The 119,987-nt window shown below is 49.6% G+C and overlaps 7 protein-coding genes, 1 long non-coding RNA gene and 1 other non-coding gene across 13 annotated transcripts in view; 5 read left to right on the top strand and 4 right to left on the bottom strand.

Annotated features, from left to right (window-relative positions):
• Positions 1 to 893, bottom strand: part of LOC122701637 — an 8,720-nt gene extending 7,827 nt beyond the window's left edge. The window contains exon 1 of the long non-coding RNA XR_006343101.1: positions 615 to 893. This is a non-coding gene — a long non-coding RNA (uncharacterized LOC122701637). The remainder of the gene's footprint in view (positions 1 to 614) is intronic.
• Positions 894 to 20,789: 19,896 nt separating this feature from the next.
• LOC122702017 (cardiotrophin-2-like) lies at positions 20,790 to 21,366 on the top strand. The gene has a single exon (XM_043915535.1). The coding sequence runs from the start codon at positions 20,902 to 20,904 to the stop codon at positions 21,364 to 21,366; it is 465 nt and encodes a 154-aa protein (XP_043771470.1). The 5' UTR covers positions 20,790 to 20,901.
• A 1,455-nt stretch (positions 21,367 to 22,821) lies between these two features.
• On the top strand, positions 22,822 to 44,207 carry LOC122702015 (cardiotrophin-2-like). The gene is made up of 6 exons (XM_043915534.1): positions 22,822 to 22,966; positions 24,591 to 24,820; positions 24,913 to 25,036; positions 25,340 to 25,381; positions 40,882 to 41,018; positions 43,662 to 44,207. Exons 1-6 carry the CDS (start codon positions 22,822 to 22,824, stop codon positions 44,121 to 44,123), a joined length of 1,140 nt encoding a protein of 379 aa, XP_043771469.1. The 3' UTR covers positions 44,124 to 44,207.
• A 787-nt stretch (positions 44,208 to 44,994) lies between these two features.
• Positions 44,995 to 53,256, bottom strand: LOC122702014. The gene is made up of 5 exons (XM_043915533.1): positions 53,191 to 53,256; positions 52,379 to 52,694; positions 49,543 to 49,649; positions 48,805 to 48,877; positions 44,995 to 47,521 (listed from the first exon to the last, which is right to left on the bottom strand). The coding sequence occupies exons 1-5, from the start codon at positions 53,254 to 53,256 to the stop codon at positions 47,028 to 47,030; spliced, it is 1,056 nt and encodes a 351-aa protein (XP_043771468.1). The 3' UTR covers positions 44,995 to 47,027.
• Positions 53,257 to 67,273: 14,017 nt separating this feature from the next.
• On the top strand, positions 67,274 to 70,572 carry LOC122702013 (cardiotrophin-2-like). Its single transcript, XM_043915532.1, has 2 exons — positions 67,274 to 67,471; positions 70,111 to 70,572. The coding sequence occupies exons 1-2, from the start codon at positions 67,274 to 67,276 to the stop codon at positions 70,570 to 70,572; spliced, it is 660 nt and encodes a 219-aa protein (XP_043771467.1).
• An 869-nt stretch (positions 70,573 to 71,441) lies between these two features.
• LOC122701626 (cardiotrophin-1-like) lies at positions 71,442 to 75,376 on the bottom strand. Of its 4 annotated transcripts, none has more exons than XM_043914775.1 (3): positions 75,314 to 75,376; positions 74,025 to 74,143; positions 71,442 to 72,542 (listed from the first exon to the last, which is right to left on the bottom strand). In XM_043914775.1, exons 1-3 carry the CDS (start codon positions 75,336 to 75,338, stop codon positions 72,087 to 72,089), a joined length of 600 nt encoding a protein of 199 aa, XP_043770710.1. In that variant the 5' UTR covers positions 75,339 to 75,376; the 3' UTR covers positions 71,442 to 72,086. The 4 variants fall into 4 exon arrangements, with proteins under 4 accessions (XP_043770710.1, XP_043770707.1, XP_043770709.1 ...); XM_043914772.1 differs by having other exon boundaries at positions 74,025 to 74,371; positions 75,314 to 75,371; XM_043914774.1 differs by lacking the exon at positions 75,314 to 75,376 and adding an exon at positions 75,162 to 75,307 and having other exon boundaries at positions 74,025 to 74,371.
• Positions 75,377 to 77,620: 2,244 nt separating this feature from the next.
• On the top strand, positions 77,621 to 82,611 carry BCL7C (BAF chromatin remodeling complex subunit BCL7C). The gene is made up of 6 exons (XM_043914776.1): positions 77,621 to 78,071; positions 78,631 to 78,709; positions 79,067 to 79,175; positions 79,269 to 79,430; positions 81,570 to 81,655; positions 82,416 to 82,611. Exons 1-6 carry the CDS (start codon positions 77,980 to 77,982, stop codon positions 82,539 to 82,541), a joined length of 654 nt encoding a protein of 217 aa, XP_043770711.1. The 5' UTR covers positions 77,621 to 77,979; the 3' UTR covers positions 82,542 to 82,611.
• Positions 82,612 to 88,099: 5,488 nt separating this feature from the next.
• LOC122701628 (salivary acidic proline-rich phosphoprotein 1/2-like) lies at positions 88,100 to 111,722 on the top strand. Of its 2 annotated transcripts, none has more exons than XM_043914778.1 (2): positions 88,100 to 90,350; positions 110,435 to 111,722. In XM_043914778.1, exons 1-2 carry the CDS (start codon positions 90,308 to 90,310, stop codon positions 110,863 to 110,865), a joined length of 474 nt encoding a protein of 157 aa, XP_043770713.1. In that variant the 5' UTR covers positions 88,100 to 90,307; the 3' UTR covers positions 110,866 to 111,722. The 2 variants fall into 2 exon arrangements, with proteins under 2 accessions (XP_043770713.1, XP_043770712.1); XM_043914777.1 differs by lacking the exon at positions 88,100 to 90,350 and adding an exon at positions 90,399 to 91,132.
• A 2,530-nt stretch (positions 111,723 to 114,252) lies between these two features.
• On the bottom strand, positions 114,253 to 114,325 carry TRNAE-UUC. Its single transcript has one exon. It is a non-coding gene; the product is annotated as a tRNA-Glu (tRNA).
• Positions 114,326 to 119,987: the final 5,662 nt, after the last annotated feature.

The raw sequence follows: 119,987 nt of genomic DNA, 5'->3' as shown, positions 1-119,987 counted from the left end.
TAAAGATGGCGGCCTAGCACATCCTCTGAGCCAGTGCCTGCTGGAGGACGTAGTCCCTTCCTTAGCTGAACAGAGAAAGGACGCAGGCTGGTGAAATGTGCATCACCGCCGACAGTCCAAACTGAGAGCTCACGGAAACGGAGAGCCTCTTTCCTTCTCTCCTCGCCACCCGCTTCTGACGACCTGCCGGGACATGTAGTCTCAAGGCTTCACTCGCTAGTGGAGGGGAAGAATTTCTGTCGCCAGTGGGGATCAATGCGGGTGGGGGAGAAGAGACGTCGGAGAGATCCAGGAATGTATAATATCCGTCTCCCCGTGTGGCGAGGACTTCATGGTTCAGGGGAAGGCTCTTAAAGGAAAGCAACAGTAATCAGTATTGTAGCGACAGGGGAGGCGTGGTTCTTGCCGACAGTGCTGTCACGCTGTTGCTTCTTGGAAAGCTTCGGCTCCTCACACCTGATGCTTGTTCCCCCAAACCTCAGAGAATCTGTAGCTTCCAAGTTGGGAGAGCTCCAGGGATAAGGCTCTGGAGTCATGCAAAATCCCCACCCCTCCTTGGGAAGTCACCAAAACTCGATTTTTCTCATCTGAAAAATGGGGATAATGATACCTACCTCGAAGCAGAGTGTTGTGACAATGTTCACGAAAATGCCCACCTTCAGGGGCTGACACAGGGCACGTGTTGGTAGTTCTTTTCTCAAGGGCTCTTTCAGCCCAGCTGTTTTGGGATCCCAGGTGTCCGTCGTGCCAGAAGGAGTAAGCTCCTGGGAGAAGAAAACTGTGCCAAGCAGTCTACCTCATCTTGAGCCGCACTCCCTCCTCCCCCGCCCCTCATCTGGGTCCTTCGGTGTCCACTACCGATTACTGCTCCTAGGGGGCGCCCATTCTCCGTTTGACTGAGGTCTGACGACCTGATCAGATTCCTCAACCTGAAGTTGTGGGCGCTGCAAATTGCCCAACCAGTCTTGGAGGCACCCCCGCCCCCTCGCTTCGCCCCCCTCCCGTTCCCCGCTAGACACCTCAGCTGCCAGGCAAACCGGACTGCTTCCTCCCACTGCACCTTCTGACCTGCCTTCTTAGTCTTCCTCCTCTGCCTGCAAAACGATTCACTTTTGAGCCCTGTGTTTCGAGGGCCCTGCGGAAGATTTGGTGAGTGTGGTTTTTTCTGGCAGAGAATTGAACGCAAGCTGGCTGGTGTGATGGGAAGTCCTAAATTTGCAGGGACTGGCCTCAGGCGGAACTGAGAGGCTCCTTCTAGCTCACAGTGTATTTAGGAAATCCTTGCCTCCCGGAAGATTGTTTGCTCTTTGGCCTCACTGCTTTAGTTTGGGCTTGCATGATTGCCCAGGGATTTTTCTGGAGCCAGTCCATCTACCGATTAGCTTCTTCCCTTCCACCCTTCTCACCGCTGCACCCAGTTAACAGTTCATCTTTCAGGTTTGTGTCCCAAAGAAGCCTTCATGTGTGTAACTCCCAGATGAGATTCAGCTGACTCTTCCCCTGGATATAAGCTGTATGAAGAGTCCGTCTCTTACGTGCTTTCACCATCTCCTTTGATCCTCATAAGAATCCTGTTGAGGATCTCATTTTATAGATAAGGAAACTGGGAATGACTGACTGATAAAGCTAGGATTCAGAGCTTCTCTGGGTGTGTGTCTAGTGGTAAAGAATTCGCCAGCTAATGTGAGAGACACGGGTTTGAACCCTGGTCTGGGAAGATCCCCCATAATGCAGAGGAGGAAAGCCCGCGCGCCACAACTACCGAGCCCAGGCACCTAGAGCCTGTGCCCCAGGCCAAAAGAAGCTACCCCAAGGAGAAGCCTGCACATCCCGACAAAGAGTGGCCCGAGCCACTGGAGAAAGCCTGCATGCACCAATAAAGACCCAGCAGAGCCCAAAATAAAAAATACATAAATAAATGAATAAAGATTAGAAAGGCATATAAAAGTATAAAGAAAAATAATTAGTATCATAAAATAATTTTTCTAAGAAAGCTAGTTTTCGAAGGCCTCAGAGCCATCTTCAGAACTATAGCATCTGCCAGTTGACCATGTCCAGCCTCTGTGTGTGAAGTTTGGCAGAGGAACCACACATTTCTTTCACTTGCAATCCAGCAACAGAGTCTGCATTCTTTGTTTCCTTCAACAAGAAACAGCTGGTGCAGAACTGTGGCTGCCCCCTTTGGGATGAGAGAAGTGCTTGCTAGATCCACAAAGTCGCCATCCAGCTTGCTCCAGTCCCAGCAGAAGCACTACTGCCCCACTTCATTAACTGGGAACTGAACATAAGCCTACTGAAGGTCAAGGCCATTTCTCACACTCTATAGAGCACCTCAGGGCCAGACGGTGTGCCTGCACCCCTAGCTGGCTGGATAGAGAGATGGCTGAGTGTGACTGCATACAGAGATAGAGGACAACTTTTGCTTTTCACTATAACCTACTCTGCACTTTGACATTTTTACCTTGAACATTTATACTTAAAACAGGATTCCCCAGTAGCTCAGTGATAAACAATCTGCCTGTCATGCAGGACACACAGGTTCAACCTTGACTGTCTGAGCCACCAGGGAAGCCCCATGCTAGGCAGCTATGATGCAAACTTCCTGACCTAATCCACAGTGAGCTGGGAGCCTCAGGCCTTTGTCCATTTAGAGATGAGCATTTGAGATTTAGACTTCCAAAAATCTAGGATCTCTGAGACCGTGGCCTCCTGCACAATACTGTATTCTTCCAATTACCCGTATTCTTCCAAATTCTTCCAAATATTCTTCTTCCAGAGCTCCATGGAAAACTCTGAATCCTCATGTAATTCTTCCAGCAGCTGCTACTAGGCCTCCTGCCTTCATGCCCTTCCTGGAATGTGCTTAGCTTCACCCCACCCCAGGCCCAGAGTGCATGGGTGCTAAGTCACTTCAGTCATGCCAGACCCTGTGCGACCCTATGGAATACAGCTCACCAGGCTCCGCTGTCTATAGGATTCTCCAGGCAGGAATACTGGAGTGGGTTGCCATGCCCTCCTCCAGCGGATCTTCCCCACCCAAGGATGGAATCCACATCTCTTATGTCTCCTGCATTGGCAGCCGGGTTCTTTAGCACTAGCGCCATCTGGGAAGCCAGGGCAGCCCCCTAAACTCTTAACTGGTCATACACAGATATTAGGAAGCCCTGAGGGCTTAGATCTCAGCTGCCTAAAGCTCTCTCTTCCATTAGAATGATCAGAATTCCACTTGATTTGGTTAAGCAAGGGTCAGTCCAACTCTTACATCTATACATGACTACTGGAAAAACCATAGCTTTGACTGTATGGACTTTAGTCAGCAAAGTGATGTCTTTGCTTTTTAATATGCTGTCTCAGTTTGTCATAGTTTTCCTTCCAAGGAAGAAGCATCTTTTAACATCATGGCTGCAGTCACCATCCGCAGTGATTTTGGAGCCCAAGGAGATAAAATCTGTCACTGCTCCCACTTTTTCCCTTTCTACGTGCCATGGAATGATGGGAACACATGCCGTGATCTTAGTGTTTTGAATGTTGAGTTATAAGCCAGCTTTTTCTGTCTCCTCTTTCACCCTCATCAAGAGGCTCTTTAGTTCCTCTTCATTTTCTGCCAGTACGGTGGTATTATCTGCTTATCTGAGGTTTGTGATATTTCTCCTGGCAAAATTGATTCTAGCTTGTGAGTCCTGCAGCCTGCATTTTGCATGATGTACTCTGCATAAACTGAAATAAACAGAGGAACAGTATATAGCCTTGTTGTGCTCCTTTCCCAATTTTGAACCAGCGGGTTGTTCGTTATTGAGCCTCATACAGGATTCTCAGGAAACGGGTAAGTTGGTGTGGTATTCCCATCTCTAAGAATTTTCCATGGTTTGCTGTGATCCACACAGTCAGAGGCTTTCCAGTAATCAATGAAGCCGAAAGAGTTTTTTTTTCTGGAATTCCCTTGCTTTCTCTATGATCCAGCTAATGTTGGCAATTTGACCTCTGGTTCCTCTGCCTTTTCTAAATCCAGCTTATACATCTGGAAGTTCTCAGTTCATAGACTGCTGAAGCCTAGCTTGAAGGATTTTGAGCATAACTTTGCTAGCATATGAAATGAGTGCAGTTGTGCTGTAATCTGAAAATTCTTTGGCACTGCCCTTCTTTGGGATGGGAATGAAAACTGACCCTTTCCAGTCCTGGGGCCACTGCTGAATTTTCTACATTTGCTGACATATTGAGTGCAGCACTTTAACAGCATCATCTTTTAGGATTTTCAGTAGCTCCATCTAGAATTCTGTCTCCTCTGCTAGCTTTGTTCATAGGCATGCTTGCTAAGGCCCACTTGACTTCATGCTCCAGGATTTCTGGCTGTGACCACACCCTCGTGGTTACCTGGGTCATTAAACCTTTTTTGTAGTTCGACTGTGTATTCTTGCCACCTCTTCTTAATCTTTTCTGCTTCTCTTAGGTCCTTACATTTTCTGTCCTTGTTCGTGCCCATCTTTGCGTGAAATGTTCCCCTGATCTCTCCAGTTTTCTTCAAGAGATCTCTATAGTCTTTCCCATTCTATTGTTTTCGGATTTCTCTACATTGTTCATTTGAGAAGGCCTTCTTATCTCTCCTTGCAGATCTCTGGAACTCTGCAATCAGTTGGGTATATCTTTCCTTCTCTTCTCCCTTGCTTTTCACCTCTTTTCTTTCCTCAGCTAATTGTAAAGCTTCCTCAGGCAACCACTTTGCCTTCTTGCATTCCTTTTTTAGGGATGGTTTTGGTCACTGCCCCTTGTACAATGTTAGAAACCTCTGTCCATAGTTCTTCAGGCAGTCTGTCTATCAGATCTAATTCCTTGAATCTATTTGTCACCTCCACTGTATAGCTCAGCTGGAAAAGAATCCATGTGCCTTGCGGGAGACCTGGATTCGTTCCCTGTGTTGAGAAGATACCCTGGAGAAGGGAAAGGCTACCCATTCCAGTATTATTCCATGGACTGTATATCTATGGGGTCATAAAGAGTCAAACACAACTGAGCGACTTTGACTTTCACTGTATAATCATAAGGGATTTGATTTAGGTCACACCTGAATGACCTAGTGGTTTCCCCTACTTTCTTTAATTTAAGCCTGAATTTTGCAATAAGGAGCCAATGATCTGAGCCACAGTCAGCTCCAGGACTTGTTTTTACTGACAGTATAGAGCTTCTCCATTTTTGGCAGAGAAGAAGAAAATCGATCTGATTTCAGTATTGACCATCTGGTGATGTCCGTGTGTAGAGTTGTCTCTTGTGTTGTTGGAAGAGAGTGTTTGCTATGACCAGTGTGTTCTCTTGACAAAACTCTGTTACTTTTGCCCTGCTTCATTTTGTACTCCAAAACCAAACTTCCTGTTACTTCAGATATCTTTTCACTTCTTATTTTGCATTCCAATTCACAATGATGTAAAGGGCACCTTTACATCTGGTTGGTTTTATTTTTTTTCTTTTTATGTAAGTCCTAGAAAATCTTGTGGGTTTTTATAGAACAGTCAACTTCGGTTTCTTCAGCATTAGTGGTTGGGACATGTTTGCTAAGTCGCTTCAATTGTGTCCAACTCTTTTCAACCCTACGGACTGCAACCCACTGGACTCTTCTGTCCATGGATTCTCCAGGCGAGAATACTGGAGTGGGTTGCTGTGCCTTCCTCCAGTGGATCTTCCCGACCCAGGGATCAAATCCTCATCTCAAAGTCTCCTGCATTGGCTGAGGGGTTCACTATCACTAGTGGCTCCTTAGGACCTATGGAATGTCTGAGTGGGAATCAGGAATCTCCATTTGTAAGAGTAACCAGGGGATTCTTTTTTCCACTGAAATCTAGAATGAGAGTGTCGAGATCTGGCCTTCCCTCGGTCCAGGGCCCTGTGGGGCTCCTGCACATAAGAACTTTGTGTCCTCCCATTAAAATTTTCTTAATATTTATTTATTTGGCTGCACTGGATTGAAGCATGTGGAATCTAGCTCCCTGACCAGGGATCAAACCCGGGCCCCTGTACTGGGACCATGGGGTCCCAGACACTGGACCACGAGGGAAGTCCCCTCCTCCATTTCTTTGATTATAGGAAACAGCCTTCATTCAGGCTCCATGGCCTTCCCTGAGTGCTAATGGGCAGACTCAAGCAGTTGTTCATTAAAGCAGGGCAGGGATGCAAAACCAGGGAGAAGCCAAGAAAATTAAGAGTAGCCTTGGGGCAAGAGCCTGATGCCTCATCAAGGGATGAACCCAATATCTTGGAGTTATTTTGCAGATATCTAGGTGGGAGAATTTGATGATTAACAATGGTATCCTGCCCACAAGCATGTAGACACCTGAACAGTTGGACCTGAAGTTTGAGACCATGGACCCCTACTTACCTCACCACCAACCTATCAGAAGAATGCTCATGCTATTGGTATATGGCTAACAGAATATCACAATGCAATGAAAGAAAAAGAGAAGAAGAATGTTAAGTTGATCATGCCCTCTCTGAACAATTGCTAGAAAACTCTTCACTATCTTCCCGAAATGGGGAACAGATGGTTTGGAGGGTATTAACCCACTGTGTCCCCCTTTGCCTGGCAAAGCAATAAAGCACTCCTTTTCTACTTTACCCAAAACTCTGTCTCTGAGATTTTATTCTACATTGATGTACAAAGATGCTGAGCTTTCGGCATCATCTCTAGCTTTGGGGCATTTTGTAACATCACCTCTTAGAAACTCAATTTTCTCACCTGTATGAATGATTCTTATTGTATTTTTTAAATGCTGAATATTTGTTTATTTATGGCTGTGAGAGCAGAGTTGGTCCTCAGCATGTGGAATCTTCCTGGACTAGGGATTGAACCCAAGTCCTCTGCACTGGCAGGCGGATTCTTATCCACTGCACCACCAGGGAAGTCCCCTCCTTTTCATTTTATTTTCTCTTGTCTTTTTGTTGTTGCTGTTGCTATTAGGTTGACTAAGTTCTTTAATTTTAAGATATTAATCCCCGTTGATATTTGCTTTTCAAACTTTTTCCTTCCTTTCCATAGGCTGTCTTTTCATTTTCTTAATTGTTTCTTCTGCCATGCAGAAGATTTTGAGTTTGATGTAGTCCAAGATGGAAATTCTGGATCAAGTGACTGGGGAAATGTGCTCAGAAGGAGAATAGGGTTATCATGGTACGTCAGTGATAGAAAGCTGAGCAAGAATGTGGTCTCAACTGACCACATTTGATCTAGAGAAAGTTCTGGAGCCAAAATTGTATCACCAAGTTAATTTCACCACTGGCCAAATTCTTCCAGGAGAGGTGCTGGGCCGTTCTCCAGAGGTGGGGGACATGGGAGATGGGTGTAGTGTTGGCAAAAATCTGGGTGGGGCACCAACAATGTCCTGCAGTCCCCTTAGGCACAGTTCAGATCTACTTACTTCTCCTGTTAAGTTCTCTTCATCCCAGTACAACTTCCCCAGGATTCTGCTTGATCACAATTTCTGGGTAAACTTAGGGAAGGAAGATTAGTTCTAGAGACACAACTGGTATCTCTCAGCTCTTTCCCCTACATCCACTCATTCTAGCCCACCCCTTCCCTTCTGCTCCTGGCTTCAGCTAGTGTTTCTGCTGCTCTCTACACTTTGTCTGGGGATGGAGCCTGGCCCTCACTCCTGAAGGGCCTGAGTCCCTAGTTAGCATGCTTGACGAGCCCGTGCCAGTGGTACTTGCTCACTTACAAATAAAACTTAGCATGGAGGCTTCCCTGGTGGTCTAGTGGTTAAGAATCTACCTGGCAATGCAGGGGAGACCAGTTCGATCCCTGGTCCGGGAAGATCCCACATGCCTCGGAGCACCTAAGTCCGAGAGCCACAACTAGTGAGTCCATGTGCAGCCACCACTGAAGCCTGTACACCTAGAGCCTGTGCTCTGCAACAAGAGAAGCCCCCGCGATGAGAAGCCCACAGACCCCAACAGGAAAATAGCCCCAGCTCTCTGAAACTAGAAAAAGCCTCCACACAGCAATGAAGACCTAGCACAGCCAAAAATAACACATAACAATAAATAAATACAATTGTTAAAAAAAAAAAAAACATCAGCATGGGTAGCTGGAGATATTCCAATGGATCACCTGAACGCTAAGCATATTCCTGCTGTCCCCCAGTACATAGCGGTGGTCCTGCTTCCTGTTCTGACCATAGTCTCTTACCCTATGCCCATCCATGTTGTTAGGGGAAGTACACTGACCAAAATCGCCTACCCTAGCCAGACACCTTAGTAACCATTTGCATGAGTTCTTCTTCAATAGGAAGTCCTAGAAAGGAAGATGGAACTCAGAAGCCACCACCAGCCGGAAGAGTTCAGGAAAGATCAGAAGGAGATGCCATGCATTCTACCACCTCCCAGAATCCTTCTTTCTAGCTTCCATCTTGGCTGAGCCATACCTGCACTACCAGGAAGGATGCTGAACCAGAATGATTGGCCAAAGAAAATCTGGCAACTAATCCCATCACCATAAAACCCAAGACTGGGAGCCACGTGGCAGATACGTTCTCCTGGGTTCTCTTTAACTTCTGCTCTCTGTCTGGGTGCCCCTTCCCAATACAGTTTGTCGCTTTGTCAGCTCGTGCGTCTCCTTACACAACTCATTCACGAATGTTAGACAAGAGCCCACTCTTGGGTCCTGGAAGGAGTCCCCCTTCCTGCAACAGTATGGCATGTCCTTTTGTTGCCTGCTGGTCTATTGGCAGGAGGAGACCCAAGTGACCAGATGGCAGATGTACCTCTAAATTTAATGGGATTCTGACTGTGTACTCTGGTGGAAAGGTCCCTCCCCAGTCTACGTTTTAGATTCTGTAGACTCACAGGACCTAAAGTTGGGAGACTATGAGCACAAATTACCCAAGGAGGTCACTGGGGATAATGCAAAGTTGGGGTAATTTTTTTTTTTTTTTGTCTGAGCCTCATAACTTATGGGATCTCTGTTCCCCGACCAGGGGTTGAACCTGGGCCACAGTAACGAAAGCCCTGTATCCCAACCACTAGACCACCAGGAAACTTCCATTTTCTTCTCATTTTGAAGTCGATACCCTAGTTTCCCATTTGTGCTCTTCCACTTCCTCTGGCCCTCCTCATCAAGCCCAGAGCTGCTCCAGAAGCAGAGGTGAAACTTAGCTGGATTCCAGGGGGTGCCAAGGACCTGATTGGGACTGGGTTAGACCCTGGACACAGAGCAGTGCTGACTGCATGCCTTCCATTCTCACTGTCGTATCCAACCATGTGTCCTCCGAATGGGACATGAAAAGAACTATGGGATGACAGGGACCAGCCCAGACATCGAAGCCTGTCCTGAGTCCAAGGCCTCTACAATTTATTCTGTGTGATCTTGACAAGTCATTGAACCTCATCTGTAAAAGTGGGAATAAAAACCATGAGACCTACTTCCCAGGGTCATTACAAGGATTAAATGAGGTAATATCTATGTATCAAGTGGCCAGTGACATAATCGAGGCTAAAAAATGGGTTCATGTCCTTCCTCTGCACCTCATCTGTGAAATGTAGTCCCGTGCGTTTCCTGAAGAGAACCTAGGGGACAAGGACTGTGGAAAGTCTCACAGATTCGAAAGCTTCAGCCCTGGAGGTTAGAGATGTTGATAAAGGTAAAGAGCTCTAACTTAGGAGCCCAATTCAAATCCTAGCTCTGTGACCCAGAACTAATCACGTAACCGTGCTGTTCCTCAATTGTCCTCATCTGTGAAATGGGGAAACAGTGCTAGCCACTCCATTGCGTTTTGGAAAGGAAATGTTATTATATGGAAAGATTTTAGAATAGGCCATCAGTCAGTGCTCAATGTTAGTGATGGTACTTCCTGGCGGTCCAGTAATGAGGACTCCAACCTTTAACTGCTGAGGACCAGGGTTCAATCCTTGGCCAGAGAACTAAGATTCCACAAGCCATGTGGCACAGCTGGAAAAGAAGAAAAAAGTATTAGCGATAATGTGAAGACAGTTGAGCCTGAAGACTCTGCCTTCCAGGAAGGCGGATGCTCCTGGGACTTGCTCACCCCCATCCAGTCTCTGTAACAGTGCTGCAAGGCTCACAGATTCATTGAATGGACTGGACTGTGCTGCTCCTTCTGATGGTCCCTGCCTCGGGCCCCCATGGTCTCACTGCACGATGGCCCATCACTCTATCAAGACAAGGCACTGACATAGGCACTCCTGGAGATCAGGTGCAGACCAGACTCATTGGCCTGGTTTGGCAGAGCCCCCCAGTTGGAACCAGTATGTTCCTGCCTTCCTTCACCCATTGCTTGTGGAAGTGTCTCCTTTTTGCGTGGCGTGCTGCTGGAGAACACCCTGCCTCCTTTCACGGGGAGAGAGAGACCAAGAGATGGAGAACAACAGTGCATGGTGATCAGTGAGTGGACGAGGGGAGGATGGGGGCTCTGGGAACCCTCAAGGGGCAGAGGAGACAGAGAAAGCTTCCCTGAGGTGAAACCCAAGTTGAAGGTTAAAATATGAGGATTGTCAAGTGAAGGAGGAGCAGGCTCACTCTCTATGCAGGGACAGTCACAAGAGAGGGTAGTTCTGAGCAGGCATGCAGAGTAGGACACATGGGTGATGCAGAAGGTAGGGAAAAGCAAGAAGGAAGGTTCAAGGCTGCACAGGGACTAGGGGACTGAAGGCCTTAAAAGCCAGACTACGGAGTTGGGGTTTTGTCCTGTGGGCAGTGGGGAGTCAAGGAAAGGTAAGGGGGTGGTGGGAGGGGGCAAGGTGCCCTTGCTCTTTCCTCTCCTGTCATATGTCACCAACAACCCATCTCTGTGCTCTATCTAGCAGCTTTGTTTGTCCCTGAAACCTGCCAAAGATATTCCCAAACTCAGGGTCTTTGCACTGGCTTTTCTCTTTGCCTGGAGATGTAGCATGAAGATTTGCTCGAGATTGGGCTCCACATTGGAGTCAGAGGCTCTGGCTTGAATTTCTGTTTATTTGTTCTGAATGGGCCTCATGATGGAACCTGCTGGATGACATAGGGTCATGACTGAGCGTCCTGGGGATAGACAGAATAGATCTCTTGGGAACACTGTAGTCAAAATCTCGGCTCTCTGTACACCAATGCCAAACAGAAATATGGAGACAGAGGTATGGAGGAGAAAGAAAGAGCAGCTTTATACCTGATCCAGGCACAGCAGGCTAGTGCCTCAAGAAATGTGCTCCACCCCCTCCCTGGTGAGTATGGCAAGGGTACCTAGTCAGGCAGGAGTATGTGATAAGGATCAAGGCAGCTACAGTGTTATATTTTCTCTTCTGCAATTTCAATAGAATGGGGACAAGATTACGGTGTGTGCAGGGTCCTAGAAGGTCTGTCTCTCATCTTAATAAGCTTCAGCCTCACCTGCTGCTTCTCCTTTGATTAACAACTGTTCTGCCCTTTGGGCTTTCCTCATAGCTCAGTTGGTAAAGAATCCATCTCCAATGCAGGAGACCCTGTTTCAATTCCTGGGTCGGGAGGATCCCCTAGAGAAAGGATAGGATATCCATTCCAGTATTCTTGGGCTTCCCTGGTGGCTCAGCTGGTAAGAATCCTGCTGCAATGTGGAGACCTGGTTTGGATGCCTGGGTTGTGAAGATTCCCTGGAGAAGGGAAAGGCTACCCACTCCAGTATTCTGGCCTGGAGACTTCCATGGACTGTATAGTCCATGGGGTCGAAAAGAGTCGGACACAACTGAGCGACTTTAATTGCTTACTTACTCACTCTGCCCTTTGGATCTCAGAGAAGGTCATGGAGGCCGGAGGCCTGCCTATAAGGAATGGTGGAGAAAAAGGCCTCTGTGCCTGGAGTCCCATAGGGCCCTGCTTGGTATTAACATTAGTGTGGCTGCTGGGGATTGGGCTCCAAACCTGAGATAGTGGCACAGTGAGGCTTTTGCCATTGGCTGGAGGCCTTATGTTGGAGGTAAGGAGCTCAAACCAGTCAAACCTAATGGAAATCAGTCCTGAATATTCATTGGAAGAACTGATGCTGAGGCTCAAACTCCAATACTTTGGCCAGTTAATGGGAGGAACTGACTCATTGGAAACGACCCTGATGCTGGGAAAGATTGAAGGCATGAGGAGAAGGGGACGATAGAGGATGAGATGGTTGGATGGCATCACCAACACAATGGACAAGAGTTTGAGCAAGCTCTGGGAGCTGCTGATGGACAGGGAAGCCTGGTGTGCTGTAGTCCATGGGGTCACAGAGAGTCGGACACGACTGAGTGACTGAACTGAACTGGAGGCCTTATATACCATTGGAGCAACTCTTGAGGGGCTCAGGAGAGGGTCTCATAGCAGAGGTCGAGGCACCTGCTGGATGAAGTCAGTGAGACCCTAAGATGCCAAGATAATTTTTCTGGTCTTCAGATGAGGAAACAAATTGAGGCTCAGAGAGGTTTAAGGAACTTGCCTAAGTTAGTGATGGACAAAGGTAGGATTTTTACCCAAGTCTGAAAGAAAAGTGAGTGCTATTTGCTCAGTCGTGTCTGACTCTTTGTGACCGCATGGAGTGTAACCCCCCAGTCTCCACTGTCCATGGAGTTCTCCAGGCAAGAATACTGGAATGGGTTGCCATGCCCTCCTCCAGGGGATCTTCCCCACCCAGGGACTGCTGACTCTTAAATTGCTAGGATTTCCTAGGCATTAGCTTCCACTGAGACTGAAACAGAGATGGAGATATGTGAGGTACAAGGCGGGGCAAGACGAGGCGGGAGAGCTTCTCACATCTGCCTAGACAAATGCCTTGGAAAAACGGAACTGGGCCTGGGATAGGGGGGAAATACTTCAGTTGTGAAGGGTCCCTGAAGGGTCCAGAGAGAAAGTGAGGTCCCCAAGAGGAGTAGGAGATGGTGGGGTTGGGTCAGGGTGAGCCTGCCCTCTGGGGTAAGGCTCGGCCCACGTACGCTGCCCACATGTGAATAGCACGAGATCGCGTGTCTGGCTCCCTCCTCCCCTCCTGCCCTCCTCTTCTTCCTCCTCCTCCTCCTCCACTACCTGGCCTGGCCCACGCCTCAGTGCACCCACTCAATGGGCCTAGTCTAATCCTCTGACATCACCGCCTGCCCAGCACAGGCCCTCCCTGGCAGCTTGACAGCCCCCTCGCTCAGAGACCCAATTTATGATCTCCCACCTCAGAACTATCTCTTCCCTCAGCCTCTTCCCTCCATCAGTTCACAGTTCAAATTGGGCACACCCTAGAGTCAGTCCCAAACTGGGGGGCCGAGACTACGATCTGTCCTGGCCTTGCTGTGTGACTCCCGGTAAGTAGCTGGCCCTCTCTGGGCCTCAGTCTCCTTGTCTAAATCTCCTCTACCCTCAGTTAATCACATCAACCTGTTTTGGCTTCCTCTCAGCACCTTGTAGCTTTAGGAAATTCTTTTTTTTTTAGTGAGCTCACAGGTTGGTTGTTGGGAGACCCCTGGACTGTGTGGCCCTTATTATTCATCCCAGTGCCTCCAGGCAGGCACGCAGGAGGGCCTCCATCGATAGCTGCTAACTAAAGGTCTACGTGGGTGAATGAAGGAACAGATGCAGCTCCTGCCTTATGGTGGGGCTCTGGATATGACTGTGTGTTCATAGCGCGGATGCATGTGCACTCCTGTGTTTGGCGCTCCCTGGCAGGGTGTGTGGTATAACACAGTTGTGGGCATGTCCACTAGGGTGTCAGCTCCAGAAGGGCAGGGATTTGTGTCTGACTTGTTTCCTGCTCTATCCCAGCTCTATCTGGAACAGGGAGAAGCACATGGCTAGAATCAACACATCCTTGACTGTAAAAACATATGAAAGTGTATACACACATCTGGTGTGGGTCCACGTGCCAACCTGTGCCTGTACTACAGTATAATGTTAGCAACTCGATCATGTCTGACTCTTAGCCCCCACGGACTGTAACCCATCAGGCTCCTCTGTCCATTGAATTTCCAGGCAAGAGTACCGGATTCGGTAGCCATTTTCTTCTCCAGGGGATCTTCCGCACCCAGGGATCGAACCTGAATCTCCTACATTGCAGGCAGTTTCTTTACCGTCTGAGCCACTGGGGAAGCCCAAGACATATACATGGTGATGCCAAAAGCTCAGCTTCTCTGTACACTGGTGCTGGATCAAACCTCAGAGACAAAGATTGGGGTGAATTAGAAAAGTAGACCTTTACTGCTTTGCCAGGCAAAGGGGGATACAGCAGGCTTTTGCTCTCAAAACCATGTCCTCCCTGGGGAAGATACTGAGAAGTTTTCTAGTAAAAGAGGATGTGATCAGCCCCTGAAAATTTTCCTAATGCGTTGGTGGTGTCAGGTAGAAATTAACATGTTCAGCCTTCAGGTCCAGCTGGCCTGGGGTCTACATGTTTGAGGGCAGCATAAGACAACTTCTTCCACCCAGAGGGGGTTTCAGTACCTGCAAAATCTTTCAAAGATATCGTTGTATGTATCTCATGATCTGGGAATCAGCATCTTGCCCCAAGGCTGCTCTTGATTAAAATCAATTTTTCCTTGCTTTTGCAATCCCTCCCTTCGGTAATTAACAGCTAATTAACAGGTGCCTGTATCAATTCAGGGAAGATCATGGAGGTTGAATGAAGGCTTCTACCAGAAATATCAAAGAAATGGATGGTGGGTGGGAGCTTCCCTGGTGCCTCAGTGGTAAAGAATCCACCTGCCAATGTGGGAGACATGGGTTCACCTCTTCATCCGGGCAGATCCCACAGGCCTCAGAGCAACTAAGTCTGTGTGCACAACTGCTGAGCCCTCACTCTAGAGCCCGGGGTCTAGAGGAACAAGAGAAGCCACTGCAGTGAGAAGCCTGCGCCCTGCAACGAAGAGTAGCCCCCACTCGCTGCAACTAGAGAAAAAGCGCACGCAGCCACAAAGATCCAGCACAGATAAAATAAATAAATAAAATTATATTTAAAATACATTTGAAAAACTATTAAAAAAAACACAGAAATGAAGGACACAAAGGCCTTGAGACAAGGAGACCCACAGGGCCCTGCACGGTATCACATGCTCCCGTGTCTAAGGGTGTGGGTGATGTTGCTTACACACCACCCCCCTGTCCCTTTTCCGAACTCCTCCAGTCCAGGGCCCAAAGGCTGAGTCCCAGTGGGGCGGAGCAGGGGGCCGCCTCCTTCCAGGAAACTGGATCCCAGGACGTGCAGAGCAGCAGGGAGCAGGGCGGCCCCTTTGTCCCCCCCAGATAATCCCCTCCCTGCCTGGCTCCTTTTCTCCCAGCAGCCGGAGTTTAAGGTCAGATTTGGGGGGCCGTAGGGGACTAGGGTGTCACCGCAATGCCCCCTTCCCTAGTTGTCCCCTGCCTCAGGGGCTTCTGCACCTCCCCCCACAACCCCCAAGGGATGACTTTCCCTCCCTCATGGGTGGCCCGAGGGCTCAGACCCAAGTATAAAGCCACCTCAGGGGCAAGAGGACAGGTGTCGCAGAACCACCAAGAGACTGTAGAGAGGAAGGATCCAGGAGAGACCATGACTTCTCATCTGATGGGTGAGTGAGGAAGACAGGGCGCGAGGGTCCTGAGACCAGGAGGGAGGGGTACGGCCTGGGCCCTCTGGCCCATCTGACTCAGGGACCTGGCTGCTCTCGCATCTGCTGGGAACCTCCAAAGCCTTACACACAAATGATTTCATTCATCATTCATTCATTCCAGACATACTTCTGGAGTGCCTACTGGATCCTAGGCAGCAGTCTAAGTGGGCTTCTCAGGTGCTGCTAGTGATAAAGAACCTGCCTGCAATGCAGGAAACTGAAGAGACCTGGGTTTGATCTGTGAGTTGGAAAGATTCCCTGGTGGAGGGCATGGCAACCCACTCCAGTATTCTTGCCTGGAGAGTCTCATGAACAGAGGCTCCTGGTGGGCTACAATGCACAGGGTAGCAGAGAGTTGGACACAACTGAGGTGACTAGGCACACACGCACAGTAGTCTAAGTACTGGGGCTATTGTTGCTGTTTAGTTGCGAAGTCGTGTCCAACTCTTTTGTGACCCCATGGACTGGAGACCTCCAGGGCCCTCTGTCCGTGGTATTTCCCAGACAAGAATACTGGAGTGGATTGCCATTTCCTTCTCCAGGTGAACTGCCCCATTCAGGGATCAAACCCACGTCTCCCATATTGGCAGGCGGATTCTTTACCACTGAGCTGTCAGTGAAACCCAAGCGTTGGGGACAGGCAGTAAAGAAACAGACAAAAAATGAGATTTCTTTCTGAAGACAGACAGTACATGTAATCATAAGTAAATTATCATACCAGTGTGTCTTCTGAGTTAGCGCTAGTGGTAAAGAATCTGCCTGCCAATGTAGAAGACATGAGACATGGGTTCGATCCCTGGGTCAGGAAGAACCACTGGAAAAGGAAATGGCAACCCACTCCAATATTCTTGCCTGGAAAATTCCATGGACAGAGTAGCCTGTCGGGCTACAGTCCATGGCATTGCAAAGATTGGGACATGACTGATCACCCTCACAGATGTGATAGAATTTGAATACAGTGATCCAAGTTTGTTGAATGAAAGAATGAACAGGGCTTCATCTCAGACCTTCCCATAATTTCTGAAATTCTGGAAGTTCAGGAATGTAGAAAGGGAAGCTAAGGAAGCCGTCCTGCTCGGCCTCTCATCTCCATCACTGCTGGTGACTTTAAGTTTTCCTGTTTTTTTGTTTTTGTTTTTAATTTGGCTACACCAGGTCTTAGTTGGGGCAGGTGGGACTCGTTCCTTAACCAGGGATTGAACGTGAGCACCCTGCATTGGTGGTGCAGACTCTTAGGCCTTGGACCGCCAGGCACCTTCTTGCAGAAGGTCTTAGGAGTTGAGCCCTGAAGAGTCAGAAGGAGAAGCCCTGGGTGGGTTTGCAAGGTGGTCCTGGCAGGGCCCAGCAAGGGCAAAGTCTGAGTAGGGGATGCTGCAGAAAAGAGGGTCCAGGCCTTAAGCCCACAGTGAGGACTTTACTAGTCACTATGTTAGGTGGGAGCCATGGGAAGGTTTGGACAAAGGAGGGATCTAGCTGGACTTGAAGAGCTTACAGGTGGCAGAGGGAGACAAGGGTGGAAGCAGAGACAACAGCGGGGAGAGAAATAGATTGTAGATACATCTTTCATTTATTTATGGCTGTGCTGGCTCTTCGTTGCTGTGCTCAAGCTTTCTCTAGTTGCAGTGAGTGGGGGATACTCTCGAGTTGAGATGCGCTGACTTCTCATTACAGTGGTTTCTCTTGTTGCAGGCTCTAGGCACACTGGTTTCAGTAGTTGTGGCTCCCGGCCTTTAGGGCACAGGCTCAGTAGTTGTGCAAGGGTTTAAGAGTTGCACCATGGTGTGTGGGATCTTCGCAGACCAGGGATCAAACATGTGTCTCCTGCGTTGGCAGGTGGTTTCTTTACTGCTGATCCAGCAGGGAAATCCTCATGTGAAAACTTTGTATTGAAAATAGTACATGGGTATAGGGAAACGTGCACAAGTCCTAAGTATCTAGCTCAATGAGCTTTCACAGAGTCTAGGTATACTTGTCACAAGTGCTTGGATCCAGAAACAGACCTACGGAGTTCCCTGGTGGTCTGATAGTTAGGATTCTGGGCGTTCAGTGCCCAGGTTCAATCCCTGGTCAGGGAGCTGAGATCCTGCAAGCTTCACGGTGTGACCAAACACAAACACAAAAACCCACAGACCTCGTGGCCACCTTTTAAGGACAGAGCCAACAGGATTGTGTGGGTTGAACATAGCAAGAAGGAGACAATGAGGCATCCAAGAGGACCCCGTGACTTTGACATGAGCACCTGGAAGCATGGACATGCACTTTTCTGAGATGGGGAAGACCAGGGAAGGAGGGGAAAGGGCAGCTAGAGCTGAGCAGTGGATATTGTGACTTGAGATGCTTATTAACATCCAAGCGAAAATGTCAATTGGGAAGTTGAATACATCAGTCTGGAGGTCAGGGGCAATTTTTCTTTCTTTTTAATATTTATTTATATACAATTGCATTTAAAATAAAAAAATAAAAATGTATCTTTTTTGGCTGCTGGTTCTTAGTCGCTGCGGCATGCATATTCTCAGTTGTGGCATGTGGGATTAGTTCCCCTGACCAAGGATTGAACCCGGGGCCCCCTGTGTTGGGAGCTGAGGTCATTAGCCACTGGACCATCAGAGAAGTCCCAGGGGAATATTCTGGGCTGGAAATAATATGCTTACAGGGTGGTCCTGCCCTGAGTTGCACACACAAGACCGTTGTAACCACAAGGGTTGTATCCATATGAGGGGCTGCTATGATGAATGAGTGAACCAGCAGGTGAAGTCAGGGACCTGGTGCTGACCTCTGATTTCTTCCTGCCAGCCCCCTTCTGCCTGCTGACCCTGCTGCTGCCACCTCTCAGTTTGGGAGCCCCCACGTCCACAGCTGAGTCTATCACCCAAGCCTATAACCTGGCGCTCGACATGCAGATGCAGACTTCAGCCCTGCTGCAGACTTACGTGAGTGACAGGGCATGAGCAGGGGGTGAGGGGAGGAGGCTGTCCCCTCCTGGCCCAGCCCTGGGGAAGGGAGGCAGAACAAGGCTGGAAGAAGCCTCCTCCGTGGGTCCTGGGGTACAGAGGCTCTGCCAGCTAGAGACACGCCCACAGGAATGAGGTCACTGATGGCTGGGTGACCTTGGGCAGGTCATTCCTTCTCTCCCTGTCTTAGCTTCTTCATCTGCCAAATGGGATGGTGATCGTGCCTTGGCTGACCTCTCAAGACTGTTAGATTTGAAGGAAGCACCTAGAGGGAAGTTTTTTCCAGGCTCATGAGTCTTTCCATAGTCACCTCCTGCCCTATGCTTTCCTGAGCCTATGCCATGCTGCGAGATTTAGCCTCATGACCTTACTGGCTCCTCAGAGAGCCCTAAGAGGTAGAATTATGACCTGTTTTTACAGATAAGAGAACTGAGGGGGCTTTTTTAGATTAAATTTTTTTTAATTTTTATAATTTTATTTATTTTTCGCTGTGCTGGATCTTTGTAATTTAGTTTGGGTTCTTCTCTAGTTTTGGAGAAGGAAATGGCAACCTATTCCAGTACTCTTGCCTGGAAAATCCCATGGATGGAGGAGCCTGTTAGGCTACAGTCCATGGGTGGCAACTAGTCCGACATGACTGAGAGACTTCACTTCACTCACTTCACACTCTATCACTGGAGAAGGAAAGGGCAACCCACTGCAGTATTCTTGCCTGGAGAATCCCATGGACAGAGGAGCCTGGCGGGCCATGGTCCATGGGGTCACAGAGAGTCAGACACGACTGGTGACTGAGCACTGAGCGCCTCTCTGGTTGTGGCGAGTGGCGGCTACTCTTGAGTTGCGGTGTGGGCTCTTCACTGCGGCAGCTTCCCTCGTTGCTGAGCACAGGCTCTAGGGCTCGCAAGGCTTCAGGAGTTGGTGCGCGTGGGCTCAGTAGTTCCGACTCCCTGTCTCTAGAGTACAGGCTCAGGAGCTGTGGCCCACGGGCTTAGCTGATCTAGGACATGTGGGATCTTCCTGGATCAGGAACCTGTGTCTCCTGCATTTGCAGGAGGATTCTTATCCACCGAGCCACCAGGGAAGCCCTCTTTTTGATTTTCTGATGTGGACCATGTTTAAATGTCCTTATTGACTTTGTCACAATACCGCTTCTGTTTTACCCGTTGGGTTTCTTGGCTGCGAGGCATGTGAGATCTTAGCTCTTCAACCAGGGATTGAACCCGACCCCGTGCATTGGAGGGCAGAGTCTTAACCTTTGGACTATGAGGGAAAGGCCAAGGAACTGAGCTTTAGAGGGGGAAGTAATTTACCTGAGGTCACAAAACTGTCTGGAAGTTCAAAGCATCTACCTGGCCCCTGGAGGCCCTGGAATTTGTGACTCTTCCACTGAACTATATTCCAGGTCCACATGAAGTTACCTAACCTAGTTTCTTTTTTAAAGTCTAGTCTCTCTCTTGTGGGCTGTGCTGTCCCTGTCGCTGTGCTCAGGCTTTCTATAATTGTAGCGAGCGTGGGCTCCTCTTCTTTGCGGCGCTTGGGCTTCTCATTGCGGTGGCTTCTCTTGTCACGAAGCCTGGGCTCTAGGACTGAGGGCTCAGGAGTTGTGGTCCCCAGGCTCAGGAGCCCCACAGCATGGGGAATCTCTCTGGGGCAGGGATCGAACCCATGTCCCCTGGTTTGGCAGGCAGATTCTTAACCACTGAACCACCAAGGAAGTCCCATCCTCTAATTTCTAGTCTCATATCTGCACCATCCTCTGGATAGCTTTGAGGACCCTGATTTTCCCCGTTGTAAAATGGGGATGTAGGACTAGGTGATCTATCAATTACAGAATTGATCAGTGTGGACTAAAATCCTGTGGGTCTAGGTTTGTGGAGGTGAGAAATTTAATGGAGGAGGCATTCGTTAAATAATAATATAATTCAATTCAATATTAATAATTGCATATAATGATTATTTAAAAGTGAAGAAATATTAACCACTGAAGAATGTGAATAGAAAGGAAATATGGCTTCAACCACATTGTCACCAATATATTTAGCTTGCAAATACTGTAATAAGTAACACAATCATAGTGTTCATGATATTAATATAAATGTCATTAGTGAATGATATTAACAGCCTAATCGTATGTAGAATGCTAAGTGCTTTATGTCTATTACATCTTATCATCTTCCCCATTACAGTGCCATGTGGGAATTACTGAAGCTGTGATTCAAGGTTGCACAACTTGTATGTGGAGGAGGCTAAGTTGAAGCCTAAGAGTCCTGGGGCTCTGACATTTCATCAACTCCCTGAGAGGCAGGGAATGCTGACTCCCCTAGGAGGAGGCCAGTCTCATGGAAGGCAGAAGTGAATTCAGGGGCACCCTAGGGCAGCGTTTGGGTCCCCTCACTCTCATCTGCCTCTGTCTCTCATGCAGCTCGAGCACCAAGGCACTCCCTTTAGTGATCCTGACTTCTCATACCCCGGACTCTCGCTCATAACCCTGCCTTCGACCGACATGCCCTTCGAGAACTGGAGTGGCCTGGAAGATGGAGAACGTCTGAGCCTCACCCAGGAGGCCTTCTGGTCCTTCAGCCAGCATTTCCAGCTTGCGAAGGATGACCAGAGTGACCTAAACCCTAGCAATTCCATTGTGGTGGATCAGCTTGAGGAAGCAAGACTCAAGGCCAAAGGCCTAGCGGGCAACTTGGCTGGCATCATGACTGCCCTGGACCTGCTCACCCCCCCGGAAAACACCGCCCTTGGTAGTGTCCCTTTAGGGGACTCGGTCTTCGAGAGGAAGTGTCGAGGGTATGTAATAATCCGGGACTACAGCTTTTGGACAGACCGAGCTGTGACTTTCTTGGGTGAGCTCAAGGCCAAATACTCTGAATAGAGGAGGTGGGACTTCCTGTTAGAGGCTGCAACCCTTTCCCCTTCAGTGGATTCTTCCTTTTTTTTTTTTTTTTCTCACAAGGGATTCTTTTCTGCCTTGCTCTTGGCTAGACAGGAGACACATGTTGTCTAGCAGACAGGGCTTGTGTACCACGTACTTGGGAACATTTCCTGGGGACCAGGCCTCTAGTCCTTATACCTGGGCCGTCCTGCCCAGGTCCTGTGGCCTCCCTTCCAGATCTGGGTGGGACTCCATGGACAGCATGTCATGAATTCCCATTCCCGTCGTACTGGTTGCTCACTTCCTGGGTGGAAAGAAATACCTCTTTGAAGACGCTTCACTTACAGTCCATGGGGTCACAAAAAGTGGGACATGACTGAGTGACTAACACTTTTCACTTTCACTTCCCACTCTACAGGGGGGAGTACAGTTGGTCCCCTTCCTGTCATTTAGGGGAGGTCCAGGGATTGCTTTCTTGTCTCTATCTACCTCACTTCCTCTGTGAAGATATGGACATTCTGAGCAACGAGGCCCCCTTTTCCCTGGAGTTCATTTCCTCCTCGAGACTACCTCTCTGACTGTGACCACTGTTCCGACTTACATCTTAAGGTGCTTCACTTCCTAGTCAATGGATGTCTGACTCTTGAAAAGCTAAGGACTCGAGTCACATCTGTTTCTTGCTCAGGAGACATCCACTTTGGGATGATAGATGGCATCCATGGCCCGGGGCTCTCCTGAACCTCCTCTTTATGTGTGGCTTTTGCGGATGGCTGGGGGGACCAGGTCATACCCCAAGGATCTTATTCTCCTTAAACGTGTCTCCCCATTTTCAACGACTATATATGGTAAATTCAAGGTTCTTTTTAAACATTTTATTTACAAAAAATTAATTTATTCTCATAAATAAAACTCTTCAAAGGGGTGAGAGCTTTTTCTTTTCTTTTGTCTCCAAAAACCTGATTTGAGGAGAAGGGAAGGTGTAGGATTAGGGCAGAGGGAGGGGAAGGGGTGGAGGGCATCAAAGGGAGAGGGTGGAGGGCCACAAGGGCTGGGTTGGGGACAGGGAGAGCAGCAGGTGGAGTGACCCTGCGGGAAGGGGGCTGAAATGCGTCAGGAGGAGCCCTTCCACCACAGGGCCAGCAGGCATGTTCCTGGCCAGGAAACGACAGAGAGAAGGACAGAGGCAAACAGAGTGACAGGTGTCCCTTCCTTGAGATGAGGTGGACATATACACAGGCTCCCAGGGGGCCCAGAGGAAACAAGAGACGGGAAGACAAAGAGATGCTCAGAGAGGCAACCCAAGTGATGGAGAAAACTCCAGGGAAGCAAAGACATGACAGATACGGGAAGTCGTAGAGGGAGACAAGAAGGACCCAGAGAGAAAAAGAGATGGAGAAGCGTAGAAAGAAAACAGAGAGACGGACACAGTCAGAGGACACAGAGATGCTGACAGAGATGGGGAGAGATGGAGACGGCCAGGGAGGGGACCGCGAGCGGGCGCATTTTCAGCTTGGCCTGGAGGCGGCGCACAAGGTCCAGCGGCGGAGGGGCTGTGGGGCAGAGACCTACCGGGAAAGGGTGACTGCAGCGAAAAAGGGAGGTGGGGTCACATGGGGAGCACAGGATGCAGCTGGTCCAACCGCTCCTGGGAAAGGACCACTCTCGGGAGCCCTGCGGAGCGCTAAGGTTGAGGAACGTGGGCTCAACCCCATGGTTCTTGGATACCTACTGTGGGCTGCTCCTGGCAGCAGGTACATTCTTATCCATGCTGTTTGACCTTTACAACTCAGCAAAGGAAACATTTCACAGAGGAGGTACCTTGAGGGTCACACAGTGGGTAAGACTAGCTTCAAATCCGAGACCACTCTCACAGGTGAAAAGGAGGCCAAAGAAGTCAAAGACCCATTCCTGGCTCTGGGGAGGGGGTCCAAGGGGGCCCGAGCTTTCTGTGGGTCTCTCTGCCTCTGAAAGTTGGGAAAAGCCAAAGTTTGGCTTCCTACCCAGGGAGACAAGGAACACGGAGGTTCCCCTCCTGCGGAAGGTCAGAGGAACCCCCCTGCCTCTAGGCAAGGCCACCCTCTTCCTGAAGCAGCTCACTTGGCTCCTCTGGGAGCCCTGAGAACTAGCTTGCTGACCTCACTCCTACTCTAACTTTTCTTCCATACTTCCGCACCTGACCCAGGGAGGACGAAGGGACACCGAGAGGGACAAAGGCCTTTCCATGGTATTCCCACAGCGAAGCTCCTGGGAAAACCAGGGGCTCCTTGTCTGTGGAGTCACCTGAGACAGGTCCCAACTCTTCCCCTGTTCTCCAAATGTGCTCCATCCCAGGCTCTCCCCAAGCTGAAACACCCCAAATTTACCTCCCAGATCCCCACAGATTCCTGATCACCAAATCCAGACCTCTCTCTTTTCTCTCAGAAGCTACTAACCCCCAACTCCTCTTCCCCTAAAGCCTAGATTTCCTCCTCAGATTCAATGGGAACCTGCTCACACAACCTAACCTCTAAAGATCCACCAGGCTGCCCAACTTCCCAGCGCTCACAGACCTTCTTTGAGACGCGGCTGCAGAACTCCTCCATGGCCCCAAATATCAACTCTGTTCCCCACAGAGCTCCCTCTGCTCCAACACAGCCTCCTTATGGGTCTCCAGGTAAACCTGGGCAATCTCCCAGATTCCCTGGGATTCTAGAATCCAGCCTGACATCTCCATAGAACTCAAGATGGGCTCATGTGCACCGCCCCCTGCCTCCCAGCTTCCCAAGCTGCTTTCCATCCCTAATTGTCTGGAATCCCTTGGGCTCCTCTTCCCAGGGAAACCAGATCCTCCAAGATCCCACACAGATTCAGCAGGCCTGGAGGGTCTCTTCATATCCAGAGTCTTACCCCAGCTTCCCCCTTTTCAGACCCATCCATGGGGGGAGAGGAGCCCTCCAGCGCTCCAGGGAAGGGCCTTGGAGGGCTGCAACCACAGGCGGGGATGGGGGTCTGCAAGGCAAAGCAGGGTGGAGGAAGGAAGGCCAGTTCCCCAGGGTTGAGAGGTAACAGGAAAGAGGGCTGGAGATGAGGAGTTTGGAGCAGAGGGTGAGGCTGGGGGCGGGCAAGGTAGAGAGAGGCCGGGCTGAGGATGAATGGACTGGGAGCTGCCCAGGTCTGGGGGTGAGGAGGAGCCGCATGAACCCACCTCACACGTGTCCCAGGAGCCATCTCTCCCTTCTCGGCAGCTGACGGCGGGTCGGCGGCCATCGGCGGCGGGGGGCCGGGCGGCGCGGGTCGCGGAACGCTCAGAACGCCAGGGTCCACGGTCCCCCGAGGGCGCTCGGCTCCTCCCACCGGCGGAGGCCGGGGAGCCAGGGGCGAGGCCCTCCCACGGGCTGCGGCGCGGGAGTTCCTGCTCTGGGGCGGGGGCGGGGCTCAGTCCCTCAGTCCCCCCAGGCCAACAGGGGCTCCTCGGGTGCAGGGTGCACAGCTTCTGCCCGGGTCCCACTCAGTCAGGGGGTCCGAGTCCCAGCTCCCCTCCCCCCACCCCGTCCCGCTTCTCCCCAGCGTCCCCGGCCCTTTAACTGGCCCCTTCCCGATGCCCACTGCCCAGGGGTCCAGGGCCAGGCCTGGGACCCCCACCGTTTCCGGGGTTCAAGCCCCGCCAACCGCAGGTTCGTGGGGAGGTGGGGTGGGGTTCCTGTAACCTGCCCCCTTCCCCTGGGCCAGCCCCTGGCCTGCGGCCCCCGGCGCTACTGCTACGGGGCGAGCAGAGCGGGGTGAAGGAAGCTGCTGGGCCCCGCCCCCCGGCCTGCGCGCGCCCCCGCCCTCTGCTCCTCTACGCAGCGCGCGATCCTCGGGAGATAGAGATTTAATTAAAATTTGAATAAATCCCTTTCCTCAAGCTGGAGGGTGGAAGGAAAGGACGTAAGGGGACAGGAAAGGGGTGAGGGGGCAATCGGCGTGCCTCAGCCCCGCTGGTCTCCCGGCCCAGCGCAGCTCCGGTTCGGGGCCCTGGCCGCGTCTCTCATGCCTCGTGAGCCCCATCCTTCTTTCCCCTCTCTTACTCCTCACCTCCTCTCTCCCCTCCTTCCCTCCTCCTCTTCCTCCTCTTTACTCCCTCCTTCTCCAAGAGGAACCCAGCCCCCTGCCACCTCCTTCCCCCACCACCTGCCACTTTTCAGGACTAACATGCGCAGGGCACCACGGAAGTAGTAGTCCCGAGTATGGCGGTGCTACCGTGGGATCAAAGGGATGCTGGGGTCAGTGTGAACTACTAACAAGCTGGCGGACGACGTGCCAAACCGGGAGTGGTGGATGCCGGAGTTACAGTCCGGTTGCCCCAAGGCTCCGGGTTGCAGAGCGTAGAGGTGGGCGAACGATGACTACAAACAAGATGGCGGAAGAGGGGCGGACACCTGACTAGTAGTCCATCGTACGAGGTGCGATGGGAATAGTAGTTTCCTAGCCTTCTACAATTCCAAAGAATGGCAGGGCCAAGAGGATAAGACGACTACCATAAAAATGGCAGGTAACCTAGCTTCTCACGGTGGCCTCACTATACCACCTTGGCACCTCGCCCGGCTGTATTATCGAAATTCCCCTCCTCTTGGCGCAAAGCTTGACGGGAGTTGCAGTCTTCCCGGCTCCCTTCTATTATCTTCGACTAGACAATGGAAGGGAAAGGGGGCGGGGTCTACCCGCAAAGATGGCCGCTGGAGGAATGTGGAGACGGTGACCTGGGACTTGGTGTTCAATCGCTAAGGATACTCCCTGTGGAAAAAGGAGAAAGGACTACAATAAAGATGGCGACCTAGCACATGCCCTAGCCAGTGCCTGCTGGAGGACGTAGTCCCTTCCTTAGCTGAACAGAGAAAGGTCGTGGGCTGGTGAAATGTGCATCACCGCCGACAGTCCAAACTGAGAGCTGACGGAAACGGAGAGTCTCTTTCCTTCTCTCCTCGCCACCCGCTTCTGACGACCTGCCGGGACATGTAGTCTCATGCATTCACTCGCTAGTGGAGGGGAAGGATTTCTGTCGCCAGTGGGGATCAATGCGGGTGAGGGAGAAAAGACGTCCGAGAGATACAGGAATCTATAATATCCACCTCCCCATGTGGCGAGGACTTCATCTTTCAGGAGAAGGCTCTTAAAGGAAAGCAACAGTAATCAGTATGGTCGCGACAGGGGAGGCGTGGTTCTTGCCGACAGTGCTGTCACGCTGTTGTCCCTTGGAAAGCTTCGGCTCCTCACACCTTATGCTTGTTCCCCCAAACCTCAGAGAATCTGTAGCTTCCAAGTCGGGAGAGCTCCAGGGAAAAGGCTCTGGAGTCATACAAATCCTCACCCCTCCTTGGGAAGTCACCAAACCTCGATTTTTCTCATCTGAAAAATGGGGACAAGGAGAGTGTTATCACAGCGTTCACGAAAATGCCCACCTTCAGGGCCTGACACACGGCACGTGTTGGTAGTTCCTTTCTGGAGGGCTCGTCCAGCCCACTGTTTTGGGATCGCAGGTGTTTGTCATGCCAGAAGGAGTTACCTCCTGGGAGAAGAGAAACTGCCAGGCAGTCTACCTCATCTTGAGCCGCACCCCCTCCTCCCCCGCCCCTCATCTGGGTCCTTCGCTGTCCACTACCGATTACTGCTCCTAGGGGGCGACCATTCTCCGTTTGACTAAGGTCCAACAACCTGATCAGATTCCTCAGCCTGAAGTTGTGGGCGCTGCAAATTGCCCAACCAGTCTTGGAGGCACCCCCGCCCCCTCGCCGCGCCCCCCTCCCCGTCCCCGCTAGACACCTCAGCTACCAGGCAAACCGGCCTGCTTCCTCCCACTGTACCTTCTGACCTGCCTTCTTAGTCTTCGTCCTCTGCCTGCAAAACAATTCAATTTTGAGCCCTGTGTTTCGAGGGCCCTATGGAAGATTTGGTGAGTGTGGTTTTTTCTGGCAGAAAATTGAACGCAAGCTGGCTGGTGTGATGGGAAGTCCTAATTTTGCAGGGACTGGCCTCAGGCGGAACTGAGAGGCTCCTTCTAGCTCACAGTGTATTTAGGAAATCCTTGCCTCCCGGGAGATTGTTTGCTCTTCGGCCTCACTGCTTTAGTTTAGGCTTGCATGAATGCCCAGGGATTTTTCTGGAGCCAGTCCCTCTACCGATTAGCTTCTTCCCTTCCACCCTTCTCACCGCTGCACCCAGTTAACTGTTCATCTTTCAGGTTTGTGTCCCAAAGAAGCCTTCATGTGTGTAACTCCCAGATGAGATTCATTTGACTCTTCCCCTGGATATAAGCTGTATGAAGAGTCCGCCTCTTATGTGCTTTCAGCATCTCATTTGATCCTCATAAGAATCCTGTTGAGGATCTCATTTTATAGATAAGGAAACTGGGAATGACTGAGTGAGAAAGCTAGGATTGAGAGCTTCTCTGGGTGTGTGTCTAGTGGTAAAGAATTCTCCAGCTAATGCAAGAGACCCGGGTTTGAACCCTGGTCTGGGAAGATCCCCCATAATGCAGAGAAAGAAAGCCCGAGCGCCACAACCACGGAGCCCAGGCACCTAGAGCCTGTGCTCCCGATCAAAAGAAGCTACCCCGACAATAAGCCTGCACATCTTGACAAAGAGTGGCCCACGCCACAACTGCAGAAAGCCTGCATGCAGCAATAAAGACCCAGAACAGTGGAAAATACATAAATAAATGAATAAAGATTAGAAAGGAATATAAAAGTATAAAGAAAAATGATTAGTATCATAAAATAATTTTTTTCTAAGAAAGCTAGTTTTTCCAAGGCCTCAGAGCCCATCTTCAGAACTATAGCATCTGCCAGTTGATTATGCCCATCCTCTGGGTGTTAAGTTTGGCAGAGGAACCACACATTTCTTTCACTTGGAATCCAGCAACACTGAGTCTGCCTTCTTTGTTTCCTTGAACAGGGAACAGCTGGTACAGAACTGTGGCTGCCCGGTTGGGATGATACAAGTGCTCGCTAGATCCACACAGTCTCCATCCAGCTTGCTTCAGTCCCAGCAGAAGCACTCCTGGCCCCACTTCATTAACTGAGACCCAAACATAAGCCTACTGAAGGTCAAGGCTGTTTCTCACACTCTATAGACCACCTCAGGGCCAGATGGTGTGCCTGCACCCCTAGCTGGCTGGATAGAGAGATGGCTGAGTGTGACTGCATACAGAGATACAAGAGGACTTTTTCCTTTCCCTATAACCTACTCGGTAGTTTGACAATTTTACCATGAGAGATATTATTTGTATGTACTTAAAATAGGCTTCCAAGAAAAATAAAATAGACTTCCCCAGTGGCTCAGTGGTAAAGAATCTGCCTGTCATGCAGGAGACACAGGTTCAACCACTGGTTGGGGAAGATCTGCTAGAGGAGGGCATGACAACCCACTCCAGTATTCCTGCCTAGGCAGTCCCAAGGACTGAGGAGCCTGGCAGGCTACAGTCTATAGGGTCGCAGGGAGTTGGACATGACTGAAACGACTGAGCAGGCCTACTCAAAATATGAATTGCAAATACTGCAATCCAGCCTCGTTGACATTAAAATATAAAAACAACAGTCAGACCTTCTCAGCCATAAGTGAACTCAGGGTTTACATCACCCACAAGTCCCTCTTCATTTGCACAAAAAAATGTCTGTCTTCTGCCCACCTTATTTACACATTTTGTCTAAGAACCATCGGAAAGATGGCTTATGGCACTCAGGGTGGTGGTTTCCTATATGAGGGACTGGGGCTGCAGACCACATTGAGAAACAGGTGCACCATTCAGTCTCCTGTGGGGAGCTGCTGAAAAGGGATGCAGGGCTCCTGCTGGCTCTCAGAACCATCCACAGCCTTGGATTGAGCTCACTGAATTCAGGAGCTGGAGCAGCCCATTCATCATGAAGTTCCTTTTCAGCAGTGAGTGCTCTTCTAGAAGATCCGGATCTCTCCTGGATTTGTGTAGAGGGTCATAGATTCTATATCAGTCAGAGTAGGTGAAGTTATGCTGTAGTAACAAAGAACACCCAGGTTTGGGTGGCTACAGCAGCTAAGGTCTGTTTTGGGCTCATGCTGTGTGTCTCGTGTTGGTCAGTGGGGAGAGGGCTGCTCACTCTAGTTCCGCAGGGATTAAGGCCAAGGGAAAAGGCTCCATCTGGATATGAGCTTCCATAATCACCATCCAATCACCGATGAATAGAGGGAGGAGGACTTGGTGAAACATGGCCTGGCTTCTATAGCTTCTGCCCAGAAGTGACACAGGATATTTGTGCTCACGTTGTATTGACTAATCCATAGCCTTCCCTAATTTCACAGTGGGCAGAGACAGGAATTCTTTCCACTTTCTGCCTGGAAGGAAAAGAACTAGAATGCCTGTGAGTGCGTGCTAAGTCCTTCAGTCATATCCGAGTCTTTGCAACCCTATGGAATGTAGCTCGCCAGGCTCCTCTGTCCATAGGATTCTCCAGGCAAGTACATTGGAATGGGTTGCCTTGTCCTCCTTCAGGGGATCTTCCCGACCCAGGGATCAAAGCCGCATCTCTTATATCCCCTGCATTGGTAGTCGGATTCTTTACCACTAGCACTCCCTGGGAATGCCTGTAAACAGCCCTAATGACAAACACAGCTTTCTGTGGCTCCTAGTGGAAGGGACAGCCGTCATGTAGAGGATTACCAGGGCAAGTGCCCATTATAAGACATGTCCTGAGGGAGCTCTTTTGTTGGTCACATGGGACACTACACAGAAAGCAGAGAGGAGGGCCTCCCCTGGTGGTCCATTGGTTAAAAATCAGCCTTCCAGTGCAGGTGAAGTGGTTGGATTGGGGGACTGCGATCCCATATGCAACAAGGCAACTAAGTTCGTTACCAACTACTCAGCCCATGTGCTTTAGTTAGAGAGAAGCCTGTGCATTGCAATGAAAGAGCCTGCGTGCCACAAATAAGACCCAAAGCAGCCAAATAAATAAGTAGCTTTTATAAAAAGCAGAGAGGAGTTTAATTTACACTGAAATATGGTGGGCAAGTGAACAGAAAATGCAGCTGTAAGAAGTTTACCTTCACGCCTGCAATTAGTAATCACTGAAAACAAGGCTTCACAGAAGGTGCCAGGGTCTGGTTAATGAAAGTTCTGGAAGTAAAACACCCACCAGTGGGTATGGCTTCAAATGGTCACAGAACACTTCAGTAGAGCTCATTGTCCAGTGTCCCTGGAGGGTCTGATGTCAACAGTAGTTGAGTTTGTACTGTCAGTGAGTGCTGCCTGTATAAACTTCTCCCCAGATCTCCCCAAATTTATCACATAGATACCATCACATTTCTTTTTAGAGTTGTACCCTTCTGATGGGCCTTCCCAGATGGCACTAGTGGTACAGAACCCAGCTGCCGATGCAGGAGACGTAGGGCGCTCAGGTTCGATCTCTGGGTGGGGAAAATTCCCTGCAGGTGGGCAGGGCAATCCACTCCAGTCTTTTTGCAGTAAGAAACCAATGATCTGAGCCACAGTCAGCTCCACGACTTGTTTTTACTGACAGTATAGAGCTTCTCCATTTTTGGCTGAGAAGAAGAAAATCAATCTGATTTCAGTATTGACCATCTGGTGATGTCCGTGTGTAGAGTTGTCTCTTGTGTTGTTGGGAGACACTGTTTGCTATGACCAGTGTGTTTTCTTGACAAAACTCTGTTAGCTTTTGCCCTGCTTCATTTTGCACTCCTAGGTGAAAATTACCTGTTATTCCAGATATCTTTTGACCTCCTATTTTGCATTCTAAATCCCCATGATGAAAAGGACATCTCTACATCTGTGTTTTTTTTTTTTTCATTTTCCTTTTCGTGGTAGTCCTAGAAAATCTTGTGGGTCTTTACAGACCAGTCAACTTCAGCTTCTTCGGCATTAGTGGTTGGGGCATGTTTGCTAAGTTGCTTCAATCATGTCCAACTCTTTTCGACCCTAGGGACTGCAACCCACTGACTCCTCCGTCCATGGGATTCTCCAGGCAAGAATACTAAAGTGGGTTGCTCTGCCCTCCTTCAAGGGATCTTCCCAACCCAGGGATCAAATCCACATCTTTTAACTATCCTGCATTGGCAGGCAGGTTCATTATCTCTAGCGGCTCCTTAGGACCTATGGAATGCCTGAGTGGGAATCACGAATCTCTGTTTGTAAAGGTAACCCAGGGGATTCTTTTTTCCACTGAAATCTAGAATGAGACTCAGTGTGGAGATGTGGCCTTCCCTTGGTGCAGGGCCCTGTGTGGCTCCTGGACACAAGGTCTTTGTGTCCTCCCTTTTTCTTTTCTTTATTTAGTTGGCTGCACTGGGTTGAAGCATGTGGGATCTATCTCCCTTGACCAGGGATCAAACCCGGGCTCCCTGCACTGGGAACAGAAGGTCCCAGCCACTGGACCATGAAGGAAGTCCCCTCCTCTATTTCTTTGATTATAGGAAACAGGCTTCATTCAGGCTCCATGGCCTTCCCTAAATTCTAATGGGCAGATTCAAGCAGTTGTTCATTAGGGAAGGGCAGGGATGCAAAACCAGGGAGCAGCCAAGAAAATTATGAGTAGCCTTGGGCCAAGAGCCTGATTCCCCATCAAGGGATGCACCCAATATCTTTGAGCTATTTTACAGATACCGAAACCCCCTCTAGGTGGGAGAATTTGATGATTAACAATGGTATCCTGCCCACAAGCATGTAGACACCTGACCAGTTGGACCTGAAGTTTGAGACCATGGACCCCTACTTACCTCACCACCAACCCATCAGAAGAATGCTCATGCCATTGATGTATGGCTAATACAATACCATAAAGCAATAAAAGAAAAAAAAAAAGAAGAAGATTGTCACGAGTTGATCATGCCCTCTCTGAACAATTCCTATATAACTTTTCACTATCTTCCCCAAATGGTGGACAGATGGTTTGGAGGGCATGAACCCCCTGTGTCCCCCTTTGCCTGGTAAAGCAATAAAGCGCTCCTTTCTACTTTACCCAAAACTCTGTCTCTCAGATTTTTTTCAGCACTGGTATACAAAGAAGCTGAGCTTTCAGCATTATCTCTAGCTTTGGGGCATTGTGTAACATCACCTCTTCGAAACTCAATTTTCTCACCCGTATGAGATGACTCTTATTGTATTTTTGTTGTTGTTGTTGTTGTTGTTTTGTTGTTTTTTAAATGGTGAATATTTATTTATTTATGGCTGTGAGAGCAGAGTTGGTCCTCAGCATGTGGAATCCTTCTGGACTAGGGTTTGAACCCAAGTCCCCTGCACCACCACGGAAGTCCCCTTCTATTTATTTTATTTTTTCTTGTCATTTTGTTGTTTCTGTTGCTATTTGGTTGACTAAGTTCTTTACATTTTTAGGTATTAATCCCTGTTGATATGTGATTTTCAAGTTTTTCCTTCCTTTCCATAGGCTGTCTTTTCAGTTTGTTAATTGTTTCTTCTGCCCTGCAGAAGCTTTTGAGTCTGATGTAGTCCACGATGGAAATTCTGGATCAAGTGACTGGGGAAATGTTCTCAGAATGAGAAGAGGGTTATCAAGGTACGTCAGTGATAAAAAGCCGAGCAAGAATGTGGTCTCAACTGACCACATTTGATCTAGAGAAAGTTCTGGAGCCAAAATTGTATCACCAAGTTAATTCCACCACTGGCCCAATTCTTCCAGGAGGAGAGGTGCTGGGCAGTTCTCCAGAGATGAGGGACATGGGGGATGGGTGTACTGTTGGCAAAAGAATCTGGGTGGGGCATCAACAGTGTCCTCCAGTCCACTGTTCAGATCTACTTGCTTCTCCTGTTAAGTTCTCTTCATCTCAGTACAACTTCCCCAGGATTCTGCTTGATCACAATTTCTGGGTAAACTTAGGGAAGGAAGATTAGTTCTAGAGACACAACTGGTATCTCTCAGCTCTTTCCCCTACATCCACTCATTCTAGCCCACCCCTTCCCTTCTGCTCCTGGCTTCAGCTAGTGTTTCTGCTGCTCTCTACACTTTGTCTGGGGATGGAGCCTGGCCCTCACTCCTGAAGGGTATGAGTCCCCAGTTAGCATGCTTTATGAGCCCGTGACAATGGTACTTGCTCACTTACAAATAAACTTAGCATGGGGGCTTCCCTGGTGGTCTAGTGGTTAAGAATCTACCTGGCAATGCAGGGGAGACCAGTTCGATCCCTGGTCTGGGAAGATCCCACATGCCTCGGAGCACCTAAGTCTGAAAGCCACAACTAGTGAGTCCATGTGCAGCCACCACTGAAGCCTGTACACCTAGAGCCTGTGCTCTGCAACAAGAGAAGCCCCCGCGATGAGAAGCCCACAGAGCTCAACAGGAAAATAGCCCCAGCTCTCTGAAACTAGAAAAAGCCTCCACACAGCAATGAAGACCTAGCACAGCCAAAAATAACACATAACAATAAACAAATTCAGTTGTTAAAGATAAAAGAAACCATCAGCATGGGTAGCTGGAGATATTCCAATGGATCACCTGAATGCTAAGCATATTCCTGCTGTCCCCCAGTACATAGCGGTGGTTCTGCTTCCTGTTCTGACCATAGTCTCTTACCCCCTGCCCATCCATGTTGTTACGGGAAGCACACTGACCAAAATTGCCTACCCTAGCCAGACACCATAGTAACCATTTGCATGAGTTCTTCTTCAATAGGAAGTCCTAGAAAGGAAGATGGAACTAACAAGCCACCACCAACTTGAAGAGTTCAGGAAAGATCAGAAGGAGATGCCATGCATTCTACCACCTCCCAGAATCCTTCTTACTGGCTTCCATGCGTGCACCACCAGGAAGGATGCTGAATCAGAGTGATTGGCCGAAGAAAATTTGGAAACTAATCCCATCAACATAAAACCTGAGACAGGAAGCCACATGGCAGATCCGTTTTCGTGGGTTCTCTTGAACTTCTGCTCCCTGCCTGGGTGCCCCTTCCCAATACAGTCTGTCGCTTTGTTAGCTCGTGTGTCTCCCTGGACAACTCTTTCCCGAATGTCAGACAAGATCCCAGTCTTGGGTCCTGGAAGGAGTCCCCCTTCCTGCAACAGTATGGCATGTCCTTTTGTTCCCTGCTGGTCTATTGGCAGCAGGAGACCCAAGTGACCAGGTGGCAGATGTACCTAAAAACTTAATGGATTCTGGCTGTCTGCTCTGGTAGAAAAGGTCCCTCCCCAGTCTAGGAGTTAGACTTTGTAGACTCACAGGACCTAAAGTTGGGAGACTGTGAGCACAAATTCCCCAAGGAAGTCACTGGGGATAATGTAAAGTGAGGGGGTTTTTTTTTCATTTTGGTCTGAGCCTCATGACTTGTGGGATCTCAGATCCCCAACCAGGGATTGAACCTGGGCCACAGTAAGGAAAGCCCAGAATCCGAACCACTAGACACCAGGAAACTTCCATTTCCTTCTCATTCTGAAGTTGACACTGTAGTCTCCCATCTGCTGTAATCCCTGGAATCACAAAGAGTCTGACATGACTGAGTGACTGACCTGAACTGGAGGCATTAGGTACCACTGCAACAACTCTTGAGGGGCTCAGGAGGGGGTCTCATAGCAGAGGTCGAGGCACCTGGTGGGTGAAGTCAGTGAGACCCTAAAACACCAAGATAACTGTTCTGGTCTTCAGATAAGGAAACAAACTGAGGCTCAGAGAGGTTTAAGTAACTTGCCTAAGTTAGTGATGGACAAAGGTAGGATTTTTACCCAAGTCTGAAAGAAAAGTGAGTGCTGGTCGCTCAGTCGTGTCTGACTGTTTGTGACCCCATTGAGTGTAGCCCCCCAGGCTCCACTGTTCATGGAGTTCTCCAGGCAAGAATACTGAAATGGGTTTCCATGCCCTCCTACAGGGGATCTTCCCTACCCAGGGACAGCTGGCTCTTAAATTGCTAGGATTTCCCAGGCATCAGCCTCCGGTGAGACTGCAATGGAGATGGAGATATATGGGCTATGAGGCGGGGCTCGTGAGGCTGGAGAGCTTCTGACATCTGCCTAGACAAATGCCTTGGAAGAACGGAACTGGGCCTGGGATAGGGGGGAAATGCTTCAGTTGTGAAGGGTCCCTGAAGGGTCCAGAGAGAAAGTGAAGTCACCAAGAGGAGTAGGAGATGGTGGGGTTGGGACAGGGTGAGCCTGCCCTCTGGGGTGAGGCTCGGCCTATGTACGCTGCCCACATGTGAATAGCACGAGATCGCGTGTCTGGCTCCCTCCTCCCCTCCTGCCCTCCTCTTCTTCCTCCTCCTCCTCCTCCACTACCTGGCCTGGCCCACGCCTCAGTGCACCCACTCAGTGGGCCTAGTCTAATCCTCTGACATCACCGCCTGCCCAGCACAGGCCCTCCCTGGCAGCTTGACAGCCCCCTCGCTCAGAGACCCAATTTAGGATCTCCCACCTCAGAACTTATCTCTTCTCTCAGCCTCTTCCCTCCATCAGCTCACAGTTCAAATTGGGCACACCCTAGAGTCAGTCCCAAACTGGGGGCAGGAGCCTACGATCTGTCCTGGCCTTGCTGTGTGACTCCCAGTAAGTAGCTGGCCCTCTCTGGGCCTCAGTCTCCTTATCTAAATCTCCTCTACCCTCAGTTAATCACATCAGCCTGTTTTGGCTTCCTCTCAGCACCTTGTAGCTTTAGGAAATTTTTTTTTTAATGAGCTCACAGGTTGGTTGTTGGGAGACCACTGGACTGTGTGGCCCTTATTATTCACCCCAGTGCCAGCACGCAGGAGGGCCTCCATCAACAGCTGCTGACTAAAGGTCTACGTGGGTGAATGAAGGAACAGATGCAGCTCCTGCCTATGGTGGGGCTCTGGATATGACTGTGTGTTCATAAGCGCGGACGCATGTGCACTCCTGTGTTTGGCGCTCCCTGGCAGGGTGTGTGGTATAACACAATTGTGGGCATGTACACTAGGGTGTCAGCTCCACAAGGGCAGGGATTTGTGTCTGACTTGTTCCCTGCTCTATCCCAGCTCAATCAGGAACAGGGACAAACACATGGCTGGAATCAATACATCCTTGACTGTAAAAACATATGAAAGTGTATACACACATCTGGTGTGGGTCCACGTGCCAACCTGTGCATATAGTACAGTATAGTGTTAGTCACTCAGTCATGTCTGACTCTGACACCCCATGGACTGTAACCCATCAGGCTCCTCTGTCCATGGAATTTCCAGGCAAGAACACTGGAGGGGGTAGCCATTCTCTTCTCCAGGGGATCTTCCGCACCCAGGTTTCGAACCTGAGTCTCCTACATTGCAGGCAGATTCGTTACCATCTGAGCCACCGGGGAAGCCCTAGCCATGTACATGGTGATACCAAAAGCTCAGCTTCTCTGTATACTGGTGCCAGATCAAACCTCACAGACAAAGATTGGGGTGAAGTAGAAAAGGAGAGCTTACTGCTTTGCCAGGCAAAGGGGGATACAGCAGGCTCATGCTCTCAAAACCATGTCCTCCCTCGGGAAGATACTGAGAAGTTTTCTAGTAAAAGAAGATGTGATCAGCCCGTGAACATTTTCCTGATGCATTGGCGGTGTCAGGTACAAATCACCATATTCAACCTTCAGGTCCAACTGGTCTGGGGTCTGCATGTTTGAGGGTAGCATACCATAACTTTTCCCACCCGGAGGGGGTTTCAGTACCTGCAAAATCCTTCAATGATATTGTTGTATGTATCTCGTGATCGGGAATCAGGACGTTGCCCCAAGGCTGCTCTTGATTTAATTTTCCCTGGTTTTACAATCATTCCCTTCCCTAATGAACACCTGCCCATTGGAATTCAGGGCAGATCATGGAGGATGAATGAAGGCTGCTTCCTGCAATATCAGAGAAATGGATGGTGGGTGGGAGCTTCCCTGGTGGCTCAGTGGTAAAGAATCCACCTGCCAATGTGGGAGACATGGGTTCACTTCTTCATCCAGGCAGATCCCACAGGCCTCAGAGCAACTAAGTCTGTGTGCCACAACCGCTGAGCCCTCACTCTAGACCCTGGGATCTAGAGGAACAAGAGAAGCCACCGCAGTGAGAAGCCCCCACTTGCTGCAACTAGAGAAAAAGCGCATGCAGCCACAAAGATCCAGCACAGACAAAAATCAGTAAATAAAATTATATTAAAAATACATTTGAAAAAACCCTTAAAAGAAAAAAAAGAAATGAAGGACACAAAGGCCTTGAGACAAGGAGCCCACAGGGCCCTGCACGGTATCACATGCTCCCGTGTCTAAGGGTGTGGGTGATGTTGCTTGCACACCACCCCCTGTCCCATTTCCAAACTCCTCCAGTCCAGGGCCCAAAGGCTGGGTCCCGGTGGTGCGGAGCAGGGGGCCGCCTCCTCATGGGAAACTGGATCCCGGGACGAGCAGAGCAGCAGGGAGCAGGGCGGCCCCTTTGTCCCCCCAGATAATCCCCTCCCTGCCTGGCTCCCTTTCTCCCAGCAACTGGACTGTAAGGTCAGATTTGGGGGGCTGAGGGGACTAGGGTGTCACCACAATGCCGCCTTCCCTAGTTGTCCCCTGCCTCAGGGGCTTCTGCACCTCCCCCCACAACCCCCAAGGGATGACTTTCCCTCCCTCATGGGTGGCTCGAGGGCTCAGACCCAAGTATAAAGCCACCTCAGGGGAAAGAGGACAGGTGTCGCAGAACCACTGAGAGACTGCAGACAGGAAGGATCCAGGAGAGACCATGACTTCTCATCTGATGGGTGAGTGAGGAAGACAGGGCGCGAGGGTCCTGAGACCAGGAGGGAGGGGTACGGCCTGGGCCCTCTGGCCCATCTGACTCAGGGACCTGGCTGCTCTTGCATCTGCTGGGAACCTCCAAAGCCTTACACACAAATGATTTCATTCATCATTCATTCATTCCAGACATACTTCTGGAGTGCCTACTGGATCCTAGGTAGCAGTCTAAGTGGGCTTCTCAGGTGCTGCTAGTGATAAAGAACCTGCCTGCAATGCAGGAAACTGAAGAGACCTGGGTTTGATCTGTGAGTTGGAAAGATTCCCTGGTGGAGGGCATGGCAACCCACTCCAGTATTCTTGCCTGGAGAGTCTCATGAACAGAGGCTCCTGGTGGGCTACAGTCCACAGGGTAGCAGAGAGTTGGACACAACTGAGGTGACTAGGCACACACGCACAGTAGTCTAAGTACTGGGGCTATTGTTGCTGTTTAGTTGCGAAGTCGTGTCCAACTCTTTTGTGACCCCATGGACTGGAGACCTCCAGGGCCCTCTGTCCGTGGTATTTCCCAGACAAGAATACTGGAGTGGATTGCCATTTCCTTCTCCAGGTGAACTGCCCCATTCAGGGATCAAACCCACGTCTCCCATATTGGCAGGTGGATTCTTTACCACTGAGCTTTCAGGGAAACCCAAGCATTGGGGACATAGCAGTACAGAAACAGACAAAAAATGAGATTTCTTTCTGAAGACAGACAGTACATGTAATCATAAGTAAATTATCATACCAATGTGTCTTCCCAGTTAGCGCTAGTGGTAAAGAATCTGCCTGCCAATGTAGAAGACATGAGACATGGGTTCGATCCCTGGGTCAGGAAGAACCGCTGGAAAAGGAAATGGCAACCCACTCCAATATTCTTGCCTGGAAAATTCCATGGACAGAGGAGCCTGGCAGGCTACAGTCCATGGGGTCGCAAAGTGTCGGACACGAGGGAGCACCCACACAGATGTGATAGAATTTGAATACGGTGATCCAAGTTTGTTGAAAACATGAATGAACAGAGCTTCACTTCAGGCCTTCCCTTAAGTTCTGAACTTCTGGGAGGTCAGGAATATAGACAGGGAAGCTAAAGAAGACATCCTGGTCAGCCTCTCATCTCCATCACTGCTGGTGACCTTAAGTTTTTTTGTTTTTGTTTTTAATTTGGCTACACCAGGTCTTAGTTGGGGCAGGTGGGATCTCGTTCCCTGACCAGGGATTGAACCTGAGCGCCCTGCATTGGCAGTGCAGTCTTGGGCTTTGGACCGCCAGGGACATCCCCCAGAGGGGCCTTTGAGTTGAGCCCTGAAGTTTCAGAAGGAGAAGCCTTCGGTGGGTTTGCAAAGTGGTCCTGGCAGGGCCCAGCAAGGGCAAAGTCTGAGTAGGGGATGTTGAGGAAAAGAGGGACCAGGCCTTAAGCCCACAGTGAGGACTTTACTAGTCACTGTGTTAGGTGAGAGCCATGGGAAGGTTTGGACAAAGGAGGGATCTAGCTGGACTTGAGGAGCTTCCAGGTGGCAGAGGGAGACAGAGGTGGAGGCAGAGACAGCAGCGGGGAGACAAATAGCTTCTAAATACATCTTTTATTTATTTATGGCTGTGCTGGGTCTTCGTTGCTGTGCCCAAGCTTTCTCTAGTTGCAGTGAGTTGGGGATACACTCGAGTTAAGATGCGTGGACTTCTCGATGCAGTGGTTTCTCTTGGTGCAGGCTCTAGGCACACAGGCTTCAGTAGTTGTGGCTCCCGGCCTCTAGGGCACAGGCACAGTAGTTGTGCGAGGGATTAAGGGTTGCTCCATGGTGTGTGGGATGTTCCCAGACCAAGGAACAAACATGTCTCTCCTGCGTTGGCAGGTGGATTCTTTACCACTGACCCAGCAGGGAAATCCACAGGTTTGAAAACTTTGTATTGAAAATAGCAGATAGGGACAGAGAAGCATGCACAAGTCCTAAGTATCTAGCTCAATGAGCTTTCACAGAGTCTAGGTATGCTTGTCACAAGTGCTCGGATCCAGAAACACAGACCTAGGGAGTTCCCGGGTGGTCTGGTGGTTAGGATTCTGGGCTTTCACTGCCCAGGTTCAGTCCGTGGTCAGGGACCTGAGATCCTGAAAGTGTCACGGTGTGACCAAACACAAACACAAAATCCCACAGACCTCGTGGCCACCTTTTAAGGACAGAGCCAACAGGATTTAGTGTGGGTTGAACATAGCAAGAAGGAGAGAATGAGGCATCTGAGAGGACCCCGTGACTTTGACCTGAGCACCTGGAAGCATGGACATGCACTTTTCTGAGATGGGGAAGACCAGGGAAGGAGGGGAACAGGGCAACTAGAGCTGAGCAGTGGATATTTTGACTTGAGATGCTTATTAACATCCAAGGGAAAATGTCAAATGGGAAGTTGAATACACGTGTCTGGAGGTCAGGGGAATTTTTTCTTTCCTTTTAATATTTATTTATATAAAATTGCATTAAAAAAGAATAAAATAAAAAATAAAGAAAAAATAAAAATTTATCTTATTTGATTAGCTGGTTCTTAGTTGTTGTGGCATGCAAATTCTCAGTTGTGGCATGTGGGATTAGTTCCCTGACCAGGGATTGAACCCGGGGCCTCCTGCATTGGGAGCTGAGGTCATTAGCCACTGGACCATCAGAGAAGTCGCAGGGGAATATTCTGGGCTAGAAATAACCTGCTTACAGGGTGAGCCTGCCCTGAGTTGCACACACAAGGCTGTTGTAACCACAAGGGTTGTATCCATGTGAGGGGCTGTTATGATGAATGAGTGAACCAGCAGGTGAAGTCAGGGACCTGGTGCTGACCTCTGATTTCTTCCTGCCAGCCCCCTTCTGCCTGCTGACCCTGCTGCTGCCACCTCTCAGTTTGGGAGCCCCCACGTCCACAGCTGAGTCTATCACCCAAGCCTATAAACTGGCGCTCAACATGCAGATGCAGACTTCAGCCCTGCTGCAGACTTACGTGAGTGACAGGGCATGAGCAGGGGGTGAGGGGAGGAGGCTGTCCCCTCCTGGCCCAGCCCTTGGGAAGGGAGGCAGAACAAGGCTGGAAGAAGCCTCCTCCGTGGGTCCTGGGGTACAGAGGCTCTGCCAGCTAGAGACACGCCCACAGGAATGAGGTCACTGATGGCTGGGTGACCTTGGGCAGGTCATTCCTTCTCTCCCTGTCTTAGCTTCCTCATCTGCCAAATGGGATGGTGATCGTGCCTTGGCCGACCTCTCAAGACTGTTAGAAGATTGGAAGGAAGCACCTAGAGGGAAGTTTTTTCCAGGCTCATGAGTCTTTCCATAGTCACCTCCTGCCCTATGCTTTCCTGAGCCTATGCCATGCTGCGAGATTTAGCCTCATGATCCTACTGGCTCCTCAGAGAGCCCTAAGAGGTAGAATTATGACCTGTTTTTACCAATAAGAGTACTGAGGGGGCTTTCTTAGACTTTAAAATTTTTTTATATTTTTATAATTTTATTTATTTTTGGCTGTGCTGGATCTTTGTAATTTAGTTTGGGTTCTTCTCTAGTTTTGGAGAAGGAAATGGCAACCTAATCCAATACTCTTGCCTGGAAAATCCCATCGATGGAGGAGCAATTATGCTATAGACCATGGGGTGGCAAAGAGTCGGACCGGACTGAGCGACTTCACTTCACTCACTTCACTCACTTCACACTCTATCACTGGAGAAGGAAATGACAACGCACTCCAGTACTCTTGCCTGGAGAATCCCATGGACAGAGGAGCCTGGCGGGCCATGGTCCATGGGGTCACAGAGAGTCAGACACTACTGGTGACTGAGCACTGAGCGCCTCTCTGGTTGTGGCGAGTGGCGGCTACTCTCGAGTTGCCGTGTGCAGGCTCCTCACTGCGGCGGCTTCCCTCGTTGCTCAGCACAGGCTCTAGGGCTCGCAAGGCTTCAGGAGTTCTGGCGCGTGGGCTCAGTAGTTGCAACTCTCTGGCTCTAGAGTACAGGCTCAGGAGCTGTGGCCCACGGGCTTAGCTGATCTAGGACATGTGGGATCTTCCTGGATCAGGAACCTGTGTCTCCTGCATTTGCAGGAGGATTCTTATCCACCGAGCCACCAGGGAAGCCCTCTTTTTGATTTTCTGATGTGGACCATGTTTAAATGTCCTTATTGACTTTGTCACAATACCGCTTCTGTTTTACCCGTTGGGTTTCTTGGCTGCGAGGCATGTGAGATCTTAGCTCTTCAACCAGGGATTGAACCCACACCCCCTGCAATGGAGGGCAGAGTCTTAACCACTGGACCATGAGGGAAAGGCCAGGAAACTGAGCTTTAGAGGGGCAATAATTTACCTGAGGTCACAAAACTGTCTGGAAGTTCAAAGCAGCAGCCTGCTGGCTGGGTCTGACCCACAGATGCTTTGTCTAGGCCATGAGATGCTTGTTCAAATTTTGCACATGAAAACCTGTCAGAAACAGGCACAGGGGTGCTGTTAGCCTCCAGTCACTGTGGCCCACTCCCACCCCATCTGCTTCTTCTCCAGGTGATGCGATCTACCTGGCCCCTGGAGGCCCTGGTTTCGTGACTCTTCCACTGAACTATATTCTAGGTCCACGCGAAGTTACCTAGCCTAGTTTCATTTTTCTTTTTTAAAGTCTAGTCTCTCTCTTGTAGGCTATGCTGGGTCCCTGTCGCTGTGCTCAGGGTTTCTGTAATTGTAGCGAGCGTGGGCTCCTCTTCTTTGCGGCGCTTGGGCTTATTGCGGTGGCTTCTCTTGTCACGAAGCCTGGGCTCTAGGACTGAGGGCTCAGGAGTTGTGGTCCCCAGGCTCAGGAGCCCCATAGCATGGGGAATCTCTCTGGGGCGGGAATTGAACCCATGTCCCCTGGTTTGGCAGGCAGATTCTTAACCACTGAACTACAAGGGAAGTCCCTTCCTCTAATTTCTAGTCACATATCTGCCACCATCCTCTGGGTAGCTTTGAGGACCCTGAGTTTCTCCATTTGTAAATGGGGATGTAGGACTAGGTGATCTATCCGTTACAGAATTGATCAGTGTGGACTAAAATCCTGTGGGTCTAGGTTTGTGGAGGTGAGAAATTTAATGGAGGAGGCATTAACTAAATAATACTATACTTCAATTCAGTATTAATAACTGCATATCAATGATTATTTAAAAGTGAACAAATATTAACCACTGAAGAATGTGAGTAAAAAGGAAATAATACGGCTTTAACCACATTGTCACTAATATATTTAGCTTGCAGATACTGTAATAAGTAACATAATCATAGTGATCATGATATTTATATAAATGTCATTAGTGAATGATATTAACGCCCTAATTGAAAGCCAAGTGCTAAGTGCTTTATGTCTATTACATCTTATCATCTTCCCCATTACAGTGCCATGTGGGAATTACTGAAGCTGTGATTCAAAGTTGCACAAGTTGTATGTGGAGGAGGCTGAGTTGAAGCCTAAGAGTCCTGGGGCTCTGCGCTAGCACATTTCATCAACTCCCTGAGAGGCAGGGAATGCTGACTCCCCTAGGAGGAGGCCAGTCTCATGGAAGGCAGATGTGAATTCAGGGGCACCCTAGGGCAGCGTTTGGGTCCCCTCACTCTCATCTGCCTCTGTCTCTCGTGCAGCTCGAGCACCAAGGCCGTCCGTTTAGTCGTCCCGGCTTCTCAATCCCCGAACTCTCACTCAGAACCCTGCCTTCAACCGACATGCCCTTGGAGAAATGGAATGGCCTGGAAGATGGAGTACGTCTGAGCCTCACCCAGCAGGCCTTTTGGTCCTTCAGCCAGCACCTCCTGCTTGCGGTGCGTGACCAGAATGACATAAGCCCTTTGAATGACAATTCCATCGTGGTGGATCAGCTTTGGGAAGCAAGACTCAAGGCCAAAGGCCTAGCAATCAAGTTGGTTAGCATCATGACTGCCCTGGGCCTGCCCACACCCCCAGCAAACCCCCTCGGTACTGTCCCCTTCGGGGACTCGGCCTTCCATAAGAAGTGTCGAGGGTATGTAATAATCCGGGACTACAGCTTTTGGACAGACCGAGCTGTGACTTTCTTGGGTGAGCTCAAGGCCAAATACTCTGAATAGAGGAGATGGGAATTCCTGTTAGAGGCTGCAACCCTTTCCCCTTCACAGCTGATTCTTCCCTTTTTTTTTTTCTCTCACAAGGGATTCTTTTCTGCCTTGCCCTTGGCTAGAAAGGAGACACATGTTGTCTAGCAGACAGGGCTTGTGTACCACATATTTGGAACATTTTCTGGGAACAAGGCCTCTAGTCCTTATGCCTGGACCTTCCTGCCTAAGTCCTGTGGCCTCCCCTCCAGATCTGGGTGGGACTCCATGGACAGCATCTCATGAATTCCCATTCCAGCAGTACTGGTTGCTCACTTCCTGGGTGGAAAGAAATACCTCTTTGAAGACGCTTCACTTACAGTCCATGGGGTTGCAAAGAGTCGGACGTGACTGAGTGACTAACACTTTTCACTTTCACTTCCCACTCTACAGGGGAGTATAGTTGGTCCCCGTCCTGTCATTTAGGGGAGGTCCAGGGACTGCCTTCTTGTGTCTATCTACCTCATTTCCTGTATGAAAATATGGACTTTCTGAGCAACGAGGCCCCCTTTTCCCTGGAGTTCATTTACTCCTCGAGACTACCTCTCTGACTGTGGCCACTGCTCCAACTTCCCATCTTAAGGTGTTTCATTTCCTAGTCAATGGATGTGTGAGTTTGAAAAGCTCAGGACTCGAGTCACATCTGTTTCTTGCTCAGGACACATCCACTTTGGGATGACAGATGGCATCCGTGGCCCGGGGCTCTCCTGAACCTCCTCTTTATAGTGTGGCTTTTGTGGATGGCTGGGGGGACCAGGTCATACCCCAAGGATCTTATTCTCCTTAAATGTGTCTCCCCATTTTCAACGACTATATATTCTGGAAAATTCAAGGTTCTTTTTAAACATTTTATTTACAAAAAATTAATTTATTCTCGTAAATAAAACTCTTCAAAGGGGTGAGATTTTTCTTCTTTTTTTTTGTCTCCAAAAACCTGACTTGAGGAGAAGGGAAGGTGTAGGATTAGGGCAGAGGGAGGGGAAGGGGTGGAGGGCATCAAAGGGAGAGGGTGGAGGGCCACAAGGGCTGGGTTGGGGACAGGGAGAGCAGCAGGTGGAGTGACCCTGCGGGAAGGGGGCTGAAATTTGTCTGGAGGAGCCCTTCCACCACAGGGTCAACAGGCATGTTCCTGGCCAGGAAACGACAGAGAGAAGGACAGAGGCAAACAGAGTGACAGGTGTCCCTTCCTTGAGATGAGGTGGACATATACACAGGCTCCCAGGGGGCCCAGAGGAAACAAGAGACGGGAAGACAAAGAGACGCTCAGAGAGGCAACCCAAGTGATGGAGAAAACTCCAGGGAAGCAAAGACATGACAGATACGGGAAGTCGTAGAGGGAGACAAGAAGGACCCAGAGAGAAAAAGAGATGGAGAAGCGTAGAAAGAAAACAGAGAGACGGACACAGTCGGAGGACACAGAGATGCTGACAGAGATGGGGAGAGATGGAGACGGCCAGGGAGGGGACCGCGAGCGGGCGCATTTTCAGCTTGGCCTGGAGGCGGCGCACAAGGTCCAGCGGCGGAGGGGCTGTGGGGCAGAGACCTACCGGGAAAGGGTGACTGCAGCGAAAAAGGGAGGTGGGGTCACATGGGGAGCACAGGATGCAGCTGGTCCAATGGCTCCTGGGAAAGGACCACTCTCGGGAGCCCTGCGGAGCGCTAAGGTTGAGGAACGTGGGCTCAACCCCATGGTTCTTGGATACCTACTGTGGGCTGCTCCTGGCAGCAGGTACATTCTTATCCATGCTGTTTGACCTTTACAACTCAGCAAAGGAAACATTTCACAGAGGAGGTACCTTGAGGGTCACACAGTGGGTAAGACTAGCTTCAAATCCGAGACCACTCTCACAGGTGAAAAGGAGGCCAAAGAAGTCAAAGACCCATTCCTGGCTCTGGGGAGGGGGTCCAAGGGGGCCCGAGCTTTCTGTGGGTCTCTCTGCCTCTGAAAGTTGGGAAAAGCCAAAGTTTGGCTTCCTACCCAGGGAGACAAGGAACACAGAGGTTCCCCTCCTGCGGAAGGTCAGAGGAACCCCCCTGCCTCTAGGCAAGGCCACCCTCTTCCTGAAGCAGCTCACTTGGCTCCTCTGGGAGCCCTGAGAACTAGCTTGCTGACCTCACTCCTACTCTAACTTTTCTTCCATACTTCCGCACCTGACCCAGGGAGGACGAAGGGACACCGAGAGGGACAAAGGCCTTTCCATGGTATTCCCACAGCGAAGCTCCTGGGAAAACCAGGGGCTCCTTGTCTGTGGAGTCACCTGAGACAGGTCCCAACTCTTCCCCTGTTCTCCAAATGTGCTCCATCCCAGGCTCTCCCCAAGCTGAAACACCCCAAATTTACCTCCCAGATCCCCACAGATTCCTGATCACCAAATCCAGACCTCTCTCTTTTCTCTCAGAAGCTACTAACCCCCAACTCCTCTTCCCCTAAAGCCTAGATTTCCTCCTCAGATTCAATGGGAACCTGCTCACACAACCTAACCTCTAAAGATCCACCAGGCTGCCCAACTTCCCAGCGCTCACAGACCTTCTTTGAGACGCGGCTGCAGAACTCCTCCATGGCCCCAAATATCAACTCTGTTCCCCACAGAGCTCCCTCTGCTCCAACACAGCCTCCTTATGGGTCTCCAGGTAAACCTGGGCAATCTCCCAGATTCCCTGGGATTCTAGAATCCAGCCTGACATCTCCATAGAACTCAAGATGGGCTCATGTGCACCGCCCCCTGCCTCCCAGCTTCCCAAGCTGCTTTCCATCCCTAATTGTCTGGAATCCCTTGGGCTCCTCTTCCCAGGGAAACCAGATCCTCCAAGATCCCACACAGATTCAGCAGGCCTGGAGGGTCTCTTCATATCCAGAGTCTTACCCCAGCTTCCCCCTTTTCAGACCCATCCATGGGGGGAGAGGAGCCCTCCAGCGCTCCAGGGAAGGGCCTTGGAGGGCTGCAACCACAGGCGGGGATGGGGGTCTGCAAGGCAAAGCAGGGTGGAGGAAGGAAGGCCAGTTCCCCAGGGTTGAGAGGTAACAGGAAAGAGGGCTGGAGATGAGGAGTTTGGAGCAGAGGGTGAGGCTGGGGGCGGGCAAGGTAGAGAGAGGCCGGGCTGAGGATGAATGGACTGGGAGCTGCCCAGGTCTGGGGGTGAGGAGGAGCCGCATGAACCCACCTCACACGTGTCCCAGGAGCCATCTCTCCCTTCTCGGCAGCTGACGGCGGGTCGGCGGCCATCGGCGGCGGGGGGCCGGGCGGCGCGGGTCGCGGAACGCTCAGAACGCCAGGGTCCACGGTCCCCCGAGGGCGCTCGGCTCCTCCCACCGGCGGAGGCCGGGGAGCCAGGGGCGAGGCCCTCCCACGGGCTGCGGCGCGGGAGTTCCTGCTCTGGGGCGGGGGCGGGGCTCAGTCCCTCAGTCCCCCCAGGCCAACAGGGGCTCCTCGGGTGCAGGGTGCACAGCTTCTGCCCGGGTCCCACTCAGTCAGGGGGTCCGAGTCCCAGCTCCCCTCCCCCCACCCCGTCCCGCTTCTCCCCAGCGTCCCCGGCCCTTTAACTGGCCCCTTCCCGATGCCCACTGCCCAGGGGTCCAGGGCCAGGCCTGGGACCCCCACCGTTTCCGGGGTTCAAGCCCCGCCAACCGCAGGTTCGTGGGGAGGTGGGGTGGGGTTCCTGTAACCTGCCCCCTTCCCCTGGGCCAGCCCCTGGCCTGCGGCCCCCGGCGCTACTGCTACGGGGCGAGCAGAGCGGGGTGAAGGAAGCTGCTGGGCCCCGCCCCCCGGCCTGCGCGCGCCCCCGCCCTCTGCTCCTCTACGCAGCGCGCGATCCTCGGGAGATAGAGATTTAATTAAAATTTGAATAAATCCCTTTCCTCAAGCTGGAGGGTGGAAGGAAAGGACGTAAGGGGACAGGAAAGGGGTGAGGGGGCAATCGGCGTGCCTCAGCCCCGCTGGTCTCCCGGCCCAGCGCAGCTCCGGTTCGGGGCCCTGGCCGCGTCTCTCATGCCTCGTGAGCCCCATCCTTCTTTCCCCTCTCTTACTCCTCACCTCCTCTCTCCCCTCCTTCCCTCCTCCTCTTCCTCCTCTTTACTCCCTCCTTCTCCAAGAGGAACCCAGCCCCCTGCCACCTCCTTCCCCCACCACCTGCCACTTTTCAGGACTAACATGCGCAGGGCACCACGGAAGTAGTAGTCCCGAGTATGGCGGTGCTACCGTGGGATCAAAGGGATGCTGGGGTCAGTGTGAACTACTAACAAGCTGGCGGACGACGTGCCAAACCGGGAGTGGTGGATGCCGGAGTTACAGTCCGGTTGCCCCAAGGCTCCGGGTTGCAGAGCGTAGAGGTGGGCGAACGATGACTACAAACAAGATGGCGGAAGAGGGGCGGACACCTGACTAGTAGTCCATCGTACGAGGTGCGATGGGAATAGTAGTTTCCTAGCCTTCTACAATTCCAAAGAATGGCAGGGCCAAGAGGATAAGACGACTACCATAAAAATGGCAGGTAACCTAGCTTCTCACGGTGGCCTCACTATACCACCTTGGCACCTCGCCCGGCTGTATTATCGAAATTCCCCTCCTCTTGGCGCAAAGCTTGACGGGAGTTGCAGTCTTCCCGGCTCCCTTCTATTATCTTCGACTAGACAATGGAAGGGAAAGGGGGCGGGGTCTACCCGCAAAGATGGCCGCTGGAGGAATGTGGAGACGGTGACCTGGGACTTGGTGTTCAATCGCTAAGGATACTCCCTGTGGAAAAAGGAGAAAGGACTACAATAAAGATGGCGACCTAGCACATGCCCTAGCCAGTGCCTGCTGGAGGACGTAGTCCCTTCCTTAGCTGAACAGAGAAAGGTCGTGGGCTGGTGAAATGTGCATCACCGCCGACAGTCCAAACTGAGAGCTGACGGAAACGGAGAGTCTCTTTCCTTCTCTCCTCGCCACCCGCTTCTGACGACCTGCCGGGACATGTAGTCTCATGCATTCACTCACTAGTGGAGGGGAAGGATTTCTGTCGCCAGTGGGGATCAATGCGGGTGAGGGAGAAAAGACGTCCGAGAGATACAGGAATCTATAATATCCACCTCCCCATGTGGCGAGGACTTCATCTTTCAGGAGAAGGCTCTTAAAGGAAAGCAACAGTAATCAGTATGGTCGCGACAGGGGAGGCGTGGTTCTTGCCGACAGTGCTGTCACGCTGTTGTCCCTTGGAAAGCTTCGGCTCCTCACACCTTATGCTTGTTCCCCCAAACCTCAGAGAATCTGTAGCTTCCAAGTCGGGAGAGCTCCAGGGGAAAGGCTCTGGAGTCATACAAATCCTCACCCCTCCTTGGGAAGTCACCAAACCTCGATTTTTCTCATCTGAAAAATGGGGACAAGGAGAGTGTTATCACAGCGTTCACGAAAATGCCCACCTTCAGGGCCTGATACACGGCACGTGTTGGTAGTTCCTTTCTGGAGGGCTCGTCCAGCCCACTGTTTTGGGATCGCAGGTGTCCGTCATGCCAGAAGGAGTTAGCTCCTGGGAGAAGAGAAACTGCCAGGCAGTCTACCTCATCTTGAGCCGCACCCCCTCCTCCCCCGCCCCTCATCTGGGTCCTTCGGTGTCCACTACCGATTACTGCTCCTAGGGGGCGCCCATTCTCCGTTTGACTGAGGTCCAACAACCTGATCAGATTCCTCAACCTGAAGTTGTGGGCGCTGCAAATTGCCCAACCAGTCTTGGAGGCACCCCCGCCCCCTCGCCGCGCCCCCCTCCCCGTCCCCGCTAGACACCTCAGCTGCCAGGCAAACCGGCCTGCTTCCTCCCACTGTACCTTCTGACCTGCCTTCTTAGTCTTCCTCCTCTGCCTGCAAAACAATTCACTTTTGAGCCCTGTGTTTCGAGGGCCCTACGGAAGATTTGGTGAGTGTGGTTTTTTCTGGCAGAGAATTGAACGCAAGCTGGCTGGTGTGATGGGAAGTCCTAATTTTGCAGGGACTGGCCTCAGGCGGAACTGAGAGGCTCCTTCTAGCTCACAGTGTATTTAGGAAATCCTTGCCTCCCGGGAGATTGTTTGCTCTTCGGCCTCACTGCTTTAGTTTAGGCTTGCATGAATGCCCAGGGATTTTTCTGGAGCCAGTCCCTCTACCGATTAGCTTCTTCCCTTCCACCCTTCTCACCGCTGCACCCAGTTAACTGTTCATCTTTCAGGTTTGTGTCCCAGAGAAGCCTTCATGTGTGTAACTCCCAGATGAGATTCAGCTGACTCTTCCCCTGGATATAAGCTGTATGAAGAGTCCGCCTCTTATGTGCTTTCAGCATCTCATTTGATCCTCATAAGAATCCTGTTGAGGATCTCATTTTATAGATAAGGAAACTGGGAATGACTGAGTGAGAAAGCTAGGATTGAGAGCTTCTCTGGGTGTGTGTCTAGTGGTAAAGAATTCTCCAGCTAATGCAAGAGACCCGGGTTTGAACCCTGGTCTGGGAAGATCCCCCATAATGCAGAGAAAGAAAGCCCGAGCGCCACAACCACGGAGCCCAGGCACCTAGAGCCTGTGCTCCCGATCAAAAGAAGCTACCCCGACAATAAGCCTGCACATCTTGACAAAGAGTGGCCCACGCCACAACTGCAGAAAGCCTGCATGCAGCAATAAAGACCCAGAACAGTGGAAAATACATAAATAAATGAATAAAGATTAGAAAGGAATATGAAAGTATAAAGAAAAATGATTAGTATCATAAAATAATTTTTTTCTAAGAAAGCTAGTTTTTCCAAGGCCTCAGAGCCCATCTTCAGAACTATAGCATCTGCCAGTTGATTATGCCCATCCTCTGGGTGTTAAGTTTGGCAGAGGAACCACACATTTCTTTCACTTGGAATCCAGCAACACTGAGTCTGCCTTCTTTGTTTCCTTGAACAGGGAACAGCTGGTACAGAACTGTGGCTGCCCGGTTGGGATGATACAAGTGCTCGCTAGATCCACACAGTCTCCATCCAGCTTGCTTCAGTCCCAGCAGAAGCACTCCTGGCCCCACTTCATTAACTGAGACCCAAACATAAGCCTACTGAAGGTCAAGGCTGTTTCTCACACTCTATAGACCACCTCAGGGCCAGATGGTGTGCCTGCACCCCTAGCTGGCTGGATAGAGAGATGGCTGAGTGTGACTGCATACAGAGATACAAGAGGACTTTTTCCTTTCCCTATAACCTACTCGGCAGTTTGACAATTTTACCATGAGAGATATTATTCGTATGTACTTAAAATAGGCTTCCAAAAAAAATAAAATAGACTTCCCCAGTGGCTCAGTGGTAAAGAATCTGCCTGTCATGCAGGAGACACAGGTTCAACCACTGGTTGGGGAAGATCTGCTAGAGGAGGGCATGACAACCCACTCCAGTATTCCTGCCTAGGCAGTCCCAAGGACTGAGGAGCCTGGCAGGCTACAGTCTATAGGGTCGCAGGGAGTTGGACATGACTGAAACGACTGAGCAGGCCTACTCAAAATATGAATTGCAAATACTGCAATCCAGCCTCGTTGACATTAAAATATAAAAACAACAGTCAGACCTTCTCAGCCATAAGTGAACTCAGGGTTTACACCACCCACAAGTCCCTCTTCATTTGCACAAAAAAATGTCTGTCTTCTGCCCACCTTATTTACACATTTTGTCTAAGAACCATCGGAAAGATGGCTTATGGCACTCAGGGTGTGAAAGGTCGGGGCATGGCCCCGGGAAAGTGCTGCAAGGCAAATTCCGGAGGCTGGCTAAACTTCCAGGGGCTGGCCCCCTGCAGCCTGGTCCAATCAGGTACCAACACAGAGCCCTCGGACACTGACCACCGCTGTAGCCCGCGCTTTCTTCCTTATATGAAAAGACCTGGCCTGGATGCCTGCCCGGACTATATAAACCCCTCCCCACCCCTCATACCTTGCAGACTCCCTTTGTCTCCTCACTCACCAGCCTCCGGGAGTTCTGCCCGAGAGCGACGCTTAATAAAAGGCCTGTACCACCGGTCCTTAGAGGCGGCTTTTTTCCTCCCGCGGCGTTTTTCCTAACATCCGGCGCCCCAACGTGAGGCCCAAGGTGAGGGCCCCCGGCACTTGCCGTTGAGGCCCCCTCGAGCTCCACCGCCGTGGAAGCCTCGGACCCAGGCGGCTGACCAACCCCCCGGACGGCAGGATACGGAGTAAGTCCCTTCGGCTTTGGGGCCTGCCCTCCCTGGCGATCACCTCCTAGGGCTCCGTAACCAGTGCGCACTTACTGGGCCCTCCCGGTCCCCAGCGGCTGAGTAGACCTCCGGCTTCGGCCTCCGGCTTCGGCCTCCGGCTCCGGCCTTCCCGGTCACCAGCTGGTGGGGAGACGTCCCCAGTGGCTGAGTAGACCTCCGGCTTCGGCCTTTCCGGGTCCCTGCGGTCATGAGGAAGACGTTCCCCACGACTACACGGACCTCCGGCTCCCCTTGACTCGTCCGAAGACGTTCGGACAGCGGGGGTTGCCTCCACGCCCCGTGGTCGCCATGGGATTGACAGCCTCCAAACCCGATCCCCAATACTCCACCCCCTTAGAGTGCCTGCTAGCTAACCTGCAGACTCTAAGGCTAAAGAGAGATATCCGCCCCAAGCAGCTCACTTTTCTGTGCTCACAGGCCTGGCCTCAGTATTCCCTAGATAATGGCTCACAATGGCCGGCCACAGGGACACTAGACTTTGACGTCCTCCGTGATTTAGATAATTACTGCCGGAGAACGGGAAAATGGTCTGAGGTCCCCTAAGTTCAGGCCTTTTGGGTGTTACGCTCTCGCCCCATCCTGTGCACTAAGTGTGCTCCTAGCCAAATCCTACTCATCATGGCCCCCCCGACTCCACCCTCCCGAGCTAAGCCAACCCCTCCCGCCTCTGAGTCCTCTGCTTTCTCTGTTCCCCCAGAAGATCTGGTGGCCCCCCCTCCCTACGCCTCTCCCACGGCCCCCTCCCCTTCCTCTCCGGTTCCTACTCCCTCCCCTTCCACTCCGGCCCCTCCTACCTCTTCCCCCTCCTCTCCGGCCCCTCCTAACCCCTCCCCCTCTAACCCTACTCTGGCCTCTTTTGCTCCTGTTCCGGCCCCTGAGGCTTCACCGCCGGCCCCAGATTCTCCGGCCATTAACCCTATCTTGTATCCTCCTCTTCCCCCTGTCACTCCCTTCTCGTCCGGTTAGCTCCCACACTCGCTCCCATAGCAACCCTCCAGGGGCCTCCCCGCCCCCTCCCCCAGCCCCGCTACTCCCTCTGCGACAAGTAGCCGGAGCTGAGGGTCTAGCCCAGGTCCACGTCCCCTTCTCTCTCCAGGACTTAGCACAGATTGAGGCCAAGCTGGGATCCTTTTCCTCCAACCCCACTCAGTACATTAAGCAGTTTACTGGTCTGACCCGCGCCTACGCCTTAACATGGCTGGACATATATGTCATCCTGGGGTCTACCACCACCCCGAAGAGAGGCAGGCCATTTGGACGGCAGCCAGGGCTAAGGCCGACCAGCGGCACTGTGCCAACCCCTCCCCCGAGCGCCCCCCCCCCCCCCCGCCCCCGGGAGCTCAGGCAGTTCCTGACACCGACCCTGATTGGAACTACCAGGAAGGGGGTGGCGGCCAGCTGCGGGCACACTATATGATAGAGTGTCTCCTCGATGGGATAAAAACGTCCTCCCATAAGGTAGTAAACCTCCTCAAACTAGATGAGGTGACTCAGGGGCCTGATGAAAACCCAGCCATGTTTCTTAATCGGCTGACTGAGGCCCTTGTTCAATACACCAGACTGTCCCCTGAGTCCCCCATTGGGGCAGCTACCTTGGCCAATCATTTTATCTCCCAATCCGCACCTGACATCCGAAAAAAGCTGGCCAAGGCCGAGGACGGCCCTCAGACCCCTATTTGAGACCTGGTAAAAATGGCCTTTAAAGTTTATAACGCCCGTGAAGAAACTGCTGAGGCCAGCCAAAAGGCAAGGCTCAAGCAAGAGGCCGAATTTCAGGCAAGCCTCCTAAACCAACAAACCCAGGCCTTAATAGCGGCCCTGCGGCTGGCGGCGGGCTCGGGGTCCCAAGACCCCCCTCCGGGGGCCTGCTTCAAGTGCGGCCAAGAAGGACACTGGGCCAAGATGTGCCCCAATCCGCGGCCTCCTTCCAAGCCGTGCCCGTTGTGCAAACAGCGAGGACACTGGGCTAGTGACTGTCCCCAGGCCTCTCGGGCCCCGACCTCTAGAGGCCGGAGACCAGAGCGCCCCAGGGAGACCTCCTGCCCTCCTCCGGCCTTTGAGCTGCTGAGCTTCGACGATGGCTGACATCGCCCAGACTCGGAAACCCCGATAACCCAAGCCAAGCCCAGGGTAACGCTCCAGGTAACGGTTAAAGTCTGGTTAATGCGGGGGCTACCTATTCGGTCATTCCCTCTTTCAGGGACACTTTACGTCCTTCCCAGGTTTCGGTTATGGGCATTGACGGCCAACCCTCATGTCCGCTCCAAACCCAACCACCACCCTGTCAATTAGATTCCTGCCTATTTACCCACTCCTTTCTGGTCATCCCCTCCTGCCCTACTCCTCTCTTAAAAAAAAAATATATATATATATAATCTCACAGATCTCCCAGCAGGTGGCTACGGCCCTGGACATCGACTGGCATCTCCACATCCCCTATTGGCCCCAACCGTCAGGCCTGGAACAAAGGCGCAGACAGCTCCAAGAAAGCCACCTCTGGACCGGACTCAATGGTTTACTCCCATACCTCTTGCCCTTTCTAGGCCCTATACTCCTGCTGGTTCTGGGCCTCACCACAGGCCCCTGCCTCGTCCAACTTATTCTTCGCTGGGTCCAAGAAATAGCGCAGGCTGCGACCGGACGGGCCATGCTCCTAACAGCTTATACTCGACTCAATCAAAAAGACATAGACCTACTTCACAATCCTGCATAAGCTAACCTTTCGTCCCGGCTGGGCCCTACCCCTAGTCGCCCCCGTTCAGCAGGAAATAGCCAGAGAGAACCGGCGCCCCTTGTCCTATAACAAAAAGGCCGGGATGAAAGGTCGGGGCATGGCCCCGGGAAAGTGCTGCAAGGCAAATTCCGGAGGCTGGCTAAACTTCCAGGGGCTGGCCCCCTGCAGCCTGGTCCAATCAGGTACCAACACAGAGCCCTCAGACACTGACCACCGCTGTAGCCCGCGCTTTCTTCCTTACATGAAAAGACCTGGCCTGGATGCCTGCCCGGACTATATAAACCCCTCCCCACCCCTCATACCTTGCAGACTCCCTTTGTCTCCTCACTCACCAGCCCCCGGGAGTTCTGCCCGAGAGCGATGCTTAATAAAAGGCCTTTACCACCGGTCCTTAGAGGCGGCTTTTTTCCTCCCGCAGCGTTTTTCCTAACAGGGTGGTGGTTTCCTATATGAGGGACTGGGGCTGCAGACCACATTGAGAAACAGGTGCACCATTCAGTCTCCTGTGGGGAGCTGCTGAAAAGGGATACAGGGCTCCGGCCGGCTCTCAGAACCATCCACAGCCTTGGATTGAGCTCACTGAATTCAGGAGCTGGAGCAGCCCATTCATCATGAAGTTCCTTTTCAGCAGTGAGTGCTCTTCTAGAAGATCCGGATCTCTCCTGGATTTGTGTAGAGGGTCATAGATTCTGTATCAGTCAGAGTAGGTGAAGTTATGCTGTAGTAACAAAGAACACCCAGGTTTGGGTGGCTACAGCAGCTAAGGTCTGTTTTGGGCTCATGCTGTGTGTCTCGTGTTGGTCAGTGGGGAGAGGGCTGCTCACTCTAGTTCCGCAGGGATTAAGGCCAAGGGAAGAGGCTCCATCTGGATATGAGCTTCCATAATCACCATCCAATCACCGATGAATAGAGGGAGGAGGACTTGGTGAAACATGGCCTGGCTTCTATAGCTTCTGCCCAGAAGTGACACAGGATATTTGTGCTCACGTTGTATTGACTAATCCATAGCCTTCCCTAATTTCACAGTGGGCAGAGACAGGAATTCTTTCCACTTTCTGCCTGGAAGGAAAAGAACTAGAATGCCTGTGAGTGCGTGCTAAGTCCTTCAGTCATATCCGAGTCTTTGCAACCCTATGGAATGTAGCTCGCCAGGCTCCTCTGTCCATAGGATTCTCCAGGCAAGTACATTGGAATGGGTTGCCTTGTCCTCCTTCAGGGGATCTTCCCGACCCAGGGATCAAAGCCGCATCTCTTATATCCCCTGCATTGGTAGTCGGATTCTTTACCACTAGCACTCCCTGGGAATGCCTGTAAACAGCCCTAATGACAAACACAGCTTTCTGTGGCTCCTAGTGGAAGGGACAGCCGTCATGTAGAGGATTACCAGGGCAAGTGCCCATTATAAGACATGTCCTGAGGGAGCTCTTTTGTTGGTCACATGGGACACTACACAGAAAGCAGAGAGGAGGGCCTTCCCTGGTGGTCCATTGGTTAAAAATCAGCCTTCCAGTGCAGGTGAAGTGGTTGGATTGGGGGACTGCGATCCCATATGCAACAAGGCAACTAAGTTCGTTACCAACTACTCAGCCCATGTGCTTTAGTTAGAGAGAAGCCCGTGCATTGCAATGAAAGAGCCTGCGTGCCACAAATAAGACCCAAAGCAGCCAAATAAATAAGTAGCTTTTATAAAAAGCAGAGAGGAGTTTAATTTACACTGAAATATGGTGGGCAAGTGAACAGAAAATGCAGCTGTAAGAAGTTTACCTTCACGCCTGCAATTAGTAATCACTGAAAACAAGGCTTCACAGAAGGTGCCAGGGTCTGGTTAATGAAAGTTCTGGAAGTAAAACACCCACCAGTGGGTATGGCTTCAAATGGTCACAGAACACTTCAGTAGAGCTCATTGTCCAGTGTCCCTGGAGGGTCTGATGTCAACAGTAGTTGAGTTTGTACTGTCAGTGAGTGCTGCCTGTATAAACTTCTCCCCAGATCTCCCCAAATTTATCACATAGATACCATCACATTTCTTTTTAGAGTTGTACCCTTCTGATGGGCCTTCCCAGATGGCACTAGTGGTACAGAACCCAGCTGCCGATGCAGGAGACGTAGGGCGCTCAGGTTCGATCTCTGGGTGGGGAAAATTCCCTGCAGGTGGGCAGGGCAATCCACTCCAGTCTTTTTGCAGTAAGAAACCAATGATCTGAGCCACAGTCAGCTCCACGACTTGTTTTTACTGACAGTATAGAGCTTCTCCATTTTTGGCTGAGAAGAAGAAAATCAATCTGATTTCAGTATTGACCATCTGGTGATGTCCGTGTGTAGAGTTGTCTCTTGTGTTGTTGGGAGACACTGTTTGCTATGACCAGTGTGTTTTCTTGACAAAACTCTGTTAGCTTTTGCCCTGCTTCATTTTGCACTCCTAGGTGAAAATTACCTGTTATTCCAGATATCTTTTGACCTCCTATTTTGCATTCTAAATCCCCATGATGAAAAGGACATCTCTACATCTGTGTTTTTTTTTTTTTCATTTTCCTTTTCGTGGTAGTCCTAGAAAATCTTGTGGGTCTTTACAGACCAGTCAACTTCAGCTTCTTCGGCATTAGTGGTTGGGGCATGTTTGCTAAGTTGCTTCAATCATGTCCAACTCTTTTCGACCCTAGGGACTGCAACCCACTGACTCCTCCGTCCATGGGATTCTCCAGGCAAGAATACTAAAGTGGGTTGCTCTGCCCTCCTTCAAGGGATCTTCCCAACCCAGGGATCAAATCCACATCTTTTAACTATCCTGCATTGGCAGGCAGGTTCATTATCTCTAGCGGCTCCTTAGGACCTATGGAATGCCTGAGTGGGAATCACGAATCTCTGTTTGTAAAGGTAACCCAGGGGATTCTTTTTTCCACTGAAATCTAGAATGAGACTCAGTGTGGAGATGTGGCCTTCCCTTGGTGCAGGGCCCTGTGTGGCTCCTGGACACAAGGTCTTTGTGTCCTCCCTTTTTCTTTTCTTTATTTAGTTGGCTGCACTGGGTTGAAGCATGTGGGATCTATCTCCCTTGACCAGGGATCAAACCCGGGCTCCCTGCACTGGGAACAGAAGGTCCCAGCCACTGGACCATGAAGGAAGTCCCCTCCTCTATTTCTTTGATTATAGGAAACAGGCTTCATTCAGGCTCCATGGCCTTCCCTAAATTCTAATGGGCAGATTCAAGCAGTTGTTCATTAGGGAAGGGCAGGGATGCAAAACCAGGGAGCAGCCAAGAAAATTATGAGTAGCCTTGGGCCAAGAGCCTGATTCCCCATCAAGGGATGCACCCAATATCTTTGAGCTATTTTACAGATACCGAAACCCCCTCTAGGTGGGAGAATTTGATGATTAACAATGGTATCCTGCCCACAAGCATGTAGACACCTGACCAGTTGGACCTGAAGTTTGAGACCATGGACCCCTACTTACCTCACCACCAACCCATCAGAAGAATGCTCATGCCATTGATGTATGGCTAATACAATACCATAAAGCAATAAAAGAAAAAAAAAAAGAAGAAGATTGTCACGAGTTGATCATGCCCTCTCTGAACAATTCCTATATAACTTTTCACTATCTTCCCCAAATGGTGGACAGATGGTTTGGAGGGCATGAACCCCCTGTGTCCCCCTTTGCCTGGTAAAGCAATAAAGCGCTCCTTTCTACTTTACCCAAAACTCTGTCTCTCAGATTTTTTTCAGCACTGGTATACAAAGAAGCTGAGCTTTCAGCATTATCTCTAGCTTTGGGGCATTGTGTAACATCACCTCTTCGAAAGTCAATTTTCTCACCCGTATGAGATGATTCTTATTGTATTTTTTTTTGTTGTTTTTTAAATGGTGAATATTTATTTATTTATGGCTGTGAGAGCAGAGTTGGTCCTCAGCATGTGGAATCCTTCTGGACTAGGGTTTGAACCCAAGTCCCCTGCACCACCACGGAAGTCCCCTTCTAGTTTTTTGTTTTATTTTTTCTTGTCATTTTGTTGTTTCTGTTGCTATTTGGTTGACTAAGTTCTTTACATTTTTAGGTATTAATCCCTGTTGATATGTGATTTTCAAATTTTTCCTTCCTTTCCATAGGCTGTCTTTTCAGTTTGTTAATTGTTTCTTCTGCCCTGCAGAAGCTTTTGAGTCTGATGTAGTCCACGATGGAAATTCTGGATCAAGTGACTGGGGAAATGTTCTCAGAATGAGAAGAGGGTTATCAAGGTACGTCAGTGATAAAAAGCCGAGCAAGAATGTGGTCTCAACTGACCACATTTGATCTAGAGAAAGTTCTGGAGCCAAAATTGTATCACCAAGTTAATTTCACCCCTGGCCCAATTCTTCCAGGAGGAGAGGTGCTGGGTAGTTCTCCAGAGATGAGGGACATGGGGGATGGGTGTACTGTTGGCAAAAGAATCTGGGTGGGGCATCAACAGTGTCCTCCAGTCCACTGTTCAGATCTACTTGCTTCTCCTTTAAGTTCTCTCCTCCCAGTACAATTTCCCCAGGATTCTGCTTGATCAGAATTTCTGGGTAAAATTAGGAATGGAAGATTAGTTCTAGAGACACAACTGGTATCTCTCAGCTCTTTCCCCTACATCCACTCATTCTAGCCCACCCCTTCCCTTCTGCTCCTGGCTTCAGCTAGTGTTTCTGCTGCTCTCTACACTTTGTCTGGGGATGGAGCCTGGCCCTCACTCCTGAAGGGTATGAGTCCCCAGTTAGCATGCTTTATGAGCCCGTGACAATGGTACTTGCTCACTTACAAATAAACTTAGCATGGGGGCTTCCCTGGTGGTCTAGTAGTTAAGAATCTACCTGGCAATGCAGGGGAGACCAGTTCGATCCCTGGTCTGGGAAGATCCCACATGCCTCGGAGCACCTAAGTCTGAAAGCCACAACTAGTGAGTCCATGTGCAGCCACCACTGAAGCCTGTACACCTAGAGCCTGTGCTCTGCAACAAGAGAAGCCCCCGCGATGAGAAGCCCACAGACCCCAACAGGAAAATAGCCCCAGCTCTCTGAAACTAGAAAAAGCCTCCACACAGCAATGAAGACCTAGCACAGCCAAAAATAACACATAATAATAAACAAATTCAGTTGTTAAAGATAAAAGAAACCATCAGCATGGGTAGCTGGAGATATTACAATGGATCACCTGAATGCTAAGCATATTCCTGCTGTCCCCCAGTACATAGCGGTGGTTCTGCTTCCTGTTCTGACCATAGTCTCTTACCCTCTCCCCATCCATGTTGTTACGGGAAGCACACTGACCAAAATCGCCTACCCTAGCCAGACACCATAGTAACCATTTGCATGAGTTCTTCTTCAATAGGAAGTCCTAGAAAGGAAGATGGAACTAACAAGCCACCACCAACTTGAAGAGTTCAGGAAAGATCAGAAGGAGATGCCATGCATTCTACCACCTCCCAGAATCCTTCTTACTGGCTTCCATCTTGGCTGAGCCATGCGTGCACCACCAGGAAGGATGCTGAATCAGAGTGATTGGCCGAAGAAAATTTGGAAACTAATCCCATCAACATAAAACCTGAGACAGGAAGCCACATGGCAGATCCGTTTTCGTGGGTTCTCTTGAACTTCTGCTCCCTGCCTGGGTGCCCCTTCCCAATACAGTCTGTCGCTTTGTTAGCTCGTGTGTCTCCCTGGACAACTCTTTCCCGAATGTCAGACAAGATCCCAGTCTTGGGTCCTGGAAGGAGTCCCCCTTCCTGCAACAGTATGGCATGTCCTTTTGTTCCCTGCTGGTCTATTGGCAGCAGGAGACCCAAGTGACCAGGTGGCAGATGTACCTAAAAACTTAATGGATTCTGGCTGTCTGCTCTGGTAGAAAAGGTCCCTCCCCAGTCTAGGAGTTAGACTTTGTAGACTCACAGGACCTAAAGTTGGGAGACTGTGAGCACAAATTCCCCAAGGAAGTCACTGGGGATAATGTAAAGTGAGGGGTTTTTTTTTTTCATTTTGGTCTGAGCCTCATGACTTGTGGGATCTCAGTTCCCCAACCAGGGATTGAACCTGGGCCACAGTAAGGAAAGCCCAGAATCCGAACCACTAGACACCAGGAAACTTCCATTTCCTTCTCATTCTGAAGTTGACACTGTAGTCTCCCATCTGCTGTAATCCCTGGAATCACAAAGAGTCTGACATGACTGAGTGACTGACCTGAACTGGAGGCATTAGGTACTATTGCAACAACTCTTGAGGGGCTCAGGAGGGGGTCTCATAGCAGAGGTCGAGGCACCTGGTGGGTGAAGTCAGTGAGACCCTAAGACACCAAGATAACTGTTCTGGTCTTCAGATAAGGAAACAAACTGAGGCTCAGAGAGGTTTAAGTAACTTGCCTAAGTTAGTGATGGACAAAGGTAGGATTTTTACCCAATTCTGAAAGAAAAGTGAGTGCTGGTCGCTCAGTCGTGTCTGACTGTTTGTGACCCCATTGAGTGTAGCCCCCCAGGCTCCACTGTTCATGGAGTTCTCCAGGCAAGAATACTGAAATGGGTTTCCATGCCCTCCTACAGGGGATCTTCCCTACCCAGGGACAGCTGACTCTTAAATTGCTAGGATTTCCCAGGCATCAGCCTCCGGTGAGACTGCAATGGAGATGGAGATATATGGGCTATGAGGCGGGGCTCGTGAGGCTGGAGAGCTTCTGACATCTGCCTAGACAAATGCCTTGGAAGAACGGAACTGGGCCTGGGATAGGGGGGAAATGCTTCAGTTGTGAAGGGTCCCTGAAGGGTCCAGAGAGAAACTGATATCCCCCAGAGGAGTTGGAGATGGTGGGGTTGGGACAGGGTGAGCCTGCCCTCTGGGGTGAGGCTCGGCCCAGGTACGCTGCCCACATGTGAATAGCACGAGATCGCGTGTCTGGCTCCCTCCTCCCCTCCTGCCCTCCTCTTCTTCTTCCTCCTCCTCCTCCACTACCTGGCCTGGCCCATGCCTCAGTGCACCCACTCAGTGGGCCTAGTCTAATCCTCTGACATCACTGCCTGCCCAGCACAGGCCCTCCCTGGCAGCTTGACAGCCCCCTCGCTCAGAGACCCAATTTAGGATCTCCCACCTCAGAACTTATCTCTTCTCTCAGCCTCTTCCCTCCATCAGCTCACAGTTCAAATTGGGCACACCCTAGAGTCAGTCCCAAACTGGGGGCAGGAGCCTACGATCTGTCCTGGCCTTGCTGTGTGACTCCCAGTAAGTAGCTGGCCCTCTCTGGGCCTCAGTCTCCTTATCTAAATCTCCTCTACCCTCAGTTAATCACATCAGCCTGTTTTGGCTTCCTCTCAGCACCTTGTAGCTTTAGGAAATTTTTTTTTTAATGAGCTCACAGGTTGGTTGTTGGGAGACCACTGGACTGTGTGGCCCTTATTATTCACCCCAGTGCCAGCACGCAGGAGGGCCTCCATCAACAGCTGCTGACTAAAGGTCTACGTGGGTGAATGAAGGAACAGATGCAGCTCCTGCCTATGGTGGGGCTCTGGATATGACTGTGTGTTCATAAGCGCGGACGCATGTGCACTCCTGTGTTTGGCGCTCCCTGGCAGGGTGTGTGGTATAACACAATTGTGGGCATGTACACTAGGGTGTCAGCTCCACAAGGGCAGGGATTTGTGTCTGACTTGTTCCCTGCTCTATCCCAGCTCAATCAGGAACAGGGACAAACACATGGCTGGAATCAATACATCCTTGACTGTAAAAACATATGAAAGTGTATACACACATCTGGTGTGGGTCCACGTGCCAACCTGTGCATATAGTACAGTATAGTGTTAGTCACTCAGTCATGTCTGACTCTGACACCCCATGGACTGTAACCCATCAGGCTCCTCTGTCCATGGAATTTCCAGGCAAGAACACTGGAGGGGGTAGCCATTCTCTTCTCCAGGGGATCTTCCGCACCCAGGTTTCGAACCTGAGTCTCCTACATTGCAGGCAGATTCGTTACCATCTGAGCCACCGGGGAAGCCCTAGCCATGTACATGGTGATACCAAAAGCTCAGCTTCTCTGTATACTGGTGCCAGATCAAACCTCACAGACAAAGATTGGGGTGAAGTAGAAAAGGAGAGCTTACTGCTTTGCCAGGCAAAGGGGGATACAGCAGGCTCATGCTCTCAAAACCATGTCCTCCCTCGGGAAGATACTGAGAAGTTTTCTAGTAAAAGAAGATGTGATCAGCCCGTGAACATTTTCCTGATGCATTGGCGGTGTCAGGTACAAATCACCATATTCAACCTTCAGGTCCAACTGGTCTGGGGTCTGCATGTTTGAGGGTAGCATACCATAACTTTTCCCACCCGGAGGGGGTTTCAGTACCTGCAAAATCCTTCAATGATATTGTTGTATGTATCTCGTGATCGGGAATCAGGACGTTGCCCCAAGGCTGCTCTTGATTTAATTTTCCCTGGTTTTACAATCATTCCCTTCCCTAATGAACACCTGCCCATTGGAATTCAGGGCAGATCATGGAGGATGAATGAAGGCTGCTTCCTGCAATATCAGAGAAATGGATGGTGGGTGGGAGCTTCCCTGGTGGCTCAGTGGTAAAGAATCCACCTGCCAATGTGGGAGACATGGGTTCACTTCTTCATCCAGGCAGATCCCACAGGCCTCAGAGCAACTAAGTCTGTGTGCCACAACCGCTGAGCCCTCACTCTAGACCCTGGGATCTAGAGGAACAAGAGAAGCCACCGCAGTGAGAAGCCCCCACTTGCTGCAACTAGAGAAAAAGCGCATGCAGCCACAAAGATCCAGCACAGACAAAAATCAGTAAATAAAATTATATTAAAAATACATTTGAAAAAACCCTTAAAAGAAAAAAAAGAAATGAAGGACACAAAGGCCTTGAGACAAGGAGCCCACAGGGCCCTGCACGGTATCACATGCTCCCGTGTCTAAGGGTGTGGGTGATGTTGCTTGCACACCACCCCCTGTCCCATTTCCAAACTCCTCCAGTCCAGGGCCCAAAGGCTGGGTCCCGGTGGTGCGGAGCAGGGGGCCGCCTCCTCATGGGAAACTGGATCCCGGGACGAGCAGAGCAGCAGGGAGCAGGGCGGCCCCTTTGTCCCCCCAGATAATCCCCTCCCTGCCTGGCTCCCTTTCTCCCAGCAACTGGACTGTAAGGTCAGATTTGGGGGGCTGAGGGGACTAGGGTGTCACCACAATGCCGCCTTCCCTAGTTGTCCCCTGCCTCAGGGGCTTCTGCACCTCCCCCCACAACCCCCAAGGGATGACTTTCCCTCCCTCATGGGTGGCTCGAGGGCTCAGACCCAAGTATAAAGCCACCTCAGGGGAAAGAGGACAGGTGTCGCAGAACCACTGAGAGACTGCAGACAGGAAGGATCCAGGAGAGACCATGACTTCTCATCTGATGGGTGAGTGAGGAAGACAGGGCGCGAGGGTCCTGAGACCAGGAGGGAGGGGTACGGCCTGGGCCCTCTGGCCCATCTGACTCAGGGACCTGGCTGCTCTTGCATCTGCTGGGAACCTCCAAAGCCTTACACACAAATGATTTCATTCATCATTCATTCATTCCAGACATACTTCTGGAGTGCCTACTGGATCCTAGGTAGCAGTCTAAGTGGGCTTCTCAGGTGCTGCTAGTGATAAAGAACCTGCCTGCAATGCAGGAAACTGAAGAGACCTGGGTTTGATCTGTGAGTTGGAAAGATTCCCTGGTGGAGGGCATGGCAACCCACTCCAGTATTCTTGCCTGGAGAGTCTCATGAACAGAGGCTCCTGGTGGGCTACAGTCCACAGGGTAGCAGAGAGTTGGACACAACTGAGGTGACTAGGCACACACGCACAGTAGTCTAAGTACTGGGGCTATTGTTGCTGTTTAGTTGCGAAGTCGTGTCCAACTCTTTTGTGACCCCATGGACTGGAGACCTCCAGGGCCCTCTGTCCGTGGTATTTCCCAGACAAGAATACTGGAGTGGATTGCCATTTCCTTCTCCAGGTGAACTGCCCCATTCAGGGATCAAACCCACGTCTCCCATATTGGCAGGTGGATTCTTTACCACTGAGCTTTCAGGGAAACCCAAGCATTGGGGACACAGCAGTACAGAAACAGACAAAAAATGAGATTTCTTTCTGAAGACAGACAGTACATGTAATCATAAGTAAATTATCATACCAGTGTGTCTTCTGAGTTAGCGCTAGTGGTAAAGAATCTGCCTGCCAATGTAGAAGACATGAGACATGGGTTCGATCCCTGGGTCAGGAAGAACCGCTGGAAAAGGAAATGGCAACCCACTCCAATATTCTTGCCTGGAAAATTCCATGGACAGAGGAGCCTGGCGGGCTACAGTCCATGGGGTCGCAAAGTGTCGGACACGAGGGAGCACCCACACAGATGTGATAGAATTTGAATACGGTGATCCAAGTTTGTTGAAAACATGAATGAACAGAGCTTCACTTCAGGCCTTCCCTTAAGTTCTGAACTTCTGGGAGGTCAGGAATATAGACAGGGAAGCTAAAGAAGACATCCTGGTCAGCCTCTCATCTCCATCACTGCTGGTGACCTTAAGTTTTTTTGTTTTTGTTTTTAATTTGGCTACACCAGGTCTTAGTTGGGGCAGGTGGGATCTCGTTCCCTGACCAGGGATTGAACCTGAGCACCCTGCATTGGCAGTGCAGTCTTAGGCTTTGGACCGCCAGGGACATCCCCCAGAGGGGCCTTTGAGTTGAGCCCTGAAGTTTCAGAAGGAGAAGCCCTGGGTGGGTTTGCAAGGTGGTCCTGGCAGGGCCCAGCAAGGGCAAAGTCTGAGTAGGGGATGCTGAGGAAAAGAGGGACCAGGCCTTAAGCCCACAGTGAGGACTTTACTAGTCACTGTGTTAGGTGAGAGCCATGGGAAGGTTTGGACAAAGGAGGGATCTAGCTGGACTTGAGGAGCTTCCAGGTGGCAGAGGGAGACAGAGGTGGAGGCAGAGACAGCAGCGGGGAGACAAATAGCTTCTAAATACATCTTTTATTTATTTATGGCTGTGCTGGGTCTTCGTTGCTGTGCCCAAGCTTTCTCTAGTTGCAGTGAGTTGGGGATACACTCGAGTTAAGATGCGTGGACTTCTCGATGCAGTGGTTTCTCTTGGTGCAGGCTCTAGGCACACAGGCTTCAGTAGTTGTGGCTCCCGGCCTCTAGGGCACAGGCACAGTAGTTGTGCGAGGGATTAAGGGTTGCTCCATGGTGTGTGGGATGTTCCCAGACCAAGGAACAAACATGTCTCTCCTGCGTTGGCAGGTGGATTCTTTACCACTGACCCAGCAGGGAAATCCACAGGTTTGAAAACTTTGTATTGAAAATAGCAGATAGGGACAGAGAAACATGCAGAAGTCCTAAGTATCTAGCTCAATGAGCTTTCACAGAGTCTAGGTATGCTTGTCACAAGTGCTCGGATCCAGAAACACAGACCTAGGGAGTTCCCTGGTGGTCTGGTGGTTAGGATTCTGGGCTTTCACTGCCCAGGTTCAGTCTGTGGTTAGGGACCTGAGATCCTGAAAGTGTCACGGTGTGACCAAACACAAACACAAAATCCCACAGACCTCGTGGCCACCTTTTAAGGACAGAGCCAACAGGATTTAGTGTGGGTTGAACATAGCAAGAAGGAGAGAATGAGGCATCCGAGAGGACCCCGTGACTTTGACCTGAGCACCTGGAAGCATGGACATGCACTTTTCTGAGATGGGGAAGACCAGGGAAGGAGGGGAACAGGGCAACTAGAGCTGAGCAGTGGATATTTTGACTTGAGATGCTTATTAACATCCAAGGGAAAATGTCAAATGGGAAGTTGAATACACGTGTCTGGAGGTCAGGGGAATTTTTTCTTTCCTTTTAATATTTATTTATATAAAATTGCATTTAAAAAGAATAAAATAAATAAAAAATAAAGAAAAAAATAAAAATTTATCTTATTTGATTAGCTGGTTCTTAGTTGTTGTGGCATGCAAATTCTCAGTTGTGGCATGTGGGATTAGTTCCCTGACCAGGGATTGAACCCGGGGCCTCCTGCATTGGGAGCTGAGGTCATTAGCCACTGGACCATCAGGGAAGTCGCAGGGGAATATTCTGGGCTAGAAATAACCTGCTTACAGGGTGAGCCTGCCCTGAGTTGCACACACAAGGCCGTTGTAACCACAAGGGTTGTATCCATGTGAGGGGCTGCTATGATGAATGAGTGAACCAGCAGGTGAAGTCAGGGACCTGGTGCTGACCTCTGATTTCTTCCTGCCAGCCCCCTTCTGCCTGCTGACCCTGCTGCTGCCACCTCTCAGTTTGGGAGCCCCCATGTCCACAGCTGAGTCTATCACCCAAGCCTATAAACTGGCGCTCAACATGCAGTTGCAGACTTCAGCCCTGCTGCAGACTTACGTGAGTGACAGGGCATGAGCAGGGGGTGAGGGGAGGAGGCTGTCCCCTCCTGGCCCAGCCCTGGGGAAGGGAGGCAGAACAAGGCTGGAAGAAGCCTCCTCCGTGGGTCCTGGGGTACAGAGGCTCTGCCAGCTAGAGACACGCCCACAGGAATGAGGTCACTGATGGCTGGGTGACCTTGGGCAGGTCATTCCTTCTCTCCCTGTCTTAGCTTCCTCATCTGCCAAATGGGATGGTGATCGTGCCTTGGCTGACCTCTCAAGACTGTTAGAAGATTGGAAGGAAGCACCTAGAGGGAAGTTTTTTCCAGGCTCATGAGTCTTTCCATAGTCACCTCCTGCCCTATGCTTTCCTGAGCCTATGCCATGCTGCGAGATTTAGCCTCATGATCCTACTGGCTCCTCAGAGAGCCCTAAGAGGTAGAATTATGACCTGTTTTTACCAATAAGAGTACTGAGGGGGCTTTCTTAGACTTTAAAATTTTTTTATATTTTTATAATTTTATTTATTTTTGGCTGTGCTGGATCACTGTAATTTAGTTTGGGTTCTTCTCTAGTTTCGGGGAAGAAAAAGGCAACCTAATCCAATACTCTTGCCTGGAAAATCCCATCGATGGAGGAGCAATTATGCTATAGACCATGGGGTGGCAAAGAGTCGGACCGGACTGAGCGACTTCACTTCACTCACTTCACTCACTTCACACTCTATCACTGGAGAAGGAAATGACAACGCACTCCAGTACTCTTGCCTGGAGAATCCCATGGACAGAGGAGCCTGGCGGGCCATGGTCCATGGGGTCACAGAGAGTCAGACACGACTGGTGACTGAGCACTGAGCGCCTCTCTGGTTGTGGCGAGTGGCGGCTACTCTCGAGTTGCCGTGTGCAGGCTCCTCACTGCGGCGGCTTCCCTCGTTGCTCAGCACAGGCTCTAGGGCTCGCAAGGCTTCAGGAGTTCTGGCGCGTGGGCTCAGTAGTTGCAACTCTCTGGCTCTAGAGTACAGGCTCAGGAGCTGTGGCCCACGGGCTTAGCTGATCTAGGACATGTGGGATCTTCCTGGATCAGGAACCTGTGTCTCCTGCATTTGCAGGAGGATTCTTATCCACCGAGCCACCAGGGAAGCCCTCTTTTTGATTTTCTGATGTGGACCATGTTTAAATGTCCTTATTGACTTTGTCACAATACCGCTTCTGTTTTACCCGTTGGGTTTCTTGGCTGCGAGGCATGTGAGATCTTAGCTCTTCAACCAGGGATTGAACCCACACCCCCTGCAATGGAGGGCAGAGTCTTAACCACTGGACCATGAGGGAAAGGCCAGGAAACTGAGCTTTAGAGGGGCAATAATTTACCTGAGGTCACAAAACTGTCTGGAAGTTCAAAGCAGCAGCCTGCTGGCTGGGTCTGACCCACAGATGCTTTGTCTAGGCCATGAGATGCTTGTTCAAATTTTGCACATGAAAACCTGTCAGAAACAGGCACAGGGGTGCTGTTGGCCTCCAGTCACTGTGGCCCACTCCCACCCCATCTGCTTCTTCTCCAGGTGATGCGATCTACCTGGCCCCTGGAGGCCCTGGTTTTGTGACTCTTCCACTGAACTATATTCTAGGTCCACGCGAAGTTACCTAGCCTAGTTTCATTTTTCTTTTTTAAAGTCTAGTCTCTCTCTTGTAGGCTATGCTGGGTCCCTGTCGCTGTGCTCAGGGTTTCTGTAATTGTAGGGAGCACAGGCTCCTCTTCTTTGCGGCGCTTGGGCTTCTCATTGTGGTGGCTTCTCTTGTCACGAAGCCTGGGCTCTAGGACTGAGGGCTCAGGAGTTGTGGTCCCCAGGCTCAGGAGCCCCATAGCATGGGGAATCTCTCTGGGGCGGGAATTGAACCCATGTCCCCTGGTTTGGCAGGCAGATTCTTAACCACTGAACTACAAGGGAAGTCCCTTCCTCTAATTTCTAGTCACATATCTGCCACCATCCTCTGGGTAGCTTTGAGGACCCTGAGTTTCTCCATTTGTAAATGGGGATGTAGGACTAGGTGATCTATCCGTTACAGAATTGATCAGTGTGGACTAAAATCCTGTGGGTCTAGGTTTGTGGAGGTGAGAAATTTAATGGAGGAGGCATTAACTAAATAATACTATACTTCAATTCAGTATTAATAACTGCATATCAATGATTATTTAAAAGTGAACAAATATTAACCACTGAAGAATGTGAGTAAAAAGGAAATAATACGGCTTTAACCACATTGTCACTAATATATTTAGCTTGCAGATACTGTAATAAGTAACATAATCATAGTGATCATGATATTTATATAAATGTCATTAGTGAATGATATTAACGCCCTAATTGAAAGCCAAGTGCTAAGTGCTTTATGTCTATTACATCTTATCATCTTCCCCATTACAGTGCCATGTGGGAATTACTGAAGCTGTGATTCAAAGTTGCACAAGTTGTATGTGGAGGAGGCTGAGTTGAAGCCTAAGAGTCCTGGGGCTCTGACATTTCATCAACTCCCTGAGAGGCAGGGAATGCTGACTCCCCTAGGAGGAGGCCAGTCTCATGGAAGGCAGATGTGAATTCAGGGGCACCCTAGGGCAGCGTTTGGGTCCCCTCACTCTCATCTGCCTCTGTCTCTCGTGCAGCTCGAGCACCAAGGCCGTCCGTTTAGTCGTCCCGGCTTCTCAATCCCCGGACTCTCACTCAGAACCCTGCCTTCAACCGACATGCCCTTGGAGAAATGGAATGGCCTGGAAGATGGAGTACGTCTGAGCCTCACCCAGCAGGCCTTTTGGTCCTTCAGCCAGCACCTCCTGCTTGCGGTGCGTGACCAGAATGACATAAGCCCTTTGAATGACAATTCCATCGTGGTGGATCAGCTTTGGGAAGCAAGACTCAAGGCCAAAGGCCTAGCAATCAAGTTGGTTAGCATCATGACTGCCCTGGGCCTGCCCACACCCCCAGCAAACCCCCTCGGTACTGTCCCCTTCGGGGACTCGGCCTTCCATAAGAAGTGTCGAGGGTATGTAATAATCCGGGACTACAGCTTTTGGACAGACCGAGCTGTGACTTTCTTGGGTGAGCTCAAGGCCAAATACTCTGAATAGAGGAGATGGGAATTCCTGTTAGAGGCTGCAACCCTTTCCCCTTCACAGCTGATTCTTCCCTTTTTTTTTTTCTCTCACAAGGGATTCTTTTCTGCCTTGCCCTTGGCTAGAAAGGAGACACATGTTGTCTAGCAGACAGGGCTTGTGTACCACATATTTGGAACATTTTCTGGGAACAAGGCCTCTAGTCCTTATGCCTGGACCTTCCTGCCTAAGTCCTGTGGCCTCCCCTCCAGATCTGGGTGGGACTCCATGGACAGCATCTCATGAATTCCCATTCCAGCAGTACTGGTTGCTCACTTCCTGGGTGGAAAGAAATACCTCTTTGAAGACGCTTCACTTACAGTCCATGGGGTTGCAAAGAGTCGGACGTGACTGAGTGACTAACACTTTTCACTTTCACTTCCCACTCTACAGGGGAGTATAGTTGGTCCCCGTCCTGTCATTTAGGGGAGGTCCAGGGACTGCCTTCTTGTGTCTATCTACCTCATTTCCTGTATGAAAATATGGACTTTCTGAGCAACGAGGCCCCCTTTTCCCTGGAGTTCATTTACTCCTCGAGACTACCTCTCTGACTGTGGCCACTGCTCCAACTTCCCATCTTAAGGTGTTTCATTTCCTAGTCAATGGATGTGTGTTTGAAAAGCTCAGGACTCGAGTCACATCTGTTTCTTGCTCAGGAGACATCCACTTCAGGATGACAGATGGCATCCGTGGCCCGGGGCTCTCCTGAACCTCCTCTTTATAGTGTGGCTTTTGTGGATGGCTGGGGGGACCAGGTCATACCCCAAGGATCTTATTCTCCTTAAATGTGTCTCCCCATTTTCAACGACTATATATTCTGGAAAATTCAAGGTTCTTTTTAAACATTTTATTTACAAAAAATTAATTTATTCTCGTAAATAAAACTCTTCAAAGGGGTGAGATTTTTCTTCTTTTTTTTTGTCTCCAAAAACCTGACTTGAGGAGAAGGGAAGGTGTAGGATTAGGGCAGAGGGAGGGGAAGGGGTGGAGGGCATCAAAGGGAGAGGGTGGAGGGCCACAAGGGCTGGGTTGGGGACAGGGAGAGCAGCAGGTGGAGTGACCCTGCGGGAAGGGGGCTGAAATTTGTCTGGAGGAGCCCTTCCACCACAGGGTCAACAGGCATGTTCCTGGCCAGGAAACGACAGAGAGAAGGACAGAGGCAAACAGAGTGACAGGTGTCCCTTCCTTGAGATGAGGTGGACATATACACAGGCTCCCAGGGGGCCCAGAGGAAACAAGAGACGGGAAGACAAAGAGACGCTCAGAGAGGCAACCCAAGTGATGGAGAAAACTCCAGGGAAGCAAAGACATGACAGATAAGGGAAGTCGTAGAGGGAGACAAGAAGGACCCAGAGAGAAAAAGAGATGGAGAAGCGTAGAAAGAAAACAGAGAGACGGACACAGTCGGAGGACACAGAGATGCTGACAGAGATGGGGAGAGATGGAGACGGCCAGGGAGGGGACCACGAGCTGGACCGCGCGCCCGGCGCTCAGGCCGGGCCCCCGGGCGCCAGCTGGCCCAGGTCGACCTCAGTGCGGCTCACCCACTCGAGGTAGAGGCCGCACACACGGAAGCCCAGCACCTTGGCCGGGAAGACGCCCGCGGAGTCAGTGGCGGCGGCGGCCGCGTGTTCGGGCCCGGGCCCGCGGCTCTCGGCCCCCAGCGCGCCCAGCAGGGCCTCGACCGCGGCGCCCAGAGCTCGGACCTGGCGCGCCGCGTCCTCCAAGCGCCGCAGCAGGCGCAGCGCGCGCGGGTTCAGCTCGGCCTGGAGGCGGCGCACCGCGTCCAGTAGCGGCGGCAGCGCAGCCAGCGCCGCCGCGTCCAGCCGCAGGCGCTCGTGCACTGGCAGGTCCGCGTGGCCCGGAGCAGGGTCGCTCAGATCGGCCACCGGCAGCCGCGGTGGCGAGAAGCCGGGCAGCCCGAAGGGGTCTCCCTGGTGCTGCACCTGCGGAGACGAGGCAGTCAGGGCGGCTCCTCGGCTGGGAACTCAGCCCTCCACCCCTCTCCTGGGGCCTCAGTGTCCCCAGTCTCACAAGTGATGGCTGTGTTCCAGAGAATACAAAACAACAAAAACCACTGTGGACTTTACACAAGAGCCTTTGTTTTCTCATCTCCTCCATAGAGATGATAAACGTATCCACTTCTTAAGGTAGTTATATGCGTGCTAAGAAGCTTAAGGCAGGTCCTGACTCATTAGAAGGGCACAAAAAAAGGTTACCTCTTTTATTAATGCTATCTTACAGACCCAGGTTCAAATCCTGTTCTCTACCACTCACTAGCTGTGCAGTCAGGTGCAAAACCCTTTCCTTCTCTGAGCCTCGATAGTCTCTTCTATAAGATGAGGGACAGTTCTCTGTCCTTCCTTGCTACCAGGGACCTCTTGAGAATCACAGAAGATAGCACAGGGGCCGAGGCCATTCCACTCCCTTCCCCATCTTCCCCCACCTCTCCACCTGCTTAATACACAGCCAGGGGCTCCATGAGTAACTGTCATGAGAATGAACAAATGAAAAGATAAAGGTGATCTGTAATTTGTAAAGATACTATAACAATACCATTTATCCTTTGCTAATATGTTGCGTCTGGTTCAGGCACTGTCTCTTCTGCTTTAAACACACTATTCCTAATCTTCCCAATAATGGATGTATTGACAATGGTGATGATTTCATAAATGAGGATACTCAGGCTGACCTGTCCCAGGTCACAGATCTAGGAAGGGGCAGAAGCTGGAAGTTGAACCAAGGCTGGTAGGACTACAAACCTAGTTTTGTTATCCTACTATTGCTGTCATAATTATTAAGTTATTATTTCTAATGTTATCATCACTGCCCAAGGTCACCATTTGGCAGGCTTGTAGTCTATCTGATTCGAAACTACAGGCTCCCTCCACTACACCAGAGTAATCTGGGGAACCACCTTGTTTCATTGGTCAGAGTTCTCCGGTCAACCAAAGGTGTTGGCAAACCCCCCTCCTCTGTAAAAGTGCCCTCTTGGGATGGCATTCCCCTGCCCTAGATTGAAATGGCCCGTCTCCATAACACACATAGAAGAGTTCATAGTTCCTCTTATTCAACTGCCTCCTTTGACACCTGGGGAGATCCAGGCTCACAGAGGTGAGATGACAAGATCATACAGAGCCTAGAACCTAGGTTTTCTGACTCCGAGGCCAAACTTCCCTTCACTCTCTCAGGTTGCCTCTGTCTTAAAGCACCAAGGAGGGACCCTCTATGGAGGGACATTTGAGGCACAGAGAAAGTCCTCCTCCAATTTCCTGGATGATGACCAATGGCCAGTTACTGACCCCTCTTGGGAGCCCCAGTTTCTGCAGTTGTGAAGAGAGGTTGAGAAAATGAGTGGTCAAGGACCCCTTAATCTATACTTCCCCATTCCCCAGGCTTCTGGTACCCGTACCCCCAACCCCACTCACATATTCCTGGAGAAGCTGCTCAGCATATTTGGTGAGGAGGCGGGCAAGGCTGTGTGTCTGTTGGATCTTGGCCTCCAAGTGGGTAAGGGGTGAGGCTGAGGAGTCAGCCTGGGGGTCCTCTGGTGGGAAAAGCAGGGGAGGAATGAGAGCACCCCAACCCCTTGCTTCTTGACCACTTCTTCCAGGCTCGCTCTTCCTGAACCCAGAGGTTCCACTCTGAATTCTCCAATTTTTAAGCCAGGCATGCTCTGTCCCATTCCAACTGAGGGAGAATAGGGCACCAGACATTTGCCAAATGGTTGATCCACCTGAAATGCATTCCCTGTCCCCAAACCAGTGTTGAAATCCTATTAAAGCCAAATTCAAATACGGCTTCGTCAGTGTAGCCTCCAGATACACTTTTAAATTAACTTCTTCTTTCTACTAAGGGCCATTAGTTCATACTTTCAAGGTGATTCTTTTAACGGCTCCTTTATCTAGGAGAATCTGCCTCAGCCTGGGAGCACTTTGAGGGCAGGGCTCACATGTCTCTGTAACTCAGTGATTGTTGGTGGAATTCAGCATCATCAAAGAACAGAACTTCAAACTGAAATGAGCCTTTAAGCCCATTTTACAGATTAGGAGACTGACGTCCCATTCCTTCCCAGACGGCCCTCCCAAGACCGTGGGCGGGGCACTGGGCCCCATCAGTGAATCAGTAATCCGCCTTAACCATCACAAGTTAGAGGTTGGCGCTCCGGGAGGAAGACTACATTTCCCGAGATGCCTAGCGCGCATGCCCAGGGCATACTGGGGAATGTAGTCCTGGCCCGGCAACTTCCGCCCCGCCCCCCGCCAGAGTTTGCCCCGCGGGTCCCCATCCTTAACAGCCTCAACTTTCGCTTCTTGTTGTCACTCACCGACCCCTGTGGCCCAAAGACTTCCTCCCCTAACTTTACCCCTCTCTCTGGCTCCCAGTTCTGATTCTTTTCCGATACTCAGGATCCCGGCGTCCTGCTCCAGCCACGACCCCAGTCCTCCCCCAGGATGTACTCGAACTGATGATCTATCTCCTGAGCCCAAGTCTCTGAAGGCACAGCCCCAAGCCTCCTCTAAACTCTGGCCCTTGGCCCTTCCCACAGCTCACCCACAACTCACCCGCTCGTTACCTGACACCGCTGCCCTGTTCTCCCCCGCTCAGGCCGCTCCCTTCCCCGACTTAGGGGTGGCGGTGACCCGGACCCCAGCTTCCAGCCCTTCTGACCCCTGCTCCCCGCGGGCGCTCGGCATCCGACCCTTCAGCCCCTTACCCAGACTGCCCTCCCTCCGGCTCATGCTGGCCCCTGGCTGATCCTGGTTGCCTCCACGCCCCCCTTACGAGGGGGGGAGAAGGGGGAAAAGGGTAGGGGCGTGGCCCAGGCGTAGCCAATCAGGGCTCAGACCCCAACAATCTACCCCCTTCCACACACACCCCACCCCACCCCCGCCGTCCCAGGCCGGATTCCTTGGCCCTTAGCTCACCTCTCTGCTCACTCGGCCTAGTCGCGAAGGGGACCTGAGGAGGGCAGCAGGTTGTCTGAAGGGTGGACTCGGGACCTCAGGCTTGGGGTGCCCGAGCCTTGGAGGCAGCCCTGAGGTCCGATGGGAGGAGAAGGCTCAGGCTCCGATCTGCGGCCCGGCCCGCTTTTCGGAGAAAGCTTGTTGGAGGGGGGAGGGGAGGGAGAGGGCAGGAGAGGGCGCAGCTGGCAGGCCAGGAATGTGCTGGCCCTTCCTCTTGTCTGGGGAAGGGGAGAGCCGGGTGCTTGAGAGGCCAAGGTAGGGGCCCTCAGGCTTAGACCACACCTGCCAGGACATACACTCCTGGCCTGTTTCAGATGCCTTCTGCCCTTGCTTTCACAGTCACACCTACTAGGGGACCACTCGTCGCACCTGACCAGACCCAGTAAGAGAACTTCTGACACACCCGCATTTCCTGAAGGGTTCTCAAACAGAAACAAGCTGAAAAAGACAGGTAGAGGGAGTCATACCCAAAGGTCAGCCCACTAACCTGATGCAGAAAAATGCTGTAGGGTCTTTATACATTTACTTATTCCCACACGTGGTTCCCAAGAACCCACTCTGTCCTGGGCTCTGGCACCCAGAGATGATGATCCATTCTTGGTCTCTGGGCCCCTAAGGAGCTCACAATCTAATGGGGTGCCCATAGACAACAGCATGCAGGGTTTGTGAATGAAGAAATTGGGAAGGAGACCTGTGAGTGTGGGAGTATATTGCCATGAGGAGAGTATTGCCAGAATAAAGGAAGAAAGGGATGAACTGGCAGAGGGCATAGCAGGTGAGGCCATCACACTTATTAACAGAGACTGTTATTGGGTATTTACTGTGTGCAAGGCATTGCTCTAAGAGTTATACACATATTAACTCATTCCCATGTTGTAGTTGAGGAAATAGAGATGTGACTTGTCCAAGGTCACTGGACAAGCAGAGGTAGAATTTTACCCCAGCAGTTTGGCTCCAGAAATGTTGACACGACCGCCTTCCTATACCTTAATCCCTCTGAACATAGTCACTGGAAAACACACAGGCACAGTAGCCACACCCTTGAAATACACACACACATAGCTACACAACTTTAGCATGTCTGCTGATAAACACAGCTTCAAACAAAATCAACTAAGACATACTCATTTTAAGTAAACTTTTCATTCAAGTAGGGAAAAGTGCACACCATTATAAGGGTACAGCTCAACGAATTTTCCAAGAGTAAACATGCCCTGGGAATCAGCACCAGATTAAGAAACAGAGCATGACCCGTTCCCACAACCCCGCTCTTAGCCCCTCCCAGTCCCATGGGTGACCGCCCTCCTGATTTCTCACACCCTTAATTGATGTTGTCGGTTCTGAAATTTATGTAAATGAAATCATACAATGCGTGCTTCTGTATCCTACTCCTCTCATGAGATTTGTCCCCGTTGTTGGGGGTAGCAGGACCTCAGTCTTCTTGCTGGGTCCTCCATGGTGTAAACAGGCTACAATTCACTTTCCACTCCCCTGTCGATGGTTTGCTTCCAGTCTGAGGCTATTACAGAGATATGAGCATTCCAGTACAGGTCCCTTGGGACTCATACCCACGCATTTCTGTTGGCTGTTAACGACCTAGGAGTGGAACTGTTGGATCATAGTTTCTCTGAAAAACCGCCAGCTTTTCGAAGTAGTATCTCTACCACTCCCCCCAAAATATGAGGGATCTAGTTGCTCTACTTCCTCGCCTCCACTTGGTAGGTTTAGTCGTTTTCATTTTAGCCGTTCTGGTAGGTGAAGAATCAGTTATATGAAGCGTCAGGCATGTAATTGGCACTCAGTTAATAGACTGTTGAGTGAATGGATGAAAGGGTAATAGAACAGTGTAGAACCTGATAGTCTCATACACACACACACACACACACACACATACAGAGTGTAGAACCTGATAGTCACACACACACACATACACAGACACACACACAGACACACGCAGCGTCCCGGGGACGTCCCCACGCTCAGCTGTCTCACACGGGACATTGACCCTCTCGCGCCCCCTGGCGCCCACGTGGTTTGAACGCACGGCCGCAGCCCCGCCGCGCGCGTCCAGTCGCCCAGCTGCCCCCAACCTGCCTCTCGGCGGCGGGCAGGGGGCGCTGCGCGTCCGGGTGCCCCGAGGGGGCGGGCCCGGTTGGGGCGGGGCCGGCCGACTTCCAGGCCTGGGCTCTGGCCGCCCGCGCCGCCCGGCCGCTCCGGGGACGGGCCGGGGCGGGGCGCGGCGGCAGGAAGCGGGGCGGGGACTCGCGGAGGCGTTGGGGGAGCGAGGGAGGGCGCGACCAACTCCCGGAGGGACGACGGGCCGAGAGAGCGGCGCCCCGGCCTGGCGCCGAGCCTGAGCCCGCCGGACGGGAGGCGGCCCAGCCGCGGGCTCGGCCTGGGCCCCAGCCCCGTCAGCATGGCCGGCCGGACCGTGCGGGCCGAGACCCGGAGCCGGGCCAAGGATGACATCAAGAAGGTGATGGCGACCATCGAGAAGGTCCGGAGATGGTGAGCGCTGCCCCGGGGCCAGGGACGGGACCCAGTGGGCCACTCCTCCCCCAGATAAATCTACCCCCGCTTCGCCAGCTGTGGCCCCCAGCTGTTAGGTGTGCCGCCCAGCTGCGCGCCGGAGCTGCGGGGCTCTATCTTCCTTCTGGCTACACCCTGGGGTCTACAAAGCGTGTTCTCCAGTCCTGCCCTCCCGAAGCTGGAGCCCCCGTTTATGCCCCGCCCCCTGAAGCTTTGACACTCCTCCCGCGAGTGTGCCCGAGGATCTTCATTGCTAAGGTCCCCAGCCGGCCTCAGAGTCCGAGCTCTCCATGTGTTACCCCAGGGGTCTGCAGAGCCGCGACCCCAAGTCACACTCTCTCTAGAAGCACCCCCCTCCCCCCATCTATCTGTGCCCTCGGGTCTGCAGGGTTTCTCCCTCTAACTGTGTCCTCTTAGCAAAAGTGCCCCTTCCATCAGGACATTACCCCCACATCTCGGGGTATCCCCAGATGTGTCCCGCTCCCGGGGTGGCCCTCCCCTCAGGCCTCTCTGACCCAATACCCCCACTGTCCCACAGGGAGAAGCGCTGGGTGACTGTGGGCGACACTTCCCTTCGTATCTTCAAGTGGGTGCCAGTGGTGGACCCCCAGGAGGAGGTGAGCACGTTCCCCCCTCCCCCCACCACCCTGTCCCAGGCCCTTCTTCTGTGGAACCTCAGGCAAGCCCCTCCCCACCCTGGCCTCCACCTCCAGTCTCCACTCAGCTCAAATGCAGGAGCACAGACAGATGTTAACAATTAATAGCAACTCCGCCTCTTCCCCTCCCCCCGACCAGACCTCGGTCCCCCGCCGCCCCCACCTCCCGGGTTCAAGACCTAACCCAGCGGTGCACAACCAGTCACCTCATGCAGGGCCTTCCGCTTCTCTCTGCCTCAGTTTCTTTATTTGCACAGTGGGGGCTTGGCAAGTGCTAACCGGAAAGCTGCCTCTGACCCTTAGCCCTCTAACCCCCAGGAGCGCCGGAGGGCAGGTGGAGGGGCAGAGAGATCCCGAGGCCGGGAGCGGAGGGGCAGGGGCGCCAGTCCCCGAGGGGGCGGCCCTCTCATCCTGCTGGATCTCAATGGTAGGTAGGGATGCTGGGATGTGGGGGGCTGTGGGCATTAAGGGAGGGGACTGGGGCCTCAGGCCCAACCCTTTCGGCTTTTTTCCCCCACAGATGAGAACAGTAACCAGAGTTTCCATTCAGAAGGCTCCCTGCAGAAGGGCACGGAGCCCAGCCCTGGGGGCACCCCCCAGCCCAGCCGCCCTGTGTCACCTGCTGGACCACCGGAAGGGGTCCCAGAGGATGCTCAGCCCCCACAGCTGGGCCAGGAGAGAGGTAGGACCAGGTGCCTCCCAGGAGCCCGCTCTTCTGAGCCTTCTCCCCTCCAAAGTGGAAGCCACCAGCTTGCCCCTCTGCCAGCCCTTCCTCCTAAGTTGCCTCCCTGAGTTCTGTGGAAAGTCACCACCCTTCCTCTAGGGACTGTCTCTCCTTCTCTGGCTTCTTAGCTTCTGTGGATCGTTTATCACTGTCTGAGATCTTCATGTAGATTTAGCTTTGTACTAGTTAAATAGCTTTCTTTCCCACCTCATGTCAGCTTCCTGACTGTTGGGCCCATGTTGACCTTGTTCACTGGTATTATCCTCAGAACACCATGGAACACATAGTAGGTGCCCAATAAGTATTTGCTGGGCCTTCCCTGGTGGCTCAGTCCATCAGGTCTCAAAGAGTCAGACATGACTGGGTGGCTGAACAACAACAGCCATGGTAGCTCAGGTGGTGAAGAATCCGCCTCCAATGCAGGAGACCCTGGTTTGATTCCTGGGTCGGGAAGATCCCCTGGAGAAGGAAATGACAACCCACTCCAGTATCCTTGCCAGGGTAATCTCCTGGACAGACTGGTGGGCTACAGTCCATGGAATCCCAAAGAGTTGGACACAACTGAACATGCATGCACGATAAAATAATTGTGATAATCGTAAGAGTGATTAATAATAAGTGATAATATAACTGCTAATATTTACTGAACTCTCACTGTATGCTAGGCACCTTTCTAAGCTCTTTCCATGTTTTATCTCATTTAATCCTCACTACAACCCAATGAGGGTTATGATCTCTATTTATAGATGAGAAACCAAAACTCAGAGAGGTGAAGTAAGTTACCTAAGCACACACAGCCAATGAGCTTGGGCATGAGCCCTCCTCTTGTGTCTTCTCCTAGAGTCAGTCCCCTGTCTGGTCAGATTCACTTCCCCCGTGCGTTTGCCTTCCCCTGCCTCCCCAGCTCTGTCATCTCTCCCACCCACGCCTAGCTCCAGCCTCCGGGATCTCCCCTCCTCTAGTTGTACCCCCACTGAGCACAAGTTTGACAAGGTTCTTTTCCTGCTGCAAAACCTTCAGTGACTCCCTATGACCTTTGACTCCTCAACCTGGCACTCTGGGCCCTTCATGAACTGTCCCCTGCTGACCTCATTGTTCCTATCCAAGAACACCCTGATTTGGGCCTATGTTCCATGTCTAGATCATAGCACACACTTTTGTACCTTTACTAACATAAAGACAATAATTCGCATTTATCCAGCACTATGTGCCAGGCCCTGTGCTAATGGCTTTTCCTGTCTCATTTAATCCTTACAACAGTCTCGTGTGGTAATTACTATGCATGTGGTGTAGTCACTCAGTTGTGTCTCTTTGTGACCCTTTAGACTTTAAGCCCACCAGGCTCCTCTGTCCATGGAGATTCTCCAGGCAAGAATACTGGAATGGGTTGCCATGTCCTCCTCCAGGGGATCTTCCCCACCCAGAAATTGAACTGGCATCTCCTGTGCCTCCTGCTTTACAAGCAGATTCTTTACCCACTAAGCCATCAGGGAACCCAGTCATTACTACAATTATCTCCATTATACAGACAGGAAAACAGGCTTAGAGAAATAAAGTTACTTGCCCAAGGTCAGAATTTGAACCCAGGCAGTCCAACCCCGGGCTTCCCAGGTGGCTCAGTGGTAAAGAACCCACCTGCCAATGCAGGAGACATAAAGAGACGCGGGTTTGATCCCTGAGTCAGGAAGATCCCCTGAATGGGGGCATGGCAGTCCACCCCAGTATTCTTGCCTGGAGAATCCCGTGGACAGAGGAACCTGGTGGGCTACAGTCCATTGGGTTGTACTAAGTCAGACACGAGTGAAGTGACTTAGCACCCACACACACGCGCGGAGTCCAGCACCCGAATCTGTGCTTGCCAAGCTTCTGTTGCCTCTACCTGAAAAGTTCTCCAGCTCCCCACTTGTCTACCTGATCAAATCTACTCACTTGTCAAGATCCCACCTACATGTCCTTCCTGTGTTTTCTTTCTGGGTTGCAGCTAGGGATCTGGCTCCCCACGGAGTGCTCCCATAGCCCACAGGCTTATGTGACTCGTGGGTTTCCCTCCTGGTCTCTGCAGTGACTTAGGGAATGTCTGTTAATTTCATGTTTCAGATCCTGGGGGCGTACCTGCGGGCAGCACGGATGAACCCCCCATGTTGACCAAGGAGGAGCCTGTTCCAGAATTGTTGGAGGCTGAGGTGAGAGTGGCCACCTGGACTCCCAGGTCTTGGAAGGAATGGGGAGCTGTGGGGTTGCTAAAAGCTTGAGGGCTGCACTCTTGAGGTCAAGGTGGGAAATGCAGGCCTTGGATACAGCTAAAGGTTTCTAGGCTGGGTTCTTGGGACTGAAAAGAAAAGGGTGTTTTAGAAACAAAATCCTGCAGGCTGGATGGGGGCTGACTTAAGACCATTAAAAACCTGAAAAGATCGTGGTGCACCTTCAAGTTTTTTTTTGAATCCTAAGTATGTAATTTAGCTTTAAAAAGTCTCCCACAAACTTCTGACGTTTCCTACAAGGACTACCGTGTGATACGTTTTCCAGAATTATCAACCTCTTTCCCCCAGTGTTGTTGTTTCCGGCGCCTTACTTAGTCTGCTTCCCAGGTGGCGCTAGCGGTAAGGAACCCGCCTGCCAATGCAGGAGACATAAGAGACGTGGGTTCGATCCCTGAGTCGGGAAGATCCCCTGGAGGAGGGCATGGCAACCCACTCCAGTATTCTGGCCTGGAGAAACCCATGGACAGAGGAGCCTGGTGGGCTATAGTCCATAGGGTCGCACAGAGTCGGACACAACTGAAGCGACTTAGCATACACGCACTTTGCGTCCTGGGGCCTTGGCCCTGGGCTGGACTCCCAAGTCCGGGAAGGGAGTGGAGTGGAGGCTTTGGAGAAGGCAGGGCTAGGAGCCTGCACTCCTGGGTTGGGGTGGAGCTCACGCCTGTCCACCCTTCCTCTCCAGGCCCCTGAAGCTTACCCCGTCTTTGAGCCCGTGCCATCTGTCCCCGAGGCAGCCCAGGGTGATCCCGAGGACTCGGAGGGCGCCCCCCCACTCAAGCGCATCTACCCAAATGCCCCTGACCCCTGAGAAGCCGGCCTGCCTGTCCTGTCGCCCCCGGGGCCCCTTTGGCTTTTTACAAATAAAGACCCTTTTGTAATTTTGTGTCATGTCGTTTCCCCGTCAGGGCTGGGGAGGGTCTTTGGAGACAGTTTTGTCTCATGCTCCAATTCTCAGAGGGGGTCACTGAGGCTCTAGGAAGATCTACCTATAGCTAGCTACACCCTGAGTCAGACATGGAAGGGGGTTCAAGCCAGGACCCTGCCTCCCCCACCCTCTCTCCACTCTCTCTTGTCCCCCTTACCTTTGACCCTGCCTTTGGCTGTCCTGCTCTTGGGAATCCCCAGGACCCCTTTTCTTCCTGCTCAGCCCTGCCCAGGCCCAGCGATTACCAAAGCTCTGGGCTGCTAGGCCTGTGATTCCCGTTCACACACAGGAACATAGAGGCCCAGCGGGATTTTGGGGCGTGCGATGACCCAACCTGTTCCCTGCCCCCAGGAAGCTACAGTCTGGTGCCTCCCTGCCTCTGGTCAGCCATTCCTCCAGTGGACCCTTGCCCACACTCCTAGTGGAATCTTGTCCTCATCTCAATTGCTACCTCTTCCAGGAAGCCTTCCCTGACTGCAGGCTTAGTGAGTTTCTCCCACCGTTTGGGCCCCCACACCACCACCCTGTGTGTTTCTCTCCCTTTGTCCCAGTATTGATCAGGGTGTTGGGGGACTGTGGGTTTGTGCATCTGTCTCATCCACTAGGCTGTGGGCCGCTGAGAGCAGAACTTGGTCCCAGCCATGCCTAGCAGCACACTCAGCATAGAACAGTCACAGTAACTATTTGGTGAATGAATGAGTGAGCTGAGGCTCTCCAGGAAGGCTTCTCTGAGGAGGTGGCCCGTGAGCTGGACTCTGAGCCATGCACCTCAGCATGGTAGATCTGGAGTCAGAAGTCCTGGCTCTGTTACTCACTAGCCCTATGGCTCTATGCTGGGCTCCTTTCCCTCTCTGAGCCGTAGTTTGTTCATCTGAGCAATGGGGACAATAGCTAGGCCTCATCTGCTGCAGTGGTTTGTGGGAACCTTCAAATAACATAAGAAACCTTCACTCTATGCCTGGCAGAGAGTCAGAGTCAGGTGTGTTAACTCTATTTTTAACAAAGGAAGAGACTGAGGTTCAGAGAAGACCATATTGAAACTTTAAAGAAGTTTTTAAAAAATTTAGGGGTATTTCTGATAGCAGCTGCAGTAGTAAATATATTTGAGATGGGCTGGCCAGGGGAGCCAGATGTGCAGTGATGTGGTATATTCATTTTTTGTCGTCGCCTAACAAATTATCACAATCTTAGTGGCTTAAAACAACACAGATTTATTACCTTAGCATTCTGGAGGACAGATTTCCAAGATTACTCTCAGTGGATTAAAATAAAAGTGTCAGCAGGGGCTCATTCCTTCCAGGGCCTATAGGGGAGGATGTGTGTGCTTGCCTTTTCCAGCTTCTGCAGTCCACCTGCAAGTCTTGTGGCCCCTGCCTCCATCTTCAAATCCATCAGCAAGAGTAGCATCCTCCAAACTCCCTTTCTCTCTCTGCTTCCATTGTCACCTTTTCTTCTCTTGACTCTCCTGCCTCCCTCTATTAAAGACTCTGGTGATTGCTTTGAACCTACGGGATAATCTAGGATAATCTTACCATCTCAAGATTCTTAATTTAATCACATCAGCAGAATCTTATTTGCCCTGTAAAGTAACATCATCACAGGTTCCAGAGATAGGGCATGGATATCTTTGGAGGGCCATGATTCAGCCCAGCACATGTGGTAATAATCTCAACCGTTTTGGGGGTGTGTGGGTCATCTCATGTATCACCCCATGGGGTAACGAGAGTGCTCTGTAAAGTGCTTTGTATGGATTAGTACAGTATTAAGGCCCAGAATTCAAACTCTGGGTTTGAATCTCAGCATTTCCATTCATTCTCTCTGTGACCTTGAGCAAGCGTCAATAACTTCTCTGTGCCTCAGTTATTTTATCTGTACAATGGAGGTAATAGTAACATCGGCCTGGTGAGATGATTGTGAGGATTAAATGAAGGGATACATGGAGAGAGAGAGTTCTCGGCTTGGTCCATAGTAAGTGCTCAATAAATGGTTTTTGTTTTCCCTATTACCCCATTTTATAGATGAGGATGTTCAGCAGTAGGGGTAGAGGGCAGAGACTCACTTGCCAGTGAGACTGGGAAAGAAGTTATTTCCAAGTAGCCTTGAACAGCTGAAGTTTGAGTCTCCCCCATTCTTACCCCTCTCCTGGCCCAAGGCCTCAGGCTCTGGGCATCTGTCCCTCAGCCCAAGCCTGCCTGTACCCTTTCTGTAGTCTACTCTGTAATTTTAAAGGCCACCTCTTGCATAGCCACACCCCTGACCATCACCTTGCCATGCCCTCCCTGCCCCCTCCCCACGTCCACACTCTCTTTTTGGAAATTCTTCCCCTTGGCACTTGGGCCCTAGCCTCCAGTGCCCCGCCATTCTTTCCCTCTCTGTCATTCTCTCCTTTTCCTAACCCCTAAAATATCCCTTATGAACATTTTCCGACCTAGCTCTTTTCTTCATGAAAACTCTCCTTGCGAGGTTCCACCTACTCCTGGAATTAAGGTTCCCAAGTCTCTGTCTTCAAGTTGTGCCCCCACCTCCAGACTCAGGGCCACATGCCCTCAAGGCATCTCCCCTGGGATGCCCCACAGGTCCTCAGCCTCATCCTCCTCCCAACCTGTTCCCACCATTGCCCCCCTGCGATTCCCCAGAAATGGCCCACAATCCCAGGAGTTGGCTAAGGTGGGAGCACCCAGAAGTCAGAGTCAACATTTGACGAAGCACTCTGTCTCATGAAATCCCTGTTCTAAATAATCTTCCCACCTTCTGGCCCTTTCTTTGGGGTCCCAGTGTTTTGCTGGTGCTTCTCAATGAGTTTCTCTGCTTTGCTCTTGTCCATCACCCATCCATTGTCCACCCAGCTGCTAATTATAGCAACATGTATTTATTGTGCACTTACTGTTTGCCTGGCACTATTCAAGGCCCTGGGGATACCGCATAGACTTAATGGAAAATAAATCTTTGCCTTCATGGACCTTATCATCAGTAAATTAGATCTTATGTAAAAAATTATAAGTACTTTAGAAAAAATAGGGTAAGGGAGGTGGGGAAAGAGGAGACTGCAGTTGTGAAATTGGAAATTCAGGGGAGGCCTTATGGAGCAGATATCTGATGAAAAGTTTGAAGGAAGTAAGGGGGAGAGCTTTGCGCTTACCTGGGTGAAGAACATTCCAGAAAGAGGGAATAGCCAGTGCAAAGGCCCTGAGGGGGCACATGGCTGGAAATGAGATCAGTGCCTCTGGAGTGGAGGGATGGGAGGACAGAGGGGTGGGAAGTGAGGTCAGTAGGGCCTCAGAGGCAAGTCAGGCCCATAATGTGTCATTCAAACTTTGAGGATAAAAGAAGATGTATTGAGTTTGCCAAAAAGTTTGTTTGAGTTTTTCCATAATGTTATGGATTATGAATCTTACCCAAATGAATTTTTTGGCCAACCCAGTATTAACAGTTATACCCAGATAACAGATGAAACCTGGGATAACTAGAGTGTAAGGTCATCCTTCTTGGAGGCCATTGTGAGGACCTGGCTTTCATTGTCGGTGACATGAAAAACCATTGAAGGGGTGTGAGCAGAGCAGTAACATGATCAGATTTAGAGGATTTTTTTTCCTCAATATTTTATTATATAGAGTTTTAAAGTTTACAGCACAATTGGAAGAATTGTACAGGTAACACTGATAACACCTACCACCTAGATGCTCTAACATTTTACTGTTTGCTGTACCACATATCCTTATCCACCCACCCATCCACCTTTCTTATTTTCTTCATACATTTCAAAATAAGCTGCACAAAATGGTATACTTCCCTCTCAACACTTCGGTATATATGTCAATTAGAGTCCAGTGTTGACTAGAGTCCAGGTTTTTCTTTTCCTTTGAGGCAAACTATCCATATAGCAAAATGCACAGGTGTTAACTGTGTTTCAACAGATATATAATCTGCATAATGCAAGCCCTTATCAACGACATCACTGTCTCCCCCTGGAAAGTTTCCTGTTGGCTCTTCCTTGTCCCAACTCCCTAGAGGCAGCACTGTTCTAATTTTGCTTTTGATTAGGTTAACCTGTTCTTGAACTTCACAGGCATGGAATTTGATAGTAGGCATTCCCTGGTGTCTGCTTTCTTTCATTCAGCGTAATGTTTTTAAGAGTCGGCCACACTGTTGCTTGGATCAGTGGTTTGTTCCTCCCTATTGCTGGGTTGTAGGCTGTACACTTGTCTCTGACCAGGAGTGCTCTGCCAGGCAGAGAGCAGATGGTTCCAGGTCCCCTCGCTGATTCTAGCTCCCTGTGCAAGTATGTCAAGGCTGGTGCTCAGAGCCCTGGATAAGGGCATCCCAGAGAGATGGATAGCCTTTTCTCAGGGCCCTTCCTAGAATATCTGGGGGCATCAGTCCCCAGACAGAACTATATCAGAGGTAGAATCTAGGGTGACCAAGCATTCTGGTTTGCCCAGGACTTTCCCCTATGTTAACCCTTCAAGTGCCATTCCCAGGAAACCCTCAGTCCTTGGCAAGCTGGGATGGTTGGTCACCCTAGCAGGATCCCACCACTGCCCCTTGAGCCCCAGGCCCTTTCTCACTCCACACTACACGTCCTTCCTTCTAAGGACTGATGTTCCTTATACTCTAAACTGTTCTGCTGCTCCCTAGCTCTAAAACTTCACATGGCTCCCCATGGCTTTGTCTGGCAACCCAAAGGATATCCTCAGCCTACATCAGTGGTTCTCAAACTTTGTTGCACATTGGAACCACCTGGGAACTTTTGATGCCTAGCTTCTAGCCCCAGACATGTTCAGTGGTATAGGGCATGACTTGGGCATCGGCTCCACAGGTGATGCTAATATCCTGCAAAATTTGGGAACCAGTGGCCTATGGCTAGGACTTACTTGACTTACATGGTATTGAACATGTTGCCAGCACTTAAAATCAAGTGATTTCATGTAAAAATCTGGACTCCCGGCCTCCGTTGACAAAGCAGATGCTCCAAGACTTAGAGTCTGCTAACAAGGATGGTCATCAGCCAGGAGAACAGAGGGCTGGCTGTGCATGGAGGCAAAGCATGTGTCCTTCGGTCCCCGCAGTCCCCATCACCCCTCCACGCCTTGCTCTGCTTTTTCAGGTTCACTTGCATGGCCAGCAGGCCAGTCTGAACTCTCCAGCCTGGTCCTTGCTCACCTCAGCCTCTTCGTTTCTTCTTCCAGGGTGCTTACCTTATTCCTGACCTGCCACATGGGCCTCGTGGTGCTCTTTCCCACCTACCTTTGCCCATGCAGTTCTCCCACCAAACTCCTTATCGTGGCAGACCAGGCCCTGCTCAGTTTGGCCCCAGCCCACCTCTCTCGCTTGGGCTCCCCTGGTGGCTCAGCTGGTAAAGAATCCACCTGCAATGGGGAAGACCTGGGTTCAATCCCTGGGGTGGGAAGATTCCCCTGGAGAAGGAACGGCTACCCACTCCAGTATACTGGCCTGGAGAACTCCATGGACTCTATAGTCCATGGGGGTCCCAAAGAGTTGGACACAAGTGAGCGACTTTCACTCACCCACTCACTCACCTCTCTCACCCCTCTGCCTGAGCTCTCTACCATCTGACCCACGACCACACAGAAGCTGACCAAGCTAGTTCCCGTCTTAGCCTTCGCTCTTCCCTCTGCCAGAGAAACCCTTCTCTTCCTCCTCTTCTCTTTCTTCCTGGCCAATGCCTACCTATCTTTCAGGCCTTGGCTTAGCACTCTCCTCCTTCAGGGAGGTTCTTTGATCCTCAGACTAGGTCAGGTTCTGGGTTAGTCACCAGACTTCCTCTTTCACTTGACATCTCACTTCCTGTGCTAAAGTAAGGCCACATTGTTCATTTCTGTTGCAGGGCCTTCTGTAGTGATTGGTAAGTAGTAGGCGTTTGTTAGTGATCAGTGAACGAAAGACCATCTCCTTTCTCCATTGGCAAATCCTACTCCTTTTCCTATTACATTTCTACTATAGCATTCAACTCTGTGTTCTCTTGGAGACCCGTAACTTTACTGAGATCAAATGATCCATTGAGTTTTAGCTCAGGTCCTTCTCACAGTGGGCTCAGAGGGTCCCAAACCCATCCTGTAGTTGTTTGCCCAGTTTCAGAATGCATATCTGGAATTGGCATACTCAGCAATGGATGAACTCTCCACGTCAGTTGAAGGCAGGGCTGTAACTGGTTGGTGACCCCCAGGTCCCTGCACTGGGCAAGTGCAAGGACAGAGCACAATAACTTACTCTGTTCTCTTATATTTGTCTGTTGGCAATGACTTTTCTGCCTGTCCCCTCCTTTGTTGCTCCAGTCAGCTCTGGGATGCAGCTGTGGTGATGTGAAGGGTTCAGGACACAGAATAGGAATGGAGGTATTCCAGATTCAGGTGATTTGTACTGTGTGATCTTGGGCAAGTCATTTCCCTATCTAGACCTTAGCTGTTTCATCTGATACATGGAGCCAATATTATCTTTTCCATATACAGTAAGTCCCCTACATGAGAACCTTCAAGTTGCGAACTTTCCACGATGCAAACGTGTTCGTATGTCCAGTCACGTGAGTTAGTCCACGTGTCTGGTGTACACTGTCAGTGCATCCCCTATGAGTGGTTGTGCTTTGGTGTCTTTTACTGTACAGTACTGTATAGAGTACAGTAGGACAGTATCTTTATTTCAAGCCCAGGATGCCCAGAAGCAAGTGTAAAAGCAGCAGCAGTGTAGCTGCTAAGAAGCACCAAGTGATAACAGTGGAAACAAAAATGAAAATAATTGAGAGAGCGGAGCAAAGTGAAAAGATGGTAGATGTCACTCATTCTTAAAACATGAATCATTCAACCATCAGCAGGATTCTAAAGAACAAGGACAAGATCATGGAACATGTGAAGTGAAATCTGCTGTGCCGATGATGTCAACAATAGTGTCAGAGAAGCATGGAAAATTGCTGGAGGGGATGGAGAAACTTCTCAGAGTGTGGATGCAGGATCAGCATCAGTGTCAAATCCGGCTCACCTTAATGCTGATTCAAGAGAAAGCTAAAAAGCCTTTATGAAGGCTTGAAGAAGAAACAGGGCGAAGAATCAGAGGGTGCATCTTCAATGCCAGCCATGGTTCAAAGCTACAGTCAACCTTCACAATGGAAAAGTGGCGAGGCCACGAGTGCAGATATAGTAGCTGCCTCGGAACTTCCTGAAACCCTTTGAGAAATTATCGTACTGTACTGTACTAATGAAGACCTGATGGAATTGAAGGCCCAGAGGAAGGACGAAGAGAGACAAGAGGAAAAAGTAAAAGAAGAACTGAAGTGATTCACAATGATGGAAATGACAAGATGATTTTATTTGAGGAGGCAGTTTTAGTTTTCGAGGCATAGGACCTGAACGTAGAATGGTACGTGAATGTTGTTCAGGATGCTATCCAGCACTACTGGGTCATCTATAATGAGAGAAAAAGAGCTACTGCCCAGTCCATCACTGGACTTTTTTTTTTTTTTTTCCAAGAGGGTAGATAGAATTGAATCCAGCAAGGAACCAGAACCTGTGCCATCAACATCAGGCATGAATGAAATTGCAGCTTGCTCTCCGTCTCCTATTGCTGACGACCCTTCAGTTCTACCATCTCCCACCTCCTCTCCTTCCTCCAGTCAGTAACTCTTCCTGCCTGTTCACTGGATGCCAGCCCCTGGATGCCAGCTGCTGTACTGTACTTTTCAAGGTACTGTACTCTAAGATTAAAAATGTTTTGTTTGTTTTTTATGTATTGTGTGTGTGAAAAGTATAAAAAAACCTGTTACAGTACAGTACAGTACTACTGTAGCTGATTGTGTTAGTTGGGTTCCTAGGCTAACTTTGTTGGACTTAGGAACAAATTGGAGTTATGAATGAGCTCTCCTAAGGAACTGGTTGGTATGTAGGGGACTTACTATATATATACCAGGAGCAGAGTGAACCAAGTGCAGATCATGTACCCTGAGAAGCTATATAGACACCAAATTTTTGTAAAGTGAATAATATTTCGAACCTTTAAGTTTTACAATCACTGATAGGATTGCAAGCACTATAGGAAATTTAGGAAATGCAGTGCCAAAGAAAAGAAAGTAAAAGTCCGTTGTATCGATAATAACCTCAGCTGAGGTTTTACTGTATCTATTGTAAGATATGGTGAGGGAACTGGAGCGGGGTGGTTGGAATCAATGAAGATAGCCCTAAATGGGGCACCAGGGGTCTGGTTCAGCTGCCGGGTGACTTCAGTCGCCTTGTCTGTAGAATTGGATCCACAGGCCGTGCTCCCCTCACTGCCTTTGGTGAAGCTTCCTGCAAACAAAGGAGGGCAGCACGCCTTCCAAACGGCCGACAGCCAGGAAAGCGCGCCTCGGCGTCGCAAGGGTTAAGGGCACAGAGCGCAGAGCCCGGCATCCTAGAGAGGCCGCGGGCGGACTTCCGGCGCGCCGATGCTCTGGGCGCGGTTGATCCCTGGGTTGCGAGGAACCAGCAAAGGTGTGTGTGTGTGTGTGTGTGTGGCCGGTTCTCTGTCCGAGCTGCGGCAGATCAGGGTCACCGAGGCCAAGCCGTGCCGACGTGTCCCCTTCCTCCGAGTTCCTGATCAGCATCTTCTCCCGGGGGCAGCATGTGAGGCACTCTGGGCCTTTAGTCTCCATGGCTGTAGTGCCGGCTTGAGCATCCCGGGACTAGCCGATCACAGTCGGTTTTTTCTAATTACATACCCCCCAGGGAAACTACTATATCCCCATTATCCTCAGTCCAGCATATTTCCCCTCCTTACTACAACTTCGGGAGCATGTTCTCATTTTACAAGCAAGAAAAGTGAGGTTCAGGGCGATTTTCTCCACAGTCATGATGCACGACGGTGGCGGAGTAGGGAGGATATAAACCAAGTTTTTGCGATTTGACTGGCAGATCTGTTTGGGGGAATATTAACTAATATTGAGTGCTTACAACTAGAATCTTTTCATAAAGGGGCAAAAGCTTACCACAGGGAGATGATGGGGGGTGGTACTCATAGATCTGGCTAAGTTGTGGTACTCAGATCCGGCTGAGTTATGTAAAAGATCTGGTTGAGTTAAGTAATAGTGAGCTATAATAGTGGTCCTGGTTCAGGTATCTTTGCATCCTTTACCTCAAGGAGAAAAGATAAATAAAATTTAGCAGCTTTCTCTCTTAAAGAAAAAAGTATATATATACACACACACACACACACACACACACACACACACACACATATATATATTTACTTATCTGGCTCCTCAGGGTCTTAATTGTGGCACTTGGGATCTTAGGTCTTCGTTGCCACATGCAGGACCTTTAGTTGTGGCATGTGGGATCTAGTTCCCTGACCAGGGATCAAACCCCAGCCCCCTAGGGGCATTGGGGGTGCGGAGTCTTAACCACTGGACCACCAGGGAAGTCCCACAGCATATACCATACAATCTGCCCACTTAAAATAGATTCTTTAAGTATGTTCAGAGTTGTGCAATTCTCACCACAGTCAGCTTTAGAACATTTTTCATCACCCTCAAACCATACGCAATAGCAATCATCCCATTCTCCTCCAGCCCTAGACTATCACTAATCTGTTATATGTTCTGTCTATATAGATTTGCCTATTCTGGACATTTCATATACAGCCATATAAGGCCTTCTATGACTGGGGTAATCCCCTTTCTTAAAGTCCAGGCCTTGAGCTCAGAGCTTTGGCTTATAACCACAGCCAGTGAGAATTAGATACCATCACTTTGACATAGATAACCATCATTTTGACATTGTTGTATTTATTTTTTACCACTGTAGGGTAAGTTCCTGTTTGTGGTAGTGTCCTTCTTGAATAAATGTGTTTTCATTTTGAAAGTTATTTTTAAATGACAAGATTAAGCAAATAGCAGAAATGGTATATGAATGTCTGAAGGTTGGGAAGATGGGATGTGAATGAAGTTTGGAAAACACTAGATTGTCTGATTTGAGGCTTTCCAGGATGTAGTTAGAAAACCACCCTATTATTCCATTTCACTCTCCTAACGATTTCTCAGAAGAAGTGCATCATTTTACTGATGAAGAAACAGGTATAGCAAAGTTAACTATGGTATCTTGTCCCAAGGTCACACAGCTCGTGACAGAACCTAGATTTAACCCAACGTCTAATTCCAACAACCACCTTTTAACCAAATTTGAAAGTAAAACTTGAGGTGAGAAATGGACTAGCAGACTTCAAAGAGGACCCTAGCCACTAGACCAAAACTTGTGGGGACCTAGCTGGTTAAGTTGTTTTGGGTACCTTCAAAGTACGTGTGTGCTCAGTTGTGTCTGACTCTTTGGGGGCTGCATGGATGGTAGCCCGCCAGGCTCCTCTGTACATGGAATTTTCCAGGCAAGAATACTGGAGTGGGTTGCCATTTCCTACTCCAGGGGATCCTCCCAACCCAGGGAATGAACCCACATCTCTTGCATCTCCTGCATTGGCAGGCAGATTCTTTACCACTACACCAGCTGGGAAGCACCTTCAAACAAATAATCAATTGTTTAAACAAAACAAAACAAAACACACACTGTAATTTGTGACTCTAAGCAGAAATTCCATCTGAGGCAATGTTGGAATTTTCTTTCTCTCTCAAGGGCACACAAGAATCCAAGAGGTGTTGCCTGGATAACTAGAGATGTGGCATGTGTGTTTTGGTGCCAGGGAGAGTCTAATTCCATGGTGGGAGAAATTCCAGTTAAGGAATTCAAGACCTTGTACTAGAGAGGTGTCCCCCTAATTCACAAGGCAGCTGCAGCTGCAGTTTCTTCTAAGTAAAGTCCCTTCTGAGCAAATGCCACACCCCACTTTCCTTTCAAATCCCCGATGGGCCCAGGAGTTGGCATCTGAACCCAACTTTCCATAGCAGCGCAGGGGACACGGGTTCAATCCCTGGTTGTGGGAACTAAGATCCTGTAAACCATGTGGCACAGCCAATATAATAAAAAATAAAAACTTTTTTAAAGAGAAGCTGAACCAAAAAAGTTCAAAAGGAAAAACTAGGGAATGAAATATTCATAGAGGGCTTTGAGAAGCTCTGGCATATTCCTGGGTATCCCTAGAAGGTCACAAGCATGTGTAGAAAAGACCCGAGAAGACCCTAAACTCTCACCTCTAGCTGACCTTAATGCTCTGTGCAAGCAAGAAGTGGAAGTTAAAGCAGTGTTGCACACATACACACAGTCCCTCAGAAAAGACTAGGAAATTTACTAGTTGAAGGCATCAGTTGTCCAATCATTAGCTGACCACTAAGCAAGTTAATTGAGCACAGACTTTAGTGGCCATGCACAAAGAACAGTCTTTACAGAATTAATCTAGGAAAGTTCATAAATAGCTTCAAGAACAACAACAAAGCCTGAGGAGGGGTAGAATCTGTCTTTTGGAGTTGCCACATTATAATATTTAAGATGTCATCATTGGGAATTCTCTGACAATCCAGTGGTTAGGACTCCATGCTTTCACTGCTGAGGGCCTGGGTTCAATCTCTGGTTGAAGAGTTAAAATCCCACAAGCCAGGACTTCCCTGGTAGTCAGGTGGTTAAAACTTGGTACTCCCAACGCAGAGGGCACAGGTTCAATCCCTGGTCAGGGAACTAAGATTCCACATGCCAAAAAAATAAAAATTATTAAAGAAAAAAAAATTCTGCAAGCCACATAGTGCAGCCAAAAAAAGAGATGTCATTTTCAACAACAAAATAATTATGAGACACATACATACACACATATATATCAAATAGAAATAGGAGTTCTGGAGCTTAACAATACAAAAATACAACTGAAAAGAAAGATTCAGCTAACAGGGCTCTGTAGCAGATTTGACTTGGCAGAACAATCAATACAATTGAAGACAGGTCAATTGAGGTTACACAGTCTGAGGAACAGAAAGAAAAAAGAATTAAAAAAAAAAAAATGAATAGTGTCCCCAGAGACCTGTGGGATATCATCAGGTGTACTAATATACACATAATGAGAGTCCTAGAAGGAGAGATGAGAACTGTGTAGAGATGGTAATTTTAATCCCCAAGGAAACCACTGAAAAAGTAACTCAAAAGAATAGACTAAAAGAAACAAGGGAATTAAAATGGAATACTAGAAAATATTTAACACAAAAAGAAAGCAGTAGTGAACAGGAACAAAAAGTGAAAGGCATATAGATAACAAATAGTAAAATGACAAATGTAAATCCTATCTGTTAACAATTACATTAAGTGTAAATAAACACTGAAGTCAAAAGATAGAGATTTGGCAGATTTTTTAAATCTTAATTTAAAAACCCCAACATGATCCAACTATATGATATCATTATAATCAATGACATAAATAGGTTGAAGCTAAAAAGATAGAAAAAGATATACAGGAGTAACTGTAAGAGATGTGGAGTGGCGATGCTAACTACTAGACAAAACAGAATTCAAAACAAAACTTGTTACTAGAGACAAAAGATATTTTATGATAATAAAAAGGTTGACCTATCTAGAAGACTTAATAATTATAAGCATATAGGTGCCTAAAAACAGAACCCCCAAATACCTGAAACAAAAATTGACAAAACTGAGGGAAGAAATAGACAATTCAGTAATAATTGTTGAAGACTTCAATACTGTACTTTTGACAATGGATAAAATAACCAGACAGAAGATCAGAAAGGAAACATATCCAACAATAATGGAGTAGGTTTCCAATCTATTTCATTCCTAGGAACTATGATCAAGTACCATTGCCAAAGATCTCTGCTAGCCAAGAAATCAGATTGCCTGGTGGTCCGTGCTGCCCTTTACAATTGATGTGTCTACCTTGTCTGGATCCCCTCATGTGTGTATTAGTTGCTCAATCATGTCTGACTCTTTGCAACCCCATGGCTGTAGCCTAACAGGCTCCTCTATCCATGGAATTCTCCAGGTAAGAATACTGGAGTGGGTAGCCATTCCCTTCTGCAAGGGATCTTTCTGACTCAGGGATCGAACCCAGGTTTTCTGTATCGCTGGCAGATTCTTTATGGTCTGAGCCACCAGGAAAGCCCAGATCCCATCATACCCACTGATATTAGGGAGCCCCTCCTCAAATAGTGATATCCTCTATAGTCATACCTGGCCTACAAAAGAGAATAATTACTTAAAGCATGGAGGTGCTCCCTTCAATGCTTTAGCAAAGAAATTATCTTCTGGGTCCTCTCACTGAATACAGTTGACAGATTGCACTTGATAAATCTAATCTATCACACTAAACCTTTAGATTCTCTCTTCTATGTGATGCCAGGAACACTGTAGCATCTTGACCTCACTAAGTGTAGGCTGCTATTAAGTCCAAAATTCAGTTAGCTGACCAAGTAATTTCTTAGTGCCAACTTCTTAGCACATTAAATCTGGGATCTTTAGGAAATATACCCATAAATGAATGTGGCTCTAGTTAGAGTTATAATCTACCCTCATTGCTCTAACACCCTTAAAACCCATTCTCATGCACTTCTTAGGTTTCTGTCAGCATATTAGCAATGTATTACAATTCTTCCAATGTATAAGATGTTCCTTCCTGGATCATAATGTGTACCTGTTCCCCTGGAATATGTTGAGATTTGACCCTAGTTAAAGGCTTAAACTCAACGTTCAAAAAACAAAGATCATGGCATCTGGTCCCATCAATTCATGACAAATAGATGGGGAAACAATGAAAGACTTTATTTTGGAGGGCTCCAAAATCACTGCAGATGGTGACTGCAGCCATGCAATTAAAAGATGCTTGCTCCTTGGAAGAAAAGCTATGATCAACCTAGACAGCAGAAACATTACTTTGCCAACAAAGGTCCATCTAGTCAAAGCTGTGGTTTTTTCCAGTAGTCATGTGTGGATGTGAAAGTTGAACTATAAAGAAAGCTGAGCGCTGAAGAATTAATGCTTTTGAACTGTAGCGTTGGAGAAAACTCTTAAGAGTCCCTTGGACTGCAAGGAGATCCAACCAGTCCATCCTAAAGGAAGTCAGTCCTGAATATTCATTGGAAGGACTGATGCTGAAGCTGAAACTCCAATACTCCAGATGCAAGAACTGACTTCTTGGAAAAGACCCTGATGCTGGGAAAGATTGAAGGCAGAAGGGGATGACAGAGGATGAGATGGTTGAATGGCCTCACCGACTCGATGGACATGAGTTTGAGCAAGCTCTGGGAGTTGGTGATGGACAGGGAAGCCTGGCATGCTGCAGTCCATGGGGTTGCAACGAGTCGGACATGACTGAATGACTGAGCTGAACTGAAAGACTCATAGGTAGCAAGGGAGACAAATTTTGAGTGGAATGAGCACCCCTTTTCAAGGCATTTGCCCCAGGTAGTTATCACAGGGTTTTCAAACAGAGAAAAGTTAGTTTCATCAGACACAGGAGAGCAAGCTACTTCCAATGGCAAAAGAGACTCAGAATGACTTGGGAGTTCAATATTGTCTCCTTTGATTCTAACCAGATGCACCCTTCCAAATTTCTGCACCCTATTCTTTCCTGATTGATAGCCTAGATTTCCTATAACAAATTTGTTAAGACAGTGAATTCAGTTGTCATTTTCTCTCTCTAATCACTCAAGTGCACTGCAAAGAATCCCTCCTACCACACAGTCTAGAGTTATTACTACTGCCATAGGAGCCAGGAGAAGCAGCCAGTTGGACTCCCAAGGCATATGCTTTAGTTGGTACCCCATCACAATCGGCCACAGGTGATAGTTTGATTAACTGCGATGCAACTGCATAGTGTGGTTTATTAGCATCCCATTTCCCATTGACTGGAGCTCAGCACTCAAGGTTGTGACCATATCACTGCAAAATCCCATCTCTGTGGGTCTTCCTCCTAGAACCACTCCCAGAACCAATTATTGTATCAGTCAGGGTCCAACCAGGAGGCAGAAGCCACCATGGGAAAGTTTAACATAAAGAACTATTGATAGGAATAATAGGGAAATGGCTGCTGCGGCTAAGTCGCTTCAGTCGTGTCCGACTCTGTGCAACCCCATAGATGGCAGCCCACCAGGCTCCCCCGTCCCTGGGATTCTCCAGGCAAGAACACTGGAGTGGGTTGCCATTTCCTTCTCCAATGCATGAAAGTGAAAAGTGAAAGTGAAGTCGCTCAGTCGTGTCCGACTCCTAGCGACCCCGTGGACTGCAGCCTACCAGGCTCCTCCATCCATGGGATTTTCCAGGCAAGAGTACTGGAGTGGATTGCCATTGCCTTCTCCGAGGGAAATGGCTAACGAGGGCTAAAGAGAATTCTAAAGAATACAGAATTAGATATTAAGATCAGCCACTATCCTTAGGACTGATGTAGAGAGCCCAAGAAAGATCCCTTTCCCACCAGGCTGAGATCAGACTTCATTTGAAAGGATCTGGCAGACAAATTGCTGACGGCCTTTCTACGTGACTTCCTGGAAATCAGCCCTCTGGAGTGTCAGGCGAAGCTGTAATCATGGAGCGTTGCTAGAACCAAGATCGCAGGAGGTGTTCTCTACAGGAGCCAGGTGCTGGAGAGCTTTGTCAGTACAGGGGTCAGCACAGTAGAAAGTCATGCCACTGTGGAGTCATGTGGTAGAGAATATACACCCAGTGAGAGCCAGGTGCTGGAGAAAGCGGCACTGATAAAGGAATCAAGCCCTGTCAACATTGGAGAAAGTGAGCTTGGTAAGAACAGTGCTGGAGAAAATCAGCCTGCTCCCGTTGTCAAGTGTTGGAAAAAGCATGCTCTGCAGATCAGTGTGAGAGAAAGCTGTGTGAGGGTCAGGACTGGTGGTGTACAAGAGGAGTCCAAGCGCTGAGTCCAGTCACTGCAAAGGCAGCATGTGGTCTGGGGTCAGCGGTGTCTGAACAGAGGTAGAGAGAGAGGTAAGGCAATGTGGTTGCAAGTTGGGAGCTGTGAGCTCATCAAAGGACTCCTCACTCTCACCTCTAAGGCAGGGAACCACTGGATGTGCCCACATACATGTGCCCATGCAAAACTGCAACAGGAGCAAGAAAAGACCCTCAACAGTACCAGAACCAGGAAGAGCATCTCCTTCCTCTTTCAATGTCCCTCCAGCGCCCTCTACTGACAAAGCTTAACATCGTGTTCACTGCAAGGAGAAACGTGTACATAGTCCAGTTCAGTATCTCAGAGCAAATACTAAAGCGTGAATTTGGAGCTGAGAGGCAGTAACTTGAAAACTGTCATAGTGGCAGAATCCCCACATAGTCTCTCTGAACCACAGACTGGGGACCAATATAGCAAGACAGGCTAAGTGAAAGTCCCACTTGCTACAAAGACAACAAACCAGTAAAAATACCACATCCCTGGGAGAAGTGCAGAAATTCATGCCAAAGAACTGAAAGAAGCTGGGGTAGTGAGACATATAACATACCCATTTATCCCGCCAGTCTGGCCTGTTCAGAAGTCAGATGGAGAATGACTGTGGACCAGCATGAACTGAATCAGGTGATGATTCCAATTGCAGTTGCTGTCCCAGATTTAGTGCCTTTCCCTTGGTATTTGGTAATTGACTAGCGACTTGGCTTTTTCTCCATACCAACATGCAAGGTCCACCAGAGCAGTTTCCTTTTTAGCTGGCAACGCCACTGTATATCTTCAGGATGCTCCAGGGATCTGTCAATTCTGATCTGCTGTAATATAGTCTACAAAGATCTCAATCATCTTAACATCCCACAGACCACCACACTGGTCCACTATATTGAGAACATTATTAGATCTGATGAGCAGCAAGTAACAAGTACCTTAATTGTCCTAATAAGACATATGCAAACTAGAAGGTGGGAGATAAATGCCCTCTAAAGGCTCAGGGGGTACTTCCCTGGTGGTTCAGTGGTTGAGAATCCACCTGCTAATGCAGGGGACATGAGTTCAATCCCTGGTCTGGGAAAATTCAACATGCTGCAGGGCAACTAAGCCCCTGCACCACAACCACTGAAGCCTGTGCTCTGGGATCCATGCTCTGCAACAAGAGAAACCACTACAATGAGGAGCTCTCACACCACAACGAGAGAGTAGACCCCGCTCGTCACAACTAGAGAAAGCCCACGTGTAGTAATGGAGACCCAGCACAGTCAAAAAAAAAAAAAAAAAGATTCAGGGGACTGTCACTCCAGTGAGGTTTCTGGAGATTCAGTGGCCTGGAGTATGTAAAGATTTCTCCTCCAAGGTGAAAGAAGGTTGCTCCTCATACAACCTACTCCCCCTCATAGAGGAACAGTGCTTGGTAGGCATGTATGGATTTTGGAGGCAATGTAGCTCGTCAGTAAAGCCCCCTGAGAGGTGCCAGTTTTGAGTAGAGAGCAGGGCAAGAGAAGGTTCTATAACACTTTCAAGGTGCCCTGTCTCTGTACCTATGATCCAGCAAAGCCAGTGACTTTCCAGCAAGCACCAAGAGCAGAATCAAAGCACAGACTCACAGGATTTTCGATAAGTGTAGGCTCTTTCCTGTAGACAACTGTTCTACTTTTCAGAAACAGTCTCTGAGGAGTTCTTTGGTGGTCCAGTGGTTGAGAATCAGCCTGGCTGTGAGGGGATACAGGTTCAATCCCTGGTCAGGGTAACTAAGATCCCACATGCAGCAGAGCTACTGAGCCCACGCACTCTGGAGCCCATGTGCCATAACTCAAGAGTCCGTTGCACAGCACCTGATGGAGCCAAATACATATCTTGAAAAATCTGTAGCTTAAGGGACTTCCAGGTGGTCCAGTGGCTAAGACTCCAAGCTCCCAATGCAGGGGACCTGGGTTCGATCCCTGGTCAGGGAACTAGATCTAAGACCCAAAGCAAATAAATAAATATGTTTTTAAACTCTATAACTTAAAAAAGAAACAGTCTCTGGCTTGCTCTTGGGACGTGGTAGGAACTGAACATGTAGCCAGCAGATACTGGGTGACCAAGCAATCTGAGATACTCATCATGAAAGGGTGTTGTCTGACCAGCCCAACCGTGAGGTTGGGTGTCCACAGCAGCAATCTGTCATCACCTGAGATAAGAGACCAACCTTGGAAAGGTCCAGAAGTTACGAGCCATTTACAGGAGCAGGTGGTTTCTGTTGCAAGATCTCTCCCTCCATCACTGGCTGTGCCTTTCTGGGGTGTCCCTTACACCCAGCTGACTGATGAAGAAAAGATGCACGCCTGTTTACGGGTGACTCTGGCTGTTATGAGCTGTCAGTGGGCAGCCACAGCTCCCCCCACCAGCTGGGTAAACCTGAAGGATGCTAGTGCAGAAAAATCCTCACAGTGGACAGAACTTTGAGCAGTGTCTTTGGCTCTTCACTATGTCTGGTGGGTGAAATGATCAGAAGTATGGACCTGTATTAATTGATGGGTGGTTGCTAAGGTTTGGCTGGCTGGTCAGGAACTTGAAAGGAACAGAATTGGAAAATGGGTGACAAGAAATCTGAGTCCTTATAGCCCTTCTATTTTTTGCACCGGGTCTTATTTGCAGCATGTGGGTGCTTTGTTGCAGCATGGAGAATCTCGTTCCTTGACCAGGGATTGAACCCCGGGCCCCCTTCATTGGGAGCGTGAGTCTTAACCATTGGACCACCAGGGAAGTCCATTATGGCCCTTCTTTTAATAATCTTCCTCAATCAGTCTTACTTCAGTTGGAGCCATTTCATTCAGGAGTCCAGCTTTGTCGTCTCTCCTTTGCTTTCTTCAGTTCAGTTCAGTTCAGTCGCTCAGTCATGTCCGACTCTTTGTGACCCCATGAATCACAGCACGCCAGGCCTCCCTGCCCATCACCAACTCCTGGAGTTTACTCAAACTCATGTCCATCGAGTCGGTGATGGACCGACTTGACTTCCAGCCATCTCATCCTCTGTCGTCCCCTTCTCCTCCTGCCCCCAATCCCTCCCAGCATCAGGGTCTTTTCTAATGAGTCAACTCTTCGCATGAGGTGGCCAAAGTATTGGAGTTTCAGCTTCAGCATCAGTCCTTCCAATTAACACCCAGGACTGATCTCCTTTAGGATGGACTGGTTGGATCTCCTTGCAATCCAAGGGACTCTCAAGAGTCTTCTCCAACACCACAGTTCAAAAGCATCAATTTTTTGGTGCTCAGCTTTCTTCACAGTCCAACTCTCACATCCATACATGACCACTGGAAAAATCATAGCCTTGACTAGACGGACCTTTGTTGGCAAAGTAATGTCTCTGCTTTTTATTTCTTTTTTCTTTCTTTTTCTGCTTTTTAATATGCTATCTAGGTGGGTCATAACTTTCCTTCCAAGGAGTAAGCGTCTTTTAATTTCATGGCTGCAGTCACCATCTGCAGTGATTTTGGAGCCCAAAAAAATAAAGTCTGACACTGTTACCACTGTTTACCCATCTATTTGCCATGAAGTGATGGGACCAGATGCCATGATCTTAGTTTTCTGAATGTTGAGCTTTAAGCCAACTTTTTCTCTCTCCTCTTTCACTTTCATCAAGAGGCTTTTTAGTTCCTCTTCACTTTCTGCCATAAGGATAGTGTCATCTGCATATCTGAGGTTATTGATATTTCTCCCGGCAATCTCGATTCCAGCTTGTGCTTCTTCCAGCCCAGCGTTTCTCATGATGTACTCTGCATATAAGTTAAACAAGTAGGGTGACAATATACAGCCTTGACATACTCCTTTTCCTATTTGGAATCAGCCTGTTGTTCCATGTCCAGTTCTAACTGTTGCTTCCTGACCTGCATACAGGTTTCTTAAGAGGCAGGTCAGGTGGTCTGGTATTCCCATCTCTTTCAGAATTTTCCACAGTCTGTTGTGATCCACACAGTCAAAGGCTTTGGTGTAGTCAATAAAGGAGAAATAGATGTTTTCCTGGAACTCTCTTACTTTTTCATGATCCAGTGGATGTTGGCAATTTGATCTTTGGTTCCTCTGCCTTTTCTAAAACCAGCTTGAACATCTGGAAGTTCACGGTTCACGTATTGCTGAAGCAATTGGAGAATTTTGAGCATTACTTTACTAGCGTGCGAGATGAGTGCAATTGTGCAGTGGTTTGAGCATTCTTTGGGATTGGAATGAAAACTGACCTTTTCCAGTCCTGTGGCCACTGCTGAGTTTTCCAAATTTGCTGGCATATTGAGTGCAGCACTTTCACAGCATCATCTTTCAGGATTTGAAATAGCTCAACTGGAATTCCATCACCTCCACTAGCTTTGTTCGTAGTGATGCTTTCTAAGGCCCACTTGACTTCACATTTCCAGGATGTCTGGCTCTAGGTGAGTGATCACACCATCGTGATTATCTGGGTCGTGAAGATCTTTTTTGTACAGTTCCTCTGTGTATTCTTGCCACCGCTTCTTAATATCTTTTGCTTCTGTTAGGTCCATACCATTTCTGTCCTTTATCGAGCCCATCTTTGCATGAAATGTTCCCTTGGTATCTCTAATTTTCTTGAAGAGATCTCTTGTCTTTCCCATTCTGTTGCTTTCCTCTATTTCTTTGCATTGATTGCTGAGGAAGGCTTTTTTGTCTCTCCTTGCTATTCTTTGGAACTCTGCATTCAAATGGGAATATCTTTCTTTTTCTCCTCTGCTTTCTGCTTCTCTTCTTTTCACAGCTATTTGAAAGGCCTCCTCAGACAGCCATTTTGCTTTTTTGCATTTCTTTTCCATGGGGATGGTCTTGATCCCTGTCTCCTGTACAATGTCACGAACCTCCATCCATAGTTGGTTTCTTAGTCCTCTTCAGTAGTTTGTTAGCTTCTCTTTAGCTGTTCATGAGTTTATTTCCTCTGACCACTCAGAACAGCATTTTAGCTTCTCTCAAACAGCTGCTAAGTCGCTTCAGTCGTGTCCAAAGCTGTGCGACCCCATAGAGGGCAGCCCATGAGGCTCCCCCATCCCTGGGATGCTCCAGGCAAGAACACTGGAGTGGGTTGCCATTTCCTTCTCCAATGCATGAAAGTGAAAAGTGAAAGTGAAGTCACTCAGTCGTGTCCGACTCTTGGCGACCCCACGGACTGCAACCCACCAGGCTCCTCCGTCCATGGGATTTTCCAGGCAAGAGTACTGGAGTGGGGTGCCATCGCTTTCTCCACTCTCAAACAGAGGCAAGTAGTATAAGAGAGCAATGTTCTCCTGAATAGGCCAGGGTATTTAGTTTGGTTGGGCTGCCATAACAAAGTACCTCAGACTGTGGACTGAAACCACAGAAATTTGTTTTCTCACAGCTTTATTTATTTATTGGTGATGTGGCAAGGTATGTGGGATCTTAGTTCCCCAACCAGGCATCAAACCCGTGTCCCCTGCAGTGGAAGCAGGAAGTCTTAACCACTGGACCACCAGGGAGGTCTCCAATTTTCTCACAATTCTAGAGGCCAGAAGCCGGAGATCTAAGTGTCAGCAGGGTTGGTTTCTCCTAAGCCCCTCTTCTTGGCTTCCAGAGGGCCATCTTCTCCCTATGTCCTTGCGTAACCTTCCTTCTGTGTGTCTGTGTCATGAATTTGTTTTGTTTATTTATTATTTGGCCATACCATATGCATGTGCCAAAGAATTTATGCTTTTGAACTGTGGTGTTGGAGAAGATTCTTGAGAGTCCCTTGGACTGCAAGGAGATCCAACCAGTCCATCCTAAAGGAGATCAGTCCTGGGTGTTAATTGGAAGGACTGATGCTGAAGCTGAAGCTCCAATACTTTGGCCACCTCATGCAGAGTTGACTCATTGGAGAAGACCCTGATGCTGGGAGGGATTGGGGGCAGGAGGAGAAGGGGACGACAGAGGATGAGATGGCTGGATGGCATCACCGACTCGATGGACATGAGTTTGAGTAAACTCCAGGAGTTGGTGATGGACGGGGAGGCCTGGCGTGCTGCGGTTCATGGGGTTGCAAAGAGTCGGACACGACTGAGCTACTGAACTGAACTTTGCATGTGGGATCCTAGTTCCCTGATCAGGGATCAAACCCATGGCCCCTGCAGTGGAAACAGGGAGTCTTAACCACTGGACCACCAGGGAAGTTGCTTAATCTCCTCTTCTCAGAAGGATACCAGTCATATTGGACTAGGGTCCTCCTTAATGACCTTATTTTAACTTCATTACCTCTTAAAAGACCCTTCTCCCAACAGATTCACATTCTGAAGTAGCAGGTGTTAGGATTTCAGCACATGAATTTGAGGGGGGTGCATAATTCAGCCTTTAGGAACCAGTACTGAACACATTTGAAGACCCTTATCCTGCTGCTAAGACATAAAGAAGAGGAAACCTCACTGACGGCTCCTCGCGTGCCGGCAGCCATCTTCTCCAGTCCGTCTACCTCTGCAGCTCCATTCCAGGTCCTCAGAGGTGAGCAGACTAGAGAGGCTCTTCCGGGGCTGTATGTCAGGGGGAAAAGAGGGAGCCCCCGTGACGCCCCTCTTCCTGAGTTCTAGGCCATGTTACTAAACCCCAGAATTCATGATTTATCCATCCACCATCATTGGGAGGACGGGACCATGACAGGCCTCCCCTTGTAAAACCTGGTCTATAGAGGAGTAAAGCAGAACTCCCAAGTGGAAAAACATCAAGAAACTGGAATATAGATACATTTCTCTTTCCTAAAGTGAAAGTGGCTCAGTTATGTCCAACTCTGCAACCCCATGGACTCAGGCCAGAATACTGGTGTGGGTAGCCTTTCCCTTTTCCAGGGGATCTTCCCAACCCAGGGATCAAGCCCAGGTCTCCCACATTGCAGGCGGATTCTTTACCAGCTGAGCCACAAGGGAAGCTCTTTTCTAAGGAAGGTGGAAAAGAGGGAGTCCTTGAAAGGATTCCCACCTCTTTAGTCAGGCTCTTTTTTTAAAGTTTTGTTTGTTTGTTTGTTTTATGTGGAGCATTTTTAAAGTCTTCATTGAATTTATTACAATACTACTTCTGGTTTATGTTTTGGTTTCTTGGCCTCCAGGCTTGTGGGATCTTAGCTTCCCCACTAGGGACTGAACTGCACCCCCTGCGTTGGAAGGCAAAGTCTTAACCATTAGACCACTAGGGAGATCCCTCTGGCCAGGTTCTTTCACGAAACCAAGTGTATTCATTTTCCTTTGCTCCGTAACAAATGAGCCCAAACTTAGAGTTTAAAGTGAGACTCATTTATTATCTCACATTTTTGTTGATCAGAGACTATGGGCTTGGCTGGGTTCTCAGCTTAAGGTTTCATAAAGTGAAAGTGGCTCATTCATGTCCGACTCTGCAACCCCATGGACTATAGAGTCCATGGAATTCTCCAGGCTAGAATACTGGAGTGGATAGCCTTTACCCTTCTCCAGGGGATCTTCCAAACCCAGGGATCGAATCAGGGTCTCCTGCATTGCAGGTGGATTCTTTACCAACTGAACTATCAGGGAAGCCTAGGGTCTCATAAGGCCCAAGTCAAGTTGCTGACTGAGGTGGGCTCTTAACTAGAAGCTGTGGGGACAAATCCACTTCCATGTGAGTTCCATTTGTTGGCCAAATTCAGCTCCTTACAGTGTAGGATGTCTCCATGCTGGCTGTCGAGTGGAGGCTGGGTATCAGCTCTTCCAGAGGCCACCACAGGGAATTCCTTGGCGGTCCAGTGGTTAGGACTCCACGCTTCCATTGTATGGGGCCTAGGTTGGATCCTTTGGCAGGGAACTAAGATCCCACAGGGACAAAAAAAAGGCCATTGCATTCCTCATCACACGGGTCCCTTCATCAGCAAGCCAGCAAGGGCTCCAGTCCCCCTCATGCTTCACATCTCTGACTTCCTCTTCCGCCACCTGCTGGAGAAAACTTTCTTAAACAGCTACCTGATGGGTTGATAATCTCTATATCTTAACCTCAGCTGACTTGGATCTTTAATTACACCTCCAAAAATCCCTTCACAGCAGTACCTAGATTAGCATCTGATTGAAAAACGAAGGCACAGGAATTTTAGAGGGTTATCTTTAGAATTCTGCCTACCAGACAGGAATCCCCATCTTGACCTTGAAAGAAAGCCGTCCCCCTCTGCCAGAGGCTTCTTAGATCCTTGTTGTTGTTTAGTCTCTAAGTAGTGTCTGACTCTGTGTGACCCCGTGGACTGTAGCCCACCAGGCTCCTCTGTCCAGGGGATTCTCCAGGCAAGAATACTGGAGTAGGTTACCATTTCCTTCTCCAGGGGATCTTCGTAACCTAGGGGTTCAACTCAAGTCGCCTGCTTGGCAGGCAGATTCTTTACCACTGAGCCACCTGGGAAGCCCTCTTAGATCCTAGCCTGGCACCAAAGATCAGAAAATGTGGGCCATGTGCTCCTCTGGAGAGACCAGTCAGCTCCTCAACTGGTCCATAAATTCTTAGCAACTTGGTGTGAATGAGAAAAAGGTGCCCTTTCCTTCTACAGATCTCTGTTCGCCACAGTGTGAGGGGCACCCCCCCAAGAGTTGTGCAGTACACAACATGTACTGCTATGAGCAGTGGCCCTAATCCCAGTGGCATCAGATACACTGTACTTCCCAACCACTTGCCCACACTAGCTGTTGTCTATAGAGATATTTTTTTCCCAGAACACTTCTTTATGACATTCTTCACTGTTTTTTTTTCTAAATTTTTATTTATTTAATTTTTGGCTGCACTGGGTCTTTGTTGTTGTTTGAGGGCTTTCTCTAGTTGTGGTGCATGGGCTTCTCATTGCAGTAGTTTCTCTTGTTGCAGAACACAGGCTCTAGGGCACACAGCCTCATTGGTTGTAGCTCACGGGCTTAGTTGCTCTGCAGCAGGTGGGATCTTCCCGGCCCAGAGATCAAACCCGTGTCCCATGCATCTGCAGGCAGATTCCCAACCACCAGAGAAGTTCCACTGGCTTATTTTTATCTGTTGATGACTTGGGGGAAATACAAAATAAGATGGTCATCAGTTGACCTGAATAGGGTGATGAATTAGTACTCAGGAAAAAAAATTGTTTTATCTACTGGTTGGATCTAAACTATTTGGTCATATCTAAGTAAATAGCCAAGAACTTCCAAGGAACAAACCCTGAAGTCAGCAATATTAAGGTAAAAACAGAAGCCACTGTTACTCAGAGCCCATATCTATGTATATATAGATAGGATATATAAGCACAATATGCACGCACACACACTCGTATATATACATAACCTCATTTAACCTTCACAGGAACCCTATCAATTAGGCATTACATTATTATCCCCACAAGACAGACAAGGAAACTGAGGCCTGGTTACTTGCCCAAAGTTAAGGATGAAAAGAAGCTGAGTCAGAACTCAGATCTATGCTATCTGATTGATGCAAAGCCCATGCTCCTAACCACTTAGTGGAAATTAGCTGAGTGTCTATGCCCTGAATCGAGGCCTTTGCTCTCTGCCTCTTGCATCAAAGCCAGGGTTACTCTCTGGTGAGCCCAGTGGCCCAATCTGGGACAGGGAAGAGGCCAAGCAGAATGTCTTAGCTGTATTCATAGAAAGGGTTTCCCAGGTGGCCCAGTGGTAAAAAAATATTCCTGCTGCCAATGCAGGAGATTGGGTTCAATTCCTGGGTCAGGAAGATTCCCTGGAGAAGGAAATGGCAACCCATTCCAGTATTCTTGCCTGGAGAATCCCATGGACAGAGGAGCATGGCAGGCTACCATCCACGGGGTGGCAAAGAGTCAGACATAACTGAAGCAACTTAGCATGCACGCAGATATGTATTCATAGGGATGACCTGCAGGGAAAAGGGTGGTAGTGAGTAGTTTGTGGCTACAAGAAAGAGATGGCCAGTGGGACTTGGAAGGAGGAAAGATGGTAGGCTTTGTCTTGTTCACCAGGGTATCTCCAATGCCTGGCACCTTATTGGCCCACAGTTAGTGTTTGCTGAATAACTGAATAGCCACCTATGACAGCATGCCTGTGATAGTTCCTCACTGTGTTCTGTCTCTCTGGCCTCTGCTCCTGCTACCAACCTCTTCCCTTTCCAATAAATTAGCATCTGAACTGGATCTGAAAGCGTCCTAGATTGCAGGCCCTGTGGCAAGTGTTTTATCTACATTTTCTCCTTTAAAGTGAAGTAAGAACCAGGAAGTTCCCTGGTGGCCTAGTAGTTAGGATTCCAGGCTTTCACTGGTGTGGCCCGGGTTTCAATCCCTGGTTGGGGAACAAGCTGCATGATGAGATTACTTCATATTTCAGGAGGCTTCTGGGCTGGCAAAAATATCCACTACTTTAATGCTCAATTTATTAGACTCCATTAAACAAAAAAAGGAAAAATCTGAAAGCCATTTTTTTATGGGGGATTTAGGCTTTGATTATAAATTTAACCAATTAAATTATCTTAACTAATTTAAACTGCAAATACAAATTCAGTATCAAAAGATTCTTTTGATTACTTCATATGCTTTAAGGATACACAAATACAATAACAACAGAATTTATTAAAACCCATCATCAGGACTTCCCTGGTGGCCCAGTGGTTAGGAATCTGCCAGCCAATGCAGGGGTCATGGGTTTGATCTCTGGTCCAGAAGGAACCCACATGCCACTTGCCTAAAAAATCCACCATCGGGACTTCCCTGGTGGTCTAGAGGCTAAGACTCTGTGCTCCCAATGCAGGGGGCCAGGGTTCAATCCCTGGTCAGGGAACTTGATCCCACATGCTGCAGCTAAGGCTGGGAACAGCCAAATAAATAAATAAAATAAATAAATATTTTTTAAAAAATCCACCATCAAGTAGGGTTATAAAAGGGCTAAGACTATGGATTTAACTTTTTCTTGTCCTTATTCTGACACCTTCTTGAGGTTCCAGTTTTATACGTTTCTAGAGTTTCAGTAATTCTATCAGTTATTATTTTTATACCTTCTTGGAGTTTGGGTAATCCTACTCGATCCAAAAGAAAAAGGCAACTGTCTCAGAATCAGCTAAGGCTGCAAGTTCCGGTCAGACATAGGACCAGGTTAGACTGTTCTAAATAGGCAAACCTGAGCTGACCATTCATTAGCCCCAGCGCCTGCTCACGGTAAAGATTTTCCTGTTACTTGTGGAGCTTCTTGGGCTTCCCTGGTGGCTCAGATGGTAAAGAATCCACCTGCAGTATAGGAGACCCAGGTTCCATCCCTGGACCAGAAGATCCCCTGGAGAAGGGAATGGCAGTCCATTCCAGCATTCTTGCCTGGAAAATCCCATAGACAGAGGAGCCTGGCGGGCTACAGTCCATGGGGTCCTGAAGAGTCAGACATGACAGCGATTAAGCATGCAACCATGTACAGGGAGCTTTTAAGTCCCTCCTTTCCTCCATCCCTCTCTCCTCTCCCTTTCTATCTTCCTTCCTCTCTGTGTTGTATGCTTTAAAAAAAAAACACTTTTCATATGGAGTTTTTTTTTTTCTTTTTGGAGATTTGTGTAGAATCTTACTTCCCTGATCAGGACTCTAACCCATGCCCTTGGCAGTGAAATTGCAGAGTGCTAACCATTGGACAAACAGGGAATTACCCTTTACAGGTTTATATTGATCTTTCCAGTTTAACAAAGGGGTGCCAGGCCCTGCCTTCCTGACGGCCTGTGGCTTCCAAGATGCTTCCCATACTATTATCCCCACCTGATCGCTGAACAAACTGAGGCTTTGTAAAAAAGTTATGTAACTTGCCTAAAATCACGCTGCAAATAAGTGTAGAGCTGCAAATAAGTGTAGAGCTGCCTGGTTCTATCTGATTTTAGAAACAGCTCCCACAGGACCGGCCTCACCTGCCCGGTGTCAGAAATGGGTCTGTTACAGACTGTCCACCAAGTTGCTCGATTTAGGGCTCCCAAGGCAGGGTCTTCCTAGTCTCAGGTGGGCTGCGGAGAAAACACAACAGATTCTTCTTTCCTCCCTGCAGGATTCGGGAGTGAGGGTGACCAGGAGAGCCCTTCACGAGAAAGGCCTGAAAACAGAGCCTCTCAGGCGGCTTCTTCCCAGAAGAGGCCTCCGGACAAACGCCCGGCCCAGTTCCGCGGGGCCGCCGCCGCCGGAGCCCAGAGCTCCCGGGGGAGGAAGCAAGGCCCCGAGGGCACCCCGGACGATCCCCCAAGGGAAGGGGAGGTGAGCCGACTCCCCAGGCAAGGCGAGGCCCTGAGGCTTCCCTTGGCTGCCCCAAGATCCAGCCACCCACCCGCTCCCCCCGAGGGCGCAGAGAGCTTCCCAGCTCCACGGCCACCGTGGGATCATCAGGGGCGCGCGGCCCCAGCCTGCCCCGAACCTAAGGTCACAGCACTCGTCTGGCTCACCACCGACACCCGCATAGAGCAGGATCGACAGCCCCCCAAGTGAGGGAAAGGCTCCAGGCACAATCTGACCCCGTTGAGCGCCGGAGGACGCATCGCAGCCGGAGTGAGGGCGGGGCGCCGGGCCTCCACCCCGGGAAGGGCAGCCCGGGACGCGCCCCCTCTGCTCCTGGAGACCACATGCCCTCCCCACTCCCTCCCTCCGGCCTCCCCGGAGGCCAGGCTAGCGGGTGGGTTCATCCAGCGCCCGAAGACCTGCAGCAAGACCTCCCCACGGGGCCAGCCTCCCCGCAGGAAACCGACCTGGGCGGGCGGGGAGCGCCCAAAGCTTCTGGCACAGCCCCAGCGGACCGGAAAATCCCCACCTGGAGAAGGCCCGGGGCGAGGGAGCCTGGCTGCACTGCTGGCCCTGTCCTAGGAAATGTCGACATCTCCAGTTGATTGAGGGCTTACCCCGTGCCAGGCCTTGTGATTTATGGGAATGATCTCATTCAATCCTCACCACATCCCTGGGCCATTGGTGTTCTCATTATCAGCATTTTACAGAAGAAGAAACTAAGTCTCAGAGAGGTTAAGGCACCAGCTCAAAGTCACACAGCCAGAATGTGGCCGAACCAGCATTCAGACCCAGGTCTGCCTGCCTGACCCCACAGCCCGCCCAAGGGCACCGCTTCTCCTGTTGGCACATGAGTGAGGGGCACTGGTCTGACAGGACATCTGCTTGTGAAGCATCCATTTTTCTCCTGGTGATTATATAAAACACTTTTTATACTAAAGTGAGCAGATACTCACTGGAATGCAAGTGAACATTTGCACCAGCAATTGAGATGCAACTTGTGACATCATAGGAATTTTATGCCAAGTCCAACGCTTCAAGCTCAGCCCCTGGCTACCTGAGGTGCCCTCTTCTTAGACCTCTGCCTTTGGAGGGATGGTGACCAGGGAAGCTCTGCCCTGGACCAGCTCCTGGATGGAACCCTCCTGGAGGCCAAGGAAGATGGCCTTTCCCCAGTTTTCCATCCCATTGAGTTGCTTAAGGATGTTCATTCAGTTTCTCTGGCCTAATTTCCAAATTCCTGACAGATATCAATCTAGGATTGGGGATTGGAAACCTGGAAATCTTAGGAACTCCTGAAATCATATTATTCTGTATATTTCCTAACTTTCTATATCTTTTTATAATAAATAAGAAATACACTTTTAGTAGCAGTTCCAAAGAATTATAGGCTATAGCAAATATTCAAAACCAGGAAAGTACTAGAGAACATTACTGGCTAGGGTTAGGATAACAAAATGTTTTAAACCTTCAACAAGATCAACTGCACTACACAGAATCGTGTTGAAATTGCCAATTTAAAGACTTGTGTCTAAAACTTTTTCTCAGCACATCATTCATAGGATTTGTATAGGATATACAATACATTTAAACAGGTTAAATATTTACTTTAATTTGTGAGAATGTCTCACTGATAACACCAGATGGGGCCATGAATACTTTTTGTTTGTTTTTAGTGACTTGTGGGATCCTAGTTCCCTTGCCAGGGATCGAACCCAGACCCACGGCAGTAAATGCGTGGAGTCCTAACTACTGGGCCTCCAGGGAATTCCCACAAATGTGTTTTAATATGGCAACAGCTACCAAAAAAAGTCATTAGACTGTGACCCATTCTCTCCTATGTACTCCCATTCTAAGTTCCAGAAATGTCTACCTTAACCTTGGACTCCGTCAGAGTTTCCTTCTCATGCTTTCTACTTGACATCAGTGGAGTTCTTCGAACCAGGAACACCTCGATGTTTATTGTCAAGCATTTGTTCTCACGTGATTGGGAAGGACTTCTGCATCAAAATACTCTTCTAAGCTGAGCGGGACTGGCAAGGCAGATCTGCTGCGGAAATAGTTATCTCATATACAGTAAAGTCCACGCATGAAGCTTCACCCTTTCAGGAGCCTTAGGGCCAGAAAAGCCAGTTATGGATTCCAGCTCTGCCAGTTCCTGGCTGTGAGACCTTGGACAAGTCACTTTACCTCTCTGAGCTTCGATCTGATAGATAGAATGATACCTGGGAGATAATGCAGTTGCTTTGTGAGGCAGTACTGAAGACGGAAGGTTAACAATGTGGCTTTGGAGTCAGACAGGCTGAGGTTTGAATCCATTATTTACTACCTCTTTGATCCGGGGCAAGGTCTAACCACTCTGAGCCCCACTTTTTCTCTTCTGTAAAATGGCACAAAAAAAAAAACAAACCCACAAAAAACTGATGGAACCCATTTCATAGAATTTTGGCGAGTTTCAATGAGATCATCTATGAAAACGCTTCACACAAGCATGGTACGCTGTGAATGCTTGATACGTGTGGACCGGTGTAGTTATTATCTGCTGTATCTACCTCACAGGGCAGTTGTGAGGATGAAAGGGAGGTTATGGTGTGGAAGTGCTTTCTAAGCTGTGAAATGGTCATCCACTTGCCTTTCCTTCAGAGATGAGATGACCAGAAGCTACTGGCAAACCTCAGTGGTTTCTCCCAGGAAGGAGCCTGAGAATACCTACCTGTACCCACAGAAGGTTGCTGTGTTGAGGAGGCAATATCACCATGGTTACCTGAAAAAGAAGGTTTAGTTGCAATCAGGTAGGCAAACTCCAGTGTCATCTGATAGGGATTTGGAGGGAAAGCCAGTTTTCAGAAGGAGGCTTTGAAAAGAGGACATTATTAAACAGAGCCTACCCACCTTAGGTTTGTTTAATAGGGATATAATCAAGAGATGGGGACATGGAATAGAAAGTGGTGAGGGGGCTATTTGACCATTGTCTGAAGCCCTGTTATTGGCTGAACTTAAGAAACAATCCTATTAGTCAAACCAGCCACCCTGCTCCTGCTGTCTGTACTTTCATCCATTCCTAGATGGTAGACCAAACATGGATCAAAGGGCTCTCCAAAGATGACCTTGGGAAATTCTGAGAGCAGCCCCATAAAGTAAATACTAGCACGAGTCCTGTTCTGCAGCTGAGGGCCTGGAGTCTGGGAAAGTTAAGTCTGTCGCACAAAGTCACACAGCCGTTGTGGAGTCAGGATTCAGAAAGTCCGAACTCCTAGCCTCCGCCAGGCTTCCTCAGCTCACCAGGTGCCAGATGCTGAGCTTGATCATGAAGAAGGAAACAGATGTATGGGACTCAGTGCCTCAAGGGGCCTCCTCTCGCCTTCTGTGACAACTCTCACGATATTATACCTATTTTTCTGGACAATGTTTCTTTGCTTCCAGAAATGTTTTCCTCTGCTTAGCCCTTAAGTCCAGGTTCTCTGGGCCCCATCCTTGGACTCTTTTTCTTTTGTACAGAACAGTGAGAGGTCTTAAAGTCCACAGCTTCAACTGCCGAACATATCTTCTATTTTTTTTAAATTCTTTGACTGTGCCATGTGGCTTGTGGGATCTTAGTTCCCTGACCAGGGATCGAACCCAGGCCCTCGGCAGTGAAACCGCAGAGTCCTAACCACTGGACCACCAGGGAATTCCTCATCTCTCCTTCTAATCCAGACTGCCCCTCTGAGCACCAGCCCAATGTAGCCAACTGCCTCCTTGATATCCTGTCTGATTTTCCAGGCTCCCAACTGAATTCATCCTCTCCCCTTTACCATGTCGGTCCTTCTGAGTTCCCCCTCCTTCTTACCATGGCCTCCTAGTTTCAAACACTGTTGTGGGGGTGAAGAACCCCAGAAGCCTTCCCAGACAAAGCCTCTTGAGTCAGTTCTTGGGGCTACAGAGAGACTGTGAGGTGTGTTCTCTGAGAGCTGCCAATGGTTCGGGGGTGAACTTGCACGGTGGATTGCATCATTTAATCAACTGTCTGCTAGTGCCCGGCAGTTGGCAGGGTCTAGTAACGGAAGTGGAGGAAACATTCATGAATGAAACAGACAGGACCCCTAGCTTCAGGGAACTTTCAGGCCACTAGAGAAGATGGACCTCACGCAATCCTCCCCAAATACAGACTCTTACCAACGGTGACAATTCTCGTGAAGAAAATGTTCAGTGTGCTATGAAAGAACTTGGTAACTCTATACTGGATTGGAGGGTGGGGCGCTCAAAGGCCATTCTGAGAAAGGGACAGTTACTATATTCCTGAGAATCGAGTTGAGGGAACAGAACTCCATTTAGAAGTTAACAGTAGGGTGCTGCACACAGGCCCAGAGGTGGGCAAGAATTTGGTGCATTGGGAAAACTGAAAGGCAGCTCACGTCCATGGAACTGAGTGTGCTGGGACATGTGGCCGACACAAGGCTGGCCTGGCTGACTGGGGACGGCGGCAGGTGCCTTGTGGGCCATGCAAGGAGCCTGGGTTTCTTGGTTTAACTTTTTATTTGGAAATAATTTTGAAGTTACAGAAAAGTACGAAGAGCATCTGTATGTCCTTTACTCAAAACTTCTGTTAAAATTCCTTGTTCTCTCTCTCTCTATATATAGTATATACATGGGACTTTTATTCGGAACTATTTGAGAATCAGTTGCATACATCTTGTTCCTTTGCCCTGGTTGTTGTTGTTGTTTAGTCACTAAGTCTCGTCCAACTCTTTTGTGACCCTATGGACTGTAGCCCATCAGGCTTCTCTGTCCATGGGATTTCCCAGGCAAGAATACTGGAGTGGGTTGCTATTTCCTTCTCCAGGGGATCTTCCCAGCCCAGGGATGGAACCCAAGTTTTCTGCTTTGCAGGCAGATTCTTTACCTCTGAGCCACCAGGGAAGCCCTCCTTTACCCTTAAATACTTAGTGTTTCCTGCCTCCATGCTGTAAAGTTATCCACTTCACTAAATTTCACATCGATGCAATATGGTATCTCATTTACCATCCACTTTGTCAATTATCTCAATAATGTCCTTGATGTAGTATTTTCCCACATAGTCCTGAATCCAGGTTAGAAACAATGTATTGTATTAAATTGTCATTTCTCCTTAGTCTCCTTTGATCTGGAATAGTAGCCTTTGTCTTCTTTTTATCTTTAAAAATTCTTTTTTAATTTATTTTTAATTGAAGGATAATTGCTTTACAATATTGTGTTGGCTTCTGCCATACAGCAACATGAATCAGCCATAGGTATACCTATGTCCCCTCCCTCTTGAACCTCCCTCCCACCTCCAAGCCTTGTCTTTTATGACATTGACGTGGTGGAAAAATGCAGTCTTCCGCTTTAATAGAATGTTTCTCGTTTGAGCGTTGTCTACTGTTTCTTCATGATCATACATGGGTTAAGAATTCCTGGCTGTAAGACTGCATAAATGTTGTTGTTTCCTTCTCAGTGTGACAACAAGAGGCATACAATGTCTGTCTGCTCCTCCTTAGTGATTTTAATTTTGTCCTATTTCTCCAATCTCTAGTTAAAAAAATTTCCCTTGTAACTGACAAGCCGTCAGGGAGATACATGACCACCATATTGTTGTTTTAGTTGCCAAGTCACTTCCAACTCTTGTGACCCCATAGACCAGGCTCCTCTGTCCATGGGATTTCCCAGGCAAGAATACTGGAATGGGTTGCCATTCTCCAGGGGATCTTCCTGGCCCAGGGATCAAACTCATGTCTCCTTCACTGGCAGGCAGATTCCTTACCACTGAGCCACTTGGGAAGTCTATATGACTACCATGCTGATGTCCTATTCCCTAGATTATTAAATAGATGAAATTGACTATCTCTTTCTGATTCTTACCTGAATCAGATCAGTCTTTATCATGATGGTTACAAAATGGTAATGTCAACTCCAGGACTCCTTCCACTTGACATTCCTCTGCCTACTTATTTAATATTTATTATCAGTAAGGACTTTAAGATTTCTTTTATTTTCCAATAATCTTATAGTTATGAGCCTTACTTATCTTGGTGCTCAGATTGCCCCAGATTTGGCCAGTGGGAGCCCCTTAAAACTAGAAGCCTGGTTGTTATCCCCAATTCACTGGAGTAGCGTGCTTCTCTTTACACAGATGACCACCTTTGGGTGTGTGACTGTGTGTTGTAGGGGCTCAGATGTAGGGAGACCCTGTGGGGAAGTTCTTGTGTGATCCAGGAGGGAGATATGGCTTAGACTGGAGCGGTGACATACCAGATGGATGGAAAGAATAGATGGAAGTTTGAGAAACTTCGGCGGTAGAATCCACAGGACTTAGTGGGGTGGGGGTGGGGTGAATGTGTGAGCCATCAGAGAAAGGGGAGTCAGGAGTGGCCGAAGCAGCTGAGTGGATGGTGGAGTTTACTGATGCGGGGAAGACAAGCTGTGTAAGGGGATCAGGTGGGAAGGGTCTTTTAGACAGTCGCGCTTGAGATGTGTTTGACGTCTAAGTGAGGATGTCAGTAGACAATGGCTTATACTGTTCTGGAGCTGACATGAGCAGTCCAGACCAGAAGAAAATCTGGCACTGCTACAGATGGATGATTTCTGAATCCACGGTCCTGGATGAAATGCTGTGAGAGAGAAAGGTGGAGGAGAGAGAGGGACTAGACCGGGGAATCCTGAGGGAGTTTGCTGTTTGGGGGCCTGGAGGGGTGCACGGCTGGAGATGGCAGTGGACGGGTCCGTGGGGTCAGATCCCATGGAGGCTGGAATGTCAGGCCATATCCTGAAGGTTCCTGGGATGCATTGAAGGGTTCCAAGTAGGGGACTGAGTGACAGGGAATGATCCGAGTTTTAGAAAGATTGTTCCGAGAGCCAAGTGGGGGTGAGTTGGGGGGTCGTGACTATAGTCATGCTGTGGTTCTTTCTAAAGTAAATCGGCTTCTCTTTTGCCCCTGGAGCTCACTCAGATGGAGACCTGTGCCTGAAGGCCCTCTCCTTGTCCATCTGGGCACAAACAAGATGATCAAAACCTCTGCCCAGCTGCTCCGAGCAACCCCTGGGTAACGTGACGGCAAACTCCCATCTCCTTGCCTCGTTTTTGGCTGGAGAGTTTTTCTTGCTGGAGGATGAGGGTGGGGGTGAACCTTTTGAGCCAGGCGCAGTGTAAAATGTGCAGGGGATGGTCTCCGAGGTTTGTGGGAGTCTGCTTTGAGTTTAATATGGTGTCTGTCACCTAGGCAAGCTGCCCATTTAAACTGGTGTGCTGTCCCCTCCCCACCCCCACTCATGCAGGGGAAGGTGGGTTGCGCCAGGAAGAACATCTCAGTGCATCCTCCTCTTACCAGGGGTGGTGCTGTGTGGCGGACCTGCAGTTCTGCCTAGACGGTGTCGGCTGCCCATTTGGATGGAGACACAGACAACCAAAGGCGGGCATTTCGAGAGACCAGAGGGAGGGGCAGATGCCCTGGAAGCCCAGAAAAGGCAAGATTGTTTCTGGTTGGAGAAGTCAGGAAAGGTTCGCCTGGGGAAGATGGTGTTTGAATCGGGCCTTGAGGATAGAGGATTATGCAGTGAAAAAGAGGAAATAAGAAAAAAAAAAATCAAAGTCCCACATCCTCATGTTTTATTGACATTGTCAGTACAGTCATTATTGGTTGCCTAAATATCCCAGCAGGCAGATCCTCCTTTGCTAGTTCTCTGACCATGGGAATAATTCATTCCAGGCCTCATGACATAGGCTTGGGGCCTGTAACGGGGCAGCTGGGGGAGCAGAAGCAGCTTGGGATCAAATACAACTCGGGAATCCGTGCTTGAGCCCCCCTGCTCACGCTTCCATTCAGCCAAGGACCCACCACATCCCAGGCCCTGAGGATACAACGACGAGGAGGACATGCTCCTGTTCCGAAGATCTCACATCTGCTAGAAAGGGGGTCTCAGGTGGAGAGGATTTATTGTAGGGCACGTGTAGATGCCACCAGAGAGGCACAACGCGCGGTGCTGACGCAGGGAAGGGGCTGAAGCGCGCTGAGGCCTTGGGAGTGGATGAGCATGTCAGGCGGAGCGAGAAGGGGGATGTTCAAGGGCACAGGTCAGAGGGCCAAGTTCATGTGGAGCACCAAGGTGCTTCCCTGTCCACAGGCCAGAAGGTACATCTCTCCTCCTCTTGGGCTTCTGGGCATTCTTTTTTTTCCCGTTTTCTACTTCAAATATTTCCCATTTGGGGAGTAGGGGAGTATTTTATACTCTTCAGAGATCTCAACTTGCATGCTTAATTCATTCGTTTTTTTCTCTTTTTTGGACACTAAAAGCATTGAATGCTGTTAATTTTGCCTCTGCAGGTAGCTTTGACTGTATCCTTTTATTATGATTACCATTATCCCAAAATAGTTTGCTTTTTATCCTTGATTTACTTCTTGTCCTAAGGGTAATTTGAGATGTTATTTATGGTTTTCAGTTTCTGAGTGGTGTGTTTTATATTACTGTTAGTTGTACTGCATTTTGATCTGAGACTGACTTCTAGAATTTCCACTTTTCAAAATTTACCAAAATATTCTCTGTAGTTTAATATTTATTGAAGTTTGTCACTGTCCATGAAACTTGAAATGAAGGTACACTATTTGTTTTCAAGGTCAAAATTTCATCTGTTCCTATCTTTTTATATCCTTATTTATTTTTTGGTTACTTGTTCAGAACACGTGTTAGAATATTTCCAATAAAACCGTTTTTCATGTTTCTGGTTGTGTTACTAAATATTTTATTGAATGGATCTTTGTTGTTATTTAATACAGAAGAAATTAAGCCCCTTCACTATGAAATACAGCTTTTATTTTTTATTTATTTTTTTATTGAAGTATAGTTGATTTACTATGTTGTATAACTATACCTTTTAAAAATTATTTATTTATCTTTGGCTGTTCTGAGTCTTCGTTGCTGCACTCAGGCTTTCTCTAGTTGCAGTGAGCAGGGGCTACTCTCTAGTTATGGTGTGTTCGCTTCTCCTCTTGGCAGCTTCTCTTGTGGAACAGAGGCTCTAGGGCTCACGGGCTTCAGTAGTTGCAACGCATGGGCTTAGTTGCTCCTCTGCATGGGGGATCAGGGATGGAACCTGTGTCCTCTGCCTTGGCAGGCAGATTCTTAACCACCTGACCACCAGGGTAGTCTGAAACTGTGGCTTTCAGAGAGTGATGTTAAGCACTCACATTCTGGAGTCCAGACAACCTGAATTCACACCCCAACCAACATCTCTCAGCTTAGATTCCAAACTCGCAAAATGGAGCTAATAATGGTATCTTCAAGTTCAGGTTTTTTTAAGCAAAACCTGCCTATTCTCTTTGGTTGGCCCTTCAGTAAACCTT

Source organism: Cervus elaphus, chromosome 10 (genome assembly GCF_910594005.1).
Source record: "Cervus elaphus chromosome 10, mCerEla1.1, whole genome shotgun sequence".
In the NCBI taxonomy this organism is placed as follows: domain Eukaryota; kingdom Metazoa; phylum Chordata; class Mammalia; order Artiodactyla; family Cervidae; genus Cervus; species Cervus elaphus.
The sequence above is the reverse complement of the archived record's forward strand: the minus strand, read 5'-3'. Positions and strand labels throughout refer to the sequence as shown.

Coding starts and splice junctions, on each gene's coding strand:
- LOC122702017 (XM_043915535.1), top strand. CDS start 20,902: ATGCAGCTCGAGCACCAAGGCACTCCCTTTAGTGATCCTGACTTCTCA.
- LOC122702015 (XM_043915534.1), top strand. CDS start 22,822: ATGGGGAGAGATGGAGACGGCCAGGGAGGGGACCGCGAGCGGGCGCAT. Junction 25,037..25,339: donor CAGGTTCGTGGGGAGGTGGG/GTGGGGTTCCTG, acceptor CTCCCGGCCCAG/CGCAGCTCCGGTTCGGGGCC. Junction 25,382..40,881: donor GGCCGCGTCTCTCATGCCTC/GTGAGCCCCATC, acceptor TCTTCCTGCCAG/CCCCCTTCTGCCTGCTGACC.
- LOC122702014 (XM_043915533.1), bottom strand. CDS start 53,256: ATGGCCGGAGAATCTGGGGCCGGCGGTGAAGCCTCAGGGGCCGGAACA. Junction 52,695..53,190: donor CAGGAGCAAAAGAGGCCAGA/GTAGGGTTAGAG, acceptor TCTGCAGGTTAG/CTAGCAGGCACTCTAAGGGG. Junction 49,650..52,378: donor CTGGGGACCGGGAGGGCCCA/GTAAGTGCGCAC, acceptor CTCTTCTCCCAG/GAGCTAACTCCTTCTGGCAT.
- LOC122702013 (XM_043915532.1), top strand. CDS start 67,274: ATGAGTGAACCAGCAGGTGAAGTCAGGGACCTGGTGCTGACCTCTGAT. Junction 67,472..70,110: donor CAGCCCTGCTGCAGACTTAC/GTGAGTGACAGG, acceptor TCTCTCGTGCAG/CTCGAGCACCAAGGCCGTCC.
- LOC122701626 (XM_043914772.1), bottom strand. CDS start 75,338: ATGAGCCGGAGGGAGGGCAGTCTGG. Junction 74,372..75,313: donor CCGGAGGGAGGGCAGTCTGG/GTAAGGGGCTGA, acceptor TGGCTTTAATAG/GATTTCAACACTGGTTTGGG. Junction 72,543..74,024: donor AGCAGCTTCTCCAGGAATAT/GTGAGTGGGGTT, acceptor TCGTCTCCGCAG/GTGCAGCACCAGGGAGACCC.
- BCL7C (XM_043914776.1), top strand. CDS start 77,980: ATGGCCGGCCGGACCGTGCGGGCCGAGACCCGGAGCCGGGCCAAGGAT. Junction 78,710..79,066: donor TGGTGGACCCCCAGGAGGAG/GTGAGCACGTTC, acceptor TCTAACCCCCAG/GAGCGCCGGAGGGCAGGTGG. Junction 79,431..81,569: donor ACAGCTGGGCCAGGAGAGAG/GTAGGACCAGGT, acceptor TTCATGTTTCAG/ATCCTGGGGGCGTACCTGCG.
- LOC122701628 (XM_043914777.1), top strand. CDS start 91,087: ATGCTCTGGGCGCGGTTGATCCCTGGGTTGCGAGGAACCAGCAAAG. Junction 91,133..110,434: donor GTTGCGAGGAACCAGCAAAG/GTGTGTGTGTGT, acceptor TCCTCCCTGCAG/GATTCGGGAGTGAGGGTGAC.